At 49.7% G+C, this 144,179-nt stretch overlaps 3 protein-coding genes across 6 annotated transcripts in view; 1 reads left to right on the top strand and 2 right to left on the bottom strand.

Moving 5' to 3' along the window:
* The window catches only part of ldah (lipid droplet associated hydrolase), a 52,184-nt gene extending 5,139 nt beyond the window's left edge, over nucleotides 1-47,045 (bottom strand). The window contains exons 1-5 of one of the 2 annotated variants that reach the window (XM_023834738.2): nucleotides 46,955-47,045; nucleotides 44,615-44,782; nucleotides 26,468-26,602; nucleotides 16,398-16,567; nucleotides 7,509-7,749 (exon numbers count right to left, since the gene is read on the bottom strand). In XM_023834738.2, the coding sequence (XP_023690506.1) occupies nucleotides 7,509-7,749; nucleotides 16,398-16,567; nucleotides 26,468-26,602; nucleotides 44,615-44,780 (712 nt within the window). In that variant the 5' untranslated portion in view covers nucleotides 44,781-44,782; nucleotides 46,955-47,045. The remainder of the gene's footprint in view (nucleotides 1-7,508; nucleotides 7,750-16,397; nucleotides 16,568-26,467; nucleotides 26,603-44,614; nucleotides 44,783-46,954) is intronic. The other variant, XM_023834739.2, reaches the window with a different exon arrangement.
* Nucleotides 47,046-79,949: 32,904 nt separating this feature from the next.
* Nucleotides 79,950-98,905, bottom strand: apoba (apolipoprotein Ba). The gene is made up of 29 exons (XM_023834699.2): nucleotides 98,778-98,905; nucleotides 98,062-98,100; nucleotides 97,474-97,586; nucleotides 97,117-97,262; nucleotides 96,751-96,904; nucleotides 96,339-96,488; nucleotides 95,926-96,050; nucleotides 95,634-95,719; nucleotides 95,061-95,517; nucleotides 94,804-94,921; nucleotides 94,473-94,619; nucleotides 94,170-94,381; nucleotides 93,879-94,086; nucleotides 93,523-93,702; nucleotides 93,209-93,412; nucleotides 92,938-93,105; nucleotides 92,613-92,818; nucleotides 92,311-92,493; nucleotides 92,090-92,220; nucleotides 91,792-92,002; nucleotides 91,370-91,542; nucleotides 91,090-91,265; nucleotides 90,563-90,684; nucleotides 90,076-90,449; nucleotides 82,292-89,803; nucleotides 82,092-82,203; nucleotides 81,950-81,979; nucleotides 81,553-81,739; nucleotides 79,950-81,466 (listed from the first exon to the last, which is right to left on the bottom strand). The coding sequence occupies exons 1-29, from the start codon at nucleotides 98,830-98,832 to the stop codon at nucleotides 80,246-80,248; spliced, it is 13,200 nt and encodes a 4,399-aa protein (XP_023690467.2). The 5' UTR covers nucleotides 98,833-98,905; the 3' UTR covers nucleotides 79,950-80,245.
* Nucleotides 98,906-119,719: 20,814 nt separating this feature from the next.
* Nucleotides 119,720-141,897, top strand: LOC111855566 (hippocalcin-like protein 1). 3 transcript variants are annotated; one of them, XM_023834720.2, is made up of 5 exons: nucleotides 119,720-119,899; nucleotides 120,042-120,132; nucleotides 138,273-138,781; nucleotides 139,762-139,867; nucleotides 140,697-141,897. In XM_023834720.2, the coding sequence occupies exons 3-5, from the start codon at nucleotides 138,404-138,406 to the stop codon at nucleotides 140,792-140,794; spliced, it is 582 nt and encodes a 193-aa protein (XP_023690488.1). In that variant the 5' UTR covers nucleotides 119,720-119,899; nucleotides 120,042-120,132; nucleotides 138,273-138,403; the 3' UTR covers nucleotides 140,795-141,897. The 3 variants fall into 3 exon arrangements, with proteins under 3 accessions (XP_023690488.1, XP_023690487.1, XP_023690489.1); XM_023834721.2 differs by lacking the exons at nucleotides 119,720-119,899; nucleotides 120,042-120,132 and adding exons at nucleotides 134,624-134,723; nucleotides 134,811-134,972; XM_023834719.2 differs by having other exon boundaries at nucleotides 119,720-120,132.
* Nucleotides 141,898-144,179: the final 2,282 nt, after the last annotated feature.

Below are 144,179 nucleotides of genomic sequence, written 5' to 3'. Positions count from 1 at the left end.
GCAAAGCATTTTTGCCTGGAGCTTCGACTTCCTTTCCGTTTCACTGAGTTCCAATTTCAATTGATTTCTTTCCTCTCTAGAAATCCGTGGGTCCTGATTGGACGCAGACACGCGCGCCAGAACACACACGCTAACAGGCTGACGGCACCGGAGGCCATTTTAACCTCTGCCGAGCAGCAAAATGAGTAAAGATGTGTAAAAGCACGTTAAAACACAGGGAAAGCTTTTGGTAGGCCCTGCAGGCGGCGGCCTACCAGTGGCTCAGGCCTGGCCGCTGTTCCGCCCTGCGCCGTTACGAGCTGCTCCCGCATTCCACACGTGGTTTTATCTCCCTCCGTAAATCTCACTGCCTATAGCACTTTTTTCCCAAAGGCATAAATTATACCATAAGAACATCCCGTTGCCTCTGGTGGCCTTTAACCCCGTGTGAGGTGGAACCCGCTCCCTCCTCCACTGGGTAAACCCCCCCTCCCCCACACACACACACACCCACCCAACAACACTACCAGCTTTTTGGTCAAACTTTATTGCCGCACCTGGGTTTTCACAGATCGAGTTACCGATCCATTGTGCTCCATGTTTTCACATCCATCACTGACAGGGTTCAGAGGGGGTGTGTAGGGGGTGGGGGGGTGATAGGGCAGGGGATTCGGCGGGATTAAACTGCAGGCTTTTCAGGGGAGTGTTGATTGCAAGCTGAACAGATCAGAGGGGTTTGAGAGCAAACAATGAAGTTCTTTTATAGTACAGCACACTTGGGGACAGTCTTACATATGAGCATACGTCAGTACACACACACACACACACACACACACACACACACACACACACACACATGCACACACACACACACACACACACACACATGCACAGACACACACACACACCCTGGGCAGCTGGAAAACCACATTTGCTGTCTTGTGTGTCCAGCCAGGTGATGTCACTGATTCTTGTGGGTTGAGTTTCGTACTTGGCTGGGGGGGGCAGAGAGGAGATGTTGCGGTTACCACAGCCCCCCAGTGACAGATGGTCAGACTGCATCAGCATCAGAGAGGAGAGCAACCACCCATAAACACACGTGTCTAGTACATAGACCATGAGCTACCAGACGGGGGAACCGCACCGCATCACAAATGAATGAGCCTGCCAGCAGGGGGCGTGTTGGTTAAAGACACTGACACCTCACTTTATAGTTGAGCTTTCAAGTTTGCTGAGGAACTCCACACTGATGTTCATCAGAAGATGCTCAGCAGCATAACAAAAGGCTGATTTCAATCTGAAGAAGGCAGGACAGCAGCCTTTTCAGGGGAGATGAGAATCACGCTACGGAGGAGCAGCAGTGCCCTGAGCGCCCAGGACTGCGGTGCTGATAGAGAAGCATTTCTTAATTGGCTCTGACTGCAGTTTCAGCTTAATGGTCAAGCAGCCAGAGCTGTGAGTGACGTCCCAGGCTCTCGACACGCCATTTTCCCGGTATTCACCGGAATTGTTTTTCAGACAGACCCCCCCCCCTACCCCCGCACGTCAAAGCCATGCTCCTGTTTGATTTGGACGTCACCAGACTCCTAATTCATAATTAAATGAAGAACGACAAAAGTCCAGTGCCGAGTTTTCCTGCTGCTGACCCCAGTGTCTAAGGGACAGCTGAGGGAGGGGTCCCCCGAACCTGCATTCACACCCCCAACGGGTGGCAGTGACAGCGGCGGGGTCATGACCAAGGCACTGCCAGGGACCACGGCCACTGAGCGACACCCCCGATCTGCATGTGCTGCAAGTCCACAGGGGGTAATGTGGGAGGGGGGGGGCGCGCTGCTGGGAACTGCAGTAACTCAGGGGGACTAATGTGAGGTGAAAGTGATGCATACAGAAGGTAGACATGGAGGTTTGAGGACCGCCCTGCTCTTTATGTTCCTGTTACTGTCACAGTCAATGAAAAGAGACGTAGACAGACAGGCAGACGGAGAGAGATACAGACAGACAGACAGACGGACGGACAAACACATAGACACACAGAGAGACTTACAAACGCACACACACAGATACATACACACAGACACACACACTCCAACTTAGAAACACACACAGGTACACAAACACATAAGCACACATACACAGACAGAGACACACAGATGCACAGAAACAGACAGAGACAGATACACACACAGACAGAGACAGACACACAGACAGAGACACACAGATACACACACAGACAGAGACAGATACACACACAGACAGAGACAGATACACACACAGACAGAGACAGACACACACACAGACAGAGACAGATACACACACAGACAGACACAGACACACAGACAGACAGATACACACACAGACAGAGACAGATACACACACAGACAGAGACAGATACACACACAGACAGAGACAGACACACAGACACCCCAGTATAGAGGACAAAGCTGTACGATGTCCCAGTCTGGTGATGAGACCCACCCCCACTCTCTACAGAGCAACACAGCAAGGTGTGAACAAGTCAGGCAGAGTGACCAAGGCCCACTTTCCCACGAACCACAAGCACGAATCCCCCCCCAAACGAAGGCCAGGGGGGCTTGATCATTAACCCACACTGAGCACATATTTACAGAGTGTGGCCATGCATGCAGTCAACACACACACACACACACACACACACGGGCAGACAAAGAGGAAGGGTACACAGGCGCAGACATACGCAGACACACATGCACATGGGAAGGGTACACAAGCACACACACGAACACACAGATGCACACGGGCAGAGACAGGACACATGTAGAGACACACGCAGATGGGACAGGTACACAAGCATGTACACGGAGACACGTGCACAAGGCAAGAGTTCACAGGTATGCACACACAAAGACACGTGGGGTCAGCAGCAGAAGTAGAAGCACACACACACACAGACAGACACACACACACACACACACACACACACACACAGACAGACACACACACACACACAGACAGACACACACAGGCACACACACACACACAGGCACACAGACACACACAGACACACACACACACACACACACACACACACACCCAGCAGGTGGGAGTCTGGTTCCCAAGATGCCACTGGGCGTGAGAGAGTGGAAGCAACGAGTCGTTGAATGCAGATCATTTTAACAAAGTTTAAACCCCTCCGACGGGCTTGTTTAGATTTCATGTGAGTGGGATCGTGGATAAAGGGAGACGGGGGGGGGTGGGAGTGAGGGGGGTAGCGGGGAGAGAGGGAGCTCTCCAATCTAAGCTGTGATCTAGGAGAAGTCCCCTCTAAGTGTCTGACTTAGCTCTGCGAGCCGCGAGCCCTTGGCAGGAATCGGCATTCCACACCGTTAGCAGGTCATCACACACTCCCCAGTGGGGGTGGGGGGGTGTGAGCCAGCCAGGAGCGCTGACAACTCGCCCTACACCCCCCTACATCTGCTGGCACGGGGAACTCTAGGGCTACCTTGTCTCACGCTGCTTCTTTACCTATATTGCAGGTATATTGCAAGTATGTTGCAGGTATATTGCAAGTATGTTGCAGGTATGTTGCAGGTATGTTGCAGGTACGTAGCAGATACATTACCCCCACTTTCTTTCACCATGGGGTCAGAAAAGCACAGCCCGACTCCGGACAGCTACCTCTCATCCGGGGAGGGGCTGCGGTCTGTTTCTCTTTATCTCTTTTATCTTTTCTCGGACATAAATCTCAGCGGTTGTGGGGGGGGGGGGGCGCGATGGGCTTTGCCGTCCGCTTAGGGCAAAGCTTTGCCAGGAAAGACAGATCATGCTTCGCTCGTGATTCAAAGCTTGTGGCTTTTGTTCAAGCCCTCCGGCAGACATACCCCTCTCTGAGCGGCATGCTGTATTTAATGCAGCCTGATGTTTCACTGACATTCAGTCGGCTACATTCCTCTCTCAAGGGTTCAACGGCCGACTCCCTGTCAAGGTGGCACTTGGAATGCTGAGCTCCTTGATGGCCATTCCCCACGCCATGGCGAGAGCAGCCCATGTGAAAATCCACACTACATGAAGATCCACTGGCACAAGCCAAGGATAAGTTCATTTTTTCCATACACAGGTGCCCAAGTCGGGTCAAGCAGAATCAGGTGGCAGGGACACCTCCCCAGACTGCGGCTGTGGGTCTGCGGGGAGCCGGCTGTGAGCTTTAATGGCCTCCTGTAGGTCGAGGGGATGCTAATGTCATCCCCCTTCACCTTTCATAGCAACCGGTCTGAAGATGGATCCCACACCAGCCAATATCGGTGAACAACCCCCCGCTGAGTGTGCAGTGCGGCCTGACAGGCGTGCAGTGCGGCCTGGTGCCGGTCTGCAGGCGTGCAGTGCGGCCTGGTGCCGGTCTACAGGCGTGCAGTGCGGCCTGGTGCCGGTCTACAGGCATGCAGTGCGGCCTGGTCATCAGTCTGCAAAGTCCACGGTGAGCCAGCGGAAGGAGGATGTGAGCAGCCAGGGCACATGGGATTCCTGGGAGATTCCCTGGACATCCCACGGGATCGAGCGCCCACTGACCCGGGAGTTACCAGGGGAGGAGTCCCCTGTCGGGGGCTTCTGCTGCGGGGAGGGGGGTGCATACAAGCGGTTGGTACCCCAGCTGGCCATGAGCAGTGTAGCCTCATGCAGCTTCGTGGGACATATGTCTTGGTCTGCTGACGTCTCATTTTATTTTTCTAATAAATTAAATGCATTGAAAATCCTGCAAACAGGGTCCACGTGAAACTGAAGGAATGAAACAGGTACAGGAGTTTGTAAGAGATGATCAGGAGAGGGAAAGAGAAGCAGAGGGATAGGACCGAGAAGCAGAAGAGAAACGATGGAAAATGAGAGGAGAAACAAGAGCGGGAAAGGGGGAAAGGAGCAGGGGGAGGAGAGGAGAAAAGGGAAGAGGGGAGGAAAGGGAGAGAAGCAAGGGGAAAGGGGCAGGGGAAAGGAGCAGAAAAGGGCAATTCTGCAAACTGGTTCTCCATCCACCCAGACAGTACCGCGAGAAAAGACGCCCCCTACTGGCCATGGGGAGAGGCCTCAGAAGCCCCATCTTCCTATCACTTGCCAACAACAACAACAACAAAAAAAACTATTACAGAAACAATTAGTGTGTGAAACATGGTTTTGATTTGCGGCTTTTAAACAACTGGGGTGTATCCCTCCCTCCCTCAGAAATTTCCGAGACTGTGGCCGCTTCTCCGGAAGGCCCCAGCGCTTGGCTGGGCTTTCCGACCGCCCAAGGAGAAACAGGTGTTTGGGAGACCCCCAAACGGGACGGTGCACTACGAAGGGCCCTTGGCATCTGGGTCTGGCTCACCCCCCAAACAAGCAAAAAATATATATATCAAGCACGATATAAGGGGTATGTTTCCTGCCGTCTGTAATCTCTGCTCGCATTAAATTCCCCTCACGTGACTAAAATGCACACGGGTGCTCAAGCAGCAGGAGCTGGGGGGGGCGAGGGCCGCTCTGCGTCTAGTTAACCCCCTAGAAAAGCCCCGGTGAGCTGAGGGGGGGCGGGGGAGCTGTCAGCGGGCTGCGATTACACACCCATCAACTTTATTTCATTAAGGACCAAACCTGGAAAAATAAACTTTGAAATATGGCCAGGAAGCTTAACCTAATCAGAACATGTTTTGTTAATTATACCTGTCAACTTACCATTAATTACATACACAGCGTGGAAATGTGATCAAAGTATCCTTTTGTGTTATTAAAGACAAATGCTAAAAGTAAAAAGTAAAACAAAACAAAAAAAACACTGAAAAAGGCCACTGAAGATAAGTTAGGGTGAAATAAACGCAAATCCCCCTTAAGTTGTAACAGACATTAAAATAAATGTTTTTTTTTAATTTCTTACCGAAAGCCAATAAAATAAACCATCATTAGTATTATTACTTAGATGGTGAGACGAGATGAAATTGTATGGAGGGAATCAGACAGGGAGAAAGCGAAAGTGTTTCATTAAACCTCCCTGCACCAGATGACGGTGAGCATGGGGGGGGGGGCCTTGTGCAGGACTACCTGGGGGTGTGGGGGACACCGCTGGCCCTGATGCTCCCACCAACATGCCATCGATCACTCATCCCCCCCCCCCCCCCCCCCGCAGACACGGACAGCCCAACATTGTTTTTCATTTTAGAACCCAAGGAAGCAGAAATCGCCCCCCCCCCCCTCGCCATGACCAACCCCAAAACAAAACGGAAACAGCATAAATCGTGGCGGCGAGCGCGGAAGGACGAGTGGGCCCAGTAAATGCAGAGTGATCTATGGCTCCACACGGCACAGAGGTAGCGGCCTCTTCGGTCTCGTTACTGCAACCACGGGCCGGTCTCCGCCAGGAAAGCCCGTTTACACCCCCCCCATGAAAACCGATACCGGATAGCGGACCCCGTACTGCAGGAGACACATGGATAAAAGAGAAAAAGGGAAAATGCAGCCTCACACCTCCGTGTCTGGCGGGCAAGGAGGACAGCTGGGATGCAGTTTGGACGACGATCTCCAAAAACAGGGGCCCCCACAGCCGCCTGCCTGCTTCCCAGTGGAAAATGTCTGGCCCTGCGGCCCCTTATCACTTATCTGAGCATTTTTCCTCCTGAAAATGCCGCTCTGATTGTTATTACACAGAAACATGCACAGCGGCAGCCAAACACATTCCTGAAGGATATATTCAAAGGCACACTAACATGCTTACTGGGAGCATAAACATACATGTTTGGGAGCATAAACATACGTTTGGGAGCATAAACATAAATGTTTGTAATTTTTCTGAAGGTTCATTTTACTATGTTGGGTGGAGGGTAGGGTGCAGGGTGAAAGAGTACAGGGCAGAAAGTAGGGTGTAGGATGGGAGGGTATAGGGTAGAAAGTAGGGTATAGGGTGTAGGATGGGGGGATGTAGGGTACAGGATCTGAGGGTCTCAGGTAGAGGGGTAGGGTATAGGGTGCAGGATGGCAGGGTGTAGGGCAGAAAGTAGGGTATAGGGTGCAGGATGGCAGGGTGCAGGGCAGAAAGTAGGGTATAGGGTGCAGGATGGGAGGGTGCAGAGTAGAGAGTATGGTGTAGGGTGTAGGGTAGAAAGCAGGGTATAGGGTGCAGGATGGGAGGGTGCAGAGTAGAGAGTAGGGTATAGGGTGTAGGATGGGGGGGTGTAGGGTAGAAAGTAGGGTATAGGGTGTAGGGTAGAAAGCAGGGTATAGGGTGCAGGATGGGAGGGTGCAGAGTAGAGAGTAGGGTATAGGGTGTAGGATGGGGGGGTGTAGGGTAGAAAGTAGGGTATAGGGTGTAGGGTAGAAAGCAGGGTATAGGGTGCAGGATGGGAGGGTGCAGAGTAGAGAGTAGGGTATAGGGTGCAGGGCAGAAAGTAGGGTATAGGGTGCAGGATGGGAGGGTGCAGAGTAGAGAGTATGGTATAGGGTGTAGGATGGGGGGGTGTAGGGTACAGGATCTGAGGGTCTCAGGTAGAGGGGTAGGGTGTGAGGTGCAGGATGAGGGCACTCGGATGTATTCTCACCTACGCAGTCGACATTGAAGAGGCTGAGCGCAGCAGCAGCAGCGGTGCGGTCCAGGGAAGGGAGGCCGCTGAGCACCAGCTTGACCATGGCAGCTTGAAGGCTGCGGGGCAGCAGGGAGAGCAGGAAGACGGGCAGGTAGGCGGCAAAGCGTAGCTGGCACAGCACCGGCGTCATGAGCCGGCCCTGCGGGCTCGCCGCCATGCGCTCGATTGTCGGGAACAGCAGCAGTGCCTTTAGCACCTGCGTGGGGAAGGGAGTAGGGTCTGAGCGCAAGCCCACGAATCACAGGCATGCCCTACAGACCCACGAATCACAGGCATGCCCTACAGACCCACGAATCACAGGCATGCCCTACAGACCCACGAATCACAGGCATGCCCTACAGACCCACGAATCACAGGCATGCCCTACAGACCCACGAATCACAGGCATGCCCTACAGACCCACGAATCTATACTTGATATAAGGTTGCAACTCAGCTGGCATGGTAACAATTGGGTTGCGGTGCAAAAAGGTTAAGAACCACTGCTGCACAGGCCCAGTAACACTCTTTTACCGTTGCTGGTCAGTCATTAGCAGAACAGGGTGACCAGACTCCATCAGAGATGAATATGATGCTCCATGATGCATCACACCAGCATCATAAATCTTCCTGCCCCAGAAGTCAGCTGCTCCCAGCTGAACCACCTTCTGTTACTTTGATTTGAGCTGCTGATGTAATAAAACCTCAGAAATGGCAGGAATCATCTGAGGAAAGGCATCCGGATGGAGAGGAGCGAGAAAGAGGGGGCCCACATGGACCAAAACCCAAGGGGGCGGCACAACATTTACACAAACACATCTTCTGCCATAGTAGAAGGTGCTCAAAGTTCTGAAAGGTACAACAGCATTGCCCTTTCTTGGACAGATTCAGGTCGCATATTTCAGCTCCTTAACAGCTGGGTTTCCTCAGATAGGAGCGGGACACTCTGCGTGCGTGCGCGCGCACACACACACACACACACACACACATACACACGCACAGACATGAACAGACACGCAGGCAAACACACACACACACATGCACACACACACACACAGACATGAACAGACAGACACACACACACACACACACGCACAGACATGAACAGACACACAGGCAAAAACACACACACACGCGCACAGACATGAACAGACACACAGGCAAAAACACACACACACACGCACAGACATGAACAGACAGACACACACACACACATGCACAGACATGAACAGACACACACACACACACACGCCGATGTAAACATTCAGCACAGGGCTCATCTCACCATGAATATGCCAAATAAAAGGGTTTATAGAGGGAGAATGCCTTCTCCTTCACTCTTATGCTTACAGCCGTCTGCATCGTTAAGGATCAACAGAGGGTCGCACAAATGAGTCATTTTACAATGCAGTGCAAAGCCAGGCTGACCCCACGGCTGCAAACTGGGCCCAATTATTCCCTAGCTGGGCCAATAGCCACCACCAGCAGGATGGGGCACTGGTCTTTAATGGGCCACAGACATGGAACAGGCCAGAACCCAGTCAGGCTCAACCTGCTCTCCACATCGCCCCCTGGAGGACCGCCAAGTCATAATCCCAACTGATCTAGTTAATCAATCAACAGAGCATTTAAACCATAACTATTTATGGCATAAATATGTTAAGTCAGGCACACTGCCTAGTATTTTAAAAAGTATTTCCACACTTGGTCAGCTGCTTAATTGGCCTAACGACTTTATCAAATGCTCAGTTGGAAGTTTTACACATATAGCGAGAGCTGCAGAAAGCAGAAGCGCAGTGAGGCTCCATGCCAGCTTGCGGGATCCCACCAAGCCGCTGAAGCAGACCAGGGCCTTTACATCTACATCTACAGCTGCAGGTGCAGGTGCTCCCAGTACCTCACAGCCACCGCAAACTAGGCGCTGGGGCAGGAACGCGGGGGCGGGGCATCGGCACACGCGTCCCACTGATGGCTAATCAACCAAGGACCAGGTGGGGGTGCCATCGCCTCACGCCTCCAGGGTCAGGGGTGCGAAAATGTGTAAAAATGTGTATTGAATATAGGAGCACTGGAATGTCATGGGCACAGGTCAAATGTGTTCTTGGGTCATGTGATCTCACTCATCCAATGAGCAGCGGCCGTGCTGGGGCGTTGGCAGGCCATCAGTGCAATTTGTGGTCCAGCCTTGTCCATTTTGTTTCTCCCAGAATGAGAAACATGATGGGAACCAAGAGATAGAGGAAGCTGTGAAGCAGAGGAGGCAGGCAGGAAGGGAGGGAGGGAGACCGCAGGTCGGAGGACCAGGACGCACCTGTCCGCAGCTGGCTAGCAGAACGGGACCCATCAGACGGGCCTGAGAAGCCCACCGTGCCGGGACACCATCCCAACAAGCAGCCCACGTCTCTCACTGAGAGGAAGCCGGGCCCCAGGCCTCACCCCACCCCCGAAACTCCCCCAGTGCATCAGCAAGGGTGCAAGGGGAATGCAGAGACAGGCTCCATGCAGTTCATCTGTCTTGCTGGGGAAGCCTAACAAAGAAAGCTCACCACAGAGACCTCAACACGCTAACATTCAGGCTGTGTGCGGAGAGAATCCCACTCAGGCCTGAACTCAACACGCTAACATTCAGGCTGTGTGCGGAGAGAATCCCACTCAGGCCTGAACTCAACACGCTAACATTCAGGCTGTGTGCGGAGAGAATCCCACTCAGGCCTGAACTCAACACGCTAACATTCAGGCTGTGTGCGGAGAGAATCCCACTCAGGCCTGAACTCAACACGCTAACATTCAGGCTGTGTGCGGAGAGAATCCCTCTCAGGCCTGAACTCAACACGCTAAAATTCAGGCTGTGTGCGGAGAGAATCCCACTCAGGCCTGAACTCAACACGCTAACATTCAGGCTGTGTGCGGAGAGAATCCCTCTCAGGCCTGAGTGTCTATGTGAGTGTCTGTGTCTGCGTGTGCCTGCATGTGTATGTAGGTTTGCACGTGCATGTGTTTCTGTCTGCGTGTGTTTCAGTCTGCGCCTGCATGACTGTGTCTGCATGTGTCTGATGTCCATGCGGAGAGAGGGGTGCTGCTAACCTTTGATGTGCAGCAGTGCTGGCAGTGATGAGAAGCAGAGCCTGGTCCTGTGGGGTTAGGAATGTAGGCAGGAATGCTGAAGAAGACGGGAATGTGGGGATAGTGCCTCCACCTCCACCGGCAGCACCGCCATGATATGGGATCTGCTGGTGCCCACACCGCACAGAGGGCATCCTCTGCCGGCAGCACCGTCACGGCGCCGGACCCGCCGGCTCCGCGCTCCAGAGATGGCCCATCACAACCTGAGGACGGATGCTGCCGGATACATGCAGCACTGGCAAGTCCCCAGAACGTCACGCAGCTGTGAATCACAAGGCAGTCACTTCCCACTCCTGGGGACTCCTTAGCTTCTGCCATCAATTAGATGAGTGTCCTCACAAAGCAGCATATATTTCAGTCTCCCGTAAGCACTGATCACGGAATCTACTTCGTAACAGTGCCCCACCCCCCCCCAGTCGTGTAGAGGACGCTGGGGCGAAGCCCCTGGCCAGTGAGACAACAATAATGCCACAGCCTGATGGTTATTAAGCTCGTTTTCCTGGATTCTTGTTCTGCACAGTAATTACTGGATCCAGGGACTCCTTCCAGGGTGTCTGGCAGCTTCCAAGCTGCCCAGGTCTTCCTCTCCTGCCATAGATGTCCCTCGATAAGCTCCCAGCTCTCTTGCTTCGTCGCGACCTTCGTGGGCCCCCACACCTGGAGCCCGGGCTGTCCCGGCCCGTCTGTGGTTTTTGGCCCAAACCCCACCATTCAGTGAGTCCAGGATCGAGGACCGTGGCGTCTGACAGGGACGTGGGACATACAGCTAGGTCATGTGACAAAACCGACTCACCCAAAAGCAAACACAGCGTGTCATTTAAAGCCAACTCTGTTCGGGAAGCTTTTCAGAAAACACACTACCTGTCCCTCCAATGAAACCTGCTTTAATAAAACAGATTTGGAGATTAGGGCGCTAACTTTAAAAGGACTAACTCGGACAGTATCTGTCTTCAGAAACAGCTTGAGAGTGGATTCAACTCCATGCATGATTAAGGAGAAGATGAACTAAAAGCTCACGGTGGCAGCATTTTAAGGAGAACTCGGCCCCAGTCAGCATTTCAGTGTAGCATGCACCTTTACAGACATCCGGAACAAAGAAAACTCACTCTATCCAACATACCTACGGATCAGTCAGGCTGTGACTGCTAGGTAGGTATATCTTGGTTCCACTGGAGCTTTTAATGAACCGATATAAAACATATCTAAGGTTCAGTGGACTTTTCCCCAAATTCGAAAGCTGGAAATCCCAGGAAACAGAGGTCTGAGAGAAAAGACCCAAGTGAAATCCATGAACACAGCGTGAATTCTGGAGGCCTTCCTCTGGGTTCCAAAGCCTCCACCTGCAGCACGTTTACGAACTTTCACTGAGGCGAGGTTGATGGCTCTCTGATCTTCCGAGTGCCAGGAAAGAGAGCGCGGGTCCGGCAATACGAGGAAACGCAGTGATGCCAAAAACAACGAGCGTATACATAACGGTGCCGGAAACTTCCTGGGTACCGATGCTCGGTATAGTTCAATCCTGGAAAATTATTCAGTGAATGGCAGAGTCCAATCAGGTTCCTGGATGATTATTCAGAGAATGGCGTGGTCCAATCAGGTTCCTGGATGATTATTCAGAGAATGGCGTGGTCCCATCAAGTTCCTAGATGATTATTCAGAGAATTGCGTGGTCCAATCAGGTTCCTAGATGATTATTCAGAGAATGGCGTGGTCCCATCAAGTTCCTAGATGATTATTCAGAGAATTGCGTGGTCCAATCAGGTTCCTGGATGATTATTCAGAGAATTGCATGGTCCAATCAGGTTCCCGGATGATTATTCAGAGAAAACATAAGCAAACTAGACAGAGAGCAACACACAAGCTGGCAGGCGGGTCTTTCAGGAGGGGATCCTGGACAGTGGCCTCACCCCAGACATCCACAGCCCGGGGCTGGATTCACACGCATTTCTGTTATCATAACACGGGGGTTAATTGGTGGGGGCTGGGGGAGGCAGCCGTTAATCACCGGCGAAGTTGTAAACTACAACTCCACACCTCTTTATGGGCTGTAAAAGGTTAAAAGTGTGTTTAACAAGGAACCTGACTCTCAGTGCAGGGGCTGGGCCAGGGTGGCCGGGGCAGGCCAGGCCAGGCCAGGCCAGGCCTCGTTAATTACCTCCACTCTCCCCCATCCCTCATGACATGCTGGCTGGTGAAGGGGAAGCAGAGCAATTTGGCTGGAGTGAGCGTGCCCAGCTGGGACCCAGGCTGATGCCCCATCACACCACACCATGCTGAGGGTCTTGTAGGCCCCGCTGCACCACGCCACGCCGAGGGTCCCATACACCTCACTGCACCACGCTAAGCAGAGGGTCCCATACACCTCACTGCACCACGCTACGCAGAGGGTCCCATACACCTCACTGCACCACGCTAAGCAGAGGGTCCCATACAAACCACTGCACCACGCCACGCCGAGGGTCCCATACACCTCACTGCACCACGCTACGCAGAGGGTCCCATACACCCCACTGCACCACGCTACACCGAGGGTCCCATACACCCAGCCAGACCATACCACAATGAGGGACCCGTACACCCTGCTGAGCCACAGCACACCAAGGATCCCATATGCCCTGCCACGCCAAGGGTCCCGTATGCCCTGGCACACTACGCTGCGCCAAGGGTCCCGTATGCCCTGCCACGGCACACCACTCCAAACGTCCCATATGCCCTACCACACTATGCCACACCACACCGTGCCACGCCAAGGGTCCCGTATGCCCTGCCGCACCAATTACAGAAAATGCATTGTTAAAATGCAAATGCTTAATTAAAGTCTTCCCACTGGGAGAAAAACCGGGGGGGTGGGGTCAGCAGGCGGGAAAACAGCTGGATGCTGGCCGACTTTAACAGCCGGCACTGGGGGTCACCGGGGCAGCGACATGGACGCGACCTCCTGCCCCCTGCGAGTCTTCCGGTTCATTCCGTCTGTTTTTCTTCCTTCGTTCGCTGCGGACGGCACTTCGGGAAGCACCCACGGCACAAGCTGCCAGATGTGGTCCCGGTGCCCCCCCCCCCCCGCTCCAATGAGCTGCTTTATCCTCCCATAATTCCATGAATAAACACCACTTACCCTGACACTTCACGGCTATAAGCCCTCTTTATTTTGATCAGAAGGTCTGGTCCTGCTGACCGCTGCCACTCTGCTAATGGCTTCTGGGAGGGAAAACAAACCACCACGGGCCCGACCTGGCCCACTCCCTCCCGACTCCACAGCTGCCAGCCTCAGGGCTCCATCCAAGATCAAGAACAACCTCCGTAGATCTTCTCCCCAAATTCCTCCCTCAGAACACAAGCTCTTTCGCCCTGGTCACTATTCTGCCCCTTCATGTAAAACACAAAAGAACAAAGAAATGTAATTTCAGCAGAGCCCTCCACAGTGTGTGGCGCTCATAATCACGGTGGGCGGCCCATTGGGGGGACTGGCTTCTGCAGTTACAGGACCGAATGTGCCCAGCCCCCCCCCGCACCTTTCCACTCCCTGTGAGGCCACTGTCAAAAGGCAGGGAGATATTTTAAGTGGTTCTTAAGTGGCCGGGTCCGGCCCGCTTTAATCACCGTGCCTGAACCCGAGAGGCGATCCTGACGAAAAGTGTAAATGATGCACCCCCCCCCCCTCAGCTTACAAAGCCACTGGCATCCATTGTTTTCCAATCTCCTTCCAGCCGGTGCCCCCCCCCACCCCTCCGCATTCCTGACGCATATTTCCAGTGACCCCTGTGCCGTCGGCTCTCCCGGGCCGGCGTCCAGCCGTATCCCAGCTCTCCCCACTCCTGCCCGTTCTCACGCCTCGGCTTCCGGGGATTGACACCTGGAGTCGGATTGGGCCACCGGGGTCACGGTGCTCCCAGCCAGGGGGCTGTTGGGTCCATTTCCCCAACGGGATCCAGTCCAGTCTCTGCTGGTTTATCCTGTGTGTACAGGTTCCGTTTGGGAGGTTGTGTCAGGAGGTAGGAAGGATGGAGCTGCAGTCATTGATGCCTAGACCCGCTACTCCACACCCGCTACTCCATGCCCACTATTTCTTCTACGCTTGGTAGTCCATGCCCATTATTCCATGCCTGTTACTCAACTCCATGCCTGTTACTCCACATGCCTCCTATTCTGTGTCCATTTCTGCACACCAGTAACTCCATACCCGTTACTCCACGCACTACCCCATGCATGTTAATCTGCACTCATTACTTCACACCATTTACTCAGAGCTCGCTACTACTCCACAGCTGGTACTCCACACACGTTATTCAACGCTCAGTATTCTGTGTCCATTACTCTACACCTGCTACTCTGGGCCCATCAGTCTACACCAGTGACTTCGCACCTGCTCCTCCATGCCCATCACTCCACACCAGTTATTCTGCACCCACTACTCTGCGCCTAGTACTCCGCACACGGTACGGCACGCCTGTTACTCTATGCCCATTACTCCATACCAGTTACTCCACACCCGTCTCTCCACACCAGTTACTCTGGTAGAGTGGCTGCGAGCAGGCCGCGGAGCCAGCAGAGAGACTGCGGAGCTGGCAGAGAGGCCATGTGCCTGGCAGAGAGGCTGCGGGCAGGCCCTGGAGCTCGTAGAGTGGCTGCAGGCTGGCTCCAAAGCCGGCAGAGAGACCGTGGAGCCGGCAGAGAGGCTGTGTGCCTGGTAGAGAGGCTGCGGGCAGGCCTTGGGGCTGGTAGAGTGGCTGCAGGCCGGCCGCGAAGCCAGCAGAGAGACCGTGGAGCCGGCAGAGAGGCTGTGTGCCTGGCAGAGAGGCTGCGGGCAGGCCGTGGAGCTGGTAGAGTGGCTGCAGGCCGGCCGCGAAGCCGGCAGAGAGGTCGGAGGCCCTCCAATGTAAACACGTCACACATCATAAGTTACAGAACATACCCATCGCATCCCCGCCCCCCCCCCACCCCCCACCCCGGCTGCTGGCGGCCACTCCAGCGGGAAGTAGGCAAAGATTCTTTCCTAGTTTTTAAATATGGCAGGACAGTCCGGACCCACAGATCCTGCCAAAGCTCACACTGGGGGGGGCAGTCTGACGGACCTGAGCGTTTACAGAGCCAGGTGCGTGTGGATCGGACCTGCAGCCAAGGCCCCCCAGTCATAGCGGGCCCTGCGGACCCTAAAGAGACTAGCTTATAATCTGTCAGGTAATGGGTGAACTGGAGGCCAGAGAGCGGGGTGGGGGGGGGATTAATGAGCATTTTTTATATTTGAAAAAGGAGGTAATAGAAACAATCACACAAGGATCACACCTTCCCTGAGGAATAAAGATGATGGTAAGTTACCTAGAAAAACCACCCCCCTCAGAGACAGGCACACACACACAAACCTGAAAAATGGTCCCCACAATGTCAAAATAACTGGTTTTTATCACATTGTAACCTATTCCACGCAGAAACACACACAGACCCAAACACACACTCACAGACACACAGACAGACACAGACACAAGGGCACACACCCTTCCATTCTGCGAACCTTTAGCTTGACCATGGAAAATGGAAAAGAGAGTCTGGGGCATGTAGTAGCCGGGGGGGGGGGGGGGGGGCTGTTTGTGCAATTTATTCCATAGCATCTCCCCTAACATCCAGCACAAGGAACTGGCTTTGTCCTACAGAGCATGGGCCGTATGTGTGCAGGATCTCAACGCTGACGGTGATCACTACAGAGTGAGATGTCCTCTGGGCCGCGGGCGCCTGCTGTCTGCCTCACCTGCAGCTGTGGGTCCCTCTTCATCATCTCCAGGATGATGTAGCAGCCGATGGAGTGGCCAATCAGCACCAGCTTGGTGTCACGGGGCACGTGCCTCTTCAGGAAGGCCATCTTGTGCTCGATCTGCCCGCGCAGCCCAAACACATCGTGGGTCTCCAACAAGGGCCCATCTGTGAGGCAGCAGGGGAATATGGGTACGCAAAAACCAGAAGGTTGTAAGATCCAAACCAAAGAAAAGACGTCAGGCTAACAAACATAGAAAAAGTGCAGTGCGGCGATCCATGATGTTACACTGGTCCCTACTGCCCACAGACAGTCCTCAGGACAGTGATGTTTGCTAAATGCTATGGGATTATTCCAGAAGGTCCTTGGGCATTTTTCTCCAACCCCTTGCTTGACCCTCAATCAGTGGCTACTGCTGACAGTCACCAGCCTGTCCCAGGGGGGCAAAGCAGTCCCCCCTTTCACAAGAAGGGCATCTTTAGCCCATATTCAGGCTTTCAGGGGCCAGCAGTGGGCTGCGGCATCCTGGACCCCCCCCCCACCTGAATTTCCAAGGCACGTCAAGGCGAGGATGGGCACAGAGGGCTCTGTGTGGTGCTGGGGGGGGCGGTGGGGGGACAAAGACACCCTGTGCTCCCCGCAAGCCAGAAATAACCCAGAGTAGGTCAAGTTCACAGGTGCCACCAAAATACATTTTTTACAAATAAATAGAGGATATTTGAGTCCCTCTAAATTTGCTGGGTCGTCCCGCTGACAGACAGCTGGACCAGGAGAGCTGTTTTTTTCCATTAAGGAGGTAGCGGAGGTCGGAGGCCCGGGGGCCCGGGGACGCATCTCACCATTTCTCTGTGAGTGGATTGGGCCGAGGGGCAGGTCGACACAAGGCAGGAGGAAATGAGCGTGTTTGGCGGCCTGCGATCTGCCGGCATGACCGTGCATCTGCCAAGCGAGCGAGCGAGCGAGAGAGGGAGAGACGGGGGGGGGCGAGTCACACCGCTGTGGAGTCGTTTAGTAAATCTGTCATCACACGCCTCTTTATGGCCACCCCACTCGCACCCCCTCCACCCGGAATGCAATTACTGCTCGTTCGTCAGCAGCCAACGGGGCTCTGACACAAGCCAGACCCGCTGCACGGACCTGGACCAGTACTGACTGCCCGGACACCCACACCACTGACTGGGACCGGCGCTAACCACCCAGAGACCGGCATGTCATGGAACAGCTAAGACTTCCCACTGACGCGCTCATCACTGAAACTGCATCTTCCATACAGATACATGTGAAAGCTGGAATCCGATGGAAGAGAATGGCAGTGCTGCATGGGAGTCCAGGCCAGCCTGATGATGACGTCACAGCCAGCCAGCTCCTCACAGCGGCTCTATGGCACCCGGGCCAGTGGCCCAGACATGTCTTATAATTAACATGGTCAAAGGTCAGGGATGTGAAATTGATTTGGGAAAATGAGGTAAATGGGATCTGGCTGTCCAGGTCAGCTAGTTAATGCACGGGGACAGTACAGGAATTCCTTTCAGCCCGCTGGCCCCCAGTACCTGACCCCCACCCCCTCATGCTCTGATGTAATTTCAGAGGCTGCCGTGGCGGTCTGCGCAGGAATGATGGACCGTGCGCCGGCTAGCCCTCTGACCCCGCTGAGGAGGAATGCCAGCCAGGGAAATCCGTCTGGAGGCGGGGATACCAGCAACACAATGTCCATACGGGTCACCAGGACTCACCATGGTAACCAAACAAGGAATGAAGCAGCATACAGCTCTGGATGGAGCCACAAAGCATTCCTCACACCCATACAATGTAAAGGGGAAGATGGCCGACGTCACCCAGCGAAATGCCACAGCAGATCTATAAGGCCATTACAGCCAGCGCCCACCCCCCCCCCCCCCAACAGCACCCCCAGTGGCCAGTCGAGAGCCGCGCTGATCACCCAGCCACATCGCCCCCCAACGCTGAAAAAAGGGTTAGGGTAGAAAGGACAGCCACAGCGGTCTGGCATCAGGGAGGGCCCTCGAGGGTTGATAAGGGGGGGTTGGGGCTAGGAACACTGGAAAGCAGGCCCCCCCCCGGCCCCAGGAGAGCAGGGCCCCCCTGGGCTACCGTAAGAGACGAAAGCCAGACCCGAGGCCACTCACTCCGTCCGTCCACCTCCCTGTTTGTTTGTTTTTGTTCTTTTTGCTTTAACTTGCTCTTTCCTCCCCTCTGGGGGGGGGGGGGGGGTCTCCGGTTTACCGCCACTACCGCTAATGTAGGGAGCCATCACATCACATATGGCCAAGGGGAGTGGGGGGTGGCTAGGGGCACAAGGGCACACTTCCGAAACGAAAGTTGCAGGGATTTATGATCCCTGACCTGCCACTAAACCCCCAGCATCCTCCAGGGAGGATCCTTAAGATTCCTGTAAACTCACTTAATTAGCTCCTTTCTGAGAGGACATGAACCTCGCTGGGGAGAACCAGCTCGAGGACAGCTTAACACCATCTTAGCTCCCCGTCTCCCCATCGCCTCCCTCCATCATCTCATCCCTGCCATCTAGCCTCCTCCCTACCTGCTCATCACCACACCACTGCCTCTTCCCACTACCGCTCCTTTCCCCCACATCTCTCCTCCACAACTCCACCACCTCCCCACCTCCTCCTTCCAGCCATCTCTCCTTTCCACACACACCAAGCTACCTCTTCCCCAGTTCCACCTCCACCCGCTATCTCCCCCTTGCCTCCTCCATCCTACCATCTCCACCCCGCCTTTACTACCTGCTTCCTCCATGCCTCTTCTTAACCATACTATCTTTCCTTCACCTCCTCCACCCTATGTCCTCCCCACCGTCTCTATCCAGCCTCCACCTCCCCACCATCTCCTCCCCGTCCTCTCTCCTACCTGCTTCCTCCTTCCTATCTCCTCCCCGCCATATCCCTATAATCTGTTCCCCGCCTCCTCCTTTCCACCATCACCTCCCTGTCTTCTCCTCACCGCTGTCTGCTCCCCACCCTCTCTACTGCCTGCTTCCTCCTTGCTACCTCCTCCATGTTTCCTCCTCCACCTGCTATCTCCTCCACTCCACCATCACCCCCATACCTCCTCACTGCCTCCTCCTCTCCCCTTTTCCTCACCATCTCCACCCAGCCTCATCATCCCCACCATCTCATTACCACCACCTCCCCATGACCACGGCAACTTTCACTTCAATCACGTGCGTCACGAACTCAGGAGCAGGAATGGGAGTCCGTCGGGAACGCGCACTGGGAATGAAAACGAGGAACAGGAACAGGGATCAGTGCCGGGTGGACAGCGCCAGGTTCCGGGTCCAAAGAAAACACAAAGATGTAATGTGAAATGTAGGCAGTACAAAACACAAATTTATAAGGCATAAAACAACAAGGCTATCTGTTACAGAGCACATAAGTCAGCAGAATGTGTTGCAACAAAGGGGCGGGGCGGGGGGGCGGGGGGGCAGCTCCACTCCAGATACAGCTGGGCTGCTATTTATTAGCTATGACAGAGTGGGGGATATATTACCCTCTGGATTCCGTGAACAGCCATGATAGTCTGCGTTTCTGCGGGACAGGACAGGGCCAGGTTCTCACAGACTGTCCCCGGTGAGCAACCCAAAGGGCCTGCTGTCTGTCCACCAGGGAGCGCTCTAAGCAGCCCTCGCATCCAGCAACCCATCACAGCAATGACCCATAAGAAAAATGTTTTCATGGGTGAGAAGTCCCTGGTGGCAGCGGACCCCATTCATGCTGGGGGGGCACACAATAGCCAGCAAAGTCTGACCGACACTTTTCCCTGCCAAGCTCATTATAGGCGACGCATCATGGGCCGTGCTGGGTGCTCTGCCCCCTTCAGCAGCCAGTAAAGACACCCAGAACCTGGGCGGATATTCCATTACTATGGAACAGGGGTCACCAACACGGTGCCTGCGGGCACCAGGATGCCCCCAAGGACCACGAGTCGCTCGTGGACCTGTTCTAAAAATATCACAACTCACCAGTGAGCAGCATATAAAATTAAATTTTTTTCTTCTTTAATCACATTTGCATTTATATAGATTTGAAAATAACAATATCTAAAAAAAGCATTTATTTTTTTATAATAATTTTTAAAAAAGCATTTAAAGCATGTTTATTATACACGAAGCTTAGATAAGTTTAGGAGGGAGTTTCAAACTGGTAGCCCTTCGTATGGCTCAGTACCCGTGAAGTAGCTCTCAGATTCAAAAAGGTTGGTGACCCCTGGTATAGAGACACGCTGCCCTGGGTCCCACCCACTTTCCATAGACTTCCCTGACGGGAAGCTTCACATCCCAACAGAAATAACAAACCTGCCGCTCTGGGGGCTTCAACAACATGCCAGCGGCTTTGGGGCACCCTTTGGAAAAAGTGACCTGGCTCCTTAGCGCTCTCTTCAGGCGAAAGGAGGATGGACAGTGAGGAACGGGGGAGGAACTGGAAGCGAGTGAATAAAAATTGAAACAAAACTTAAATGTGGTGCCATCCTACGCAGTACATCGTGCCGGCTTTCCAGTCTTTCCCAGTCAGCCCCTACAGGTAAACAGGTGCCCCCGAATCGGGTGACCGCCGGCCGGCCCACACCCCCCCCCCACTTTGAGTACAGGTAGGACGGACGGATGGGGCCTCATTTCACACGCCACACGTAATAAATCTACTGAGAGAGGAACAACAGAATCCGTTTATCACCTGATCCTGCGAACTGGGAGCGACGGCCCCCCTGGACCCCCGACAGAGCCCCCTTCCTGTGACCAGAGACCCACCAGCTGTGTCTGGTTAAACTGGGAAAGGGTTGCCAGAGAATCAGATAGAAAAGGGGGGAGAACACAGAGGGCACCCATGGTACTCCATGGCCCCAGCACACCCCCGATGGCCGCCCTCACCCCCCCACACAGTGACAGGAGGGCACCCGCGTTACACCAGGCTCCCACACACCCCCGCTGGCCATCCTCACCCCCCCACAAAGTGACAGGAGGGCACCCGCGTTACACCAGGCTCCCACACACCCCCCGCTGGCCGTCCTCACCCCCCCCCGCACAGTGACAGGAGGACACCCACGTTACACCAGGCTCCCACACACCCCACCGATGGCCGTCCTCACCCCCCCCACAAAGTGACAGGAGGGCACCCACGTTACACCAGGCTCCCACACACCCCCTGCTGGCCGTCCTCACCCCCCCCCGCACAGTGACAGGAGGGCACCCGCGTTACACCAGGCTCCCACACACTCCCCGCTGGCCGTCCTCACCCCCCCCTCACACCCCGCACTGGCAACCCCCCACCCCGCACAATGACAGGTGACCGGGCACTGCTTTCGGCTATGCAGGCTGGAATTGGTGGCAGGGGACTACAATGCAGAACCTTCATGTCCTCACCACCAGAGAACCACAGTCAGATGAAGATCAGAGCAGCTTCCTGATGTACTAAAACACCCGGCAGTCTGTAGGTTTCGTAAACCCCACTGCAGGGGGGCTTTCAACGGTGACAGCAGTCTGGTAACTAGTCCAGACATGGCCAGGACCCCATGCAGACACCTCCCCCCCCTCTCCAAATCAGGGTGCTGAGAAACACAGAGCAGATCACATTTGCAGAGAGGATGTTTAAAGACAGAGCCACCCGCCCCCCATCCAAATTCACTCACTCAGCGAGAGGACCTGTCAGACACTGGTTTCAAAGCTGAACCAGCAAGATGACCAGTCAGGCCAAGGCTACCTGAAATCCCAACAAACAAGGAAGGTAGCACAAGCTCCGGTGTCACGTGACGTGTGCCACCTACAAGTCCATGCCACACATGGCGACAGATAACAAGGCACCCAGGACACCCCCAAAGACGTGGATCGGAACTAGACAGAAACATAACTCAAGTGAACAGGGTCATGTCTTCAAACATGAATTGCAAAGTCACGACCACAGCGAACCGGACCTAGTAGGTCTGATATCAAAGGACAAGGGTGCAGAAGTTTTTCCATGAACAGGACTAAGGGCCAGGGGGTTCGGGGGGGTGGGGGGCACAAACAACATAAAAACCAAATGAGTGCAAATTGTGATTAATGGGCCAATAAAGAACAACACGTATGTCACCAAATTCCCCAGCAAACAAGTGGCCTACGGCCAGCCCGGCAAAACCCGGCGGGATGGTGCCGCTCCGAGCATGTCGGTAGACCACCACCGGCCTGGCAAAACCCAGAGGGATGGTGCTGCTCCGAGCATGTCGGTAAACCACCGCCGGCCATGCACGCTCCGAGAATGTCGGGAGACCACCGCCGGCCCGGCAAAACCCAGAGGGATGGTGCTGCTCCGAGCATGTCGGTAAACCACCGCCGGCCAGGCACACTCCGGGAATGTCGGGAGACCACCGCCGGCCCGGCAAAACCCGTAGGGATGGTGCCGCTCCGAGCATGTCGGGAGACCACCGCCGGCCCGGCAAAACCCGGAGGGATGGTGCCGCTCCGAGCATGTCGGGAGACCACCGCCGGCCAGGCACGCTCCGAGAATTTCGGGAGACCACCGCCGGCCCGGCAAAACCTGGAGGGATGGTGCCGCTCCGAGCATGTCGGGAGACCACCGCCGGCCAGGCACGCTCCGAGAATGTCGGGAGACCACTGCCGGCCCGGCAAAACCCGGAGGGATAGTGCTGCTCCGAGCATGTCGGTAAACCACCGCCGGCCAGGCACGCTCCGAGAATGTCGGGAGACCACTGCCGGCCCGGCAAAACCCGGAGGGATAGTGCTGCTCCGAGAATGTCGGGAGACCACTGCCGGCCTGGCAAAACCCGGAGGGATGGTGCCGCTCCAAGCATGTTGGGAGACCACAGCCGGCCCAGCGAAACCCAGAGGGATGGTGCTACTCCGAGCGTGTCGGGAGACCACCGCCGGCAGTGGGGGTGCTGGGGGGGGGGGGCAGGGTCAGCCAGGTCACTAGCCCGCCGCCAAGTATGACCATCACGGTTACCAGGGACAACGCTGCTCTTCTGACTGAGAATGTGCTTACTGCAGGGGGCGAGTAAGCCTCATTCTCAAGGTCCATCAAACAAACTTATATTTAATTAATGTGTGCCATTTTAGTGGAGAAATAATGGCGTGCATCTGATTGTAGTGTGGAAAACCAACCCCCAAACGCCCTCCCCCCAAATAAGGTGAAAGTTTCAAAAAGCGATTGGAAGCTGAAGTTGTTTCTGCTGTTTGTCTCAAGCGTTTATTTTGAAAAGATACCCAAAGGGGGGGGGCGGTGCAGGCCGGCCGGCGGTCACCCGAATCGGGGGCACCCCGGCCCCATTAGCATCCATTTGCGGCAGGAGCAGGATCTGGCCCGTCTCGCCAAAGGGAAAATGACATTTTTTGTATGACTGCCGTAGCAATCTGGAGGCTAATGGGGCGATTTAGCGCTATCAGAAAGGAAAGGGCACTTCTGAGCAGCAGCCCTGCAAACTGCTTCTGACAGAGGGAATGAGCCCCGGCCGGGAGGAAACCCAAGAGCCACAAGGGAAACTGACGTTGGCGAGAGCCAGAATATTCCTGCTGTTTGTATTAACAGATATTTTCCCCGTAATCAAAAACATCAAACGCAAACCGCTTACCACGGGAACAGTCATTCCACCCCAAGCCTTAAAACATTAACTTAAAGGCCCAACTATTCTCTTCCTCCCCCCTCCCCCCTCCCCGTTTATTTTTCCCTATAGCTGAAGCCCCCCCCCCCCCTCCCTTATGTATTAGCTGTTAATCACCGGCACTATTTAATTTTGGAAGGTGCCGGAAAGTGTGTGTGTGGGGGGGCGGGGGGGCTGCTCTGATCAATGCTGTATGGGGTGTACTGTGTCGGCACGCTGCCGGGACGTTCCCCCCTTGACCCTGGGGCCGTACCGCGGCCGCCGTACAGCACTGAGCACTCTTTGACCGCTTCCAGTCAATGTGAGCATTCACGGGTGATTCAGCTCAATACAGCACCCAGAAGCTGCAGGTGAGTGTTGGGAGAGGGGAGACAGGCAAGGGGTGGCGCTGGGGGGGGGGGGGCAGAAAGGCTGAGGAGCTGGGATCCGAGATCATCTGCCCGTCTAGAAATAATTTGGGGCAGAAGGTCCCAGTAAAAACAAACCGGGGGAATAATGACGAGATCTTTTCAGCAGAAGGGGCAAATCTACCTCAGGGGAGGGGGGGGGACAGGGATCCTGTTATACATTTCAAAGGAGATCTGCCCTGATTTCCCTGTTATCACTCAGGCCACATGGCACCCTCAAGCCCACAAATGGGGGCTCTGGGGATGAGACCCATCTGCATGTAGTTCTGCTCGTGTCAGGTGAGGCTGCAGAGATGCTTCTCCCACGTAGGGGGCGCTATAAAACCATCGGCGACACTCCGTGGTTTTTACGCACCAGCTGCCGTTCAACATCCTGCCGGGCGTGTTTACTGCGGTTTCCATGAGGGGGCGCTCCTCCAGCTCTCAGTCTGTTTACATTCACCCCAGGCTGCTTGGCTAAAAGTGCCCCCCCCTCATTTATACATCTGGGCACATCTGCAGCAAACCACTTACACACACTGAAACGATTCAGAGTAACTACCATGCTGAAAGGCACCATGACCGCTCCACCCCCAGGAGTCCAGACCCTTCGCCGCTGTGCCACCTGCTTCGCCCCCCTTCCTCATCCCTCCCCCACATTCAGCGCATGCAGTCAGGCAGGGTCAGAAATACCAGCTCCTGTACAAACCGGAAGGCAGTCAAGCGGCGAACTTCAGCCCACAGACAGTCCCTGTCACATCACCAGAGCAGAGCTTCCATTAAGCAGCATGCACTCCCCCCAGCCACACCCTCCCACCTGCGAGCCCCCCAGCCAAGCAAGGTCTTTAATCAGCTGCTGCCACCTACTGACACCACCGGAACAGCAGTGATATCATTAGGCCCAGGGATGATATCAGACACACGGCAATAAAAAGCATTTGATTAACAGCAGTGATGTCATCAGGCAGGCCTGATGATGACATCAGACACACGGCAATGAAAGGCCTGTGATTAACAGCAGTGATGTCATAAGGCAGGCCTGATGATGACATCAGACACACGGCAATGAAAGGCCTGTGATTAACAGCAGTGATGTCATAAGGCAGGCCTGATGATGACATCAGACACACGGCAATGAAAGGCCTGTGATTAACAGCAGTGATGTCATAAGGCAGGCCTGATGATGACATCAGACACACGGCAATGAAAGGCCTGTGATTAACAGCAGTGATGTCATAAGGCAGGCCTGATGATGACATTAAGACACACGGCAATGAAAGGCCTGTGATTAACAGCAGTGATGTCATAAGGCAGGCCTGATGATGACATCAGACACACGGCAATGAAAGGCCTGTGATTAACAGCAGTGATGTCATAAGGCAGGCCTGATGATGACATCAGACACACGGCAATGAAAGGCCTGTGATTAACAGCAGTGACTAGATAAATACAAAAATAAACAAACAAACAAATAAACAATTAAATAAATAATTCCAGGTGACACTAGCAAAGAGAAGGCCAGGACAAATGAAGATAGCTGGCTGTTTTTGGTGGTGACACTTAAACAGAAATGCATTTTAGTTGATAATTCAGTGATTTCGGGATTTAAAAAAAATACCAAATGCTTCCTGGGAATTGACAATAATAAAACGAATTTAGTAAAACAAAAGAAAATATGAATTATATGTTAAGTGACTAGGCTAAACTAAAGAAATCACCGCAGTGAGCGTGTATGGGGCCCCGCCCCCCTACCATCATCACCACAGTGAGCATGTATGTGGCCCCGCCCCCTCTCATCAGCACCGCAGTGAGCGTCTATGTGGCCCCGCCCCCTCATATCAACACCACAGTGACCGTGTATGTGGCCCCGCCCCCTCTCATCATCACCACAGCGAGCATCTATGTGGCCCCGCCTCCTCTCATCAACACCGCAGTGAGCATGCATGTGGCCCCGCCCCTGGTCATCTTCACCGCAGTTAGCGTCTATGTGGCCCCACCCCCTCATGATCATCATCACTGCAATAACCATGTATGTGGCCCCGCCTCCCCAGTGGTCACCTTCAGTCATGTCCATGGAGTCAGGTGGCACGCAGTGCCCGGCGTGGCTCACTGCCCACACAGGGTGGAGGCCCTGGAAGCTCTGCCAGAGTGTCCTCATGAAGGGCCGGTAGAAGCCCACCAGTCCTGGGTTTCCTGTGGAGACAGCGGACAGGTTAGTGGGTATCCCCAGCGGCATTCTGGGAATCATCCAGAATCATCACCCGACTGCCAACATCCAGCAACCTGAGCAACAGCCGGCACCAGCCAGCGGGCAGGTCGGAGGACCACCGCTCTCCCACTCCCCGCCCCCCCCTCAACACTGCGCCAGCAGGTTGCAGCCCAAAACAGAACTGGGGCACTGCTGGTTTTAAGTCGTCGCCAAGGAAATCTCAAGGGTCTGGGAGCAAAGCAAATCAAGAAGAGGTAGCCCCCCTCAGGCAAAGTGATGACATAGTGGGGAGGGCAACAGGGAAGAATGGAGATTCATTCTGGGGGGGGGCTTGAAGCACACAGTTCCACCGAATTTCGGCTCAAGGAGTGTGCCACTGGCCCCGTCTGCGCGGGTACGCGCCGCCCCCTGGCCCCGTCTGCGAAGGCACGCCCCGCCCCCTGGCCCCGTCTGCGCGGGCACGCCCCGCCCCCTGGCCCCGTCTGCGCGGGCACGCGCCGCCCCCTGGCCCCGTCTGCGCGGGCACGCCCCGCCCCCTGGCCCCAACTGCGCCGGCACGCCCCGCCCCCTGGCCCCGTCTGTGCGGGCACGCCTCGCCCCCTGGCCCCGACTGCGTGGGCACGCCCCGCCCCCTGGCCCCGTCTGCGCGGGCACGCCCCGCCCCCTGGCCCCGTCTGCGCGGGCACGCGCCGCCCCCTGGCCCCGTCTGCGCGGGCACGCGCCGCCCCCTGGCCCCGTCTGCGCGGGCACGCCCCGCCCCCTGGCCCCGACTGCGCCGGCACGCCCCGCCCCCTGGCCCCGTCTGTGCGGGCACGCCTCGCCCCCTGGCCCCGACTGCGTGGGCACGCCCCGCCCCCTGGCCCCATCTGCGCGGGCACGCCCCGCCCCCTGGCCCCGTCTGCGCGGGCACGCCCCGCCCCCTGGCCCCATCTGTGCGGGCACACCTCCCTGTTTCAGTCTCATCTGCTCTCTTATTTCTCTCCAGGCTAAAAGCTCCATTAAATTAAACACAGAGGCACAGATCTGCTCATTTCCACAGTGATGAAGCGAAACTGCAAATGGTCAGCATTTCATTCTAATTTTCTCTGGCTCAAAAGACAGAAGGAATTCCAGAATGTTAATATTGTAACAGACAGCCACCCCAAAGGACATATAATTAAAAAAGAGAGTCTTATGGTGAACCAAGGGAAGATTATTTTAGATTTCTGCTTCAGCATCAGTGCAAATCCACTGAAATTCAGTCATTTCCAATGTGGTCTTACGTAATGAAATAACCTTTCTGGTGTTTAATTTCCTGGGGCGTGGAACTGTGGCCAGGAGCTGGCAGCTTCAGAAAACCTCCAGAGCAGCGTGCGCTCATCATAAACGCACTCCTTCACCTGGAACACCGAGGACCAGGGTGTGGGCGGGGCAAAGGAAAGCCCACACCATACAGATACACCACCAGAAGAATAATCCAGAACACAAGGAGCAGAATGTCACGCACAGAAACAGAAATTTAAAGCCGATTTTCAGGTTGAAGTTCACGAGATGTACTTTACTTGACAGAGTACTCTAATCTGGCAAAGCATAAAATTAATAAATGCAATTTCGTAAGTTTATTACATTTTCTTCAATCTACTACAAAGTGTTGCACCTGTGACATTTCCTGCCTCTGAGCAGGTAGGTCGGAATCCATGTTGCATATCGGGAAGGCTGTGTTCAAAGGTTATGACAGATAATATGGATACAACAGTAACATTTCCCACAATGCACCTGAGCAGCAGTCGCCCATCTGGGAAGGTCGTCAGTTCTAATTAATCTAATTAATGCCCCATCTGTCAACCAGCTACCTCAGTCACGGACGGAGATAAATAAAACCGTCCCAGCACAGCTAAAAGTCAACACACAGACTCGCACCCCCGCCCCACGACAAACAGGGTTCAAGGATCCAGAGCGCCCCCCGGCCACGAGGGCCCCTCGCCTCTGAACAAACACATTTGTACATTATTATTGCGTTTTATTCATGGGGATCCAAATCTGTCCCAGACGGATCCGTGTGGCTCAAAGGGATTCCAAAATAGAGACCTCTGTACCCAGAGCCACAAGAAAGCCCCAGGCCCCCCGCATTCCCAGGCCCCAGGCCGTGTGTGTGTGGGGGGGGGGTGGTATAGGAAGAAAGGGGACCCCCAAAAAGGGGAGCCAGCCCCCCCAGTAAAGACTCAGCTCCACAGACCGGGTGGGTCGAAGTTAAACCTGTTAATTTTCCTTTGTAAAGACAACTGAAATATCTGTCCTCAATAAACACACTTCACCATGACCCCTGGCCATCTACACACTGGTGCCCCCCTCCTAATACACACACATCACTGGGAGAAAAGGAAAAAACAGGGAAGCGTGACAGGTTGGGGGAGGTCTTATCCTGGACCGGATGCTAACCAATGCCCCCTGCAGGTCGAGCGCAAAGCGAGCACTTAGGAGTCGGGATGAGAAAGGGAGATACCAAGGGATGGGGGGGGGGGGGCAGACACTTTGCGAAGTTTCCACAGCTCTTCAGAGAAGGGCCACGGCGCACAGCCTGATGTCAGACGCCAGACTGGACCTCCTCCAAATGTCACTGTGAAGCTGCAGAGTTCTGGAGATAAGGAGGACACTTCATTTATCGAGGAAGCAAGGCTTGTGGGAAAGAACGAGGCCGACACAGAGCACTGGCGGGGTGTGGGAAAGCGCGGGATTCGCAGAGACCTTCAGAGGCACTTAGCCGGAGCACACTGACAGTGCGCAGGGCCTTGGAGAGCAGAGATGAGGGCGGCGGGGCACGGAGACGCGATGGAACAGCTCGCAGCGCGCCAACGGGCCCTCCTGTGGGACACGCGGCATATCGGATTTACACCATCTCCGCATAAAACAGCCCAGCGCTCGCAGTCACAGGAGAACACTTCAGAGCATTCTCCAGAACGATCTTTATGTTCTGCATGTTTTGTACATTTGAGGAGAGAACGGATTTCCCTCCGCGAACATCTCATTAAACCGTGAAACGTCTGTAATGCTCCCGGAAGGGTCGGCACGCCGCTCCGCTAAGACCGCGGCCGGATCCGGCTGGCCTCTCCGGTCCTGTATCGCAGCCCTCTCTGCATACAGATGTTGTCCTTCCTGGCTGAATTCTGGGTGCGTTCCACATGGAAAAAAGGCCAAGTGGAGAAAGTACTGGCCTGATTCCATGAGGCTCACGCCCAGTGAGAGCGACGTCTGCAGGGAGAGCAAGACAGAGAGAGACTAAGAAAAAGAGAGACACCCAGAGAGACAGACAGAGACATTCAGAAAAACAGACACCCAGAGAGAGAAGCACTCAGAGACAGAAACACCCTGAGAGAGACATTCAGAAAGATACCCAGAGAGAGAGAGAGACACTCAGAGAGAGACATTCAGAAAAACAAACACCCAGAGAGAGAAGCATTCAGAGACAGAAACACCCTGAGAGAGACATTCAGAAAGATACCCAGAGAGAGAGAGACACTCAGAGAGACATTCAGATAAACAGACACCCAGAGACAGAAACAGCCTGAGAGAGACATTCAGAAAGATACCCAGAGAGAGAGAGACACTCAGAGAGAGACATTCAGATAAACAGACACCCAGAGACAGAAACAGCCTGAGAGAGACATTCAGAAAGATACCCAGAGAGAGAGACACTCAGAGAGAGACATTCAGATAAACAGACACCCAGAGACAGAAACAGCCTGAGAGAGACATTCAGAAAGATACCCAGAGAGAGAGAGAGAGACACTCAGAGAGAGACACTCAGAAAAACAAACACCCAGAGAGAGAAGCACTCAGAGACAGAAACAGCCTGAGAGAGACATTCAGAAAGATACCCAGAGAGAGAGAGAGACACTCAGAGAGAGACACTCAGAGAGAGACACTCAGAAAAACAAACACCCAGAGAGAGAAGCACTCAGAGACAGAAACAGCCTGAGAGAGACATTCAGAAAGATACCCAGAGAGAGAGAGAGACACTCAGAGAGAGACATTCAGAGAAACAGACACCCAGAGACAGAAACAGCCCGAGAGAGACATTCAGAAAGATACCCAGAGAGAGAGAGAGAGAGAGAGACACTCAGAGAGACATTCAGAAAAACAAACACCCAGAGAGAGAAGCACTCAGAGACAGAAACAACCTGAGAGAGACATTCAGAAAGATACCCAGAGAGAGAGAGACATTCAGAGAGAGACACTGAGAGAGACATTCATAGATAAAGGAACTGAAAGAGAGAGAGAGAGAGAGACACCCAGACAGACACTGTACAAGAATAAGAAGGAAGAAGCTTCCAGAAGCTCCAAATGTACAGGTGTGTATGATCAGCCAATCACAAACTGCTCCCCTACTAGTGACCCAATTAGTTAAAAAAAAATAAACATAATTTAAAAAGCCCACCACAAATGACTCCCAGGAGGTTCTGGATCTGTCCTCCCCTCCCCTCTCCTCCCACTCCTTCTCACTCCATCATCTACTCTCCTTGTGTGCCTGCAATTACAGCAGGAGCTGTCCAGATCACAGAAGGACACAGAGGCCAGGCCAGTGCACCAGGCAGGAACAGTGAGTTGGCGGACATGAAAAAAATGTAACTAATGTTACAATTAGCAGAGGATTATTGTGTGAAACAAATAAAAGCATTACATTCATTTGTGTCCAGAGACACAAATCAGAATGAAGTTCCCCTAACAGTCGCGGTAGGTGGGGGGATGAGGCAAAGAGAGAGGGGGGGGGGGGAGGCCCAGTACACAGAAGTGGTTGCAAAGACAAACAGGACATGTTTGTTTAGCAGACAGAGGGAACGACACTCGCGTAACCTGCAGGCTTGACCCAGACAAATTATTGGGTCCTAATGGTATTTTATTCAGCCCGGGGAAGAGGTGTTTACTTTCAGAGTCTTTAAAGAGATCAGCAGGTCAAAGTATCAAATACCGGGGGAGGCAAAACGCTGGTTCACACAGCAGACTCCAGGGGCTCCGCTCCACTGCCTCTTGGCACGGGGGAACCACGCCCCCTACAGGTGAGAAGTGGCCTATCAGATTCCCCAGCGCAGCAGGGAGCTGGACCCCCTCGTTCAGAGGAGACTTTCGTTAAGCGACCTTGTTATAAGGTGAAGCACCACGGTCGCCTCCTCCTCTACCACCAGACCACCTGCAGGAGGAACGAGCAACAGCATCTCTGAGATGAACTGAAGCAGAGGCAAATGCAACTCTTTCCCAGGGGCTTTTATGATTCAAAAACAAGCAGATTAATGAAGATCAGAAGTCAAACACTTTCACCCCCGACTAAGAAAACAAACAAAGAAAGAAACAAACAAACACTACCAGTTCAGACAGTGAGCTGTAATGCAGGCAAACAGAAAAGCCAGAGCCTCTCTCTTAACCTCTCTGTGTCGCTCCTCTTTTCATGGTCATTCCATAATGCTCATACCTAAATGTCCGGCAGCAAACCCAGCAGAGCGCCGGCATGTCAGCCCCCGTGTGGAGGCTGCTGCTCCGGACCACTCAAACCCAAAAAGCTGGAACATGTCAACATTTCCCCATCACTCCCTGCAGTAACTCTCATTGAAACAGCATTAATATCAGATAAAATCCAGCAAAAGAGTAACTACCGGGGGGGGGCGCCCAGCACATGGGACAAACCCGATTCTAACTCTCCAACAAGCGCTCCAAAAAGAACGAAAGGGAATGGAATGATGGGCAAACGAAAGCAGAGGATGGTTAATCAGATGGGTCGCCTCCCCCCAGGCCCTTTAGGCATGCCCCCCCCCCCACCCCCCCAGGCCCTGGCACGTGGACCAGGAGTCAGCGCCCCCCCGCAGCACCGTTCACCACCTAGCTGTTCCGTAAACTAGTTATCATCCATTTAATGAGCATGAAGCAGGAATAGTGGCTAGCAGGGATTGGGGGGAAACCCAGAGCCCAGAAGATGCCCCCCCCCCCCCTTCAAACCCAGCAGAGACTCTCACATCGACCTTGGGCTCAACCCAACGCCCACACAGCGCCTCCTTCAGAGTTAAGGACAGACAGGTCCGCCTGTCGGAAACGCGGAATGTCGGCCGGATTCCTGGGCAGAGCGCTCCGGCGATTCCCGATCCCGCCCTGGCTTCACGTAAGCGAGGAGCCGCAGGCTCTGATTTCAGCCTCGCTTCACTGTTTTCTTTGTATTTCCCTCCCAACAGAAATTCCCAGGCGTCCAATTAAGCGTGCTCACGGTGTAGAGGCGAGGGCGTCCTCATTTAAGGGCCGCTAATGATAACAGACACTCTCCCAGAGTGCCGCCTTGACTCTCCAAAATCCTCCTGCAGACGAACGTGTGCTCTTGGTGTTCCTGTCAAGCCAGATAAGAGAGACTAATGTATTCACCTTGCACTGTAAATGGGGGAATTTTCAACTGCAAATTCAATATTGGAGAAAGTCCCCTTCTGTCACGGTGACCATAAACAAGCGCAAACGACACACCACGGGAACAAGGAAAGAACGGCATCTGAGGGGAGGGGGTGGGGGCGTTGAATGTGGGTGCTAAGGTGTCACCTGACATGGTCTTTCTGCGTGGAATGACCCACCCCCGATTTCCAGGGCCGGGATGTGGACAGGAAGAGCCGGAGAGTTCCCAAAAGGAGCAGACCCACGTGGGAATGCAGAACACATACACTCTACGGAATCCGGAACCACCAAACCCCCAGTTGTTGAATCCCTTCAAAGAAAATCGACTCTGTGAGATGTGCGGCATAAGAGAGGAGGCGCAGGAGAAGCAGGAGACAGGGGGCTGCAGCCGTTCCCAGAATCCATAAATTTGCGGCAGCCCAACAGGAACTCGGGCAGGACGGCGTCCCCGGTGGCTGTGACCTGTGACGGCCCAGAGCTGCGCGCCACGCTGACGTAGCTCTGCAGGTGCAGGCCGGACAGCCGGGTCTGTGCATGCGCACCCGGTAAACACACACACACATGCAGAACACATGAAAAGACACACAGTCAGAGCGCCATATACAAGAATGAGTACACGGGGATACGAATAGAGACACAAAGACACAGAGACTCACAGAGAGAAAGAGATGTGAGACAGAGACACAGAGAGACACAGAGACACACAGAAACACAGAGATGAGAGACAGAGACACTGAGATAGACGGAGACACACAGAAACAGAGATACAAATAGACACACAGAGACACACAGAAACACAGAGATGAGAGACAGAGACACATTGAAAATGAGACACAGAGACTCAAGGAGGGATAGAGACAGACAGACTCCCTGCCCCGCCAACGCACACACACACAGATAGGGGAGAGCAAGCTGAAAAACCCTGTATCATCGTCACAGTCACCACATTATACTGAAACATGTTTTTTGAAGATCTCGCGGACACACGCGCAGCGGAGAAGTCAGGGGTATCAGCCAAGAGGCTGACTCTCTCCAGGTAACAGCCTGAGAAAACAAACTGTTGCATTTAAGGTGATGTAGTCCAGCAAAAGCCTGTTGTCGGCAATACACACACCCCCCCCCCAGAGGGTGCGGCTAAGCGACCCCCCCAGCCATGGCAAAAACACCTCGATGGCCGATCAGCACACTGACCAAATTCCACTCCCACTCCCTGCCCGGACATTCGCCAGACACAGCGCAGAAGCTGAGGACACAAATCCCTGCTGACCAAGAAGGAGAATGTCAAACAAGGAGCGCTTAACACCTGTCAGGTGACATTCAAACAGCTAGAGATACTCTGGCGGTATAAACCTCTCCCTCCCAGGATTTGAACCCGTGACCTGTGGCTCAGGTACCAGCACGTTCCCACCAGTCAGCCAACAAACCGCAGCAGGTTCACACTCGGCCGCCACATATGACGTCATCAGCCAGAGACAGAGCAGGACCCACCACGTATGCTCCAGCTGGCAACACCAGCGTGGACACTCTAAAAGCGTGACGGGGAGGGGAGGGGGGCGAATGTGTCCGATAGACAGACACACACACACACACACACACACACACACACACACACCGACAGTCAGACACACCGACAGACAGACACATACACACACCGACAGACAGACACACACACACACACCGACAGACAGACACACACACACACACACACACACCGACAGACAGACACACACACACCGACAGACAGACAGACAGACAGACACCGACAGTCAGACACACCGACAGACAGACACATACACACACACCGACAGACACACACACACACACCGACAGACAGACACATACACACACACACCGACAGACAGACACACACACACACACACCGACAGACAGACAGACACCGACAGTCAGACACACCGACAGACAGACACATACACGCGCACTGACAGACAAACAGAGACACACTGACCGACAGACAGACACACACACACACACTGACTGACAGACAGACGCACAGACACACAGAGACACACACACAAACTGAGACAGACACACACAGGCAGACAAACTCTGACACACACGCACACACATACACACAAACACAGAAACGCAGACAGACGTACAGACACACAATCCCTTTCCCACGCCCCCCCTACCCCCCAGGACTGGCAGACAGGGTGTTTTTCTCTGGGACAGAGAGGTAAAGGCTAAAGTCATCCCTCCTTCAGAGAGAGGGAGGAAGACAGAGAGAGAGACAGAGAGGGAGGGAGGCACCCCATTATACACACTGAGGGAAAAAACGGACGGATCTTGGCCAGTCAGCCGGCCGGAATACTGACAGACCCCCCGGAGGACAACTCCATGGGGGGGGGCTGAGCCAAGAGAGGAGAGGCCCCCCCATCACTTATCGGCAGGCCGCTTATGGTTCCAGGGCCCGGCACGCACGGCTCGGAGAGTGAGGGGGCGTGGGGGGGCGTGGGGGTGCGCAGCCATCTGCTGAAGCTGCACGTCCTAATGTGTGTTTTTTCAAGATAAAGATGAACCCATTTCCTTAATGGGGGTCACTCATCACTGTCGGCTAAGTATGTGGTGGCAGTGGACTGGCGGAGAAGCCGGGAACGCCAGCACATTCAACAGAGGGCGTGGCCAGGCAGGTGGAGGCGTGGCCAGGTAGGTGGAGGCGTGGCCAGGGCGGGGCATGGTCAGGATGCTACAAAGGGTTTATGGCTGGTCAGCCGGAGGGAAGAGCTCCGCGATCACGCGACATGAGCAGGTCAGGGGTGAAAACGAGCAGCCTGGCCCCCCCCGGACCCGTGTTACTGGAAGCAGCGGTTTGGGGAGATCAGCTCTGCCCGGGGGCACGGGTGCGAAGTGGAAGCACCTGGAAGGTAGACGGAGACTGCAGCTGATTGGAGGAGACAGGCTCTCCGTACACCTGCAGCACAGGGGGGCTGCGGGGTCGGTGGACAGGAAGCCACAGCAGGCCGGTGCGCTTAATCAGGGCAGCCCCCCCAGGGCGTTTATTTAAAGAAGGGAGGAGACGGCTAACAGTCACAGGCACACAACTTTGCTGCGTCGCCTACATGGGGCAGTCTGCCCCCTGCTGGCCAGCATCAGTGCCAGCAGTTCAGCTGTAAGGATTGCTGATTGCACTAAAAAATGTTTTTTTAATTATTTGTACACTTATATTTCTATTTTTATTGTATTTATTTCTTATTGTACTTTTTGTTGTAATTACGTGCTGGTTCACGTCATGCACCAAAACAAACGCCTTGTCCTTAGAGCATAAATGGATTCAGATTCAGATTCTGGTTCTGATTCTGAGATCAATCTCAGTGCAACATAGCAATCACCGGCCAAAACAGGAAAGACCACAAATACGATATGACTTTCAAATGGTGTGTGTGCCGGGGGGAGGGCAGCATAAAGGGACACGAAGCAGCCACCCCAGAGTCCGAACGGCACACAGGCGAAGCCCCGCAGCCCTTCTGCCCCTCGCATACGGATGCCGGCAACTCTGTGCCACCGGCAACTCTGTGCCACCGGCAACTCTGTGCCACCGGCAACTCTGTGCCAGCTTCCCCCGGGATTCGCAGCTCGCCGCTGCATATTTTCTCTCCATCTGAGGATTTGTCACAGCGAAGAAAAAGCGAAGTGGGGAAAAAAAGAAAAGAAAGGAAAAGAAAAGAAAAGGGGAAGAGGCACGGCCACAGATTCCAGAGGAGCTGCAGCCATTTCGAATTAAGCGGCAGACAGGGGCCAGCTGTGCCTGGCGTTTTCCGCTGAGTGCAATAAGGGGAGTAATCAAAATCGCGCTCGTCTCAGAGCCAGAGCCGCGAAAAGGGCTGCCAATCTCGGGGGGCGGGGGGAGCGATTCGGGGCGCTTTATTGACTTTGGCAGCCGTGCTGACAAAGGGGGCAGGACCAATACCTCTGAAGCCCCCCCCCCCCACTACCACAGTGCCGGCCAGCGATTTATTAGCGATAAAGCCAGTGACGTGGGCCGCGGCCACACAGAGCGGAGCCCCGCGCTTAATTAAAATGGCGTTAACGAGGACGGACCCCTGGCCTGACGGAGGCCGCGACACCCCAGTGCTGCTCTGCATGCCACTGCAGACAAAGGCGGTGCTCATTCAATCAGACAGATCAGACACACAGCCAGCCACACCTCCGATTCTCTGGGGAAAGACATACATATATATAATTTAAAAAACAAAGAAGAGTTAATGAGCTTAAAGCAAACCCCGAAGCTCAGATTCCCATGCCAGACCTGCCCCACACGTCGCTCCCCGAATCCCCCTCCGTCACCCCGCCATCCCGTACACGTCGCTCCCCGCCTCCCTGCATGAGAAAATCAGCAGTGAATATGCTCTGTGTCCTGGCGAAGCTGAAGCAGAACCACATCCAAAATGCCTACGGGTCACATTCTGAAATCATTACACCTGGCATCCAAGAAATGCTAAAAGGAAAAAAAAAATGAAAGAAGCAGAGCCGGCGAGCAGATCGAATCTGATGCTCTATCCACCTGCTAATCAAAAATTACAGGGGCCAAAGCTATTAGCGGCTTCTGCTTTGCATTAACTCCCCAAATGCAAAACGACTGCTTCCCGCACGAGGATGGGTACAGCGATTAGCACTTTGATACGAGCCGGACTTCCTGGGACTTTAATTTGGCCTAATTTGGGACCAACACGGTGATCAAATGCGGTGAACGCCACCAACGGAAAGTACTGCTCCGGGAGAGGGGTCTCCACGGCGACGCGCGATGTAATGAAGAAACGCCGGCCGAGGGCCTAAAACGGCAGCTCTGCATTCCTGCCGCACATCAGCAGTGAGGGTTTCATTCGGTTGCGAGCGGCATGTTCACGAAGGTCACTCACAGACCGATCTTTGAGAAATGGGCCCAATTTTCGGGTTGAACCTCATCTTCCCGGCCTTCAGGGCATATAGCAGGCTGTCCGAAGCCCATGTGCCGCCACCCCACGGACCCTCAGAACACCCCCCACCCATGGCGTTTCAGGGCCCTGTCCCACAAACAGCCCAGCCTCCTTTCACCATGTCACTCTTCCCACTGCCACCGTGTCCTTCATTCCGGTTGACAGAGGAGCAGATCTGCGCCGCATGCACCGGGAAGCACCGATTGGACGGAGCAGAGCCATGGGGCTTCCGGGGCTGGCAACTGCATAGCGTGCTGTTTAAAACAGGGATTTTTAGAAAAAAATGAAAATAAAAAAGGCCGGCATTATTTCCAGTTGTTATTAAAGACGTAAATCTCAGGACAGCACAACTGATTAATAAAACGACAGCTCCCTCCGGTCCGCCGGAAAAATATGGATATGTTTTGCAAGAGTAGGAGATGGGGTGGGGGGGCTTTGTAGATAGGCGTTCTCGGGGCGATGGCGCGCAGCTGGGCAACCGGGTCGGGCCGGACACCGGGCTTGGGGATTAACAGCAGGTTGTTGCAAATCAGAACCAGCTGCTTCAGATCTGCCCGTACAGATCCCACATCTTTCTGGTTTTAATAATCAGCTGCTCCTTTTATCTGATGTCGCTGAGCAGAGCTTCCTCTGCCTCCATTTCAATGGTCAAAAAAGTCGCCATATTAAACCTATCTGGGAGTCAAATTCTTACAGTGAGGAAGCCCTCTCGCGAAAGACCTCCAGAGAACATCAGCTGGGATGGTCAGGATGTGAGGTCGGACGCAGGCAGCCACTGGCATCACCAACCTGTTGCTGGAAGCTGGGGCAAGAAGACCATCAAGGGCTGGGGACCGACTCCGAAGTGGCCAGAGCCAGAAGGGAGGGGTTACATGCGACTTAGGGAACCTGACCAAAAACACACTGACAGAACCACCTTGATCCAATGAGGCCTGGCGAAGCACATCTCTGAGACGTGAGAGAGGTTGAGAGAGCGTTTGAGAGAGAGTGTAAGAGTGTGTGAGTGTCAAAGAGACTATGAGAGTCTTAGAGAGGTTAAGAGAGTGTCAGAAAGAGAACGAGAGAGAATAAGAGTGTCAGAGAGAGTACGAGAGTATAAGAGAGAGTATGAGAGCGTCAAAGTGTAAGAGAGAATAAAAGAGAGTAAGAGAGTGTGAGAAAGAATAAGAGAGTGTGAGTGAGAGAACAGGAGCACAAGAGAGAGTATGAGAGTGTCAGAGAGAATAACAGAGAGTAAGAGAGTGAGAGAGAGTTAGAGTGTGTGAGAGAGAGTAAGAGAGCATAAGAGAGAGTATGAGAGCATAAGGGAGAGTACAAGAGCACAAGAGAGTATGAGAGTGTCAGAGAGAATAACAGAGAGTAAGAGAGTGAGAGAGAGTTAGAGTGTGTGAGAGAGAGTAAGAGAGTGTGAGAGAGAGTAAGAGAGCATAAGAGAGAGTATGAGAGCATCAGACAGTGTCATAGAGAATAAGAGAGAGTGCAGAGTAAGAGAGAATACGTGAGCATCAGAGAAAACAAGAGAGTAAGACAGCATAAGAGAGAGTGAGAGCACGAGAGAGAATGACAGAGCATGAGAGAGAATAAGAGAGAGTACAAAAGCGCCAAAGAGAGTAAGAGAGTGTGAGAAAGGGTAAGACATAATAAGAGAGTGGGAGGAAGCATGAGATTGCATAAGAAGACATAACAGAGAATTAGAGTGTGAGAGAGAGTAAGAGAGTGAGTGTAAAAGAGAATAAGAGAGCGTAAGAGAATAAGAGAGCATGAGTGTGAGAGAACGTAAGAGAATAAGAGAGCATGAGTGTGAGAGAACGTAAGAGAATAAAAGCATAAGAGAGAATGAGAGAGCATAAGAGAGAGTGAGAGAGTAAGAGAGAGAGCGTAAGAGAGAGTGAGAGAGAGAGTGAGAGAGAGCGTGAGAGAGAGAGAGAGCGTAAGAGAGAGTGAGAGAGAGCGTGAGAGAGAGCGTAAGAGAGTGTAAGCAGCAAGCATGCTGCACAAAAAGCCCCTTTAAGGGATCCACCAAATCCTTAACTGACAGCACAACCAAGACCACCACTGCTCCCCTATGGGGGGGGGGGGGGTACAGTATAGACAGAGACCCCCCAGGGCCGCAGGTGTAATTAAACAGCGGGAACCTTCAGAGCCACCCCGGTCCTGGAGCCACAAAAGGCCAGACATGCAATAACAGCACAAGCTGCCAACAAAGCGGCCCTTTCAGCTGGCGCTTAGTGACATTCAGAGTCAAAGATGTCCCAAAGGGCGAGGACGATCGCGCCGCTCCGCTCACACACGCCATATCACTGCTACGCCTTGCTCGTCAGCTTTGGGCCAGGCGCCAAAGGTCGGTGCCATGCCGCCCGCCATGACATCACAGCCAGGTGTTCCAGAAAACATCGCTCACTGCGGTCGCTCTTTTACTAAAACAAAAACACTGGTACATTTACAGCGAAACTCAGCAGCTCCATTTAGCAATCATGTGCCCAGATGAATCACGCGGCATGAAAAAGCAGAAGCAACACTCTTTAAAAATAATAATCTGTGTAATAACTCCACTTACAGAAATACACAGGGCTCTGGGGTGAGGATGGCCCCACCAGTGACAAAGGCGGCCCTATTTACTGCCCGGCGCTGACAGTGACTCTCGGGCCGGCGGTAATGTGCAGTACTCTCCAAGGCGTAATCGCGGGTCGCCTGTTCCATTACCAGGCCGATCTGGCGCGATGCTGAGGGCTTTCCGATGACAGGATGACAGAGACAGCCTTTCTGCTTTCATTAACTGTTAAATGGCAGCTCCTCGGATGAGTAATAACCAGCCTCTGCATCTCCCTCACAAGTAACCAAAAACATTCATGAAGGAGGCCTGTGTTTGTCTTTTTTCATTTCAAAGAGTAAATCTCTCCGAGCAGCTGAATTTACAGCCGGCGGCCACCTCGCTCCCAGGGAATCGCCAGCGGACTCCTGCTACTTTGGCTGCGATTTACAGCCAGCAGAGGCGCACGCTGCCCGCAGCCACGCCAGCAATTGCGTTTCTGGAAAGTAAACAGGGATATTTTGTTACTCCGCACTGTGTGAAGTGCTGACAGGTGATGGGCAGCCCAGTCACTCCCAACTGACAAAGAACAACTTCATTAAGCACATCCTCCTTCTCCTCCTCCTCCCACAGGAGCGCCACCTCATCCCACATCGCCACCACCTCCTCATCAGGCACGTCCTCCTCCTCCATCTGAACCAGCATGGCCTCATCCTGCACTACTGCCTCCCACAGCACCGCCGCCTCCTTCTGTAACACTGCTGCCGCTGCCTCCCACACCACTGCCGCTGCTTCCTCCCATAACACTGCCTCCTCATCAGGCACATCCTCCTCCTCCTGCACTGCCGCTCTCACACTCCCTCCTTCTCCCGCACCAGCACAGCCTCATCCCGTAACATCGCCTCCTGCACTGCAGGCTTCTTCTGCATCGGCACAGCCTCATCCCGCATTGCCGCCTCCCACAGCGCCACCTCCTTCACCGCCTCCTCCTCTTCCCACACCGCCGCTTGATCAGGCATGTACTCCTCATCCCGCACCACTGCCTTCTCCCGAACCACCACCACATCCTCATCCCGCACCACTGCCTTCTCCCGTACCACCACCACATCCTCATCCCGCACCACTGCCTTCTCCCGTACCACCACCACATCCTCATCCCGCACCACTGCCTCCTCCCGTACCACCACCACATCCTCATCCCGCACCACTGCCTCCTCCCGTACCACCACCACATCCTCATCCCGCACCACTGCCTCCTCCCGTACCACCACCACATCCTCATCCCGCACCCCTGTCTCATCCCGTACCACCACCACATCCTCATCCCGCACCACTGTCTCATCCCGTACCACCACCACATCCTCATCCCGCACCACTGCCTTCTCCCGTACCACCACCACATCCTCATCCCGCACCACCACCACATCATCATCCCGCACCACTGCCTTCTCCCGTACCACCACCACATCCTCATCCCGCACCACTGCCTCCTCCCGTACCACCACCACATCCTCATCCCGCACCACTGTCTCATCCCGTACCACCACCACATCCTCATCCCGCACCACTGCCTTCTCCCGTACCACCACCACATCCTCATCCCGCACCACCACCACATCATCATCCCGCACCACTGCCTTCTCCCGTACCACCACCACATCCTCATCCCGCACCACTGCCTCCTCCCGTACCACCACCACATCCTCATCCCGCACCACTGCCTTCTCCCGCACCACCACCACATCCTCATCCCGCACCACTGCCTTCTCCCGCACCACCACCACATCCTCATCCCGCACCCCTGTCTCATCCCGTACCACCACCACATCCTCATCCCGCACCACTGCCTTCTCCCGTACCACCACCACATCCTCATCCCGCACCACTGCCTTCTCCCGTACCACCACCACATCCTCATCCCGCACCCCTGTCTCATCCCGTACCACCACCACATCCTCATCCCACACCACTGCCTTCTCCCGTACCACCACCACATCCTCATCCCGCACCACCGCCTCCTCCCGTACCACCACCACATCCTCATCCCGCACCACTGCCTCCTCCTGTACCACCACCACATCCTCATCCCGCACCACTGCCTTCTCCCGTACCACCACCACATCCTCATCCCGCACCACTGCCTTCTCCCGTACCACCACCACATCCTCATCCCGCACCACTGCCTTCTCCCGTACCACCACCACATCCTCATCCCGCACCACTGCCTTCTCCCGTACCACCACCACATCCTCATCCTGCACCACTGCCACCTCCTCCTGCACCAACCCGTTGCCTCCAAAGAGGCTCAGTGAGGGGCCAGCAGGGGCCCGTGGGGACAGCTGTAGCATAGATTTCCTTTAACTGGAAGTCAAAGTGGTACAGACCATTAACCACAATGACATCTACTGTTGGCAAAGTGCAATTACACTGATATTTTTCCCCATCTATGTTGACACAAAACTGAAGTTGGGACAATGCCCCGGAGAGGAGCTGCGGGAGTGTGCATTGCGGCACGGCTGATTCACCTCCATGGAACCTGACAGGGGAGGTTTAGCGCAGAGCAACGCTGAACATGATGTCATGAGGCACGCAGCATGGCCAGCTCCCAGGTTACGGGTTTACAGCGTGATCGTGGGGCTGCACTGCCAGTCCGAGCCAAGAGCAATGCGTTACTTCAACAGTGTAAGCATGCCAAGATGAAGGGGAATAAATCACACCAAGGAGGAGCAATGGGAGAATTACAGCGGAGGACCATCCCAGAGAGCTCAGCTCCTCTAAGCTAGCCGTTAGAATGGAAGAAGGGAAATGGAGACATGTTTTTGCAATTAACATTTAATTACTTAAGACCTCGTCACTTAAAAAAGAGAGAGAGAAGATACACCAGTCTTCAAGGAGTGGGTGCTGTCCACGACAAGCACCCACTGAATAAATCTGCCAATCCAGGTGGTGTCAAGATCTTACACACCTGGCTCGATCCACCATCAGTGGCGCCCCCTACAGTACTGGTTGGGCGTGATAGATTTATGTGTTTGGCCAGTTAAGTTTTCTTCTCTTCCTCTGAGTCATCTTTAAGGTGATCATAATAACAAAACTAAATCTTTACATAATGTCTTGTCTAGAACGTTTCATGTGGCTAAGAAATATGTGAGATATTTTTTTAACAATATCCTGACCTCAGCAGATTTGGCCCATAACCCCCAGCTCTCTGGGCACCGCAAGGAGGCCGCCCCTTTACTGTGACTCCCCCAAGCTTGCTCTCGCTTTTATGAAGAGCAGGATGGGGCAAAGTAAATGGGCCAAAGTAATTTCCCCACGAGGATTAATAAAGTAACACTATACTGTAAAACAAAAGCAAAAACCACAGGGTGAGCTAATGTAGCCATTGTGTGGTTCCTTATAGATATGAAAGATCTGTGCTAAATTAAAAACCATTCTGACCATTACATTTTTACCCCTGTATATGCTTGGTTTTAAAATAAATCTGGGTGATCAGATCCCAAGTGGACAGCGGTAAATATAAGTGTAAAGAACCACCAAGACCCGTTACGATCTGATCACTCAAAGAACTTACTCCTCGTTTTCCTGGCTGAAGGGCCTGCGTGATCAGACGACTTTCCACCATCTGTTTAAGGTCAGTTCGATTTTTCCATAAGATCAAGGCAAACCCCTGTTCAACCCCTCTGTTCATCAGGGAGCTGGGGGAGCCCTGGAGGGTTCCGTACTCACAGGCGTACGGTGTCGCTCCCGTTCCACCTGCGGCCCGGCGCCCCGAGGACCTGCCGCACTTGGGTTTCTCGTTGCTAAGCAATGAAACAAAGCGATGTGCGAAGGCCATGCTGCATCTCAGAAACCCGTCCTGGCGGGACCCAGACTGAGCGGATGACGCGATTAGACGAGGCACGTATTGCTGGAGACCTCATCTTAACCGAGACAGCCAGTTAAAATGCAGCCTGGTTGTCTTTACCGCATGCAGATGATGTCCAGTTCGAGGCTCCTTTGAGTCTCGGGTTCAAATGCTCTCCCCTTAGGTGGCCCACATATCTAAGTAAGACATTACCCTTGGATGGACCCTTGACTTGGTCAGGCTCAGCAGCACAGCGACGGTCACATGACAGGGAGGGGGGACAGCCTACCTGGAATGATGAGGAAGAGCAGCGGGGGGCTGCCGCGTCGCCCTCCAGGGGGACCCAGCTCTCTCTGCCCAAACTTGAGCACCTCCGTAGCAGCCCCACAGCAGTACAGGTGTTCCAAGACCCCGTCGCACACCTGCCCCCCTCCATCTTCACCCAGGGACCCCATCCCTGCAGAAAACACAGACACCCCAGCACACGATGAGGGTCACACGATGCGCAAGGCCCGCTCAGGGCCCGGACCAGTTCCGTGGGACCATGGTGTCTGGAGCTCATCACGCAAGGAAAGGTCTGGTCCTCCACCATTGACAGCACTGAGGGCCAGAGGCTCCCCTTGGCTGGGGCATCACTTAGGGGCTCTTTCTGCATTAGAACATTAATTATGATCAACATAAGAGCCTCAGGAATCAAAGAAGGATGCGGAGTTCAAGGCCAGGATTAAGTCCCAGCCTCAGGATAAGCCAGCAGGGCCCAGCACCTGGAACCAGCCCTATCACAGTATTTCCTAGACACTTCCAGCACCAGAACCACATCTACACCTCGTAATGGACTCACATTCAGCTCAGTAACTGGGGGTGAGGGAGGGTCAAGCAGAGAGAAACTCAACATTAAAGGCTGGTAGGCAGTGACAGGCGGCTGGGGGGGGGCAATATGAGGGCAGCACGCTGAAAATGAAAAAGCGCACAATAGCAGTGGCTCTTCACGTGCCCAGCTAAAAAAAAAGGCGTTTTAAAGGTCAGCCTTGGAGAATTCCTTTCGGAGAGGATGTTAACTTCAGAAAAGCCACCGGTAACCAAAAGGGGGGGGGGGGGATGGAAGGCTTTAATACAGCCTGACAATGGGCCAGACCTGCTGGGCATATTATTGTGACCCAGAAGAATGCAGTTCACAGTGGGGGGGCGTCTTTCTCCATTAGCCCGGGGGTGGGGGGAGGGGGGGCATCAGCCTCTCTCCTGCCGATGAATAGCGGCACGGCGGAAATGCAGAGCGATGCGACCAGGGACTGCGCTGCCCACAGACGGCCCCCCCGAGCCCGGGCCGTGCCTGAGGGGTACTGCAGCGAAGGACATGGATTTTAATCTTCAGCAGGGGGCACGCAGTGAATCTGGGGGCAATAAAAGCTGCAGTGCGGCTCCACACATCCGTTCCCAGAGTGCGGCCGTAATAAAAGCTTTACGTGTGACAGGGTTTCCTCGAAACGATAAAACAGGGGCTTTTATTGAAGTGGGTTAGGACCCTGCAATGCCACAAAAGCTAAACTGATGACTCTCCCCCCACTGAGAAACTCAGGGAAGGAGTTTAATCATGGGAGCCTTAGCGCAGGTCACACCCCCCATGTCCATACCAATGACAGGCCTTCATTTCAACACGGAGATTATTGTGGGGGTGTTAAGCAGGTATTACAATGTTCACTCTATAATGCTCATAAGCCTTACAGATTTTACCGAACCAAGATGTGGCGATGAGTCAGGATAAAGTCAAAATCGGGTTGTTCTGGTTAAGGTGCAGTGATAAGTAGACAAGTTACCAAAACTTTTAGAGAAGACTCTGTTTCAGAGGGCAGTGTAGACAAGGGAGGGGGGGCAGCTGAGAATTGACCTGAGATAACCTGGTGAAGCACCCAACTAGAAATTACATTGTTTTGGTCACTAAACAATGTCATCATACTACCCTTTAAAATAATTTCCAAATTCAGCTCACTCTAACTGTATTATAAGTATATATTGGATAACAAGAGACGTAATTTTTATTTTGAATGGTGGACACATAAGATGAATCTGGATGAATTTCTTTCACTGTTTTGTGAGACAGGGTTAGAGACGCGGGAACACGGATTCGAGGGGAAGATCCCACCAGGTGTCTTGCTGTTGTACCACTGACGACCCCTTTGACTGAAATGCTCCAGTAAAGCATCCATGTGTAGAAATAAACAGGTAAAAATAAAGTTTTTTTCAAAACACGTGGGGTGGTTTTTAAATAGAGGTGTTTTAAAAAGAGATCGATGTTGGCTCCCTGAACGATCCCGGGACGTGGCAGGACAAAGTCCGTCAGCCACCCAGGAGATAAATGTATTAACACCGACTCACCCCATAATATTGGAGCTACTCGGGGTCTTTAGATAGCATCAGTGGAAGGGCGTTTTTCAATCGTTTCGTATCACAGGTCACGAAAGGCACGATAGCCTACCTCGGATATATGTCTAATGTGCAGATACAGCACCAGTTGGGAGCTGATCCACTTAATTCATTCACAGAGAATGCCGGCCGGCTACTTTTGACTGACGGAGAAATGAGCTCTGCAGGTATATTTGATTTAATGAGAAATGACACTGTCGCCACTTACTTACGGCCAATACGACTCCAGTATTCAAAACAACACTGACGTCTCGCCTGCTTGAGGTAACCAGTAGCCCGGTGACAGCAGCCGAAGGCGGTGTACAAAGAAATAAGTCCGACCGACAACAAACGCTATAGAAATAGATGATGGGGTGCAGCGCTTTATTGTGTCCGACTGTAAACAGGAGGTTGTCACAACGCGTTCCTGTATTTGGCTTGCTCACTGGGTGAAGCCGCCACTCAAATGAACAGGAATAAATATGTAAAATCAGGTATTAAAGAATAGCAAATGTATGTATTTCTTAAAGAATGCTTTTGGTATAATAAAAATCTAGTAAATCAATAGTATAACCAAGGAAGTATAACCAGGGGGGTTAGTAGAAAAGTTTTTAACGTAATTGGATTGGTCGGGGTTTGGGGCCCAATATGATCTACTTTCATGGGGCCCAGTGGCACCTTTGAGTGCATCAGCAAAATTAATTTTGTTTTTACTGATCGCACAAATGGACCACTCTGGGTTACTCAGTATTAAAGTATGTGGTCTTTTTTAAATTACATTCGGTTCAGTCCGAAAACCGCAGATTGACAAAAAACATACATACTGACACAGCCCATTTCTCATTGTAATATGACAAACACAGAGTCCAATCTCAGCCGCCACCTTACAGACACGCACTGCCTGTGTGGGCAGACTCCCATAATTGGGGTCGCTTAATTAACTTGGAGTAAAGCAGTTCTGTAATAGCCCCCCCCCCCCATGTCATCTCCAGAAGTGGCTGGACTGACACTGAAAACAACTCTAACACTGTCCCTGCAAACAAACACTGCCAGTGTGACTGAAAGCCTAAACGGTACAGATACAGGGGGTGGGGCCTCGCTTACAGTTTAAAATCCACACCCTCAAACACTCCCATTCATACTCAGCAGATGTCTTCTGTGGTGGGGAGACATGGGGGGGTGGCTGATGAGGTGCCGAAAAGCTGCCGTGCGTATCTCCGGAACCGGAGCTCGACGTAGCAGGAATGCCTTCATCATCCAACAGCAACAACTTAGAGGAATGTCCATTGTTTCCATTAGAAACATGCTGTCCATTATTTTGCCGGACGAGCGAACGAGCTCAAGGTGGATCGCATCTAGTCACCGCTGCTTAAACAAACCTATTTGCCAAGTCCTACTTCGGCTTGTTTTATCCCTAACACAAGCTCGTGTTGCATTTTTGGTTTTTTTGCAGGCCGTCAAATACACACCGACGTTCCGTTCCAATCTCTTAGTCGTTAATTGAATTTAGACTGGTGTTGCTCGTCACGAAGATCACGGGACAGACATATTTGCAATTCTGTGTACCACGAAGTCCAAGTCAAACAAAAGGAGAACGTGTTTTATTACTACAATTTATTGTTAAGGCAGCGTACAGGTGCTATGCTTGGGAGAGAGCCAGCGAAAACACGGGGCTCCGAAAATGAAAAGAATGTGCAAATGTCCAGAGGTCAGACTTTTAACCACTTAAAGCAAAGCATGTTTATACGGGGAGAAAGTATTTTAATCTTAGCAGAACAGTCCTGAGCCAAGGCCGTCTTCCTGGAGCGCTCTTGATGTGTGATTCCATGAATTTTGGACAGCTAAGCTTAAGAAAGGAAGGCGAGCTTTAGGGGGGGGGGGGGGGGTGAGGGATGCACAAAGTCACAAAATAAACATTTGGACAAACAGTACTCAAGGCGTTCGTTACGAGACCGGGATTGAAAGACTTAGCGGACTTCATGGAGATAATCTGGTGAAACTTTCAGGTACCTGGTCTGCTCAGCCAGACTGCTTCGAATGCAGTAATGCTGATAAACCTTAACATCTGGGTTTAGAATAGGGAGCAAAAGTATGACAGATGCAACCTCAGTGTGTGTTGCACACATCCCTGAGATGGCTGGTCAGGACAGGATGGGCGGGGGGGGCGGGGGGGGGGGCAAAGATACCAGAATTTTCAGGGAAGTTTTGTTTTACGGGAATCTAACAGCTTCATTTAACGTGGCATCAAAAATGTTCCTTCCCCCCCCTTCAGTGTAGTTCCTGTTTATTGGCAATAGGGGGCCCCAAACCTCAGGGCCCCATGCAAATGCGTGGTTTGAGTGGTGGTACAGTAAACACCGTTGTTGATCGCGAGGGACCGTGAAGCAGGGTAACGGACACTCGCTTTATCTGCCCCCCCGTAGTCCATCTTATCCGCGTTTCAGTCAGGCCCACTCAAGCCTCGTTTCAGACGAACGTCCCACAAATGCAGCTTCACTGCAGTCAGGCTGCATTAGCGGAAGCATCTGAGTGTATCTTTCAGTGGCAGGGAAGCTAAACAAATAGCATATCACTAAATCAGAACAGATGGACAGAAACGGCGAGGCTGTCAAAGATGTACTTAGGCCATTAGTCATGGGTTCCTGTAAGCACGGCTTACTGGTAGTAATGGGCTACTCCTGTTTAGTAGAGACATATCACCCTGGAGTGAAAGTTGTCCCGCTTCCAGCGATGTTCTCGAGGTACAGCGTGTAGCTGGCCTGCGCCACGTCGACCAAAGATTGCACGTGTGAGGAAGTTCAATATCTCGTGTCACAACACTCAGAAACGGAGCAGCTCCGGTGCAGATGATGATCTTCAGCTGTCTCAGGCATCTGCGTGAACGTCTGGGAGGCTGAAGATGTCACATCAAAGCCTGCGGATCACTGCACTCCAGTGCACAGCAGGGCAGGTTAACAGCCCCGTTAAAGGTCGACAATAATAATAAGTGATTATTTGTTTAAAAATTTTTTATTTTAAAGATTCCGGCTCATGGTCCCCATGGTAAGAATGGATTTGGGAACATTTGTATGGAAGGTCCTTCATCTGTGATTGGCCTGGGGGTTTATGAAATAAAATCTTTCTTTATGTGCCATATGTGCAGGTACATTGTAATGAGTTTTTTCACATCTGCCATCTTGCCCCCCGTCATTTAAAAGAGACACATGTATAGAGGTAAAAGCGAAGCCTGGGCTCTGAGCACAAGGGCTGCTATCTGGGCAGCACTCTTCGGGGGGGTTAAGGGTCAAGGTGGCGACTGAGATGAGGGAGCACGAGATGGAAAGTGGTGACCTTCCCATCACAGAGGCCTAGCCTGCTGAACCACACAGCGCGCTCCCCACTGGAGAGAGCACTGAGTTCTGTGCTGGAGGCCAGCATCCCTCTCATGTGGACAAGCCTTGACCACCAGCTTGTAGTAATCCTCTACTATGGTATTATAGGCGTGTATCAGACTGAAGCGCACTGAACTCGACAGACTGGTTGTACCGTACACTCGACTGTATAAAGTGCACCCTGAAAACTGCAGTGAAATTGTGCTATAAAGTGCACCCTGAAAACTGCAGTGAAATTGTGCTATAAAGTGCACCCTGAAAACTGCAGTGAAATTGCCAGCAGCCACCCTGATCACCAGGATGCGACGGTGATCACACTGACACTGCACCTTCCAGCTCCCAGCCCTGACAAGTGATTTTATGTGCTGCTCTGTGGCTGTCAGCTTGCGGCTGGCTTACCTTAGCTTACCAAACCTGGGGGGGTAATGCACTGCCCCAGCTTAACTAATCTGGGAAACCTTATGTTTGCTGTAGCTTCGGTGCTCCCCTTCATGCATGCTGTTTATCTGTGAGGTGCCGTCATTTCGGAAATCTCCACCGTGACTTTGCCGTCTCTCCTTAATCTGCTTAGGCGTGCAGTTAGCTCACGTTCATTTCCTGCCTTCAGCTTGAATAGCCTCCACACACAAAATAAAGTACAGCCGCCGGCCAAACTCTCCAGCGAACAGCAGCTCCCTCCCAGAAGCTCTTCCTCTGACCATCTTCTCCCAGCAGCCATTGCAACACGGCAGAGGGTGAAGCAGCCTTCATATACAGAGCCCCCCGCTCAGATCCTGCTGTAAACATGCTCCCCACCCTGTGTTACTTACACTAAATCAGCTCCTGCAGTCTGTTTCTAATCAAAGCCTGTATCTTTATTGAAGGAAACATTTTTCTTTTGGTTTTTTTTGCCATAAAACCCTAAAGAGCAGAGAAACGAAGGCGCCACATATGTGTAAAGACTCTGCATATATGCCTCTCCATGTCTCTGCCTCTCTGCATCTCTGCCTCTCCATGTGTCTGCCTCTCCACGTCTCTGCCTCTCCATGTATCTGCCTCTCCGCATATCTGCCTCGTCATGTCTCTGCCTCTCCATGTCTCTGCCTATCCACAACTCTGCCTGTTCATGTCTCTGCCTCTCCATGTGTCTGCCTATCCACATCTCTGCCTGTTCATGTCTCTGCCTCTCCATGTGTCTGCCTCTCCACATCTCTGCCTCTCCACGTCTCTGCCTCTCCATGTCTCTGCCTCTCTGCATCTCTGCCTCTCCATGTGTCTGCCTCTCCACGTCTCTGCCTCTCCATGTATCTGCCTCTCCGCATATCTGCCTCGTCATGTCTCTGCCTCTCCATGTCTCTGCCTATCCACATCTCTGCCTGTTCATGTCTCTGCCTCTCCATGTGTCTGCCTCTCCACATCTCTGCATCTCCACGTCTCTGCCTCTCCACGTCTCTGCCTCGCCGCATCTCTGCCTCTCCATGTATCTACCTCTCCATGTCTCTGCCTCTCCACGTCTCTGCCTCTCCGTGTCTCTGCCTCTCCACGTCTCTGCCTCTCCGTGTCTCTGCCTCTCCACGTCTCTGCCTCTCCATGTATCTGCCTCTCCACGTCTCTGCCTCTCCACGTCTCTGCCTCTCTGCATCTCCCCACTAAACTCATAGTGCGATGTTTCAGCCAATGCATTCCAGCCAAGTCCTGCCGTGCTTCCTCCCCTAAGAGCTGCTTTTACTGTTCACTCAGCTTCCCTAACTGCTGGGCCTGGCTCTCCTCCGCATGGCCAAATATCACATCAACGGCTGCCGACCTGTCCCCCCCCCCCCCCCCAGCCCCTACTGGTTCAGTGTAACTCCTGGTTTCTATTTGTTCAGCCACATTTGTCTTGTGTTCAGACCCCAAACCCCACGTACACTCACCACGGCGGTCGGCCACGTCCCCCCCAGTGTGAGCCAAAGCCCCGCCCCCTGCCCATGAGGAAGTTTCTAGTTTGGAGTGCAATCTTTCAAACTGGATAATTGGTTATAAAATCTGAAAACTGACAAAGGGCAACCTGGACACTTAGAGAAGTATCAATCATTCTAGATTTTTTCTTTTCTCTTTTTATAATGGGATGTCAACTGTACCTTGTTAGTGTTTTTTTAAACTTGGCTGCTCCATCTTTGCTCTGGTCCACAGCCATCTCCTTTGGGGGGGGTTTGGGGAGTCGGTCCACAGCCATCTCCTTTGGGGGGGTTTGGGGAGTCGGAACACAGCTGAGGGCGGCCGTCATTTGGCGTGGTACAAATTTCAGGTCGTCATGTGATGAGTCATGTGACGAGTATCAGCTCTTTCTTCACTGTGTATCTTCATTCTCTTTTCTTTTACTCCTCACACACCACTGCAAACATCTCATGCCATTTACACGACCTTCCGAGCAGAACTCGGATCACGGCACAAGAGCGTGCGGCGTGCTTAAGGAGACGATCCCTCTGCCAAAGAAAAGCCGGTGCGTTTCCGCATGAGGCGCGGCTTCAGCGCCACTCTCCCAAGCCCAATGAGAGCTCCATGGCTGAGCTCCTCTGTCCTCCAGGAGAGGATGAAAAGCGAGGTCACATGCCTCAGAAGAGCTCTCCAAACAGGGCCTCAAGACATTCAGGAAGCGTTCCAAGAGAACATTACCACCGACCTGGAAAGGATGTTTCTGCACTTTGTATCTGCAGGAATCGAACCTAAGTTTTCTCCATGAAGAGGCATGTCCAGTATGAAGGGGGGTCCTTCGCACAGAGCCCTCATGTGTCCCAGAAGATTCTGGTGCTATCGTGATTCGTGGGGGGGGGGGGGGTGGGGACTCCGGAGTCTGCATCCCTGCGGAGAGGTGGATTCGATTAGCCTAGTAGACCCGACCAATCAATCTCCAGACAAGCAGGATGATTAATCTATCACAGACAATGGCCGGCCCTGGTGGGACACCAGCTCACTCTCATCAAAGGCAGCTGCACAGGAATGTGTGCACAGGCGTCGCCACGACAGCAAGAGTCAGGGAGAGGCCAAGACGAGTAGGGAGGCGAGGAAGGAGAGAGTGTGGCGAATGTCACGGACACATAACAGTAGATCAGCCGGCCGCGGGCCACAAGTCATGAGAACGAGATGCGTCTGCAAGCGGTGCTGCAGAATTTGGAGAGAAAAAAAATCCTCCTGGATGTCTGTGAGCTTGTTCAAGCTGATCTCATTTTTATCGGAAAAAGGAGGAGAGGCAGGAGAGCGGAGTAATAGTGGGCTTTAGTAGGGACCATATGGTGCGCGAGCTTGTAATTTTGTTGTCACAACAGGTTGAAAAATACTCTTTACTTTTAACCTGATACTACGGTGCCTCAGAGGTATCAGTCGGTATGCGAGGAACGCTCTCAACGGGACGCTTTAAACCATCCTGCGTGTGTGTCAGGGGGAGGCGGGGGCCGGGGGAGGTGAATATTTAGTGCACCTGTGAAAACACATTCGATCATAACGGCAAGCACAATGTTCTTAGTGGGATCCATAACAAGTTTTCAAACAAGAAAAATGCCTGCGGCGTTAAGTATTTCCTGAATTTATTTTGATGGATGACAGAGTGCGTATCCTTCACTCATTAAACAGCATATTGATATAATTTCATAAATGAATTTAATACACAGATGTTCTGAATAGTTTTGGGGAGGTGGGGGCTGCATTAATCAAATTCTTTACAATGTGTGTGTTTTTTATAGGAAAGGGGGAGGCATGAAAATCGACCAGATATTTATTGGTTTCTGTAAAACACTGCGCAGCTGTATCAGAGGTTGCGTGTGTGGTTCTGATTATCCCCCATAATTAGGGGCCTGATTTGTTTATTCGTTTGTAAACAGGAACCTGTTGGGCCGAACATCCTGCTCCGAATCCTCGGTGATGCAGGGTAGTCGAGGGAACCCAGCGAAAATGTCCTCCAAGGTACTGGTCAAGAAGAGGTCAGGAAAAGGGGCTCTGCTCGCAAGGACCCAGCAGGACGCCACAGGCAGGCCTGAGCCGTCTAGCGCTGTGCCTGCGATGTGCCTTGGAGTCAACCGGCACAGCAAGTGACAGGAACCAGAGTTTGGGGTGTCTTTGTAGGTGGTTAAAAGACCCTCCCCATACACCCCAGTTCCACCACTTCAGCATCTGATTGGCTCAACTTCCCACCTCCAGCAAAAGTTTAAATTTATGCACCTGGTTCCCCAAAGACAGCGACTGCGCTCAGTATTTTTGCCCCCTCCCCCCCCCTCAGAAGTGAGGTCAAAGGGTCAACTCACTTAACGCAAGAAGCTCTTCCCGCTCAGCCATCGTGAACAGGGGGGACTGCATAAAGAATAAAGATTTGTATTAGTGCATGCTAATTTAGGGCCCCGTGGGCCACATGTGGGCGGGTGCGGGGACAGCGGTGCACAGCTGTGTCCGCGAGACATAACCTAACGGCTGCGGGGGGGTTGGCCCGGTTCACTCCAGGCTGCATGGACGACGAGCGGATGATGTCATCCAAGGAGCATTTCTTGCGATATCTGCAGGCCTGGCCGGCACACGTCAAGGCCTGAGCACGCAGGGAGAGGCGCGCCTGCTCGCCTTTCGGGAAGTCACTCGTGAGCACTCCCCGGCTGCATGATAAAAACATCAGACACCCCACTACCAGCCCGCTGACACGCGCAGTTTCATGACCTTTGCCCCCATTGCTTTGCTCGCGTTCCAGAGCCCCTAAACGACTCTAAGGTCACTAATGCACTGTGATCCAATGTCATCCAACAACTGATGTCTGGCCTCATTTCCCATGATGCTTAGGGGTGCACATTTGCTGATACCCTGTTCATGTGTACAGAGTAAAGCTTTGGGATTTGAACCTGTAACCCTCAGCTAATAATTTCAGTCAGTTACTTTACAATACCTGTATGTTACATAGTTACATACTCCTGGTTCATAATTGTGCTAGTTTTTATATAACTTAAGAACATTTATGATTATTTAACTAATGGAAACTGCAAGTATTTTTGGAAAGTGCAGATGAAAGGCTCTGTTAGATGTCTTCCTGGGTGTTCCATCTTACAGTGCTGTGTTCATTCGAGCCCATTTTCCATTAACTAATGCAGATGTTGGGCGTCGAGCTACAGGACCCCATCTTCAGAATGAGGGTCATTTTGGTCCGAAGTGTTGAAAACCAGTTTGACTACCAACTGATGTTCCAGAATGTTCTCCGGCCAGACATTACAGTGCACCTTTGAGGAGATCTTGCGGCCGTGGCTGTGGATTGTGCCGAGCACCGCAGAGTATGAAGTCACCGTTAACCCCTGACCCGTAATTAATCATTAGTGTGTCCGCCACCAGCACTCAGTTAGCACTCTGTAAACGCCTCGCACATTAAACGGTGTGTGTGCAGCCCTACACGTTGGGCACTGCCTCGCGCCTTAACGTCGGAGCCGAAAGGACAGTCGGGTGGCCTTTCCCTACCGTTCCCTTTCGGTGTAGCTGTGACAATGGCCAGGACAGGCAGACAGAAAAATGGCCACCTGCCTGTTTGATGTTTGACATGCTTCAGTCACCCAGAACCGACCCGTGAAGCCTCGTTTCGGGCCCGTAGTTCCACTCGGGGTGGGTTTCGCCTTGGGCCTGGATCTCATTAATTTTTACATGCCTATGCGCTGGCTGGTAAGTCCTGCAGTCACCGCAGATCAGAACATGCCCTCAAACGCACGTTCACGGTACCGCTTGTCAGAGCTCCCTGACGGGGGGTTTCTGTCTGTGTGGGGTCATTCTCCTAAGACAGGGCATGGGACATGCAAGCGAGTCTCCACCCCCCATCAGGAAACGGTGTTTTATGTGACATGGTTCACACCGGAGGGCCACCAGGGGGCAGTGGCTTAGTGGTTTCATATGCTGTGTCTGTGATCGGAAGGTTGCTCGTTCAAATCCCAGATTTGGCAGTGGTTTCACCACTGGGCCCTTGAGCAAAGCCCTTAACCCTCAATTGCTCTCACCCTGCTTTGAAACGATCACTTTGGTAAAATAAATAAAATGTAAAACGTATGGTCCCTGTTTCAAAGGGACAGAGGGTGTCGCGTCCCCTTTCGGTCCTCCTGCTGTCCGCATCACAGGATTCCACCGCTGCTTCATCCGCGTTTGTTGTTTCAACTTGTCAGGTGAATTAATGGCTGATGGCGGTGGAAGGCTTGGCTGCTGACGCACGGCCGGCATCGCGGGCCGCGATTAGCCCCTTTCGCGGGCCGAAGGCTGCCCCGCTCCGCAGAAAAGATAAGGACACCGGCAGGGTTTCTGTTCACTGTCAGATGTCAACAGCACTTGACCCGCCACCTCTGGCACGGCGCAGAGTGATTTTAAACCCGACACCCTGGGAGTTTACACCCAGAGTCTTAATGATGGCTAAACCCCACCCACGGTGAAAAACGTTTAAGGCAGGAACCAAACAGGATGGGGGTATATCTGCAGAACGTGAGAAGAGAGGTCGGGAACCGCGAGCGACGCCGTGCTAGCAGCGCCCCCTACAGGCCGTCCTCTTGTAACAGGGGCTAACAGGAGGCCACCATTCCACAGCTAAGTGCTTCCCTAATGGTGCACACATGCTTGCTCCTTAGCCATAACCCTAACATGCCTGGCAGGGGGGTGCGGGGGGGCAGCAGGCTGGCTAGGTCGTTTCTGTTTCCTCTTTAGTGTTCCCTGGCTCTTTTCCCATCACAATCTTTAGACTTTAGTTGTTTTTATCTTCATGCACTTTTCTGTACTCGTTGAGATCTTTCTTAAGTATTTTGGGGCAACTAAGTAGAGAAGTGTATAATATAAAAGTTTTTCCTTATTTAGAACTTTATTTGGTAGCTGTACAGAAAAGCGCTTGAACCGAAGGCCCCGCCGACCACTTCTATAGCAAACGGTGAATTTGCCTCGTGACCCGTGGTTTTGGGACAGGGCTGGGAATCCCTCTGTGGCTCATCACGGTGCATTGTGACACCAATGTGGGCGTTTCCGTTTTTAGAATCGGGAGACCTGATTGGCTGAGGAAAACTTCTGCTAATTGGCGCCCATCTCCGCTTCTCTCCAGGTGCGGGCTGTTTCTGTAAAGAATGTAATCGCTGCGATATTACTGTGGCGATGAGTGAGGGCTGAGCTAATTACCAGTGAAGGAGTTGGGGGGCTAATTACCGCACAGGTGTCTGGAGCAGTGCCCTCCTGCTGGGGGGTGGGGGGTGCGGTAATGTGAAGGTCTTGCAGATACGCGCAGATCCTTGTCAGCTGACTGTCAGCTGTCTCCCCCTCCATCCCCTCCTCTCTCACTCGCTCTCCTCTCTCACTCGCTCTCCTCTCTCACTCCCTCTCCTCTCTCACTCCCTCTTCTCTCTCTTGCACCCCAGTCTCTCTGAAGCCCTTTGAGAGCCCCTCCCCCCCCTTTCAGCATCCCTCATGCCTGCGCTTGTAAGCACGCTGACGCTGAATCCCACTCCCCCCCCTGCCATGATAGGCCACGCCCCCTGTTTTATGGTTAAGCGGATGGCATCTGACTGACTACGGGTTACAGAAGGAAATGGAAGGCGGCTATACATGCCAGAGTACTTTGGCAGCTCGTCTGCGCAATAAACAGCAAGTGGCTGGCGGGAAAAACCTGGCGTCTGTGCAGAGTATTACACAAAAGTATTACAAAATAAAGTACATATTAAGTATTATATTACACATAAAATATTATATATAAAGTATTAATCGGATTATGTTCCAAATTTTTTAGGCCCCCAATCATCCCAACCGTCCCCCACACACACGTAAGCACGCACACACACACACAAGCATGCATGCACACACACACACATACACACACACACATACACACACACACAGCACCCCTGCTTATTATATACTATATGGACTAAAGTATTGGGAGACTGGGAAATCTTTCTGCAGTATTTTGGAGTGTGTCTGTGGTCATTTTGGCCCATTCATCCAGAAGAGCATTTGTGAGGTCAGGCACTGATGTTGGATGCGAAGACCTGGCTCACAGTCTCTCTTCTAGTTCATCCCAAAGGTGTTCGATGAAGTTGAGGTCAGGGCTCAAAGGTGGCATCCTATGACCTATGACAGTGCCACACTGAATTCACTGAGCTCTTCAGAACAACCTGTTCTTCAACAAATGTTTGTAAACCTGACTGCATGGCCAGGTGCTTTATTTCATACACCTGTGGTAAGGGGTCGAAGGTGTGTCCCAATACTTTTGTCCATATAGTATGATAAGTATTAAACATGATTTTGTGGTTGAAATGACGTCCATGGAAATACGGGCATGAATAATGGGGTAAGACGACCCCCCCCCCACCTCACCGGTGGACAAGGCAGTGACTGGCTGGAGCTGCCACCCATGCACCTGTGACGGAAAAGGCAGAGAGTGACGGAGGCATGGACAGTGAAAGCAGGAAGGCACAGAAGAAACATACGCAGGCAGGCAGATGCATGCAGGCAGGCGCAGGTAAGCCGAGGCAGGCAGGCACAGGCAGGCACACAGGCAGGCAGGCACAGGCAGGCACAGGCAGGCACACAGGCAGGCACAGGCAGGCAGGCACAGGCAGGCAGGCACAGGCAGGCACACAGGCAGACAGGCACAGGCAGGCACAGGCAGGCACAGGCAGGCAGGCACAGGCAGGCACACAGGCAGGCACACAGGCAGGCAGGCACAGGCAGGCAGGCACAGGCAGGCAGGCACAGGCAGGCACACAGGCAGGCAGGCACAAGCAGGCAGGCACAGGCAGGCAGGCACACAGGCAGGCAGGCACAGGCAGGCACACAGGCAGGCACACAGGCAGGCAGGCACAGGCAGGCACACAGGCAGGCAGGCACAGGCAGGCAGACATGCAGACAAGCACACACAAGAAACAGAGACTGTTACATATCCCTAATCACACATCTATGGTACCCAGAAATGATGTTATTCTGTGAAATTCCCCCAGTTCACAGGCTTCTTTTCCCAAACAGCAAATCAAAGGTTGCGGAATGTCATGGCTGTGCACTGGCATGCTGCTATAGCTCTTGGGGGGTGGGGGGATGTGCATGGAGGCATTGTCGTTTGACAGGAGTCACTGACGTTACGAGACCTGTGGAGATTTAAGGCTGACATTAACTCAGCTTTTGCTGGGAAGCTGCTCGATGTGCTTCACAGATCTTGGCGCTCCTCACGCTGGCCAGGAACTGCTCCCCAAATATCCTCATTTTTTGGGGGAGGGCAGGGCGATCGGCCTGCAAAAAAGATTGAAATGCCCCCCCCAACGCAGCTCACAGACAGACACCATCCTGCGAGGCAGACAGCACTGCCTGGCAGCCCCAAGCCCGCCAGTTCTGACTGCTTTAGCAGACGGCCCCCGCGTCCCCCAACTGATCAGGAATTACATGACCCCTCCCCAGGATGAAAATAATACCCCCATGTGTCAGAGAAGGCTTCAGGAAAGCGCGACATGCCTTCCCTGGCATCCTGTCGCCGGGAGACAGCCTCCGCGACCAAACACCTCAGTGCGACGCGCTGGCTGACTGCGACGGTGGCGGAAGCTGCATGACCCGAGCCGTAAATGCGAAATCGCAGGTCAGCCGACGTGCTCCTGCGCCTCTGCACAGTCTGCGGCGGCCGAGGCCTTCCAGGGCCTGAATTCCTGCTCAGAAAGACGCTCTTATGACTGAACAACATGAGGCTGGCGCCGCAGCCGTAGATCAGGCCGTTTGCTGCTTCGGGGCGCAGTACAGTACCAGCTGTCATGTATTTATACGAAGGCTACATACATTTTAAGATGTATTGGCGTATTGAGTTCACTTCCTCCTGGTACGCAGCGTTTTAGATAAGAAACACATGCAAACCGGCCCATTTATCTCTGTGCTGCACACACAGCAGAGGCATCCGGACACTCCTCAGCTAGGATATCCACAGCAGTGGGGGGGTGGGGGTTGTTCTCCCTGGATTGGCCACCTCAGCCCGGCAGGGCAGTGACTCTCCTCGTTTTAGCCACCCTGGCTAATTAGCATCATGCTAACACCCCGAGCTCTGTCACCTCCAGTTCCTTACTCACGTGTCACAGGATACCTGCGCGCCGAATCACGCTTCCGGGGGACCCACAAGCTGGCTCCACGTCCCCAACACGGGGCATCCATGCCGACGGCCGCCCATGCGCCAATCAGCCCCTTACCGGGGCAGATTCACGGCCTTCTCGCGTGAAATATAGACCTCCGCCTGAACAATTTATCAGGCCTGTCAGCCTGTCTTCCACGCTGCTGCTCCAGAGATGGATTTCAGGATGAGTGAGGGGGGGGGGGGGTCAGGCCCTTTCCTGGGGTGTCAATGCTTTTTACGAGACAAGGGCCTTTAAACTGCCAGCATGATGTGACAACGAACAGCAGATAAAACACGCAGCAGCGGTGGCACGTCCCGGCCCAGAAAGCCGGCGAGAGCCGGAGAGGGCCAGACTCCAGGCATATGCCAGGCACGCTACGGCTCGGGGTCCCTGGAAGACCGGATGCTGGCATTCATGGTCTCTGCAGGGCCCACGGTGTGTCAGAGTGGGTAAAGCGGGCACAGGCGATGCCAGGAGAGAGCCTGAAGGGGGGCCAGCGGAACACAGTGACAGGAGGCTGGGAAACAAGGCATGAGCGATGAATGTTATGGGGGTTTGGAATGCAGCCATAGGAGCCAAACAGGAAATGTGGATTGCCCCCCCCCCATGACAGCTACTGAGCACTGAAACTGACAGAGACTGAACCATGCCGCAGTCTTGATTTCTACAATATTAGACCCATAAACACCGCACTGTATGGCAGATCCGTAACTCTGCATCTTGCCCTTGGGTTACAACACAGCCGGCATGTTGTCTTCAGGATGTAGGCGGGGGCCTGTACCCTCAGAAGCATGTGATTGGATGGCCTTGCAAGCACCTGACGTATCACATCCAATCACCATTCCCATCCACCCATGGGCCCCAATCATCATGGCGGGCTTTCTTTGCCAAAGTTCCCCAGCTCTTACCTCCTGTGTTGCTGTGGCAGGACACTTTGCCTGTGGCTGGAAGGGCGCCGGCTCAAATCCTGCTCGTCACATAAAAGCGTCTGTTAAATAAATAAAGTGCAGAAGTAAATAGTTTCGAAGGTTAAAGGAGCCGGATCCTTCCTGGGGGGTTGCTCCCCTCGCTGTCCTGCCCCCGCCACTGTTTTCACCGTTTTCACGCCTCTGTCCCGCAGGTGGCCGTGCCCCAGGTGGGGGGACTCACCGCGGAGCCGGGTCACATCACCCCTGCCTCACTGCCCCCTCCTCTGCGCTCACTTCCTTCCTAGTTTTATGGCCAGAGCAGGTGAGCAAACACGGTCGGGCCCCCTGGACGCCGCACGCCGGCCACACCATCCCCGCGTTCAGGTTGCGGCGGTGGTGGCGGGGGCTATCCGTCATGGTGAGGTCTCCAGATGGCGGGCCCTTTCATCCCGGCAGGCCCCGGCTGCGTGGGCCCCCACCCGCCAGCTGACGGCCCTGGTCACGCTTCTAGCACTTGGCCTTTCAGCTGTAGCTCTTTAAGGAGTCTCTGCGCTTTTATAGATTACAGCGAATGTCAGAAACACGCAGAGCAGCGAGCAGATGAAGGCAGCGCTGGGAGTCGCTCACACACCTGTACGCTGGCGTACGCTTGGAGGAGGAAGCCCCAGGCAGCAAAGAGTCATGAAACACCGGTGGGAGGCGGGGTCACGTCCCAGGTCGTGTATGTAGTGAAACACAACAGGCCACTGACGCTGGGCCCGTGTGGGGAGAGCCGGTCACCCCCCCTGGGGGCGCAGGCATCTGTGAGTAACATAGAAGAAAACAGGAGCATCCCCCCAGGGTGCTCCTCCTCTCTCTCCCTCACCGCGTCTCCCTCCCTCTTTCTCTCTTTTTGAAGTCCGGCACTGTGTAGCGCACTGCGGTTGCCAGATTTAATAAAACAGTGCAACATTGAAGAGGAATTCGAGCGTTTAACGGCGCAGCTCTGAGCAGCATCTGGGGACCCCAGCACCGTCCATAAAAAGGCGGGAAGGAAAAGCACACGCTAGATTAAAGGGCCGTGGCCGCCGGGGGAGGGGGGTAAACAGGTGTTTGCAGGGTCACTTATTTCACCCAAAGATGCTTTCAGTTTTATTCGATTATATTGGCTGATATTTCACTGGAACAATGTGTGTAAAGTACCTCGCCTAAGGGTACAACAGCAATCCTGTGTGGGAAACAGACCTCACCTAAGGGTACAACAGCAATCCTGTGTGGGAAACGGACCTTGCCTAAGGGTACAACAGCAATCCTGTGTGGCAAACGGACCTCACTTAAGGGTACAACAGCAATCCTGCCTAGGAACCAGACCTCCCATAAGAGTACAACAGCAATCCTGTGTGGGAAACAGACCTTGCTTAAGGGTACAACAGCAATCCTGCCTAGGAACCAGACCTCCCATAAGGGTACAACAGCAATCCTGCCTGGGAAACAGACCTCCCATAAGGGTACAACAGCAATCCTGTGTGAGAAGTGGACCTTGCCTAATGCTACGTTCACACTGCGAGCGGCGAGAGCGTCAAAGCGACCGGAAGTCATTCATTCTCTATGGGAGGGAGCGTCGGGAGGCCTCGAGGAGCGGCGCGGCACGTCACGATCTGGGCGGCAGGAGCGTCAGGCAGAAGTTGAATCCCAGTCAACTTTATGGTAATGAGCTGTGACGCGGTTGGGCGGCAACCAATGGGAATGTAGAGATGCTCCGCTAAAGAGAGCGCCGCAGAACATAAGTGTGTAAAGTTTTGTTCCGACCCAACCGTTCCTAGGCACAATGGAGGAGAGACTTATTATTGCTGTGGCCGGGTACCCAGTTATATATGATGTGTCTCTGTTTGCATACAGGGACATAAATAAAAAAAAATGAGGCATGGACCAGAGTGTCCGAAACAATCGGTGTTCCAGGTGAGATGGTGAAGTGCATAATATATTTTTTTGTGAAAAAAGAAGGAGATCAGTAGTAATTTTGCTGCCATAGCAGAGAAAACAGTGCAAATTGTCGGTAATGTTAAACCTATTTATAGCATTAGTGTTTGTCAAAACATAATTATGTGTTTTAGTAGAACTGTCGTGAAACATTTTAAGTACTATTTATGTTAACTAAAGAAACATAAAGCACAAGCAACTACTTGGCGATCATCCATTGTGATCCAAGGTAAATTTGAAAAGAAGCGCTACACTATTTATATGTAACATTTTCCCTCCAGAACGCTTGATTTTAAGCGGGAATGCAAATAACTGGCTCACAACAATATTTATTTGACAAATTATGTCCTATCAGGAGTCGGCGCAAAGATATAAGCTACACGTTTGTTTGTTTTGCGACCCCTTTAAAAAGTTCTCAGAGCCTGGCATTCTGAGCGGCCTTGTCCCCGCCCACCCTATGACGTCAGAGATCGTCTCCGGCGCTGGCTAGCGTCGCGTTCAGGGCGGCGGGAGCGACGGCTGGCGTCTTTGACGCTCGCGGTGTGAACGTAGCATAAGGGTACAACAGCAATCCTGTGTGGGAAACGGACATATTACTAGCTATTATCCACTCTTAAATCTCTTGCAATTAAGGATGAATGCTAAAACTACAAAGATAAGATATTTACCATGGAATATTGTGGACTTCTACATGCCTAAAAATACATTGTGTACATAAACACGGGTATTGATGGATTCGTTCGATTACTCCGTCTGCCTTTTACTGAGCCGGAACATTCTGGAACACAGTTTCTGTTGATTACACACTTTCGCTCCAGTGTAATGGACGTAATCTGCATTCCTCGCGGCATGCCCTGCAGGCGGGCCGGCTCTCTCCCCTGACTGCAGACTCCCGCCAAAGGGGTACACTGTCAGCATGTCGTGCATGGCCCCGGTTCCAGCCTGTAGCCACATACATTTTCACAGCGGGGTGGGGGGGTCATGCACCTCATCTGTTTCGTGTCACTCATGCTCAGACATCAGATCTCAAGAGGTCTGCGGTTCTGATCGGGATGACTGTCACACAAAGCCCACGTTTATAACACCAGGTTACAGTCATAACATGGGGGGAGCACAACCCCAGGGTCTGCCCAACTCTCTCGCTTATCCTTCCTCTTCATCGCTGTCTCTTTCTCTCTCTCTTTCTCTCTCCCCCTCGCCACCCCCTCTCTCCATCCCTCCATCTCTCTGGCCAGCGCCGGTGCTGCCGCTTGCTCGTCGTGCTGCTCATGCCCGACCTGAGAGCTGTCAGACGCTTATTTCCTGCTCAGTCTCTCTCACTGGGTCAGTTGCGTGCCGGGCAAGAGGTGAGAGCCACCGTGTCTCCCGGTCACCTGGATCTCACCCTGGAAGTGCCGCAGCCCAGGGGGGCTGTGGAGAGGGAGGGGGTTTGCAGTGAAGCATCGTGTTGGGAAAGCCATCAAACGCACGGCCTGCAGAGATGTGAGGCTGAGGACAGCGCCACTGTGGAGCTCGAGGGACAGCTAAAGGCAATAAAAGCCTTCCTCTCTAGTGGTGGGGGGGCCAGGGGCTGGAGAGGCTGTCTCCTGCTGGCAGGAAGTGCAAAGGGTCTGGTGTGGGCTTCTGTGCAAGCAGACGGCCCCAGCACAGCAGAGCAGCGGGTGTGGGCCAGGACGCCCCCCCCCCTCCATATCACCATGTATTTGGTAGTGTGGGGGCCAGAGTACGCGGGGTAAGCGGGAGGCCGAGGCAAGGCGCACAGCAGGCGTCCCCGAACGGCGGCCCGGGGTCATGGGATAATGAAGACGCTTTGGTATCATGAGCATAAATCTGAAATATTACAGCACGTCAAATGGACCCCGAAAGCTACGTCCCGCTCCCTGCTGAAGGAGCGCCAGTCAAGGGCGCACAAAGACCTCCTCTGCTGCAGGAGCCCAGCGGGATGCTGGGAAATGGACTCACTGTGAACCAGCGAGTTTTCCGCTCAGTTCCGAGGACTTGCCGGTGATGGACGCCACCTTCTCCGCCGGCTCCGTTTGATGCAGATGTGAGCATCTCTGCATGCTGCCGCTCAGCCATTTGGGGAGGGGTTCTCAGCCAACTCGGCCAATCAGGTGAGAGACTGAAAAGACATGCAGTCACCCCTGACTGGGCGTTAAGCCGGAGCTTTTCTTGGGATTCTTAGACGGGATGCGATATATTTCCCTTCAGGGTAAAACAGTGGATGACTGAGGATTTAAGCAAACATTTTGCAGGATTAGTGCAATGGAAGCATTTTCCATCACAGATCAGAGCATCCCTTCATCATTCCCAAGCGGGGGGCAAAATGCCGCTCAAACAGAATGAGCATGGTGGGGCCCTGGCGGGCGGTCCGGGGAATCTTGGGACGCTCTGGGCCCTGCTAGGCGGATTGGGGGGTTCGGTCTGGGCTGGGCGGGGTGTCTGCCGCTCCCCGGTCGCCGCGGGTCCGCTCCCGGGTGGGGGGGGGGCTCTTTGTATGGGCCCCCCTTGGATCATCCTGCAGTGTTGGGGGGGAGGCGTGCCGGGTCGCTGCGGTGGGCGGCGGCCCGTCCTCCCGGGGGACGGGCTGGGGGGGCTGGGGCTCCCCCGGTGTGTGGGGGGCCGTCCGCCGGGGGGTGGGGGGGGTGGTCCCGGTGGGTGGGGCCCTTCGGCCCTGGACCCGCCTGCCCCGGTGGGGTGGTTGCGGGTGGGGCTGGGGGGCTCGCCGCCCGTCCTCCCTCTGCGGGCCTCCCTGTGCGGGGGTTGGCGCCCCCTTAGTCCCTCGCGGGCTCCCTCTCGGGTTGGGCGGGTGGTTGTCTCTGGGATGCGTGGCTGTGGGCCCTTGTGCCGGGGGGGCAGTAGGGTGGCCTCGGTTGCCTGGTTCTCCTGCCTTCACCTTGGGCCTGGGGGGGGGGGGGTGCTGCCGCCTCCCCTGACGGCATTAAATGCCAGCACATCCAATGACAAATCAGGTCACACCTACACTTGCACATGCATACAAGACTGGTTGAGCGATCAATATCATTATTATTATGACTTTTTAGGGTATGTTATAGATTTAGGAATTGAAATATACATATATAACGGTACGATTACGTGTGTGTATGCTACATATATATAATACCGATTTGTATTAATTATTATTAGTATCACTGATGTTGTTATAATTCTTGTTGTTTGATGAGTGTTATGTTTCTTATGGTTGTTTGTATTCTGTATTCCCCTATACTTCATCTTTTTTCCATCCCGCCTACATTATTAGTGTTATTATTTCTGTATACCTTTTTTTTTTTTTTTTTTCTTTTCTCTCTCCCCCTCTCCCCATGGTGATTGATGTCTGTTATTGTTACGCTGTTGTTTTTGTACCCCCCCTGTTTTTCTCCTTTTCCACGGTACTGGTGAGTTCGGAGCGGCCACAATCTTTACTCTTGAATGTAATGTAAAATAAAGTTGTCCTCCGAAGAGGGGGGGTGGTGGTGGGCATTAAAAAAAAAAAAAAAAAAAAAAAAAAAAAAAAAAAAAAAAAACAGAATGAGCATCTTCGTCTCAGTCAGAAACGGGCAGGATTTACTGCGCTCTCAGCCACTGCCACGATTAACCTACTGGGGGCCAATAAAGCAATAAGAGGTGGGTTAAACTGGCCAGTGATTGATAGCTCACAGTGCCTGTCAGCTATGCCTTTTGAAGACTTATTTAAACTGTTTACCTTATTGGCTGAGGGCATGTATACCTACCACATCCTTATTGGCCGAGGGGATGTGTACCTCCCACATCCTTATTGGCCAAGGTGATGTGTACCTACCACATCCTTATTGGCCAAGGTGATGTGTGCCTACCACATCCTTATTGGTTGAAATGAGGAATGTCTATCACATCTCAGCTGCCTCAATGTGGGCTTTTAATTGAGTTCCCTTTCAATGTTTAACTGAGCACCTATTGGCCCATTTTCTTGTTGAGAAAGAGTAATTTAATGAAGCATCCCCTCATTCCCTGTGAAACCAGCAGGGAACTGGGAGGCCCCAGCCTGCCAGCACAGCCCCCAGGGACCTGGTGGGGGGGCAGGACTGAGCAATAGCCGCCATCCAAGTCGATTAAATGGCCCACCACAGAGAGGCTGGCAGATGGCGGCTGCAGGCTGCCTGTGAATCCTTCTCTTCTGGAGAATATGCGGAGAGGTTCCCATGCCGACGGGCCTGGATCGGAATCGGATATTAGAACCGTCTGGGCCAAGCTCAGACCCCCCCGATTCCAGCATGCATCTGTTCTTCACGCTCTGCCATTATCAATGTTTAACTAACATCAAGTCTGGGTCCAGTATCAGGATCCAGCCAGAAACCATCTGAAAAACAATCTGGCAGTGCTTTGGATGCCGTATTCGAGGACTTGGACAATAATACCTGGGCAGATACTTGATGGAGGAATCAGTGGTGGCGCAGAAGCGTGAGCAGACATGAAGGGCCCTCGTGGATCCTGCAGTGGTGGCGCAGAAGCCTGAGCAGACATGAAGGGCCCTCGCGGATCCTGCAGTCGGCTGGCGTCATCCTGACTGTCACACATGGCACATTCCAGTTTAGGACACAGTTTATCCTTTGGTTTTGATATTCTTCCGGGGGTCCACTGACGCATGTGGGGGGGGGGGGGGGGGGCCAGGGCGTGACTGACGCTGTCCCTGGCAGGTGCTGGCTCTCGTCATTGCTGGGCCAATGCAAATGACACATGACCTTCGAGGCTGATGAGTCCAAAAGTGCAGGGGTGGGGGGGCAGGCCATCCGCAGCTGTGAAGGATGGGGGGCAGCGGGCCTTACGGATGGCGGTGTTATCATATCTCTCAGCCCCAGACGCTGGTGACATTTCACTTTCATTCGCTGCCTCGTTACCGCATGACGTCCAGCTGGACACAGTCCAGGCCAGAGACGCACAACAATGCCAACCTTTATCTGGGGGGCACTGACGTCACCGAGGCACCTGCAGGCCACACTTGCTGCATGTCACATGACGGTCACATGACAGCATCTGCTTACGGCGTGAGACGAGACCCGAGCCAATAACGCTGCCAGGTGAAGGACACATTACATTAGAGGGAGCCTCTTCTGCTTGGATCAGACATGCATGAGGAGACCATTCTGTAAGGTCTACAGCGGCCGGTCCCTGCAGACTCAAAAATGCCAGAATTTCAGCAGCATCATGGAGGGCCGAGGTCCAGGCCGACATCCAGGATCCTTCAGCACCTCTGAGCAGTCTATACCAGAAGACGTTCCCAGCATTCCTCACTGGTCACTCAGGTTAGAGTGCTGGTAACAGGTTCTGGCCCAGTAGGTCAGGTGACGCCTCCAGACGTGTTAGCAGTTAGCAGTTAGCATGTCCCTAGATACCGACATGCAAAATTTTTATAATCTACCGCCAATCCTGGGGTCCGCGGCCAGGATACACATCATGCAAAAAAGGTGCCGCTGTAACCATAGTGATGGGGTCACTAGGGGGAGAAGTGGGCTGAGGACCGAGAGACCCCAGCGAGTCAGCCAATTTGTTACCATCAAAAACAAAAGCGGCTCACATTAGCGCATTGTCGGGGGGAAGACCCACTGCGGGAGGTGGGGGCCACAGGGGGCGTGGGGGGGCATGGGGCCTACATTAATATTGGAAACGTAACCACCGGACTGACTGCACCCCCCCCCCCCCCCCCGCGACCTGTGTAAACCAAGTCACATGTTTCCTGCTCAAACGTTAACCCCCACCCCCCCTGCCGCCGCAGAGCCGATGGTCTTTTCAGGGGAAACCACAGACCGCGTTTGATCCCAAAAAGAGTACAGCGTACCGTTTGATGTTCTGCTCTCCCCAGTCCGTATTGGGGGGCAGAGTTAGGGGGGGTCAGAGTTTCCTACAGCTCAGTGCGTCCTGTGGTGTACGGGCGTGTGAACACAATTCACACCGGGTGTCCGTCAGTGACTCCCATCCACCTCCAAAAACATGGCGAATCAAAATGAGGCTTTTTTGCCATTACAGGGATGGGGGGGGGGGGGGGTTGGGGGTTGTGGGCACACCAGACACTAAGCAGTCGGAAGACGCAGAACGGCAGGTGGTCTGGGAGTACTTAGTGTGACGGTAAACCAGATAACGAGTCAGCCTCACATCTCGCCGAAGACCTCAGATTTACTCCCTGAACTCAGGATGACTCGACGGGGGGAAAACACACATTTTTCAGACACATTTTTGTTTTTAAAGCTGGGTAACCAGGGATTCTGGGTCGATGCGTCGATAACATCGGCACACAGGCGGCCTCTCGCCATCGCAGTAACCTGAGCGATGCCTGGATGGCGCTCTCCTTAATCTGAATCGAATCTGCTTGGTCTGTGCTGTCCTTCCGAGCCGTAACTCAGCTCAGTCACACCTGGCCATCGGGCAGCTCAGTCACGCCTGATGGTGATGTAATTATGACCGGGGTGGGGGGGGCTTGTGGAGAAACCGGAGCGATGGCGGTCGGTCTGCTCGAGCACGCCCCCCTCCCCCTAGCCCGCACCGTGTCTCAGATGCTCGTAAACGCTTCGGCTGCTGCCCCCGGCGCCGTGGCTGAAACCGGGCCCTGATGGATGTGCTGTGGTGTGGAGTCACTCCCAAAACTGAGCTCCACTCACATGTGACGGCTGCCAGAACGACAGGGGGGGGCGGCGACACTCTCCAGGCAAAACCATTCATAAAACTGCTACAGGAACATAACAGTGTACCTGTAACCGGCTTAGCAGGAAGCAGGCAGTGGGAACATTCCGGAAGGCAGGGACAGCAGTGTGATTATAGAATTCAATGCAGCATTCAGGCCTAATTTCCTCTGTGCGTAAATAGGGCTCATGCTACAGTAGGTATGAGTGCGGGAAAGGAAGAGCATTTCAGATCACAGCCTCCCCCCACTGTCCTACATGATAAATCCCGTATAATAATTATTCCTTCTCTGTACGCCTCCTTTGTCTAAGAGGCCATGTTGTATGCTTGTTTTGAATAAGTCAGCTTCGTCCAGCATGGTGTCCGGCGGTCCTGTGGTGTCACATTCCGCTGAAGCTGTCGGGGCTGCAAGGTCGCCCTAAATTCTGCCCCGGGGGCATAAACACACAGAGATGTGTGGAAGATGGGGGGGGGGGGGCTCAGCAGAAACCATGCTAACGGCCTCTGAGCTCCTCGGAGAGCCATGACTGACCATGAGCGGACTTCTTAAAAAGAGCCGTCATACCGATGCATGATTTTCCAAGTCCTTCAGAATCTTGGTGACATCCGCACGTCGAAAGGTGTAGCAGCTCATCATGTTATTATAACAGAAATTCATTGACCCAGTAAAAGTGAAAGATCAGCGGGTTAATGGAGGCCAGCTGGAGGGTGGGGGGTGGGGGGGCACCAGGATGGGTCGCATCAACGAGCAACGATCAACCCACACAGGCCTTGGCACCAAACCGACGGGGCCCTCCCTGCCTGAATGCTACCTTTGTTTTCTTTAAGTCAGAGGAACAACAAAGCCTGTGATTCCTTAACTGCGAACCACCAGTGTGCCCCCCCCCCCCCCCCCCCAGCGCGGGCAGAGAATCTCCCAACATGAAAGCGACACAGGCCTCGTTAGTTCGAGTCACGGTATCTCCTGGTTACGGCACCTCTCAAAGGAAGTATTGGGTTTCCCCTGCGCCGCGTGCCGCCTTCCTCTGTCTCCTGGCGTCCTCGCCGTGCCCGGCATATGCAAATCAGCTGGGCCGACCGCAGACGCAGGCATCGCCCCCACAGACCGCCCCCTCTGCCACCGGGATGGGCACCAGAACAGCCGGCTCGGCTTACGTGGCCACCGGCCCCTGGCGCGACCCCGTCTCCTGTCACTGCATCACCTGACATCCTCAAACCATGCTGAATTATTAATCTGTGGAAATCCCGTCGCCTGCACGCCACCGTTGTTATAGAAACACAATATGCCCCTTTGTTTGGGGGCTATTGAGTTGACCCCTGTGTGACACACGCCCACACGCGTGTTCACACGCCCGCAGCCCGCACATGTACACGCAGGCGCTGAACTCTGCCGACCCCCAAACGCAGTCCAGCCCCAAACAGCTTCCGCTAAGTCTCCCGGAACCAACAGGTATCCAACCTGCTGACAGCAAAGGGCCAAAGGTCACAGGTCACAGCTCTTTTCAGTCAGACCCCCAGGAAAGAGGCAAAACATCCCAGTTAAGCAGAGCCCCTGACAGGAACAGCAGATACAAAATCCTTAAAGAATGCAAAGTCTGAATCTAAAATACTAAAAGACATGAGTTTCATAATTATTCATAATCTGTTAAGCTGACATGCCTTGTTACTAATTTTTGGGATTATTGTGAAGTGAGACAGCAAGTTTGAAACATGTATAGTCTACAGGTCACCAATCCCCCTCTGTCCAAACAGCCACAGTGTCCACTGCAAAGAGCTGCTTATTACAGCCTAATGACTGCTCCCTGAAGTCTCCGTCTGTGGGTTCAGACCATGTGATAATGATCAAGCTTTTGCCTAATTAAATATGCATATGAGCTAATGACTAACAGAGGACTAGTTTTGCATTATGAAGTATTTTAAAAACTGGTGCTAAGAGCTCGCTCGGACTTCACCCTCGAGGTGGGGGGGGGGGGGTTTACCTCTCAGTACGTCAGTTCCATAGAAGGCAGTCTGCAAGTGAAATCACCCTGTTACAAATGTTTCACTTCAAAGGGATACCTCTCCCATCCACAGGAGAGTAACCAATGAAATGTGAGTTTACCAGGTTGCAAGCATCTGATTGAATGGAAGAAGAGCCCGGGTTTTGCTACTGCTGGGCTGTGCGCCAAGTAACCAAACCTCACGTGTTTCAAACTGGAGTATTTTGGCTCAGAGGTGCCATCACGGCAAAGCCAATACCTGAGTCAGAGGTCACATGCAATCACAGGAAAGCTGATACAACAAGGGTACCAGCTACTCGTATGCCCTCCATCACAGCCCTGCCGCTCCTGAACCGGAGACGCTCATCAGCGCTGCCGCTCCTGAACCGGAGGCGGTCATCAGCGCTGACGCTCCTGAACCGGAGAGGGTCATCAGCGCTGCCGCTCCTGAACCGGAGGCGGTCATCAGCGCTGCCGCTCCTGAACCGGAGACGCTCATCAGCGCTGACGCTCCTGAACCGGAGAGGGTCATCAGCGCTGTCGCTCCTGAACCAAGGAGGGTCATCAGCCCTGCCGCTCCTGAACCGGAGGCGGTCATCAGCGCTGACGCTCCTGAACCGGAGACGGTCATCAACCCTGTCGCTCCTGAACCGGAGACGGTCATCAGCGCTGCCGCTCCTGAACCGGAGGCGGTCATCAGCACTGCCGCTCCTGAACCGGAGACGGTCATCAGCCCTGCCGCTCCTGAACCGGAGAGGGTCATCAGCCCTGCCGCTCCTGAACCGGAGACGGTCATCAGCACTGCCGCTCCTGAACCGGAGACGGTCATCAGCCCTGCCGCTCCTGAACCGGAGAGGGTCATCAGCACTGCCGCTCCTGAACCAGGCCATCAGCCACTCAGAACACAGCGACACCATAACACAGTCAGCAGTGGCACACACGGGAGGCACAGGCCAGATGGTGAGCGGGGCTCCGCAGCAACTTCTGCCCCAAATCTGCATTGTTGCCATTCTTCTTGCAGTAAAGGTCACATACATTTCGATGCATTACAGCAACAAAAACAATTAAAGTAACCCAAAAGACCAAAACAGCCAGGGAGGACCCAGTGATCGGCGCTCCCGGCACGTTCCGCCGATAATGATCCGGCCGTCCTGCACATTCCCGGCGGCCTGACTGCTGGACACGATTAATGGCGACGACCGCCCAGCCGGGAACACATCTGGCTCTGCTTGGGCCAGGATTACTAAGCGCTCCAAAGGAAAATATGTGTGGCTGAAGGCTGGCTCACCTTCCCGGTGCACAGCGCTCCAAAGCAGCATGGTACCGTAATGTAAACATCCGATAACGCGCGCGGGAAGGGGTGCGGGGGAGAAGGGGGCAGCTCACGGGACCCAGCAGCTGTGGGGACCAGTTGTTAGCGCTCTGCTCTTGGCTCGCACATCTGTTGCATGCCTCTGTGCCGTACCGGCCCCTGCCGGTTTTGGCCCTCGGCACTGTGCCCCCCCTTCCTTTCGTGTCAGATATTATGTAATGGCTGCCGGCCAGGACGGCGAATTGGGTACAGCAATCCTGGAGAGAGTTTGAACTCCACGGTGCTGGCGAGAAAGGAATTGCTTCTGACGTGCGTTGAAGAACCGTCTTTCGCTGGCTGGGTCCCAGAACACCTGATTTCCTGGCGTGCTGGAGCGCCCCCTGGCTGTGCACGTTTCTGCAGTAATGCAGGTGGCTCGGCGGTAAGGGCTACAATGAAACACGAGTACGGGGTTGGTAGGCTGGAGGGAAACATCCCCTGTTCCGTCACAGCGGCCTGGGGTGTCCGGCGAGGAGATCACGGAGGTGGTGGCGCTGGGAGTGGCCGAACTGCATAACTGGATGGCTGTTTACAGTTACCAACACATCCAAAACCCCCCATTAGGACACATTGGAATATTCCGCAGAGTAAGTTTGACACACTCTGAAGAACCAGAAGAACTAGCAGAGACTTGAAGAGCTGCTCATAGCAATGATCAACACTCAGACTCATTCAAAGTCCATATAGTTGCCTCTCTATGCTGCCATACGCTGGATTCTGGGTGACGACACCGGCAGAGCAAACGGGTGCAAAATAAATGCATGTTATGCTGCCAATGCAAGGTTGTGCAACAGTACTTTTAAGGGCCAATCGTCATTGAGGTGGATGGGTGTATCCTGATCACCCCCCGCCCCCCCCCAGCCGAAACACACCCTGCGATGGGGTGGCCAAGAAAATGACCCCAGCTAATTGCCCATATATATTTATAGTTGGAAAGTAACATGCAGTTTAAACGAGGAAAAAGGAATGTGATTATTTACTATTTAGTGTAATGACCACAGCCAACAGGGGGGCCTAATCCTCAGGAGCCCTATACTAATGCGTGGTTTGAATGCCGGTAAACACCAGCACTGTGAAACCAGAATGACTATCATTACACTTCAGGAGTAATGAAGTAGACCACTGTAGGAGGTCAGGAACATTGCCAGCATTTCCTCTCGGCCTGCAGGGGGCGTCACATGGGACTTTCCCAGAAGAATATGATTTGTGGGAGTTTGGCTGAGTGCGTCCTTCAGAATGACACGAACCTGACCCGAGCTCCCTGGTCCCTCCGGAAGCCTCCATCACCGCCATGTCTAGTGGGCCATCACAGGAGACCTTCTTAAGTCTGGGTTCCACACCTGCACCTCGGCATCCGCAAGCAGGTCACCACGGCAACAGTAGATAACAGAGAGGCGGCAGCGAGACATCAATCCCGCGAGCGTGTTAGCATTATAGCCTGAACGAAATAAAAGGCACATAACTCAAAGACGACCACCCAGGGGACTCTAAGCCCTTCCCCGGCACATCTGACCACGTACGCAGCTCACCAGAGGGGATGCTTTTAAATCAGGGGAAACGGAGGTTGCCTAGACGTGAGGCAGGGGTCGAGGCCTGGAATCACCCGACAAAACAAAAACACCAAAACCCTTCAACTGGTAATGAAGCAAGTCACCTGATACTGCCACCAGGCCGTACTCAGGCAGAGCGAGGAGCACTGGAAGTGTCAGCTTCAGCCGAAAGTCCCAGAGCCAACCTCAGCAATGGCTTTACCACCTGGGGAACAATGTGCTCTCTCTGCTGCCTCCCACCCCAACGGCACAGACAAAAGGGACTCTGTCTGTGGCCTTTGATGAGGTAGTGGGCATCATGGCGGAGTGAAAAACAAACGGGTCTTGCAGCACGTAAGAAGAAATGACAGTGTGGGCAGGAAACCAATAAAGATCCTCGCTGTAGTTTTTTTTGGGCAGTCAGGTACCCTCATCTGCGCTGGGCAATGGCAACAATGAACAAACAAAAGCCACAGCAGCAACGTTCCTCTGAGTCAGGGCCAGGTACCTCAGAGTCAGGGCCAGGCACCTCAGAGTCAGGGCCAGGCACCTCAGAGTCAGGGAGAGGCACCTCAGGGTCAGGGAGAGGCACCTCAGGGTCAGGGAGAGGCACCTCACGGTCAGGGCCAGGCCCCTCAGACTCAGGGAGAGGCACCTCAGAGTCAGGGAGAGGCCCCTCAGGGTCAGGGCCAGGCACCTCAGAGTCAGGGAGAGGCACCTCAGAGTCAGGATGAGGGCCCTCAGGGTCAGGGCCAGGTACCTCAGAGTCAGGGAGAGGCACCTCAGGGTCAGGGCCAGGCACCTAAAAGTCAGGGAGAGGCACCACAGAGTCAAGACAAGGACCCTTAGTCAGGATGAGGCAGCTCAGAGTCAGGGTGAGGCCCCTCAGTGGGTGTGTCCCGCTATACTCAATGGTAACGGGAGGAACAGCTGGTGATGCAAATAGGAACCTATCTGTAGGCCAAACTGTCCCATTCGACAATGCGTTGTGTTCAACCTTCAAAGTACGCAGCTTATAATAGCTACACCATCATAGACCCCGTCGTTTGAAGGATGCAGCCCCTGAATTCAGACACAGCTACTGACTTTAGGAATTTAATCTTTGAAGGTGCTACATAAAGATATTCCATTGGTGTTTTTGCATGTTTTCTCTCCTATGTTCATATTGACATGCCATTGCATTTTTCCTGTACTTTCCCTCACAGAGATTTCTGAAATGGAAATGAATCTCTTAGAAACTTTACATTAATAATAATTCAGCCATGATTTTATGGCCTGCGTACCAATCTTACGACAAGAGAGCACAGTACCGGGTGTGACCCTTCTAGAAGGCAGGAAATATAGGGTGACACTACAAATACACCTTCCCTGAAACCTTAGGTGTAAATAAAGTGCTAATTAAATTAACATGTATTCTGAAACCAGCAGGTCTGCAGCTGTAAAGATCAAGAGAGGCCAACTCCTGACCTCCTGCCATGACTCTCAGCTGTGCAGGAGTGAGATTAGGCGACGCCGCCCTAGTGGTTGTATCAGGTAACCACCATACCAAGTTCCCCTTTTATCACGAGAATGCCCTCAAATGACTTTAAAACCAAAACAAAACCTGAATCACACTATTGTTTCCGAGTAACGCGAGGATCGACCCAGAAAGGTAAGCGAGGGGTCATACTGGGGGGGCAACAGCAAGAAAAACATTCAGCAAGAAAAAGAGGAAAACATTTGGTTTGCTCCTAGTGACGCTGTTTAAGAATCGACACAGAAAGGATTCCTGGTGAATGATTTCTACAATGTTTCATGTGGAACAAGAAAGACAAGAGCTTAAAATAAGTAAAGTTATAAATGTTTTTCGAAGTACACTAATGAAAGGGGCAGAATTTCTGTGACAGCAAGGATGAGTTGATTTTCTTAAAGAGAAAAGCTCACTGAGATGCCTTTATTAGATGGCACCTTATAGTGATACCCGCTAATCCAGTAAAACGGAAAACAAATCTTAGCTGGTGAGAGATGTTCAAACTGGAAATCAGCTAATACCATCTACCATGGAGATCCAGCAATCTCAGATCATAATGTCAGTCATTTTAGCCAATAGGTTTGTAAGCGATGGACAGCCGCACCAATGAAAACATCCCTATTTAACTGAATTCACTTTGCTTGTTAATCAGTCACCCAGCCACAGCTGAGTTGAAAGGGTTATTCTGAAGTTTGTCAATTACTTCCAGTTTTGAACAGACTTTCTATCTCTATTGCTATGTTTGAAACACTGGGGTGAGCATTTAAGTTCAGAAAAAAACACTGTCAGTTACTGTAAAATGTGAGTTTGCATCGTCAGGCCCCTGGCAGTGAGGTATTTCCCTCTCTCTCACTTTAACGGTACCGCATTTTGTTACAGGACTAGTACTTTCTCAGCTGGGATTCTTTCACTTCAAACATGTGCCAGTCGGCAAGTGGCTTTAAATTAGTTTCACTCTGAGTTGTGTTTTTCGGACAAGCCAAGGCCTAGAGCGGCATGGCGGCGTAGCGGTGCTGGTCCACCCCTGGGAAGCTCGGCCGCTCTCACGTTAACCCTCTTTGCTTCTTCCATATCTGCTTTCAAACAGAAATCTGTTGGTGTTGGCCCCGACCGGCCTGCCGTGCGCCATATATCATGGTGTCCCTGCCGAACTCAAAGGCCACACTTCACTTTTAATGGTTTCGCAATGAAATGACATAGAAAAGGCAGGTTTTACGCTTTGTTCTGCGAGACACTGGGCCCATTGTGAATGTGTGTGTCTCTGCTGCAGAGTTTGTGGGTACACATACTATGTGTGTGTGCGTGTCTGTCTGTCTGTCACTCTGCATGTATGTGTGTGTGTGTGTGTAATTATGTATGTATGTGTATTTGTGTGTCCGTCTCGCTGTATGCATGTGTGTGACTGTTATTAGGTGTGTGCGTGCGGGCTGGGGCTCGATCCGGTTGCATGCTCCCTCCTCATGCCAGTAATCTGATGACGGAGCCAGGAGCTCGGAATTTCAGAAGCTTTCTCACAGATTTCGGGATGTCAGACCTCAGATTCCAAGACGTCGGACTCCGAGATTCCGCGACAGATGTGGCACTGTAGCACAGCTGCCTGCGACCGCGTGGAGCAGCAGGAAGACTGGAAAAAGGTGCTCCAGGGTGCAGAGGGGAAGAAATGAGGCTGTAACCCGAAGAGGCACCTGGGCCCCAGCGCGGGCATTTCGGGGACGCGGCGAGCCGCCATGCCGCTGCTAATTTACAACCGCTAAGCTGATGGTGACATATTACACAAGCTGCGAGAATCACTCCAACATGGTGCTGCTCTGTCAATTGGTCTCAACAGAGCACTTGGGAATGGTGTAAAAATATGTATTTCACTCCACAAAAAGGGGATAATGTGGAAAATGACTTTCTGCGAGAGATATAAGTTGCCCTCTTTTAACATTTGCCCCTCCTGAGGAGTTTAAGGCTGTTAGTGGGAAATGAGGTCCAGTTAAGAACAGAGGGGTTGTTTTTTTTTTTACACATTGACATTTCCAAAACTGGGAGAGAACAAAGCCAGCCTGTATGCAAAAATGCAGTCAATGATGTTGCAGAACTTTGGAACTTCACATTGAGAATCTGTGATCTGTCAAAATGTATGCCTCTATTAGTTTGCTGATTTACAACAGACTGCCAAACTCACTGTGCATCTATAGCCATGGTGAACTTCTTCATAACACATTAATAAGCTTGAATCTTACCTGGACATTAAGAGGAAAACTAAGACCCATGCCAAAGGTGCTGCCCTCACTGTCCTCACTGGCTCACTGTCCTCACTGGCTCACTGTCCGTACTGCCTCACTGCCCTCACTGTCAACACCCTGGTGCCTGATATTCCTGAGATGGTTTTTCACAATCGCTGAAAGAAGAATAATGAAACCAGAGCTTAAGGATCCCACCAGCATCTGCAGCCGCCTGCTTCCTCTCCAGTCATCCGACGTGGCCTTCAGACAGGGTCCTCAAAGAGGTGGAGCATGTGGGAAACCTTCTGCTGGTCCTTGGAGGAACGGAGTGACCTACAAAATGGTCAACAGGTATCTTGAAAACACAGTGACAGATCATCAAATTCATTCACCTTGAAACCAGATTTCTCATATTTTCACGTATTAGCAAATTGCACATACAGAGAGACGATATATCACTGGGACAATTAGACCAATAAATCAAACCATGACTTTGGACAGAGATCTGATTCATGTCAGTTTCACCCATATTCAGTGTTCCAATCCCATGCTATTCTCATGAGGGACTTAATCACAGTAACACAGTTTGTATTATTACTTATCAGTATATAAATATGCCATTTACTGTAGTTAATTTTCATCGTAGTTGCAGGTGAATGCGGATATGTAATCTCACACTGGAGTGAGATCCGTTTGGTTTATTGGGGAGTTTCATGTATTCTTGCTCTTCGGAGACTCGTCGTTCAGCCTGGACACTGTCAGTTTGCCGAAGGCTAACACTAAATTAGCGATGCGCAACATCACTGATGAGGGAAAGCGCTGTGCAACAGCTCTGGACAGAGCGGGGTCCTCCACCCTAAATGCAGGTGAGGGGGCAGGTATCACAACAGGGTCTGGGGCCGGGGCCAGGGGCAGGAGCCCAGACGGGAAAGAAAGAGGGGAGAGAAGGCACTGGTGCTGGGCCCAGCCGGGAGGGGCGGGACCAGCTGACGCTCCGCCCACCATGTCCGGATGATCCATATCCTTCTAATAGAGTAGTGTGGGAAAAGCAGCACACCCTGCCATAAGCCCCGCCCCCGGATTCCTGACAGGTGGCTGCCGCCGTGCTTAGCAACATTTGTTGCAGACCCGTTTCAGGAGGGTATATGAAATGTCGACGGGGGGCTTACAGTGTCCCACCAGGTAACCAGGGGAAATAAGTCGAGGGAATGCAGAGAGCAATAATGGCGAGGTCAAGAGGCCATACATGCAGCTGAAGTAGAGCAAGAGAGCGAGAGCGTGGCAGCTTGAGCGCTCGGCCATCATGAGTGAGTCGACAGCGCCACTGTGTGGCTGAGTGGAGCGATGCATTCCCATGATGCTCTGGATGTGCAGCTTTGATTGATGCTTTTAATCAGTTTAATTAGATGAGTACCAGCAAATATTTATCAATTTTACTAATTCACTAATTTTACTAATTAATAAGAAACAACTGAACGTGTCCAGATATAAATCTTAAATGCTGGTTCTCTTGTCTTTGAATGAATGATCTCCCAAGAAAAACATTTTCCCTGTAGTGGAAGGCCACAGGCATGCCTTGGTTGGGACATAGTCACTGATTGTTATGAGTTAATCTGTGAAAGTGAGCTGTGAATGTAGCCTTAGTCAAACGGCACAGTTTACAAAAAGGCTCCCATCTCAATCTGCATTAAAACGGGTCTTTATTGAAACTCCCCAAAGGAAGAAAAGGGGACAATAAAGCAGTTGCTTATTACAACATAATAATACGAAATTACTAAACCAGTCAGACTTCAATTGCAAAAAACAGCAGCATCGACAAAATCTACATGTGCCAGTATAACAGCTTTAAATACATTCTCAAAGATTCCATGAAATGGTCCTTTTTCATTTTTATTTATCCTCTAATTTCAGGCATTTCTGTTACAGAGCTTTACTGTCCTCCTCACTCGGTAGTGTTTCGCAAGCCCTTACAGTTAGCTTGTTGTGGGCCAATCACTAAATGATTTCCAGAAAAAAGGAAGAGGGATGTCAATGTCCGCTTTTCTGTTGCTAGCTCTCATGTAACGCTGCACACTCTTGGAGACGTCCTGCAAGAGCTGGATGAGTTTGTTGAAAGATACATTCAGGTTTGACCGTACATCATCAATCCACAGCTGGAGCTTGGTGTTCAGGCGCTCCATGTTCACCTCAGAATAGACCTCCTGGATTGTCATTTTGGCTTTGTTTTTATGCCCCTCTGCCACCTTCTTGAACTCCTCAAACTGCGCACCAAATGATTGCATGAATTGCACATTGCGGGCCTCTGAGATGATGCTATTGAGGCTGGCAGAAAGCTCATCCAGGCCTTGGGTCTTCAAGGAGGCCACTGCATCATCCACCTTTTGAATGCACAGTTGTAGGAAAGTCTTCAGTTTCTCCAGAATGTCTTCAAGTCTGATGTTCTCCAGGGTTCTCACCATGTCCATAATGTTATTCTGCATATTTTTCATTGCATATTTCACATTTTCCACAATGTTCCTTCCACTGATGATGTAGTTAGTACTAGGAACTATGAATTCAATGTTATTTACATGACTGATGAAGGCACCTGCGTTAGATTCTATGAAGCTGTAAATCATCTGGTTTGACTGTTCAATCACCCTAGCAATGGAGCGGCTGGCCCTCTGGAACAGTTCTTCTCCAGTGAGCTTCTCCTTGATCCCAGGCAGCTGAAACTTAGTCTTGCTCAGGAATTTCATGACTGCATCCAGCATAAGTTTGACATTCTTCTGATATTGCTGGAGAAGTTGCCTGATGAAGCGAGTTAGGTCATCACTAACTTTCTGGAAATCCTCAGCCGGGATACTGTCAACTGCCCTCTTGTATATCACCTTGCTTTGGTCCCTGATTTTCTCAATCTCATTTCGCAATGTGTCAAGGTTTCTTGGTATCTCCTGGTAGGCTTTCTCGATGGAACTGGACACAGTGTTCTTTAGCTTCAAAGAGGCGCGGTTCAGGTCCATGCCAAAGTGGGCATTGTGGTACTTGTTTGCGAAATTGTACAGCGAGGATGTGATAGCTGGCACTCTGTGCCTCAGGCCACCAAGTATGTCATACGTAACTTGGGTGTTCCAAGTAGTCTGTAGGTTGAGTTTCTCTGAGTTCTTCAAGGTTGCCTTGATGCTTAGGATATCCATATCCTTTTCAGGAGCAGACTGTCCAGAAAAAACGGACAAATCAGTGGACATTTAATCAGTGGAATTAAAAAGTTTCTGGTAATAGTCCTGAGAACCCAACTCACCGGGAAGCGACTGTAAAGCTTTCCCAACACCTGTGACGGAGTCTTCTTCTGGATGAGGATGCCGAGGAATCCAGAGGATGGAGAAGATATGGAGGCACTAACGCTGTCCTTGCGGGATACGTAGCGAAGGCTGACATCAGTGAATGTTGCACTGTTGATATCGACATCCAAAGTGTGGCGAGAGGCACTGAAGGGCAAAATGAACATTACTCATGTTAATATAGGTATATACATATAGATCATAAAAACATTTCCAAAAATTATGAGCTATAAAAACTCTACAATGATATTTTTGCCAATATACATTCATATAAATTTGGTTTTGCTGTTTAGGGATGTGAGGCATTTGACAACAACATGAGATTTATGTAACATGAGAGATTACGCAAAAATTTACCTTGCATCCTGAGAAGCCTGTCGTTTCATCCTGGGTGGGGGGGGGGGAAAAAGTTTCTCATGATTCTTTATCAAATATTGCTTTCCATATACAGTCCATATAGATAAATATATATATATTTGCGACAGGCAAAATATCTTACCTTAAGGACTGTGTGAGTGTTTGTTGCCAGTCCAGGCTCAGATCTTTGTGAGAGAGGGTCCCTTTGCCAATTATGCTCACAGCCCCATTTTCAAACTGAGTGTTTGCAATTGCTGTGTAGAGCAAAGACAAACTCAGTACACATACAGCTGGAAAGTGGAAATCAGGAAAGTGATCAATGGTAATAGTTGTAAGACATACCATCCAGCTCATACTCCAGGAAGACCATAGTGGATGTGCAGGAAGACTTCAGTGAGGTGACAAAGGCAGGAGCTTTGTTCTCTAGTTCAACAGCCCATTTGATGTTGTAAATGGGAGAAGACACCATTACAGTTGTAGACAGGGAGCCAAAGTATGGAATAAAAATCCCAACTGGAAAGTTGAGAGTAATCTCAGGAATTTCAATCTTCTGCTCTGGGATTGTGATGGAAGGCAGCTCGAAGTTGGAGATTTGGTTTTCAATGTCATCCAGGTGGACTGTGTATGTGCCAATAGTCATGGACTTTGGCAGGCTGAAAGATGAGATGGTAATTTCATATTTTGGCAGTTTCACTGCTAATGATGACATTCTGTTCATCAGGTACTCTGTATTAATGCTGATGCTTGGCACATTCACTTTGGGCAGGCCTGGCAAGTTGACTTCAAATTCAGGAATCTCAATCAGCGTTGGGATTACAAGGATCCTTAGGTCAATGACGAAGGATGGAACTCGCAAGGTGGTAAAGGGTACTTCGAAAGCTGGAATGCTGACAGGAGGAATACTCAAGTGCTCAGGGAAATTCATTCCGTCATAACGCATGTCAATGTCCCTGATGTTTTGAGGAATGTCCCTCACCCATTTGGGGACCGCCAAGGTGATCTCTGGGATATTAAAAATGATATCATTCCCAAAAACTTTACTGGGCAGAGCAAAGAGGAATCCTTCCTTGTTCTTGGTGTATATCACAACTGAGGAGGCATTAAGGAACTGTAGCTTGTCCTCATTAGTGGTCATATCGAACTTGAGTACATCCCACAGGTTTTTCTGGTAAATAGGCAGCTTTATAGTCTTCAAGAAAGCAAGGTAGCCCTCCACTGACTCTGTCCACTCCAGTCGGACTTCAGTCTCATCATTTGACAGCAGATGATCACCAGAATGGACAGCAGATGCCAGCTGCTCCCTGCCACTCCAACTGAACATTTGTTTCTCTGGCATGGCAATAAATTTAATGTTTTCAACCACACTTGCCTCACCAACGTTGCTGGGCTGGGACATATCAATCTGCACACTACCTGTAACGGTCTTCAGTGGAACAAATTCAAAGGTTGCTTTGGCACTATGCTTGCCCTTGGTACTGAAAGGTCTAACATCAGCGTTATTGTTGCCTTTGATGGTCAATGTAGCATATACTCTACGCAGAGATGCCTCCAAAGCCAGATTTTTATTCATGTCTGCATGCATGTTTATGTACACATTAGGTGTCTCGTATTGTACTTTTGAGTCCATGTCAGCGTTTATTGTAGATCGCAGGCCATTAGCATTCAGGTAGACATTACCTTCTTTGTTGAAAGTTGCAATGAATCCACCAAATGGTAAAATAGTTCCATTAATCATTCCCTTGGTAGAAGTCTCCAAAGAGATGGCAGATGGCAATCCTTCCAAATGGAGACTATTTTCAATACTACACTTGCCATAAACATCTCGACCAAAGTGATATGTCACGCTTACCTTGGAGACCACATTTGGTTTAGTCTTAGTGTTTCCTTTGAGTTCGTGATTTAATTCTAGGTTTAGCATCAACAGGCTGGCCCTAGCAGAGGTCATAATGGATGCTTCTGTATTTCTCTTGGTGAGGCTCATTATGGTATTGTAGTTGACCTGAACCAAAATGTTTTCCAGAGACAGAGTGGTGGCTAGTTTATATCCTCGTTTTCTTGTCAAGCTGGTAGTTCCCTCTAGTTTGCTTTTGAGGACATCAAAAATAGAACTTGAGGAAGCTCCAAATTTGACCACAATGTCAGACTGATTGTACAGACCAGCATTAGCATTCAAGGTGACCACAGAGGACTTGAATGAGAAATCATAGGTAATATTGCCCATGGCAGGAATCATAATTGTGTTTTGTGTGACTGGCAGAGTAATTATGGGCAGGGAGAGTCGTCTGAGGGTTTTAGGCACATTTAACACTGGCAGCTCTAGAACAGGTATTACAAGTGTGTACGAAGGAATTGAGAAGCCCATCATTGGCACCTTAAAGTTAGGTGTGGTGATCTCCTTGGGGAGGAGGAGTCTGAATGCTGGCAATTCAGCTGTGAATGGAGAAACTTCAATGTTCAAGATAGGGATGGTGTATCCAGGGATAGTGAGTGTCTTGGCCTGCAGAGCTGATCTGACAGCTTTGTGCTTTTCCAGCTGTGTCTTAGCTTGGTTATACGAGTCAGTCAGCAGACGGATCGCCTCGTCTCTTCCCTGCTCAAACTTTGCATTGAGTATCTTGGAATTTTCATTGATGGCACTGTAGAGCGGTGTTAGGTCAATGTCAAAGGCAAGCATCTCAGGATTCTTTTGGTACTGGAGCTTGAAAGCCATATCAAATGACTGCGAGGTAGTAGCCAGGAGCTTCTTCAGGCCCATGTCCTCCCACAGGGAGAATCTCCTAATCTGTGGGGTTCTCATTTCAGTATAAGGTACATTCATTTCAGGGATGCTGAGAGCTACAGTCAGGAAATCGAGGTTAGCCTCACCAGTCATTTCTGCATAGACACCAATGTCTTTCTCGTTGTTCTCCACACGGAAGTTGTGGCTGTACTTATATTGATTGAATCGGGCTAAGGCCCCCCAGCTTACAGACTGCTTGTTTGAATTGAGAAGGACAAAATAGTTGTTCTGTAGATCAATTTTTCCAGTCAGTTTCAGGGGTAAAATGATCTTGCCATTTCCCTTATTTTTAGAATCAAGAATGACTTCAAAAGGGTGAGCAACAAAGTCTATGGAGTTGGACAAGGTTCCACTAACTCTACCAGTGAGTTCACTGTTATGGGAGGCTGTCAACTTGATTTCCAGTAATTCCACATCAGCCTTTCCATTCAATGAAAAAACACTGCCTTTAATAAAAGGAGCTTCCGTCTCCGCTTGAACATCGACAGTTACATAGCTGAAAATGGCGGATTCAGCATTTATAGTTTGCTTCATTTTCAGAGCCTTGCTGTTTGTGTCCCCAGTAAATTTGAGTCTTGCAGTATTGATGTCAAGGGTGAACTCAAGGTTACTCTTGTGGGTACCATCGTCGGTGTAATCCAAAATAGACCACTTTCCATTGCCAATGGTTCCAGCTGTCAAAGAAATGGTACCGGACTCAAAAGTTGCACCTGCTTTATGGGTAAAACTAACCTGACTAGAGATTTCAGGAGATGGGATATTCAGGGTATGCTTATAGGTGGTGTCCATTGATGCAGAAATTCCACTCTCCAAGACTACATTCATGTTGTTGACAATGTCACCTGTGTACATTTCTGTGGTAGCTTTAGCCTTAGTTACAGCTTTAGCTTGTGGTGAGGTGGCACCAAGGGTGACTGAGCCCTGGTGGTCAACGCTGAAGGCTTTATGGTTAAATTTTAAGGTTTCACTGAGTACCAGGCTTCTCATTTCAGGGGCTTCTATCTGGGCGGTAGCATCCAGAGCATATGCTAGGTAATCCATAATTGATTCCATTTGGGAAGTAAACGTAGCAGTGAATCGTGGGTTCCTCGAACTGCTTGTTGAGTTTTGGAGAACTGCTGCAGTTTGGAGTTTGTAGTGTGGACAGCTGACTCTGAATTCACTGTAGAGTTTACCAAAAGCAGGCACTTCGACTTCACTGGGGATTTTTGGCATTTTAATCTCAGGAATCGGGAGCATAGTGATGTCAAAATTTTCCAGATTCAGTTTTGGGATGGTAATCTCTGGAAACCTGATTTCTGAAATGGTAATCTCTGGAAATGTCAGGTCAGGCAGGTCTGACAAGTATATCAGTTTGAGGTCTCCAAACAGATCACTGGGACTAGGGAATGTAACTTCCATGTTTCTGATGTTGTCAATGAAGGAAATTATTACTTTCTTGATTTCCTCGAAGTCAATGGTGAAAGAGGGTATGGTATATGAATCAAGAATAGTGAACTCAGGGATAGAGACCTTTTCCGGAATTGTAATCATCTGCAGCTTTTCTAGATTGATCTGAACAGGGGGCACAACAAGATTAGTGAGAGGAACAGTGAATGAAGGGATTTCAAACTGCAGTGCCTTCAATGTGTTTGCATACTGCTCAAAAGCCTGCTGGATTTCATCAATGATTTCTTGTTGTTCAGCCAATTTGCGGATTTCTGCAATCAGTTTATTCAGCTGAGAGGCGATGTAGCTGACCATATTTCTGTAGGATTCAATTGCTCTTTCAAGGTAGAAACGAATTTCCCTTCTGATATCCATGCTGCCAATTCTCTCCCGAAGGTCTTTGAGGTGGTCCTGCAGCTTTATCTTGATGTCACTGAAAGCTGTAGCGTCAATGATATCCTGGACCATTAAGAACATCTCTGCAACCCTTGTGTCTTTCAGTTTATTCAAGTAGTTCACAGTGGAGGCTTGGAGGTCTCTCATAAATTTGCGAGTGGCTTCAATTTTCTGTGGGATCTCATAAGCTTGGAGATGTTCATTCAAACTCCTTGTCATTGCACTTATTTTCTGGTTTACGGTGTCAATGAATGCACTGTAGTCAAATTCCTGAATTTTTTTAACAATCACAGCTATGTACTCATTAAGCTTGTCAATGAATTGCTTGAAGTCCGCTGCTTCCAGTTGTTCCACTGCTTTATCGAGTATTTGCGTTAGTTTGTCAGGCAAATATTGGAAATCAACAGATTTTAGAGTATCAACTATCGACTGCAGTGTTTTTTGGACATTGTATTTCTTGAAAAGTTCTAGTCCTCGGTCCATGAACACCTTGATTTTCTTGTCAAGCTCATACTTGAGAATTAGATCCCTCACCTGAGAGTACACCACATTAATCTTCTCAACAATTTGATACTCCTCAATCCAGTTAACTATTACATCTTTTATGGAGTCAACAACTGCAATGATTTCTTCAGCAGGAATTTGAAATGACAGCTTACCCAGGTATTCATTTACTTTGATTGAAGAGACATAGTCTTTCAGGTTTTGAATGAATTTCATAATATCAAAGTTCAATAACATTTGTTTCAGTTCACTTACTTGCTTCTGAACCTTAGATTTAATATCATACTTAGCATCGAGATCCTGCAGCCAGGCAATGCTGCTGTCCTTCAGGTTATTGAAATCGAACTGCCTAATGATGTCTTCCATGGCATTGATAGCATGGATAATTGATTGAGAGATTCCAGTTCTCTCATCAAAGTCCCTTAGCTTGCTTCCAACCTGCATGAGAGCATTTGACCAGGCTCCACTTCCAATCTGTTCCTTCACCATGACTAGAAATTCTCTGATTGCAATTTGCAGCTCACTCAGGGTTTGTGCAAAGGACACCTTCAGGTTCTCTAAGGAATCTTCCAGGTCTTCCAGTGTAATTATATACTTCCGAGTCAGAGCGGCAAGCTGCTTCTTAGTCTCAGCCACCTTGTTTTCCAGGTCCATTTTCTGCATGTAGTTGTTAAGTTGCTGTGGCAATTTGTCCAAGTTGGCCCTAAATTCACCAGCCAGGCGGTTGACATCTAAACTGTTGATGTAATACTGAATGGACTGAAGAACATTCAGAATGGTGGCTTTGAATTCATCAAAAGCAGCAGGAAAGCTTTCAATGAAAGGCAGTTCGATGATATGAAAATTTCCATTTTTGTCATACTTCAAGAAGCCAGAAACGCTGCACCCTTGGTTCTGTTGCTCTCCAGCTGCTCCGCTGAGCATGGTTCCAGAGAGTTCAACTCCAATCCTATCTGCATTATTGTAGGCACTGAAATCCTGACTATAGCCATAGTTGTTAAGTTTGGATTTCACCCTCCATGTGGCAGATTGCTCATTGGGAGTCAAGAGCCCATTAACCTTATTGTCAAATTCTGTCTTTACAGATGCACCACCACCAATCATATGGCTGCTTGAGGCTCGGTAGTCATGAGAGCAGGCGAAAGCTAGAGGTTCTGCCTTCAAAAGGAACTTGCTGTACAGCTGGCCACTGTGTTTTCCATACAGGTTCAACTCACCATCACCATTGAGGAGAGCATCCACGTTGAAGCTGAACGGCACTGCAAGGGTACGGAGGTTGCTGTTGAGCTGGAGAGATCTAGACTTGAAGCGAGCTTCACTACTGAATTTAGAGGAAAGACCAACTACCTCCAGATCAACATTATGGCTCATCTGAGCTCCTAGGATTTTTCCAGTGGTACTACATTTTAGTTTTCCTTCCAGTCCAGCATAGCCAATTTCATAAGTGTGTTTGACCTCCTGATCCTCTCCAAAGGCCCCCCTTAGTTTGCCAGTCAGATCAATCTTGTAAGGCTCAACTTTGAACAAGCCGTTGTTGGTGAACTCAACGTCCATGAGCCTGAGGTCATTGTTCATATTTACTGTTGCAATGAAGGGCTTCATGTCAAACTTTATATCATGCTTGTAGGAAGTGCTGTCACAGATAAAGTTGTCTGTTTTGGACTGCAGGGCTAAGCTCCAGAGGGTCAGTATCAGACTATGAGTATGTTCAGTTTTCATTTTTTGCACAGATGCCATGAGGTTATTTGTCACAGTCAGTCCCTGCTTGTTCACCCTCACGTTCATTCTATTCCGGGAGCTTGCATCAAACAGGTTGCCTTCATAAACACTGTTCAGATAGGCTTCACTAACACCAGCTTTCCCTTCAATCTGGAGCTCAGCTCTGTTCTGGTGGATGCTTCCTTTTGATGTGATGGACAAAACTGCCCCAGAGCTGTCAACTGTGCTATGGAACTGGTTTTCAAAAGTTAAGGGCTTCAGCTGTAGTGTGGTGGTGCCTGTAGTTTCTAAGCCATTACTTCCAATCATCAGTGTAGCCTTGTGTGACCCACGGGTAACATCAAACATGATGGTACCATCAGAATTGATCTCCAGGCCTTGGGAGTTCACAGATCCAGAGAGGAGGGAATAGGCTCTGTTTTTGGCATCACCAGCTTGGGTCTCCACTCGAATGATTCCACGTTCACCAGAAATCTTCAGTTCTGCATTGCTGCTAAGTTTCTGCCCAAGGGCTTCAGTTACAGCTTTTGACTTCAAGGTAAACAGACCATCCTTGTACTTAAGTTCTCCTTCATGCTTCAGAGCATCATGATTCACATTAGTGTCAGACAGGACTGACACGTCTCCATCTATATAAGATCCCTTGATTGTGTTTGAGACCCCAAGAAGTATGGAGTCCAAATTAAGTGATGAATCTCTTTTTATGGTTTTCCTGCGAACGTCCACCACATAGGATTCAGTGTAGACTGTGTTGGCATACAGTGAACCCAACTGGAAGGTACCATCTATGTTGGTGTTAATGGCGAAATCAAGTTTCCCATAAGCACCCTGACCAGACATCAATAATGAGGTGTTAAGGCCCATGGGGCTGAATACCCTAAAGTGTGATCTTGATGCTACAGAAGTTCTGTCTTCTTGTGTTGTCAGAGATTCCATGATGTTGAACTGAGAATTTATAAGGCTATGTTTAAGGGAAGTCGTCACAGAGTACTTCAGAGATTTCACTGTGCCACTGATCGCTGCTATACCTATAAGACAAAACAAATAAATGTTACAGTATTTCTTTAGGAAGTCTAAAGTTTTTGTATTTAGCCAGTTTCGAGTATGTAAGTAAAGCAAGTCCAATAAACATAAGAACGCAAACAAAATACATAGCATTGTTTCATTATTGAACTGGACAGTAACTAATATAAATTTTTAAATCCCTACTATTAGATTTTCATTAAAATCAAATTATTTTTCTGAAACACAATCAATGTTGCAAAACAGAAGGTGGAAACGGATAAAAGAAGGTGCTTACCTTCAGTATCATAAGAGAAGATCTCAATGGGGCTGTCAGCCTTGACTTTGAACTTGGCTATGTAGCTGGGGGTGTCCACTGTGTCATTGCCCCCAGAAATTGATCCCTCCCAGCTGTAGAAGTTGCTGGTCATCTTGGCAGTTGCTTCAGCCATCCCCAGGAGGGGCACACTGAGCTCATAGTTGTGGGGGATGGTAAAAAAGGGTACTGTGATGACTCTCTTGGGTATCCACAGCCCAAATTCCAGGGCGTTCACTTCAGGAATGGTCACACTTGGGGGGACGTTTAAATCCTTTGAGGATTTTCCACCCAGTGGCAGAGGGACAGTCACTGTGACTCTGTCCTTGTTGAACTGGTATCTGAAGGAGCTTTCACTGGTGAAGGAAGAAAGATGAAGAGCTCAGGCACAACATTTTAAGAATTCTTAGGAAAACCACAAGTTGACAAATCAGTCCTTTCTACCACTCAGTATCTATTTGTTACTTACTATTTCAGGAACAGTGTCTCAGGCAGAGAAGGTAAGTTGATCTCTGGGATGTTCCTCTTGTTCCTCAGGTTCTCCATATAGGGGATGCCTACTGCCATTCTGTCCAGCCAGATATTCCCTGCCTAAATGCAAAGGATTATCGTTAATATCACATAGACTTCTGGGTCTTATAAATATCTGGGGTCCTGGCCTTTAGAGATGTTTCTCTATTTAAATCTACTTATATCTGATTTTTTTGTGTGGTGGCCAATTCGTCCTCATCTTGTCCTATAACAAATGATCAGATAATTACCCTGTTGGGCGGATATTGCCTCTTCTATCTCCCCTGCCCCCCCCGAGACAGGTTTCCTTCCTCAGTTTAAAGTGGTGAATTAGGTGAAATAGTGTCCCTAAATCGCTCTTAGTGTGACAAATTGGCTTCCATTCCAGAGTGCACCTTTGCTCAGGACCAGCAATTCCTAGGATAAACTTTGGAATCCCATTTGGAAGTGACAATTCTGAAAAATGTACATATATTTCCAACTGACCTCAATAGTTTTAGAGACAATGTGACGTAATTTCATGTCAGTCTTCGCAACCTTCTGATCCAATACTTCATTGGCAATATTCTCAAGTTTTCTCTGGTACCCCTCCAGATCAGGGATGAGCTTTTGGATCTCGGAATTCATGTTAGATGCCATCTCCACCTCTATCTCATTCTCATCTATAAAGACATTTATCATTTTTTTCTACCAGTTCATTTGGTGATCATCTTAATATCTGTATGTTTCCTATTCTTTGGAACATCTGGAAAGCAGAAAGATATACCTAGTTGGAAGGTGATTCTCTGCAGGGAGGTGGTCTCTGGGATTTTGACAGCTGTTTCCAGCTGCAGTGTCATGATATCTGAGCGCTTGAGGGAGGCAGTGGCTGTGGCATCAGTCTGCAGGGCAGGAACAGTCAGCTGGAACTGCACCATAGCCTCCTTCAACATGTCAAGTCTACAGGATACATGAGAAACCGAGAGAGTTAATGACATGCAGGATCTGCAATGTAAGCACTTTTTCCAAATGTCTCCGATCACCAGAGGTGGGTGATTTAGGTCGAGAGTAAAAGTCCAGACCAAGATGTTGTTTCAAGCAACCAATTAAGTATAAAGAGCATTCAACTGGTTGGTTGAAACAAGACCTTGGTCTGTACTTTTACTCACTGGACCTAAACTACCCACCTTTGCTCTTCACTCGTTTTACCTGGAGCGGCCAACTATGGTGAGCTGAGGGATTTTTTTGTTGGTGACATCTATCGTGACAGCTTGGGTCTTCGTTCCCTTCATGTTGCTCTCAGAGACCGACAGCCTGATCCCAGCCTCCACGTCGTAGTTTGGGATCTGAATGTCAGTGGTCAGAATGTTCTTGTTCCTGTTGTATTTAGCTATGGCAACTGCTTCAGTGGGCTCAGCACCTGAAGACCAGAAGGGAACCAGGGTTTAAAGCTATGCTATTACAGTGAGGGAAGAAAAGGGAAGGAATCATCATTTGAAAGTTGTACCTTCGGCACTCAGCACCATCTTTATGGCATCCACCTTATGGCGGCCCTCCTTCCCCTCCCTTAGCAGCTCATAACTCAGGGTGGCGGTGTACTCTGTGACGTCTCCCGCAGGCTGGAGCTCCAAGGCCAATCTGAGCACAAATGTTTGGATGATAACGGATTAGACTGAATCCCATCCATCAAGTACAGATGAAGACCGACAGGAAGTCGAGGGCCCATACCGCGTCTCGCCAGTAAGTGGGTAGTAGGGGGCCACGTCGGAGGAGCTTGCATTAGAGTAGCGCAGAATGGCACAGTACTTCACCCCGGTAAAGAGGGGGCTGCACTCCGCCAGGTCAGTTCTGTCCTCAATCATCGAGGGCATTATTTTGGTCTGCGCAGTGGACACAGACAACAGTCTGTTGCTGTAGTTTCCGATGGCAAAGACAAAAAAACACATTATTCAATATGAGACAATCTCACAACGTTCTGAGAAAAACAAACATCGAAAATTTTAAAACAGAATAATGAAAAGTGTCCTTGCCTGATGCTGAAGAGCTGGGTAGTGCCCTGCGGTGCTGGAATGGCAAGCTTGATTTGGTTGCTGTTTATGGTGACCTTGGCATTGAGGGAGCTCTCATGGTACAAGTTGGTGTGCATTTCAATGCCCGCCGCAACAAACTCAGGGATGTGGATGCCCATCTGTGTCACAAACTCCACGCCCATGGAGGGCATGAAGGAAAGCTCCTGCTGCAGGAAGAGAAGATGGGGCTTAGGATGTCCCTTTAGTTGGCCAGAGCATTTCATACATTACTGCTGGCCATTTTGATTCATCGATCCCCCAGCTGTATGGTGACCAAGAGGTTTACCATGAGTGGCCTCAGGCTTAGGCCTCCCTTGGCTCCAGGGGTGACGATTCCAGACAGTGAGAACTTCAGTGGGAAGCCAGCAGCAGTTGGCAGAGCAAATTCATTGTCCATGAAGATATAGTGAGCAAATAATTCATTGTCTGTTCTGGTCACCAGAGACTTCAAGAACTGAGATAAGAAAAAAAAAAAGATAACAAGGTCATTATCTAACATAACAGATACTTTTTTATCCTGAACGTTAGAACAATGAGGTACATTAAACAGTGTGTACCTCGAGGGGCATGAGCCTCAAGATGGCATCAGAGTACATAGCAGCATTTTGGGCTATTGCATCTAAGTCACTGGACTTGATATAGCCCAGCTCATTTCCCATGATCCTCAGGTAGGACATGAACTCAGGGGACTTCTGTGACTTCAGTGTCTTTAACAGCTTGTTGAAGTTTCGGCTCACTTCATTCATGATGTTTCTGGGAACCTGCTCACATAGGGCAACAAAACAGAGACGACGCATCCAATGAATGCAAAATGTCAAAATAGAAGAGACTGATCTAGCTACTCCTGAGAACACCAGCTTTTGTTAAATACCTGTCTCTTCATTCTCTCATTCTTCAGTGGATCTATCCAGTTTTTGATAAACTCATTGACTTTGGATGGCATCTTCTCCTCAGCCCAGTACATAGCCTTTGATGCAGTGTCTGGGAAGAACCCATTTTCTCCAAACAGGGCATCAATTGTTGGTTCAAATCCATTCCCCTCCATACCAACCTTTAATTGAAATACAGAATTCCTATTTACTCTGTGCATAATACCAGAGATAATACCATATTATTCTGGAAAAACTAAATTACAATTAAAATATAGATCAGAAACTTTTGAGTATTACACTATAGATTTTTTTTTTTTTAAATAAAGTTGAAAGCATGCTCATTTTTGTTTCGTACCTCAATCAGGTCAAGGTTGTATCCAAAGGCCTTCAAGGTTGTCTCCAGCATGACTTCTTTCGGCATGTAGCCTGTGGAATCGAAAAGTACATTTCCCTCCACTGAGGCTATCGTGGGGCTGATTTTGTAATTACGAGACGACTTGGAAAAGTCCACAGGAGCAAACACTTCAATGCCCTGCAATGCCTCCATGATCTTCTGTCGTGTCCTGTGAGGCAGATAGGAAAAGCCATGAAGCCCATGAAAACATTTCCTGCCAGCAGGTTTTTGTTTCTGTCTCATTTCCATTACCTTTCAGATTCGGCATCCTCCGAATTCAAGATGTTGACGACGTGGGAAGCCACAAAGCTCTTGACCTGCTCATTCTGCTCAGTCTCCAGCGTGCTCAGCAGCTGTCTCAGGTCAGCCATCTCGGTATTCTTCATCAGCATCAGGTAGGCAGCGATGCGTTTCTGGATTGGGCCTTGGTCATCCTGGTAGGTTTGCAGAAGAGCTCTGCTAACCTGCGGAATTTCAAAAAAAGCAAAACCCCGTCAAGCACATTGAGACAGATGCTCACCGCTGAAGGTCACAGGCCAGGTATGGAGAACTTACCTCTTCATCAATAGTCATCTGTCTGAAAGCCTGGATGGCGGCCTGCTGAACAGCCCGGGAGGCAGTGGGTTGTCTAATGCACCTCAGAAGGGTTGACTTCAGGGCAGGATTGGCAGCCTCCATGGCTCCTCCCATGTTGCCGATGACCTGAATGTAGGAAAAAATTTAATATTCCAGTTATCATCATCTATTATCCAACTGGCTCAGAGCAGAGAACAAGGCAGGGATACATCCTGGAGCACAACTTTGAGGCTTCATCATCATCATCGGAAACCACAGAAGCAAGACATGAATGTCTTCACACAGTCATTCAAAGTGCCCAGGTACGCACCCTCAGAGCTAGGTAGGTCTTGTCCTCGTCACCGGAGCAGTCTCCAGTTAGCAAGGAGGCCATGAATTCTGACACGTCGGTCATCACTGGTATGACCTCTCTCTCATTCTGGTACAATCTGTTGTTGATGACAAGGGCCAGTTAGAATATAAACTGGTCTATTGCTTAAAGCACGCTTGGGCAGCTGCTGTATTTACGGACACAGGGAAAGAGTCGCATCGAGACGGCGATTAGCACAATAACCAGCTTGGACTCACTTCCTGACGACGTTGCTCAGGGCGAACATGGTGGCTTTGCTCTGTCGGTTCTGAGCCATGCTGAGCACGTCCCTCACACGACAGCCGCAGGGCTTGGGTACGAGGCTCAGTGCGTAGACGGCAGCATCCGTTGCTATGGCGGCGGCCTCTTCATCAGAGTTTCTCAAGATCTGCAGGATGGCGCTGGTGCACTCGCGGGTGCCACACTGGGCCAGCGCCTGCCAGGTCAGCGAGCCGGAAACCTGCATCATCTCAGGGACAGCGGCGCCTAGGGTCTCATTCTTCAGGCCCCGGAGCTCAGAGACCAATTTCTGGAAGAGGCTGGGCCTCTGCTGGCCTTGTTCGGTCTGAGACAGCCCACTCAGGTCTCTCATCGTGGCCAGAACAGCATCCTTGTTCTGGACAGGGGCCTTGTCCTCCGCAAACTCCATGTACAGCGGCTTCCAGTTGGCCTCATCTATACAGATAGATAAATTACACTGGTTCAGTGCTCAGCCTTCACATACACATTACCCTGAACCCCATATCCCTAACCTACCATAACTGAAGGTCTGCAGGTCATAGGTGACTTACCATAGCTGATGTATCGATTGTTGGTCTTGGAGGATTCCTGCAGGTTTAGACTCTGTACTATTTCGGAGGTGATCCCATATGTGTTACTGTGCCAGGGAAGAGAGATAGAGTGTTGCTAGAGTATCAAATATACAGTACTTCCACACAGTACTTCATATAGCTTAATATATAACTGACGCTATTTTCAGTTGAATTAGAGTTTAAATATCAGGTGATTCTCCATTTTCATCTGTACTTCCCATAATACAACCCCACTCTTTCCTAACGACTGCCCACGGCTGGTGGGACTCACTCGTGTGAGAAAGGCAGGAAGATGTGTTTCTCCGTGCAGGTGGCTCCCGTCATGGACTTCCTCTTGTTTTCAAAGCGGTAGGAGCAGGTCTGCGTGCTTCTGATGAGCTTGGAGAGAGGAACATTCTGTGGATAGCAGGGATGGGGAGATTGTTAAGCAAATGGATGCAAACTTAGTGATTTTTTGGGGAAACTTTGCTTTAGCACAAAAATACAGGCTAATGTCTGAAAAGCTATATGAACAGTAATAAATGCCATTGTTCCTTACATCTGACAATGTCAAGATGGCCATTCCTGGATTGGCATTGAAGTGTACAAGACCCATGTTTGCACATGTAGTGACACTGAAAAGCTGAGTGGGGTCTGTGTAACAGGAGCTGTGAAAGAGCACTTTGTACTGGCAAGACTTCTTACCAGGCCTGAGATGAGTGCCAGGGGACTGGTGGAGTCACTCATGGGGTTGAAGTGGTCACACTCAGACAAGTCTCTAGTGAGGAAGACGGAGGTGACGTCCGCCCTGTTTTCAGCATCGACGTTTGTCTTGCATAGACCATGCAAGGTAGCCTGACATGAAGTACAGAAACATTCTAAGCTTTTTGTTATTCTTCTGATCTTGCTACTGTAGCCACATTTCTCCATAGATGACAGGGCAGAAGTCTCTTACATCCAAGAACATCAATTGAAACCTTTTTCTACTTCCATTAGCCAAAAGCTCGGGGCTGTACTCAGTCACACGCTGCGTGTTGGTCTCACAGCAAGCAGAAGCAGCAGCTGGTAATTGCAGTCTGCAGGTAACTGGTTTATAACAAAGAGGAAACCTTCCTACCATATACTTGGGGTTTTCTTCCTCCTCTTCCTCAACAGGGACCATCAGGGCAGAGATTATGCCCCTCTTTATGTTAAGGATGTTGGCAGGCTCCAGGTGGTCAATATTGAGCTTCACCTCTGTTAACTGTTCAACCGCAAACTTCAGGGGATACCTGGAAGAACATCAATGTAGGGAAGGCGTCAGAAACGGTGAAGAAACCCAGGAGTGCTGCGCTGTACCTTAGCATACCCTTAGCGAGATGCTGTTTATACTGTAATGACTCCTTTATCCAGCATTTGTAGATGTGCCTTATTTTCCAAAATTGTTGACAATCAGTTTTTTAAAAAAAAATAAATAGCCAAATGACCCCCAAATGGCACTTACTTCTCCATGGCAACCCGGAAGGCATCGGAGCCCGCAGCAGGTCGGTACACGGGCTGACCCTGGGCGTCGATGACGGACACCTCGCTCAGGGAGCACTCGCTGGTGTGCATGATGAAGTTACACGCCTGGGGCACCTCCAGATCGACCTGATGCCGGAGGGGGTGCAGCCAGGAGTGAGAAAGGCATGGTGCAGCGGGGCAAAGGGGCATGGGGGCATAGGGGCATGGGGGCATGGGGGCATGGGGGCATGGGGGCAAAGGGGCATGGGGGCATAGGGGCATGGGGGCATAGGGGCATGGGGGCAAAGGGGCATGGGGGCATAGGGGCATGGGGGCAAAGGGGCAAGGTCACACCTACCTTACAGGTGACCTTTGGACCATTCTTCAGGTTCGCAGTTCCATTGACCCCGTTCTTGCTCTCTGCCTCATACTGGTACACATATTTCTTAAAGTTTCTGAACCTCGATGCCACTTGAAAGAGAATGATGTTACAAGGTTACCATGAAATATTACATTAAATTACTACATAAATTATGATTAAATCTTACTAGGCCTAAAAAACTTCTTGTGGTGTTAAAATAATTCTTTTCTACATTCTGCACAGTGTTAAGTCATCACCAAGTTGTTTTTCTGGAGCATATACTCTCAATGTCCACATGGAGGTGCTTTGCCAAACACTTTATCAATGGCACAGTGTGCTTCGTTCAGTCTAACCTCCAAATCATCACTCCAGACCTTTAGACCCTTGATTATGAACTGGCAGTTCTGAGTCAACACTATCTGTTCACCAGATAGTAAACAGGTCAGTACCAGGGTCCACGGCAGCTATCTTGGATGCTTTATCTAACCAAGATTAGCAAAGTTGCGACACTATTACCTCAGTTTCTGTGATTACTGGGTTTTTTTACCATTCCAAATACAGTTTAGTTATTGAGGCCAGACTTACACAAACATGTTGAGCTTTGATCCTGATCACTGCCTTGTTCTACAGAGAAAATAAAAACTGAGCTCAGCAATAATCAGATCCATACCATCCAACAAATCAACAGCAAATACAACAAATTCAAGTCTCTGGCAAATCTCTGTACACATTACCGGAAATTTACATGACAAAATCGTCAAATGAATATGAAGCCCTTCATAGCTCTTAAGATTATTTTATTGTTTCATCACCTTTAATTTAAAAAGGTCACTAAATATATTACTGTTATACAATCCAAAACACACAAAACTCAATACAATGAGCAATAAAAGTACAATTATAATATGTAATAAATTAATATGTAATAAATATGTAATAGTGAGTAATAATTAAATTTTCAGAGTTGGCAGAGCATGGTATTTGACATTTTTTTCTGTACATAATTAAGTAAAAACGGCTAATTTTATTTCGTACAAATATAAGTAGAAGTTCCTTCCGTATCAGCAGCTCCGATGAGCGACTCTAATTTCCGTACCTGAGAAATGCGAATCACTAAGAACACTAAGAATATATCATCACCCCTTATGATTTTACAGAAGCAGCCCCTCGCAGTCCGAATGGCAACATGCACAAACACCAATCGCGCTAACTCAGGCGGCACCCCACATCTGTGCCACTGGCTCGTGCCCCAAGTGGCAGTGCCGGCAGGGTGGGTGGGGGCCCGGGCAGGGGGTACTCACGGGCAAAGGCCTGGGTGCTCAGCAGCAGCAGGAGGCAGAGCCAGAAGTCCCCCATGGTGGGCACGGTGACGCTCTGTTCCTCGGGTCTGGTGAGCTTTGCTTTCTGACCGAGACTGGCTCCCCATGCAGGTACTGCTCTTTTATACCTCCGCGGGCCGGCCCAGCCCAGAGGCCTCTCGGGAACGAGTCCAAAGTGTGCCGGCCGGCTCCAAAGTTCCCTGCTGGTGGCTGACTTCATAAACAGGACTCAGAGCTGAGTCTGAGCGTTGAGGGACAAGAGGCTCTCGCCCAACGGATCACGTAAACACGATTATTTACACTTTTCATTGGTACCTTTTATTCTTCTGAATGGTGGGGGGGGGGGAAAAACAGTGACTCAGGAAAAACAAGGGAGACAGACAGAGCCTCTGACACCCACCTGAAAGATCTGATTGTTCAACCTCCAGGGCTGTAATCTAGTTTTTTTTCCCCTCCTCATTTTTATGAATTTTATTTAATGCGTTTCAGGTTTAGCTCAGTCCCAGATCCCCCCTGATTCCAAAGGCCTCACACACCCAGACAGGTAAATCAGCATTGGCTTGAGTCTTAAAACAACACCTGGCTTAAGGTTCATATCATTCTATAGTTACAATGTATAAAAAAATGAATACAAGAACCTTCTAATACATAACACACGTGTATCAAAATCCATATTAAAGACAGCTGTTTTCCTGCGTTATAGTTCTCTCTAGGCATGACAATATCTTCATTTCCACTATATCCTGCCAAAAATATTTATACATGTCTTTCCTATATGTGTATATATGTATCTACATACTATTGAACATTAGCCAGCGCTAAGACTGTGACCCTCTTCATGTTTTAGTACCTGATTCTTAAGTTTTGTTGGGCATTTTATGATGAATTGGGGTCCGAAATCAGTCCTCAAATATCCTCAAACACTGAACAAGTCAAAATGACGAGCGAAATAGAACAACTTGGCGTGCTGATGCTGGGCCCAGTTTAGCTCCCGGATACTGAGAGCACAGTGAAGCGCTGCATCCTGACAGTGAAGCGCTGCATCCTGACCGTCACGAATGACCCACAGATTCATCTACTGATGCAAATACCTGTTAAACATCCATCTCAATTCTGCCATCCGCTGTTATCCTGCCTCTCGCAAATAGTCATCTGAAACATGATGTTGACACTAGAGGGGTTTGGCCCTGTCCTGGAGACCATGTTACCATGAGCATGTGATGCCACTTTGTACATTTTCCTAAAATGCGCAGATCAGCTGTAACAGCAGGATTCTGACGCAGCTGTCTGGGGTCCATTATTTGAACCCTGATCCTATGCTACTTCACGTGAACCTCTCATCGCTGATACAGGCACAGGTCCATAAGGAAATTCAGTCAGTCAGTCAGTCCTAATCTGTCTCTTCTGAGATAGATCCCTGATTCCCTGCTCTTCTTGTCAGGCAAAAGTCCGGCCCATTATCCCGGCCACGATAAGGTGACGCGGCTAGTATCCAGGCTGAACCTGTCCGCCTTGCTGTTTTATAGCCGTCTCATTACATAATTCTGAAATCTGCCCTTTTTCTGTACATGCGAGACCATCTGCCTCCACTATATGGTACAAGCAGCTCGGAGGTGCTGGTTGGGTAGATGGGTCTCTATTAATGTAACGATCTTAATGTTGCACTGTCGTCTGACTAAATAGCTCTTTTATTAGGTTCTTGCTTTGTTTGGAAGACGATATGTGGCTCCTGCTCTGATGATGCTCACACTTAACTCTGGGCATTCACTGGCAGCTCAGCTGAGCTGCACGTATGTTTGTAATTTGCTTCACTTTTTCCTTTGGGTTGACCCAAGCTGCAATTGATAGTGCGATATAAATTCTGTCAGCTGAAGGTTTCAAAGCCGCTTTGTGTGAATGTGTGTGTATGTGCCTGGAACACACTGGAACTCCTTCTCTTTGGCATATGCCACATACTTTCCAGGACGGCCTCTAGACAACATCGATCCTAAGTGAACGAGGGAGCTCCATGGCTCACTGAGTCACTTACATCTCAGGTCTGGCCAGGCTTTCACCATAAGAGGGGCTCAGGTCAAAGGTCAGACATATAGAGCGGCCGTGACTGAGGTGTGAACGGACTGAGGAGCTGAGAACCTCAAAGCCATCCCTTGAGATGGGGGAGTTTGTCACGTTATCACCTCTGCGTTTATCGACCTGTTGATTGTGAGCCTGGACTATCAGAGCCATAAAGCAAGTCTGCATTTGACTAAGCACATTGGGTCCTGCCACAATAACCCTAAATGGTTTAACAATGACTTCAGCAGAGGGATGATCAGGGGATCTTCAGCTGCTTCATTGGACCACAGACCACAACTGAAGTCCAGCCAACTTCCACATTCACATATGCAGCACAAGATCACACAGGCAAAAAATAACCCCCTTGAATAGCCTTCCTTGGAGATGCTAGTTATAAAAGACGGTTTGGTTGATTTTGATTTAATTTCTTTGCTGTTGTTCTCAGGTATTACTCAGCCTAATAAAAGAAAAACCAATCCAGTACTAACCTGTTATAAAGTGATAACAGCTGTATCAGGGTGAAGTGCTGCTCGCTTTGACATCCGTACTGTTACAGACTTTCATGGATTTTATGGCAAGGGCTGAACTATGACACACTTAACATCATGACGACTATCGAAAATACACACGATTCCAAGACAAATTAATAAACAAGAATCTCATTTCAGTTTTCATTCACTGTGTGGAAGTGAGTAGAGGCCAGCATGGAGTACAGGAACGATTCCTGCTAGCTGGCACTGTTCACGGAGTTACACACATTATGTAAATACATAAAGTCAAAGGAAATGACCTTTAAATGATCTTCATGTTGGTGTAAAACTATGGTGAGTCTGTCAAAGTGCGTCAGCTTAGCCATTTCAAACCCTCTCCTAAAGTCACTACTTACATTTACCATCCCATGTACCCATGAATTATTTAACTAGCACACCTAGTTTAGCTAATTGATACCTCATCAGGATATTCAAATCTAAATTAAAATTTCAGCACCAGCTCAATTAATTAAACACATGGACTAGCTGAGGTGGCCCTGAAGACAGCTTTGGGAACCAAAGCGGTGTTCATATAGACATCCAACAAGACACCAATAACTGAAGAAGACATTCCTGTTCATTTGTGTGTTACTGTTAATTGTCAGTTCTAATGTCAAATTATGTTTTTGGTGAGCAAACATTCCTACCCAGATAAATGCCCTTTATTTCCTTTGCCTGTGTTTTTTTTACACAGCGCTGGGTCTGTTCTAAAGGCTGCACTTGGCATTTAGTTTTGCTTCCATATTACTGCCAGATTTTCAATTTTATCTCCCTCACGTGCGCGGCACCCGGCATGGACACGGACACTCACAGAAAACAAGGAGAGTCTCACAGGAGGTTAGAGCCACAGCGTCATGCAGCGGAGGACAGGAACCGCAGGACCTGACGCCCGATTGGTTGGGAAGGATGGCAAACTGGGGCAAAGGGGACAGGCAACTCCCCGTGTTTATTAGAAAGAGGATTGCGTGAGTTTAGCATCAGCCGTGCTCAGATAGGAACAAAGATTTCTGTTTCGTCAACATCTCTGATCTATACAGTACCAGGTGCGAAAGGCTTATAACAGTAATGAGGCTTGTAACCTGTTGGATAAAGAATATATACCAACGAAGTTTCAGAAACAAGTTTCCACTGATGCCTTAATGTGTACAGGGGGCCCAGTTCTGTTACCAGTCATCCATATTATCTATGCAGGGTCCTAGTCTGAGGTCTGGAAAGACTGGCAGGGGCACAGCAGCCCCATCCTAAGGGCTGAGATGCCCAAAGCCATGAAAAGTCAATGTCAAGGTATCTCTATCTTCAGCTATATGATGGAAGGGTCATACACTAAGAATCAAATGTCAATCACTTCGGTCATAGTGCAACAAAACAGTAATAAATAGGATATAAGACAATTAAACATGACATACTGACGTATGGCCGTAAGAGGAATATTGTTAAAAATGCAGTTTAAAAAATAGAATTGTGCTATAGCACGATATGTAAAGACTCTGAGGTGACTCTACATCAGTGATGGCCAATCTTATCCAGAAAGATCCGCTGTGTACGTGGGTTGCAGCTCCCTATTAGATTACTAATTAGGACAGATTGGTTGATGAGTCCTCACACCTGGGATTGAGCAGCTGACCTAAAGGTTACCCCAAAAACCTGCAAACACAATGGCCCTTTGCGGATTGGGAATTCATGTTTTATGTTACAGCCAGAGGGCTCTACATTATAGCCAGGGGGTCTCAGAGACACTCAGGGGTGACTCCACATTATAGCCTAGGGGCAGGGGGGGGGGCAGCTCAAAGACACTCAGATGTATCTACATTATAGCCAGGGGGCTCAGACACTTCTCTGAGGGGGTCCTCTTAGACGCCGGTCACACAGCACACACACTCCCAGTCCAATTACAACCAAAGACACAGAGCCAGACAGAAAGACTCACACACACATACACGTAGTCACACAGATAGAGACATACAGATAAAGCCACACACTCACACACACACACACACACACACACACACACACACACACACACACACATACATTCTGTCTGGACTTTGCATACTGTATGTCTGTGTTGGATCCTACCTTTGTCCTACCATAAAGGAGAAAATCTACAGTATCTACAGATGACCAAACTATAAAGAATGATTACCTCACATAGTCGTCTTATGTCTACCTCAGAGACGAACATACCAGCGGTCTTCAGAGTGATGCTGGGATAAATTCAGGGTGGGCATCACAAAATCTAACACAAACGGTCCAGTAACACACAACATTACACGAACTGTGAATGGCTGCCGATGCAAGAACTGATCAGTGTTCTTACCAAAGGGTAATGGCAGCTTACATCAAGCCGATACCACCACCAGGCCCCTACCTCGCCGCCGCCAGGCCCCTACCTCACTAACACCATGAGTCTCCACCTCCCCCACCAGCTTCTCACCTCTCCACACATCAGGCTTTGTCAGCAGCATTATCTCCTAGGGCAGCCCCAGCATAATCTGGCAACAACCCCAGAGTCCCAATGCCCAGGCTCACATGATCCGTTTGCCCAGATGTTTCTAAGACCACAAGCTAATACTATCACAATCTAAGCAGTATTTGGAATTTTACTGTACATGTTAGTCAAAACTTATTCATCTGCTATAATTATTGGGACTAGCATGTATCCAACTCATGTCACGGATAGATCTTAACTGGCAATAACACAGCAGCAAAATTGTTTTACCATAACATTCAGACCTCTAACACTGAATGTGGATGGATTACATCATCTATCCAATCTGCAATGTACCCGACCCCCACGGCTCCCCCTGCAGGCGGCGCAGGTGAGCGGCCACCAGGCACTCATCTCCCTAGGGAGGTGTTTTGGACATGTCCAGGTGGGAGAAGACCCCGGTGCAGACCCAGGACACGCTGGAGAGATTATACCTCTTGGCTGGCCTGAGAACGCCTTGGTATCCCCCAGACAAGCTGGAGGAGGGGGCTGGGGAGAGGGAGGCCGGGGCATCTCTGCTTAGACTGCTGCCCCCGCGACCCAACCCCGCATGAGCGGTGAAGAATAAGTTGACGGACAGACAGATGGATACACACACATAGATATTACCGCCCCTGTTGTATAGTGTGGCTTAGCATTTATAGCCCTTAGCATGACAGCTCCAGGCAACACTGAATTTCTATTATCAGCAAGGGCCAGGAAATGAGAGCGTTACTGACCGAAATGCAGCATGGAGTACAGAATTGTCAGGTAAGGAAACTTTGCTTTTTTTTGTTAAGTGCCCTGAATTCATGGGCTCAAAGCATTGAGATTGCGGCAGACCTGAGGGCCAGTTTGTACTCTGGTAAAGAAATATTAGCCTAGAAAGCTTCAAGCACTGTAGCTCAGTCCAGTACTGAGACAGTTCAAAGTCGATTTTGATGTGTCAGATTCTATCTACACTCAATGTTTGCTATTTAAAATGTACTTTGATCATTCACTTTCCTTCCCAAAATAAGTTTAACTGCATTGGGTGCTTATTTCCAAGATTAAGACTTGTGTAGATACCTGGGACTGGTATTATGGCTGTTCATTAAAAATGGTGAGCAACTAGGAAGTTATTCCTCTGTATTTTTATACTGCTCATGTTTGTGGTGGAGGATCCTTTGTTCAATTTCAGACTATATTTTACCAAAACATGTTAGCTGTGGGAGCGAGGACCTCCAACACACGAACTACTGTCACAAATACCCATTTTCAAAATATAATGTAAAAAGAAATTCCAGAATTGAATCTGGGTATTTTGTTCTAATGTCACCACTAAATAAATAAATAAATAAACAAATAACCTCAGATCAGACATCTAGCATTGGGAGGCCCTCTAGTGGTTCATTAAAGAAGCAACACATTTAGTTATATGGTGTAACTGCCTGTTACAGCATAGGTGGAAGTTACGTTTTTCTTTGCGAAAATACCCAGTTTAAGCTGAGCCGACTCCATTTGGCAGTAAGATTTTGGGCAGGCAGGTGTACTGGGTTACAGGTTGTAACCAAATGAAGTACTCATGCAGCACACCATCAATACAGGCATTGTCAAGCACTGAATTGAACACACAGCACATGTGCACAGAATAACTGCAGGCCTGAGACTGCAGACAGGGGGAATGGATCGTCAATCATGCAGTTTATTTCAATTTGGCCACACTGAGGGTGACTACTGTGCATCTAATGTTCTTCAGGAGAAACATCTGGGTCCAGATCTTACTGGGATTAGCAGTCAGTGTCCCTGACTGGAGGAATTGAAACAGGGATTACAGATTGAGAAATGTTCCTCATATGCTTCGAGCAAGAGATGATGCTAAACAGACAGTCTCGCATGATACGGCAGTCAGGTCTGTAGAACGTTTTGTCACAGGACAGCAAGCAAATACGATGAAAAGCAGCAAAAATTGCGTTTAAAAGACCCGCAACCAGAGAAAGCGTATGCAAAGATAGAAATTTAAAGACAAAGCCAATGCCAGAAAAATCTAAAAGAATGCCAGGATTTAATCTGTTAACTGTTCCGACTCGACAGCCTGTTTAGGGAGCAAAAACATCAACAGGAGACAGAATGAGAGCAGAGACGTTTCCAAGCGCATCAAGGACGGCCTGGTTCATTCACGACCAAACGGAAAGGACAACTGAAAAGGGATCATCTGACAGCAGCTCAGCGGCACAGAGCATTACAGCGAGTCAGCAGGACACGGAGGCGAGATGCTTGCATGAGCCAAGCGTATAAAAATAAAAGCGGTCATTGGTTCAGCAAATCGGTGTATGATTATAGCGAAGATCATAAGAACATGGACTCCAGTCAGTGCAAAAGCTGCTCTCATGCCTATAGCAGACAGGATCCATTTCAAGCGGCACTGACCTGAGGTAGAGCCACATCGGACCCGGCCGTGTCAGCGTCCTGCCGTCAGCTTGCCGCTTTCTGGAGGCTTCCTGGGCGTTCTCCACAGAGGCATGCCCGTCCACAAGGGGGCGCTGCAGCTCCCCTGCCCAACCACCTGCCTCCATTATGCATCACTGCCAGCCTCTGCAGTTTCATCCTGATGTTTGCCCACAAGCCAGGGGCCACCAGGATTTCGCAGTTAGCAGAGTTAAGTTATGCTTGTCCGGTTAGACTTTAGGTAATGAACATTCTTATTGGACAATGCTAACTTCTAGCTTAAGCTAACCCAGCTAAGTGAGAAGTCCTGCTTCATGGAACACCCTCCCAGGTCTCACCAGAACACGGATGGTCATTCCGAAACACTTTCACTAAAGCAGTATAGCAACAGAATTCACATGACAGCAAGCCAGTGAGCAAATCAGAAATGAGCATGTCAACCAATCAGAAAGCACAACCCAAAACAGCATGTTCCTTAAATTCCAACAGATGCATCCATTACATTGGTATACACATTGTAAACTGTGGGTGGCGCTCATGTGCTTCAGTTTCAACATTCCGGTGCGAGGAACTCAAATGTCACCTGGCACACAGGACAAAACAGGTACTTATGTGGCATCAGACAAATATCCAGAGAAAACTATAAAGGAAACCAGACTTCAAGACCACAATAAGAAGTCATGTGACCATATATCGCAGAAATAGACAGGAAAAGCAGCTACTGAAGACCTTAACCTCACGCGACATCATCCAGAAGGCAGGATAAGGTGGAGTTCCCACAGCCAGAGGGAACGCCTCCTTCTGACCAGCCCATCTTGTCTCCTAGCAACACATACATCAGCTTCTGTGCCCATTATTTGGTTAAAACTGTTCCAGCAAAAGTTTTTGTAAAACTAAACGTCTCAGACACACGCAATGGGCAGAAAAGCAGCATGGGGAGGATCCACACAAGTGATTCCGGGAAGAAGCACCGTGGGGAGCCGGTTGTAGGGCTGAGTATGAGCAGGACATTATAGTGTGATCTGCAGAATGTGTGTCACGGAGCTGGACCCACATCAGACAGCAGGCTTAATTAGAGAAAGGGCCACTACAGGGGGAAAAACACGCACAAAACAGGCCCCAATTAATGAGCAAACTCACAATCAAAAACCACACCAACAACGCACAATGTCTGTTTATGGTCAACTGGCGGGCCCCAAATATCTGGGGCCCAACACAAATGCATGGTACGAGTGGTGGTACATAACGCCACTGCATCCTAAAGTCAGGACTTGAACCTGGAACCCTGTGGTCACCAAGACCAGTTCCTGCTACAGGGTTTGAAAATATGTCCCACTCTTCCATGCAGTCACAATGTCTGCTAATGCAGCTGATCAACCTATTCGGAAATCGAGTGAAATGGAATGGCTTTGTGCATAATTAGTCCTTAATATCTCCTGTGGTCCATTTTAGAATAATTTGCACATTCATACGCCGTACTGGTCCTAGCCAATATGGCACCAAGCATCACCGCCGGCGCCCCCTGTCTGAGGCAAAGGGAAATAGGCTGGCAGCTTGGCGCCCCCTGTCTGAGGCAGAGGGAAATAGGCTGGCAGCTTGGCGCCCCCTGTCTGAGGCAGAGGGAAATAGGCTGGCAGCTTGGCGCCCCCTGTCTGAGGCATAGGGAAATAGGCTGGCAGCTTGGCGCCCCCTGTCTGAGGCATAGGGAAATAGGCTGGCAGCTTGGCGCCCCCTGTCTGAGGCAGAGGGAAATAGGCTGGCAGCTTGGCGCCCCCTGTCTGAGGCATAGGGAAATAGGCTGGCAGCTTGGCGCCCCCTGTCTGAGGCAGAGGGAAATAGGCTGGCAGCTTGGCGCCCCCTGTCTGAGGCAGAGGGAAATAGGCTGGCAGCTTGGCGCCCCCTGTTTGAGGCAGAGGGAAATAGGCTGGCAGCTTGGCGCCCCCTGTCTGAGGCAGAGGGAAATAGGCTGGCAGCTTGGCGCCCCCTGTCTGAGGCAGAGGGAAATAGGCTGGCAGCTTGGCGCCCCCTGTTTGAGGCAGAGGGAAATAGGCTGGCAGCTTGGCGCCCCCTGTCTGAGGCAGAGGGAAATAGGCTGGCAGCTTGGCGCCCCCTGTTTGAGGCAGAGGGAAATAGGCTGGCAGCTTGGCGCCCCCTGTCTGAGGCAGAGGGAAATAGGCTGGCAGCTTGGCGCCCCCTGTTTGAGGCAGAGGGAAATAGGCTGGCAGCTTGGCGCCCCCTGTTTGAGGCAGAGGGAAATAGGCTGGCAGCTTGGCGCCCCCTGTCTGAGGCATAGGGAAATAGGCTGGCAGCTTGGCGCCCCCTCAGAAGCTGGTGCACTAGGCAGCCGCCTACGTCGCCTACAGGATTTACTGGCCCTGCTTAGACAACACTTTCAGTGATATAATTGAATGCTACCCATAGAATGATACACTGATTTTTTAAATTATTTTCAGGTCAATGTGGCTGTTGTGCACTTTGTACCCGCACTGCACCGCAATTCCCCTTTTCATGTGATCTGAGTTGTTGTGCATTAAATATTTAATCAAAATGATGTACATTGTAATATATTCATTCATTCAAAATGCTGGCAAGTGAAGACGGACACACAAGTGCACACAAACAGGCAGACACACAAACACACACACACAAAAACACACACACACTCACTTAGGGAATAGCGTTCCTACACTCAGGGAGTAATTTAGTGCTGAAAAGCCCAAGTACAGAAAAGGCTCATAAATGTTAATCACCAGCAGCCATTAACTCATTAAAAGCAAAGCCATTCATCAATAGAACAGCAAAAATAAATTATCATGATGTACAACAGGATTGAAGTATTAATTAAGCTAATTGCATTATCTGGTGACCATGTGCAGCTTGGTGTAGTGGTACTTTGCCAGGGGAAAACATCCTGTCCCACCTTCTGTCCCACTCCACACCCCATCAGACCCCATCGTGATGGCATCTCCGGTATCAGGGGCCTGCAGTAAAATGGGAGGGGCTCCCCACACCCGGGGGCTCGTTAGGCGACCTGTTACAGGGATGGCTGCATGTGTGTCAGCACGTGGTCAGCCTTAAACGGCTCAATCTCCTCCTATCAGCGGCGGAGGCACCTGCCTGGACCCCTCCCATTAAGGCGAGATACGGCCTTGGGGCAGCCCAGTTCTGCTCACGTCGGATGGCAATGCCTACTGTCAAGTTATGGTAGGTTTCGACAGCTCAGCTCTTGGCCAAACTTGAAAACGGCCAGTCCAGGACTGAGGGACGCAAGGGACAACTCACTCAATTATTGTCTTCTTTATTTAGAAGCAAGATTAGGTTGATACCCGATTAGGTTGATAACCTTTAAGGATAAACAACGGGAAATATTGCCTCATATATAGAACCTACAAACAATAAACAAACACTTCTAAGCTAAACATTATTTAAACTAAACAAACATCTCATTTTATTCATAAATCTCCCAGCCATCGCTGTTACACAAAAGGCTAAAGGTTGATAAAAGTCTAAGAAACCAAGTCCAGCAAATTTAGGGAAACACATCAAGCTGACATGAGTCACACAACATAATGCTGCTTCATTTAAATGAGCTATACTAAGTACGCAAACAGTAGATGCAAACAAATGATAGCTTCTTTTATTCTACAACCATAAACCATAGCTTCTTTTAAGACTAAATACTTATCACATAACACCTTTAAACACCTTAAACAGTCCTGTACTTCATTTACTTCTCTGTGAACAAGTATACTCAATTTGTGCATTCCAAACTTAATACATTTTAAATGTCCATCTCCCTACCAGTTGCGTCTCCAGCGTCTTTGACCGTGAGCTGAGCGTTCTTTTGCTCGTTGAGATCCCAGTGAAGCCTTCTTCAAACCTTTCCTCGATGGTGCACAGGTATATGGGTCCCCCCAGAAACACTGACTCAACTTTAGGTTTGATGATGTACACAGGATGTTCTCTCTGCCCCCTGCCATACCTCCCAAAGACTGCCTAGCAGGCTGGGAAGAGCAACCACCCCCCCATATGCCTTATGGGAAATGATAAATAACCCGAGGAACCATGGGGGGGTCTCTGGCAAGTCCGTGGGCAGCCACCACCACAGAGCGGCACACAGTGAAAAGAAAAGTGAAAATTATAATGAAAAGGTGGGATGCTGTGTGTCATTGGCCATCTCGGGCAGCGTCTGGGCGTTTGCGTTCACCTGGGGCACACTGATTGGTTCCTCCTGTGTGTAAACATTCCGCTATCCGGATACCAGGTTCGTGCACAACAGTGCGGGATTCAGAACCAGTACCAGAATTAGGCTGTTGTCCAAGTATGTTCACTGGCGCAGGAAGGATTTCTCTGGTTGTCAACAACTCTCATACACAGGTATGTATTTTACATTAGAAACATTAGATACAAACATAGTCTACATAAGACAAGGATCATATAAAGACCGGTTGATATATACAACATGCATATATGTTTGAAAAGTGTAGACAAAGTACATGTCAGTGCAAGTCCAGGAGTCAGTATGGATACAGCCTTGTGAACATCTCTGTAAATGCATCAAATGTCCCAAAACAGCCAGTGTGTTAAACAAATACAGTAATGTGTATGAACAGCTTAAATACAAATAATGGAAGTAATTTTAACCTGCATTTAAATTTAAATTCAACATTACATACAGTATTACGCATAAGTATAATGCATTTAGAATATGTTGTATTAACATTAAGTTATAAGTATCAAAATCATTACTCACATAAAATCATAAAGCACTTGGTGCTTTGCTTGAATGTAGCATTTAAAATCAGTTTCAGGAATGAAACGTTGCAGCAGGTTTATTGCCTAAATAAAATATATTACTGAAGAGAGTGGTACTTCGTTGCCAGGCAACAGCACCTGCTTTCAGAGGCAGCTTAAAAGACTTTGCTTCTGTGTCTCCTGTTTAAGTACTTTGTGGTGCTGTTTTGCCTCGCGGAATGTATGCTGCAGGTATTTAAGTGCTTGAAGTCCCTCTGAATTAGGATTCCAGCAAAGCAAAAAGTTGTGAGGACATAAATGGAATTCAAAAAGAAGATGACAGCGAGAGGAGAGAGTGCCAGACGGGGGGTGGGGGGTGGGGCATCCCACTGGGAAGCCTGGGTGTGATTCTGGGCAAACGGGGGACACTCTCAGAAGCACATGTTCAATCTTAGGGGGTGGTGATTAAAAGGATGTTAATTTCTTTGTACGCAGCAAGTCTGTGAGTCTCCCCTGCAATGCACTGCATCATCTCCCCAACACCAACGCCCCCCCCCACAATAACAAACCCCAGAGCACTCAAACACCCAGCCGATTAGCTTTGGAAGCAAAGGCGCCCCCATATCCGACCCCCCAGGCCTAGCAGCATCCCAGACAGAAATTAGCCAATCTCCAGGCAACAAGGTGCATGGGGGCCACATACCTGGAGAGGAAGCTCCTTTGGACTGGCTATTCAGACAGGGGGGGAAGCAGCCAAGTGCTGTGCCTCACAGTGCCCGGGACAGCCATGGCGACAGCGAGACAGGACAGGATAGACTGAAGCCTCGGACAAGATGAGAAGATGGGATCAGATTGATTGAACCCCAGGGGCAAATTTTTGTTGTCCAGCCTCATTACAGAAATTACTTCCAGCACAACAGGCCATTTCCTCTGATGAGCAGCATGGTAGCAGACCGCGGGACTGCCTTCCCATACGGTAAAGTCTCCTAAAAATAACATATGACTCTTATGTGCTTTACCCAAATCATACAATCATACAATGCATTTTAATGTAATGTGTCACTCTGTTTCATTAGAGTAATATAAAAGCAATATAAAATTTTACTATGAAACAATGAGCAATAAACATGTATTTCCTACTAAAGCCACATGTTATCACGTATGGTAAAGTTCATGTAAAAGTTTTATATTTTCTCTGTAGGCTTTTCCCTTGACTGCCTTACGTGTCCTGGGTATGACGTTAAACTGCATCCGGCACTGCAAGCGGTCCTCCAACTTAGAGGGAATTTTTTGGGGGTTGGGGCCGGAACTGGTACTCCAGCCACTGTAAAACAACTTGATTAAAACAAGCTAGATACTCTTCTGGGGCCTCATGTATAAACGGTACTTACGCACGAAAATGTTGCGCACGCCCGTTTCCACGCTCACGTCGAGATGTATAAAAACTAAACTTGGCGTACCGCCACGCACATTCTCACGGCAACCCCAGACAAGGCGTACGCAAGTTTCTGCTCGATTTGGCAAAATGGAGGCACCTACTGGCAAAAGAGTGCTACTGCAGTTTCACTGTGTCAGACTCGCATTCATGACGCGGTCTGCATGAAATACACCGAAATTATTTGGCCATCGGTCACCTGATCGTAATCAATCTGTGACAATAAAACTTTGTCACAAAAAAAAATATTCCAACCATGGCTGCTCTTGCATTGTTAGAGGACATTGCAAATGGAAGAGTCAGAATAGAGCTCGTATTCAGGGATCATATACTGATTTACCCAAATGCTGTTAAGACTCTTACGGTGAGCGGCGCTCGTTTTTTCACGTCGATTTTAATGTCCGACCACTCTTTTTTAATTTCGGCCACCGTGCGAATTTCGGAACCAACACTTTTAACTGTGCCACTCCGTCAACTTTCGTTTATTGCTGATGCCACTTATACCACCAAATAATATCACTTTTCTTTTCTCGATTTCTGTTAACATGACCTCCACTTCGCACTCGCTGAAATACTTCTTTTTCCCTCGTGGTTTATCCATTGTTGTTTAAGAACAACATATATAGAACAAAGCGGGCGTTTATATAGATTTACATATGCAAATATACATAATTATGGGCGGGGGGGGGGGGGGGGGGCTGTGGGCTCGTTCACGTACGTAAAATTTCACGCTCATTCGGATTTATAAAGGGAATGTGCGTAGATCTGTGCTTACGCACAGTTTTATGCATCTGGATTTTTTCTTGCTTACGCACATTCCTAGTTTTGTCCGTACGCCATGTTTTAGTGTGAATTCTACGCACGTCGTTATACATGAGGCCCCTTGTCTCTAACTCGCTGACTCCAAAAAACCCAAGAGCCTGTTCGATGAACGAATCGAAGTTACAGGTTTTCGGACACTCGGTGAATCAAAAGAGCCTTTTCGATGAACGAATCGAAACTTACGGGTTTTCGGACACTCGGTCGGTGAATCAAACGAACGGTTCGCGAACCGATCCCAAGAGCCCTCGCAGCGTTTACTGCGGAAATACAGTTACGCTGATGAATATGGTAAGATAAATGCATCTATTGGCAATTTATGAAAGCAGTATAGTTATTAAATTATATATATATATATATATATATATATATATATATATATATATATATATACACTGTATAATCATATTAAAATAACGCCCTTATTGCATTTGGCGTTTATACAACTGTTTGTGCACGTTTATTTGTGCTTATTGTATGTGACTGCTTACAGTATTATTACTGTACTTTGTCTTTTCATGTTATTTCAAGGGTCCAATTACTCGCACATATCTTTTCCTGTATTAAAATAAAAGTGCAAATGTGTCCTATTTCTCCAGCAAAATTGCTACAAAGACTAAACTGAATGCATTCAACAATGTAAAAACAAATCATACTTAAACAAGGCATATGTTCTGTAATAAATATTTTATTCGTGATAATGTTATTGTTGTTATTATGCCTGTGGTTCAGTCACTTATACTCGTGCACAATATGCTTGCAAATATTTTAAAAGCAAACTATCAAAAGTATAGGCCTACATTTTTATATCAACACAAAGTAATACTAAACAATAACACAAACCAACAAATAAAACACTTAAATTCAAATGCTTTCGAATTTATTTACACGTTTTTTCTGCAGAAATGTGGGTTAAAGACTCCGGTTGCTGAATTAGTCTATTGATATACGCTCTCAGCAACTCCCCGAGAGCCCGTTCGACGGGTTTTCGGACACTCGGTGAATTAAAAGAACCTGTTCGATGAACGAATCGAACTTACGGGTTTTCGGACACTCAGTAGGTGAATCGAACGAACAGTTCGCGAACCGATCCCAAGAGCCCTCGCGGCGTTTACTGCAGAAATGCAGTTATACGTTGTTAAAAGGAATAAAATAAACGCAGCTCTTCATCATTCATCACAACAGTAAATTATTGCATTTCTGTATAATAAAACTATATGTCTTTCATCAAAGAACAAACTAAGATATTTATTAACTTTGACGTTTACACAACAACGTATGCAAGTTTACTTATGCTCATTGTATGGGTATGTGTGATTGTATTGGTAATATTGCAGTTGTTGTTAACTGTGATGTAGTCCTTGATACTCATGCACATGAATTTGGCTTAAGTAAAGAAAATAAGAACTATATATACACATATATTATTCAGCAGCGACACCATTTCTGCCTTTTATATACTGCTTTTTTACTGTGAATAGTCAAGCTGAACATTTTTGTTGAACACGAGCGCTGTCTTTGTCAAACAACGTAACCTTGAGACAGATTTATTATCCGATCCCACAATTCGTTGAGTCATATGATCAGGCGCAAAAAAAAAGACGGAAAAAATGAATCATATAGAATCGGTTTTAGAATCGATTCATTACAACGGAAAGCTCGAAAGAATCGAATCAGTTAATTGAGCCGAACTTCCCATCACTACACCTGGCTGTGGCAGATGGATGGCCATTTCCAGAGGGTGGGACTGGACCGTGTTTCCGGGCGGGATCCCGAGGAGTTTGAGGAGTTTCGCTGTGTGGTGGGTGCGGCAACGTGCTGCGTCAGCGCATGCTCCCTAACCTGACCCGACCCGACCTGCCTTACATGTCAATTGTACGTTTTCTTTTCTTGGTATGATTGTGGCCATAATCACACAAGAAAAAATACTGACTTGTAGTGAACACAGACCTATTAAAACAATGTATTGTCATATATAACTGAAATGAGAAAAATGCTTGATAGCCTTACAAGAACCATACTGTCTTTTTCATATGGGTTCAGGATCCACTGGGCTCGTGGCGCCTTAAACTGTTTCACCTGGAAACATTTTAGCCATTTTAGCCTGACAGCCGCTATTAACAAACCCGCAAATTAGTTTAAAAAGAAAAGGTCTCGTGTTTCACAATGAATCGGTGAAATTTTGACAGCTAAATGCACAATAATGGAATTATGAAATCCTGTAACTATGAAATTAGTCATCTGGCGCTAAATTGCACTCCTTTGTTTTGTCCAAAACAGAATTCAATCAGAGAGAACTGTTTACATCTCCCAGTTAGATTTTGGCCAGTTTACAGTGAAGAGCACCCTCATTAAAGGCTACTGTAGGAGATACTGCTGTTTGTATGAAAACTGCGGGGGGCAAACACTGTCGTTAGTGAGCACCTGTCAGACTTTCCTGACCAGTATCCTTTTTGCTGCCATTTAGATTCCTCTCTTGGTCGAGTCGTTACTCGGCGGCACTTCACGAAACTTTAACGCTGGAATGCTACAGGCAGTAAGATACAACCAGAATGATTTTTTAAAAATGTTACTGGTATTTTATATTGGTGCTTAATTCTGTTCGGCATTTAACTGCAGAAAATGGACCATGCAGCCTCCTAAGTGCAAAGGACACAGGACCGAGGTCCAAATCGATTTTTATAGTTCCCTCATAAATTGGCCCTTAGTCATTGAAGGTAAGAATTACTACAATAATATGTCTACAGTTCCAATAAAAAATATCCGAGATAATATTTATGCTTGCCCATGCTGTGTGTACGCGCCATACCTGTCAAGTTTTGGATTCGAAAATAAGGGAAATTTTCCGGCACCCACCGCGAGCCATCCCACCACCCCAACCAAGCTCCAGTATCCCTTACGTTTTAAGACAGGTGTACAAGAAATCTAAAATAACCACTTGTCATTTACATTTTTTTTCATTACACATTTTCTTTTAATTTCTCATGTTCATTCACTAATGACTTATTATACAGATTTGTTGCAGACAAATTAACGTTGTTTTTCGCACACAGCATTGCCATTTTAACCTCCGCATTTATGACCTGGTTAATGTTATAAATGACCTGCGGATTACTGCAGGTGGCAGTTTTCGCGAGGCTACTGACAGTTCAGTTTGGAGAAGCAGAGGATTTTTTTTTAAATTATATTATACGGGAGATTTACGGGAAAATACTAATACGGGAGGACGGCGGGAAAGAGGGGTAAAATACGGTAGTTTCCCGGCCAAAACGGGAGACTTGACAGCTATGGTACGCGCAGGGAAATAAGTTACGCGGAACGTTTCTCAGCGTAAAGGGTAACGCTTCAGTCTCAGCCTCACATTTGCTGTGATAGCATCGTTTGTTGGTAATAATGCTTTTTTTCATTGAAAATATCAGGTAATACACTGTACTTTATATCATTTTAGTAGCCATTGCTCACCAAAACGTTACGCAATAGTTGTACAAATGTTATAACCTAAAAGTCTGCAATTTACGAACAAATTAATGAATACAGAGTAATAATAAAAATAAACAATGCAGACCTCATGGCATAGTCTAGGGTTGGGGCATGACTTGGGGTTGTCACGATCTGCCCAGCCGGGACCGGGGAAGCAGGATCGTCAGGACTCAAGCGATCGGGAAACGCGGGGTTTAATTGAGACCAGGCAGAACAACACAATGACGTTACAATGACCGGACTGGGGAAACAAACTGAAACGCGGACTAAATACAGAGGACTAATGACGACAACCAGAAACAGCTGATCACACTGGGATCCCACACGAGGTTAACGAGGGGGCGTGGCACATGGGAGGAGCAGAAAATCGGGGCAGGACAGGGGTAGTGTTGGGGTACATTATTTATCGTTTTGGAAGCCATTACGAAAAAATGCTTTTCTTGTTTAATCCTGTTCGTTTGTGTTTAAATGCTAAAAAACATATTTAGGTGTAATTTTTTGGGACCGGGAACCAATTAATTGGTTTTCCATTATTTCTTATGGAGAAAATTCGATCATATTACGATTCGAATCCGAGTTCTGAACGGATTAAGTTCAAGTTCTGCGGTACCACTGTAGGCTATTATTTATCCAGAGTATAGAGGCTCAGTATACATTCCTACGTGTGCAAAATGCAAAGCTTCATTATCGAGGAATTAAAACTAAGTAATTGTGCTTTAAATTGTGCTTCGATTTATCAAATTAACCTCTAAATATATGTTTGTACGTTTAAATAAGATACTATTTTTATTTCAAAATGCATGACGTTATTTTCTCTTTAATACAAAAACGCACGCCTCACGGGAAATAGCCAGCTACATGGAAAGTGCACGCGCCCCCAAATGCACGTTTCTGGTTTTCATTTACAGTCATTCTGCAGACGTCGCGAACCGAAATCAGAGAAGGGTCTGAATGTGACCGCGCCCATTTTTCTCGTTGCTTTTATGACTTCTTCATAAACTGCGTAGATTAAATCTATATCAAGTTTTAAAATTAATAATTTTAATATGATAAGTTTAATATGAATAGCTTATGAAAATTTAAAAAAATAACTCGCGTTATGGTTTCACAGACTGCAGGATAGATATGAAAACAACCAATAAAAGTATAGAAATATGAAGGCTAGATTAGACTCCTATTAAGTATGAAAGATTTGGGAAAAAACAATCTTTTGCTAAAGCTGCGGACAAACTGTGACTAAGAGCATCCGTAAAATATCCACAGTTTGTCCACATACCCCCAAGTTTCTGCTCCATACTTACCTGTCAGCACTAAAACCTAAGATGGATCTGTTTTACCCAAAGAGGGCGAAGAACGAAGGGATTTGTTCTGGAGGTTGCTAGGAGACCGCACGGACAGGTCAAGCTGGGAAGATGTTTTCTACACGTTTTCCTTTTTTGGCATGATTTACCCCCCCAGAAAGTTAAAACACATTTCGAATGCATTTCGATTTCCTACAACAGAATTAGCAGACAAGATGACCTTTGATTCTAATCTAGTGTGTGGTTCTCATTCGGATTGTATACGTAGCTATAATATACCCGTCAGCCATAACATTAAAACCACTGAGAGGTGAAGTGAATAACATTGATTATCTTATTACAATGGCACCTGTCAAGGGAGCCATTATATATTAGGCAAGTGAACAGTCAGTTCTTGCAGTTGATGTGCTGGAAGCAGGAAAAATGTCCAAGTGGAAGGATCTGAGTGACTTTGACACAGGCCAAACTGTGATGGTGACAACTGGGTCAGGTCTTGTGGGGTGTTCCTACCAAATGTGGTCCAAGGAAGGCCAACCGGTGAACCAGAGATGGGATCATGGATGCCCAAGGGTGACTGATATGCTTGGGGAGCAAAGGCTGGTCTCTCTGGTCTGAACACACAGTGTATCGTAGCTATGGCCTCATCTGATGAGTCACATTTTTTGTTATATCATGTGGATGACGAAGTGCATGTGCATTGTTTACCTGGGAATGAGATGGTACCATGATGCATTATGGGAAGAAGGCAAGCCCGCAGAGGCAGTGTGATGCTCTGAGCAATGGTCTGCTGGGAAGCCTTGGGTCCTGGCATTCATGTGGATGTCACTTTCACACGTACCACCTACCTAAACATTGTGGCAGACCAAGTACACCCCTTCATGGCAACAGTATTCCCCAATGGCAGTGGCCTCCTTCAGCAGGATAATGCACCCTGCCACACTGCAGAAATTGTTCACGAATGGTTTGAGGAACATGAAAAAGATTGCAAAGTGTTGACTTGGCTTCCAGATTCCATAGATCACAAGCCAATCAAATATCTGTGGGATGTTCTGGACAAACAAGTCCAATCCATGGAGGTCCCACCTCACAAGTTACAGGACTTACAGGATCTGCTGCTAACTTCTTGGTGCCAGATGTGGAGTCCATTCCTCAACGGGTCAGAGCTGTTTTGCGGCACAAAGGAGACCTACACAATATTGCCCAGGTGATTTTATTGTTATGGTTGATTAGTGTATAATCTATCCATTACATTTTTCAACTGCCTTTTAATTTGTGTTTTTAATTGTGTGTATTCGGTGACAGTATGGGCCAGCATCTAAAAGTCTTGCAACAAGCAGGAAACCGTGAGGTTAAACTGCTCGCGAACTCACCAGGCTGCTTATCCAACTGCATTACCAGCCGAAGATGTACAGCCTGCGTCCGTGTTTGTGGAAGGATCCACGCCTTCACAATCGGGGTACAACACAGCGACACCAGGCGACGCTGGAGCTTTACACGGAAATTATTTTGACACATTGAAATGACTTTGACACATTTTGAATATAAACATGTTTTCGTAAAGAAAATATATGTTAAATTCATTCTAATAAACCCATGATATTCTGGTAAACTTTGAAAAATAAAGCAAGAAGAAAAGGCGTGCTCCCCCGTGTAGGTGTTGGAGCAGTCCATTGGAGCTGCCCGGGGCGCTGCAGCTTCGGCTGGGCATGGAAACGGCGATCCGCTACGCGGCGGACCGTCTCCTCAATACACCGTAACGTTCGCTATCACACAATAAAAATTACATTTCTGCTTAAGTACGTCGTGTTTTTCCTCCCGCGGCTCTTTGTCAAACCTCGACAAAACTTGACAAAAAGGTACAAACCCGTGAAGATCCATTTCACTCGGCAACTGTTGCACGCAGATTATCGGCTTCATTGCTTTGTCGTGCGTCTATTACTTTTAGCCAGTGCATTCGATAATTATCACAACAGGTTTTTATTTGTTTGTTTAATTAAGTTATAAAGCGAATAAGGAGGAAAAGAAACTGATCGGCCAGGAAAGAAGTGGAGTTCAGACTGCCTGCGCCCGGCAGACGGGGCGACGGACTGTAAGTGCAGATGCTGCCTTAAGTTCATATTGCACGTCTTGTTGTATCACTATTTTACTTCTGACGCGTTTCGATTAACATTAAGCTAACGGATTGGCTTTGCGACTGATGCATTCAAGTACCTAATTTTGTAGGTAATGTATCATAACTAGTTTACTATAACTGGACAGGAATATGTAATGTAACTAAATTTAGTATTTAATATAAAGATCGCAATACTATATTCTTTTTTTCTTCAAAGTGCTGCATCTTTAATAGTTTGCCTTGTCAGTTCCTCTAGAAACGGGCACATGGGTTGGTGAAAACTTAAGACAGAATCATATTATTATCCGCTGTCACAGGCTCCCGGGCTCCTACAGTCTGTTGACCTGATATATCGGAAAATTAAGCCTTCCTTAATTTATGGAAAATACTTTACTATAAACTCTCGCAGCTTACCTGTTTTTGGTCAGTAAACATTCTCAATTTATTGCCATTTATAGCCTGTATCTATATGTGTACGTTTTGTTATCAGGACATGTGTTGTATTGGGTCATTTGGTTTCTATTTGTATGAAACAACATAAAGGAACGAAATAAACTTTGAAAGCGAGTGTCTCGAATGTAGTTTTTGGGAGGAAAATGGCCTCTGTGGCGAACTTGGCGCCGCCTCTGTGGCGGGAGAGAGACATCGCCGAGCTGCGCGTACGGTGCGCCGTAACCTGTAACGATCAGTCTGACACACGCGCACACACACATACTCACACACACACAAAGGAAACAGTATATATTCAAGTTCAAAAACTATCGAGGAGTTTTAGTTTTACCGGTAGGCTATATTATCTGTTCATTCGCGCGTAAGCAGTTCCGTTTCCTCACATAAAGGACTAACAGTATTGCTCATTATTTAAATGAGGTTGCATTTTGTATTAATTTGGCCGTTTTTCTAACGTCCGTTAAGTTCGTGCATGATCTTAGATACTTGTTCATTTTAGGTAAGGGTAGGGCATGCTCGATACTTTCCGTTATTTCTTGTACCTTCGTTGCTTTCTGGCGTCATAAAGTAAATACGATACAGCACTTCAAATAGCAGAGAGATAAACACAGAATAGGCACTCGCAAAAAAAATAGTGTTTTTAATCTCTTTTTATGAACGTTTCGGAGCTCTGTAATACAAACTTCCTTCTGCAGTGTTGGGTCTGATCTGACCTGATGGCACAGTGGTGTTGAGCATCTGGGATGTGGCCCTCTAAGCATAGCAAGCGCTAAAGCTGACTGATGGGATCTCGCTGCCTTGCATGTTGTTCACCTTCAACAGATGACATTCTCCTAGCCCCCCATCTGAGATTTTGCTCATACAATCACTGACTTTATGATAGGGGGTGACCCTCCCTTATGGCAGGAAGGAGCAAGTAGCACTGCCTCCATGGAAATAATGGAAAGACAGACAGTAGTCTTGCACCCTTGGCCATTACTGTATGTTGGCTCCGGTTTCTCATTGGCTCCACATGAATGATTGACAGGAGGCGCCTTCCTACTGGCAATGTGAGCAGGAGTCCTCAGTCCGTGTTCACTGGTTTTTATCTGAGGTAGCTTATGGTGGGAACTGTGGTAGTGGAGACTTTCAGATTCCAGAGTTTTCCTCCTGCCTCTCTGATGAGTGAGCTGCCACAGAACTCCAAGCAGACAGCAGGCCTTGAAGGCCCATTATGGGGCCCTGAATCCCACATGTCACCCTCGCAGAAAACGCCAACAAGTGCTAATGACTTTTATCGAGAGGTTTTCCTCTCCAGGCTGACGCTTTGTTTGGAAAACCCGACCCCTGATTGATCCAAGAGTAATAGAATGCATGAATCAATTCCTTAATCAAATCCATTCTCCTGGCACGGTCGGAATCTGCTTCCAAGGGCACCGATAATTTATTCACCGGATAAATTATTAAAGGCCGTATTTTAATGTGCTCCACGTTTGGCTGGTATTTGAACAGATTATAGTGTAAACGTAGTCGTTTATCCACATCCAAGTGGTTTACACTATCAAGGCCTGAATGGACCATTCCTCAAGATAATTCCAGGAACTGATCTGAGAAACCTTAAGATTAAGGCATGCCTCCATACTCTGTTAGCGCTGCAGGATCTCATTCTCTCTCTCCCTCTCTCTCTCTGTTTACCACCCCTCCCCACCCAGTTTAAACTTGACTGTTTAACCTCGCAGGGTTGAGGCTATGCAGCTGCAGATTGGATTCAGTGCATCGCTAATCAGCCCCAATCAAATCAAACTTTCATCTGCCTGTAAATAACAAACGCCAGTGCCCATGTTTGTTCACAGCTTAATGGAAAGTCATTCTGCAAAGCCGGAGAACACCTCTGCAAAGCCGGAAAACACCTCTGCTCCCTATGGCAACCGCTCACTTCTCAAAGGCGTGTTTTTGGATGCCCCACAAAAGGGGGGCACGTAGCCTCTTCACACCTCATCCATTTCGTAAGCCTGCAACTGGGGAATGCTTTACCAATTTTTAATTAAGCAGCATTTGATTGTTGTTTTATAGCAAACAGCACCAGGGTACATGACCTAACAGGGATTTAGTGGGGATGCACTCTGGTATTTAATAAAAGGGCAGTAAGTAGGGCAGGTGTCCAAGATGAAATGCAGCCCGTATCAGGAAGAGGTCCGAAGGCCATGGTCACTGAACGCGGCCTGTGTCTCGCAGAGTAGCTGTGGGCGTGGCCTCAGTAAGGGTAGTGACCTGTTTCTCAGTCAACAGTGTGGCGACAGAAGCGTTCTCCATGGTAACAAGCCAGCGGTGATGAGGAGAACTCATATGGTCCAGCAGCAATATTCAGGCCTGAATGAGAGACTGTGACGACGTGTGTCCTTGTCAGTGCGGCAGGCACATTGGACTACATTCATAACAGATAAATATTCTGTCCCTATTCCGGTCACTCACATTTTTAAGGCTTTGCTGGATTACTCCCTGGCTACATCAGTGCCCAGCTCACACGTCACACTACAGTCAAAGTGCATGATGGGAATTACCCTTGATTTTTTTTGTGTGCCACTAAACTAAATCCCCTCTTCTGTCTTTAAAAAAGAAGTTCTTAGTAGCATCAGTATCATAATTCTGTAGGTAGTTCTGTGTGGATATGTGAAATTGTGGGGGGTGGTATTTGTTTGCCTTGTCACTGCCCCCTGACACTATTCCTCAGCCTCCGGGGCTATTGACAGAACACCCAGGATGCCCCAGATGAACTATCGGTCATAACCTCATCATTATTTGCTGTACCTTATTTATACGCCTACTGCCGCCTCCCCAGATGTCACTTCGAGCACCTGGGTCCCATTGGCACGTTCTCTAATGAGGCTGTCACCGACGGAAACCGAAGTTAATGGCCTTTTATGTTTTATGCATGGAATATTTTTAAGCAGCAGTTTGGACACCCTGGAGGCTAATACCCTTCCACTAGCACTGCAATGAGGCACCTGAGACATTGAACAGAGACCTGGCTAACCAGCACAAAAGCTTCCAAAAGGAGGGGTGGCTCTCCCTCTATGCGTGGGATGGCATGTGTGTCTGGCATTGCTTGCAGACAGTGCAGTGCTGAGTGTCAGAATTGAAACACGCAGTCACACAGTGCTTTTGGTGCAGTTGTTAGACACCTAGTTTAGTGCTGAGACACAACAACAGAGAAGTTAAACCAAATTCACTTGTAGTAGAGGAAAGAATCTTTCATATCAGGAAAAGGAAATGTGATTCATGGTGCAGGGAGATGGAAGATTCTGGGAAGGGGGAATGGGTACAGACATTCAAGGAGTTGAACAAGATCTTCCAGTAAAACTAGATTCAAACTCCTGCCTAAGGGATGTCATTGGTCCACAGCGGGGTTTATAGTCTTTGGGATAGCCTGTTTAGTCTTGAATTTTGGTTCAATCTTTGGACAGCTGTGTGTATTTGTCTCTGTCTGTGGTCATGTTTATTTTGACACTTTGGGGACCATTTTTTTCAGTGCCCTCAAATGGAAACTCAATTTTATGAATATCTGTGACTGCAATCAAAAAACTAAAAAAACTTGTATTTTGTTTAGTTACTTATGGTTAAGTTTAGGGCTAAACAGGGTTTAAGGGTGTCATTGTTATGTGTTTTTCCCATAGAAATAAATGGAGAGTCCCCACAAAGATATGAAAACAAACATGCTTGTGTGTGTGTGTGTGTGTGTGTGAGACAGACAGAGAGAAAGACAGCCTTGCCCGTGGGACAGCTTACCATGTGTGAGGGTTCACATCACCTCCTCTGGTCCTGACATCATGTATCAGGACAAGCCGCCAACAGTCTGTTGGCTTCTGCTGTCCACACCGACAGCTGCACACTCCTGTTGTGCTGTTGCAAGCTTCTCCCCAAGTTCCCATCCATTCCAAGGCATCTCTGAGGAATTCACAAAGTTTCCATTGCTCTCGTTTGCTGTTTGTAGTGTTGCCCTCGGATTCTCTGTGTGCAAAGCTACCTCTCCCTAGGTCCCTAGGTTTGGCCGTTTTTCCAGAGCTGTGCTGTATCTTGGATGTGACAAGAGATGGTGTCAGACAGGAGATGGACTTCCTGTTTGTTGCTGTTGTTTTTTTCTTTCCCACTCTGGTTTGGTTTAATTGGCCCAGCAAGGGACACCAGCCTATCATCACAGTGACGTCTCAACCTGAGCCTTATGGACCACAGTTCCAGACTTGAGGAGGGGTTTGTGAGTTGCGTTTTCTGTATAGCCCCATGGGAAAGGAAGCTGGCACAAACCGGGCTGCGTTGCTGCTTTTGACCTCGTTAAATCAAAGAGAGTAAAGGTGAAATTGGAAATGGATGATGGCAGCGCTCTGGAATCTCTGTGCGTGCGATGTGGAAAGATGGAAAGACAGAAACAGACACGGAGAAACAGCAGCTTAGGCAGAAAGATGGAAGTCAGGGGATCCAAAAAAAGCAAGGATGGAGAGTGGAGGGGGAGAAGTAGCAAGAGAGGCAGGAGGGCACGAGTTTAAGCATCCGATGCCATGCTGTGCTCTTGTGTCAATAGTTGACCTCCATTCTAATTACCCATAATTCCCCGGGGAAGCTAAGGGAAGCAATGACAGGCTATGGAAATATTACTGCATTTTTACCCTCTGTGTAATACAGTCCACTTTCTCACAGTAGGACTGTAAACAGAATTTGGAATTTCACGGTCACACCAAGCCAAAATGCTATTGTCTGGCTCACCATCACATGTCTTAAGAACTTGCTGGTCAGCTCCTCTCTGCTGTGAGCTGGATAGGTGGCTTGCCAGAGTATGTATTACTCTCTAGGTATTAAGTATTCAAGTCCGCTTTACTGCGTTATACTCTCCCTTTTTTAGCGTTTGTACAGAAGGAATTTGTGAAAAGTAATGCAGGCTTCAGAGTTGTCATTTTCACTTCACTCTGGTAGCTGCTAATCTGTCTGCAGTGTTATAGACAGGATACTTTTATTCCTCTCACAACACTGGGTTAATCTGCTGCAACATTAGCGGTGCACCTCAGTTTCAGATTGTTCTAATTCTGTGCTTTTTTAAAATGTCAGCTCAAAGTCAGAATCTGCTGTGCCATATCCTGTCGTCGAGTGGCTTGGTGTGAGGGCCATCGGGGGTGGGGGTACAGCCATCGTCTTGCATCAGTTTTCCCAATGCAAGGAACCACGTGGAAATTATACCTTTTTTGACTAGAAGTATCAGAGTAGGGGAAATTGTGGAGGTGGAGCCATGACAGAGGTGAACTGTTTAGGTATTAGTTTGTGTATGACTGCCAGCAGCCCTGGGGGAAATCTGTTGTCAGCAAAGGAGTTCATAACCAGTAAAATTCACTACAAAGCAAATTGTACACACCCAGAGTTGCCTTTTTAGATCCAGTGGCCTGTACTACGAAGCAGGGTTACTGGCTTATCGGGGTAACTTGTCGGATTTAAGGCAAAATGTAAGTAAACGAATATGAAGTCCATTTAAACTGTGGTACCTTAAATCCGACAAGTTACCTCGATAAGCCAGTAACCCCGCTTCGTGATTCCCATCCTTCTCAACAAACTTGATCGTCAGCCAACTTTATCATAAAAGGACCCACACCGAATATTGGTATTGGGATAAAATATTATAGTATACAAAACTCAGAAGTAAGCCTCAAGAAATTTTGTTAAACCAATAAACCCATTCCGTAATTCAGCCCTCAGGTCTGAGGTATGTGTCGGGGCAGCAGGTAGTCCGTAGGGGAAAAGGAGGCAGCCATAGGAACCGCACTAAGAGCAGCAGGGGGGCTGCAAGCTGCCGCAGGGTTTCTGACATGGAATATTGACCCGCATGGTAACCCTGCTCACAGATGGACCTCGAACCCCAAGAACAATGGTCTGTAACTCAGTTAGAAAAGTTTGGTTTATACCATCAGATCCCCAGCAGGCTCTGCATGGGTTGAGACAAGGCCTGTGCTGCCACCTATATCTCATCACCCAGTCACGCATGGGTAACCCATCGCTCGAGGTTGGCAGAACACAGCTAAACTGAGGTTTCATTATGCTGCTACCCCCCCCCCCCCCACCATCACGAACCACGATTTTACTGATAAGGTTTCCTGGCCTTATCGGCAGCTGAAAACTTGACAGGAAGCAGAGGTAATTTTCTGTGCACCAGCTCATTAATGTTTAACGGTTCCTTTCAGGAGTTCTGTAAGAGTGATTGTGGGGCTGGAACAAAAGGCACTTGTGAGGTGGCATTGCCGGCCCACCTCATCTCTCCACTCCTCCTAATGGGCTCCCCTTCCTCCTCCAGTTTTTCACTGGACAGGTGACAGGATTTGTTTTGAAACATGCCACCTCACTTCTGATGGATGTTCAGGTGTTTGCAGCATTCAGTCATTCATCTCGCTCCCTTTGGCTTTGCCTCCAACTGCCACAGATGCGAATGCTGCAGTTATTAGTGAATGAACTGGGATACTGTGTGGGGGGCAGAAAGAGTAAGGGAGGGACGGACTGGTGGAAAGAGGGTAAATGAGCCTCAGACAGATAAACACACCAGGCCTCTTCACACAGGGTCCAGCATGCATGTAACAATGCAAGAGACACCCATCCATCTTGCTGCATTTCTACAGCAATGCAAGCCGTTCATCGACACAGTGAAGCTGCGTCTTTGTTATTCATCAATCTGCCAGACTTATTTAGTGAGAAGTCACAGAGCTTCCAGCCTCATGATTTACAGAGGGCGTATGTGCACAAACCATGGAACAGGACGGGGGCCGTGCACAAGGGCTCTAAACCTCGCAGGAATGCTGCATCACCTCAACCAAGATGGTGTTGCTTAGAGGGTGAGCTTTACTCAGGTTTGGAGACTTTGCTGGATCTGAAGTGAAGCTGGACCACGCCTAACCAGAATGAGCCAAAGCAGATTTCTCAACATCTAGAGGTGTGTTTTCACATGTTCCCATAGCCATGGATGGAAATCTAGGAAAATCAACTTTATACAAAAACACAAGATATAAAAGCTCCCACTTTCCCATGCCATCCTTTACCGGTTTCCACCTCGTCATCATGTCCCAGTAAAGGGACTCAGGGCCCTTTGACAGGTGTGCTTCCTTGCATTCCAACCCAAACATGGTGACATTAGGATACATGTCAGCCTTCTATGCTCAGTGGAATGTGCTCCTAGGACATCTAACCTCCCTGAGAGCTTCCCTTACTCTCCAACCGGCCGCAAATGCAATCCATCACAGAGATTAAATTACCTTCTTCTGAGTTGCCGCAGAGAGCTCCAACCAGCCAGACTTATTGTCCATTGCTCATGCTCAGCCTGCATGAGGTGCTGTGGGATGTCAAGCCTGACGACGGATTAGTGGAAGCAGGTCAGGAATCTTAAAAAAAAAAAGGAATCTTAGTGCGGTCACTCTGCCCTTATTTACGAATGACTTTGGTTTTGATCTAAGCACCCTGTCAAGTAGATCCATTCAACCAACAAATACTGCATAATTATGTAAGGGCCAGGGAGCAGGATTTATTTTACTAGGCCGTTTTCGTGGTTTGTGAGACGATGCACACCTTGCTGATGACAGCCTTCTCTTTATGCCAGTGCCAGTTTAGTGAAACTAGACTGGCAAACGGAGTGGTTAGATAAAACCTGCATCTGCGAGACCTGTGCCAATTATACGCGCTTCTGTAAAAAGTCCAGTCTCCCTTCCACCCTGTTCTTTCTGCTCCTACTTGAGAGAAAGTCTTTAAGGACGACTCGTTTTTTCCTAGCGTGAGCTTCACTCTGTTAAAATCAAGGCACTTTTTTCCAGAACATGCTGGACATTTCTCAGAGATTCTCATCTGGGATGAGGCCGCTTCTGTTGCTGCCCCGCATACAGCAGTGTCAGCCTTTGTACCATGTGGACCTCGCTGACGCCCTAGGATCTGTGGCCTGAGTTGTTTAACCGTGCACTTCCAGGCACCAGGTTCGAGTTATGATTCTCATTTCTTGCCCAGTCCATCTGTCTTTCACTGCCAGTGTTTGCTGCCTCTCCCGCCTGGCTGCTGTTGTCACACGCATAATTGCTTACTGACACACGGCTCGCCGAGCAGATTGTGTAATTACTATTCTCGTGTGTGTTTGTGTCAAAGTCGATTTGGACGCTATGGTGACTCGCTTCCAGCAGTGACGTGCTGGTCCAAGTAACACACACGTTCCCTCACATTACCGTCAAATAATGTTTTGTATTCAATTAACTGGTATTTTGTTTGACGTTACTGTTAGTGTTTTTTCCTTCTGGGAATCTGGAGCCCGCCAGCCATTGGGGCCAGGCTCCACTGTGAAGTCTGCGTGGACATCAGTACATTGGGGGCCACAGTATGGGCCACAAAATGGCGCCGTGGCATCCCGTCTTTCCTCATATCAAAATGATGCACAGGAAATACAAGGAGAGGATGAGCATCGTGCAGCACAGCGATCATCACATTTGGTTACGCGCATGGTTGAGCAGAGTTATGTATGTGTGTGTGTTCTGGATGGTGTCGGGGGAGGGACTGGCTGAATCAAATGACGGTACGACTGGGCTGAAATGGGACACCAGGCGGCATGAGTGAAAGTGGAGAGGGGTGTGGGCGCTGGCGATCGGTCTGTTCAGGAGGGCACTGGGGGTGGGTTCCAGCCATGTTTTCATTGTATGCTCAACGTGGAGCCGCTAGTGTGGCGCAACAGGATTGGATGGCGTCGAAAACGTGCCGGTCGGGTTTCCGGCACACTATCGTGGGCCCCACTCCAGCTGTGTCCATCTGCCGGGCAGATGAATAAGTAACCAGGGGCCCGAGCGTGAAGGAGTGGCTGCTACCACCTCCATCCTGGTAGTTCATTCTCTATTCCATGGACTGAGAGGCACTAAAGCCACCGGCAAGACAGATGGACACGGCAAACTTCTCAGAGGCGCCGCACCCATTGGTCCAGGAGAGAGCTGTGACCTGTCCTTTGGCCTGCCGGACTTACCTGCACCCAAATACCCGTGTCAGAGGCAGCGACCGCGGTGTGAATGAAGTGCGACACAGACCTCAGCAACAGCCTGGCTTCTCCTGCTGCCAGGCAACAGCACGTGTGGGGGCTGTAGTTGGCCACGGCAGACAGCACTGCGGTTTGGCTGAGGAGGAGGCTCCCAGAATGCCATGGGGGGGGAAGGACGACGATTAGTGCTTGCTGTTAGCTGCTTTTCTTAATCTTCTCCGTTTCGGATCATAACATGTTCATTTATTTTGTTTGCTGTTCATTTTAGTGTCAGAAAAACGCAGGGCCATACAGTTACAAACTTCAAACATAACTTACACTTGAATCATAATTCCGAGGTCAGATCTCTTCGTCTGAGCTGGGTTCCCATTGCAAGCCATCCAGCAGTGTGTGTGTCAGAGAAACTAGGTGAAAAACCTGCACTTTCTCAGCATTTCCACCTGATTTCCCCTCGTTGATGTTTTGGTACGCGCCTCCTCTTCCTCAGTATGAATCTCGTTGCGAGATGTTGTGTAACTTCTTCCACTCAGCTAATAGCGCCTGCTCACCCTCACTGTTCCCAGAGAGCTTTTTGTTTTTTGGTTTTTTTTCTTGCTTTCCCACACACTTTTCACACACACACACGTCCCGTGGGAGTGCATTTCTTCATTAAGCTGTCTATGTTAAAATTGTCTTACCATAAAAGCACGGAGGATGGAAATATCTTGTGCTCTAAGTTTTGCTGTGTGACTCTGTGTATAAATATGTAATCAGCTATATGTTGGTTTTAGCATGGTTATCCAACCCCTGTCTCTGAGAAAAAAAAAAGTGTTGGAATAAAGCAAGACACACAAAGGTCCTACAATAAAGAGAAGGCCAGGCTGGGCATGTGGATCCCTCAGCATAGGATCACACACATATGAATAATTCAGGGCTGGATACAGGAGCTTTGCAGTTCCCTTCACATGCCTCTTTTGGAAAGTTAGGGAGACATTTGTCTTTATCATAAACCTCTTCCCATTATTTGTCGCTTCACCTTCAGTGCCCTTGGGGGTGACCCAAGGTCATCCCGAGGTTACCCCAGTCAATCACATCCTTATATAGCTTAAGTCAACAAGTTCAATGTTTACGTGAAACAAGTGGTGAAGTGGTGTAACCATCAAACGCCCTGCCGTCGAATGGAAAGAAATCCAGTTAGGGGCTGGCCATTCTCCAGAATGGAAAGTGGGGCGTTTCTGTTTATCTTGAACACAGAACGGCCAGGTGTTTCTCGTGCCCATGTCTTCCTGTATCCCATCATGCATCTGGTGGTTGCCAGGTATAGCTGTACGCTTAGGTGGGAAACTTGCCAAAGGGGCTGATGGGGGTTTTTCTGACCTGTGTTTGCAGGAATCAGTCTGCCGTAGGGCATCGGTGATGTGGTGCTCTGCAGACACACCATCCAACGCAGTGTCACACACACTGCAAATGCAAATACACAGGCACTATCTGTCACATGCAGACTTGCAGAATCTGTGTTGCTACTGCAAACTGGCCAACCCCCTGTGTGGTGGTGTGGAGGTCCGTCCCTACAGTGAGGTGCATGTCAGGTGTCAGATGGACACGCCTCACTGTCAGATCTCTTGGAAAATGTAAAGTGCTTCATTAAGTAAAGGTCATGCAAAGTCTGAGGTAAACAGAGTAAACAGTTTATGGCTGTCAGTGTTCCAGCAGGCATACAGTGTGTGTGGGCTGGGTGGGGCCACCTCTATGTTTTTCTGTCGTTTGTTTATCTGTTTTCCTCTCCTTGTGAGGACAATTTCTGAGAAAATGTCCCCACAGAGAAAACCAAAACCTGTGCTCGCATTTTGCAGTTTCTGAGTGTGCGTGTGTGTATTTCTGAATGTGTGGTTCTGTGTGAGTGTTTTTTTTTGGGGGGGGGGCTGTTCCTCTCAGACATATCCGGCAGTCGCTGTGTTGTTGGTGACTTCCTGTCAGTGCAGGAAGTAGATTATACCTCATCTGCTTTCCCTGCTTCTGCGCATATACTGTATATATTCCTCAGTCAGTTTCAACCTCCCTTTGCCTGTGAGCGTGTAAAATTAGTCCAGCAGGACCGTGGCCAGGAGCAGGACCCACATCTACGTGGTCTGGCTGGGTGTCGAGCTTAAGAGGCTTCTGGTGCTGGGGTGCTTTTTGCTGCCTTGTACTGATCCCGACTCGGTCCTCCTTGCATCTGAATGGGTGCTGCCTCACTTCTGCTGATAGGCAGACACAACAAAGCATTTTCACAAGCAGCCATCCGCTGCTCAGAAATTAATGTGCAAATTATGAACAGATAGGAATGAAAATTTGAGCCTTCCTGCTACCAACAGCCAGGGTTATCCCAGATGGACATTTCATTAACCTGAACCAGACAGTCTCAAGGTGCTGTACAAGGTGTCTTAAACTCAAATGACTGGGGGGGGGGGACACACATGTCTGTGGGTCTTTTCCCAAGCAACCCCCTTGAGAGAGAGAAAAAACAAGATAATGCCCATAAACTGGAGAGGACAGGGTGTCACAGGAGAACATGCTGGCTAGGGGGGGCGGGAGTTGCATGTCATTTTCTTGGCCCACTCCATTTCCTGGTGTGAGATTGTATCTAGGCCTGCTAGTGTCCACCACCCCCTTCCCACACCACAGGCACGACAGAGTCCGTGACATCTGGCCCGATCTATTATGATCCACTAAAACAAAGGGCAGCATGGGGTCCGGGCCGCGCCCCGGGGACTGGAAGAACGGGCATTGTTACTCCAGGCTGACGGTCCCTTCACTTCCTGCTTCATTTTCTCTGATCTTTTTTGGCTTGCCCAAGGCTGGGCTGGCGGGGGCTTTATTTAGACACAGAGCTCTGTGGTCACAGCATCATACCACCGCTGGTCTGCTGTGACCTTCTTGGTATCAGCCCTACCGTGGCTCTGTAGCTCATCTGCTTGGTGTCACCAGAGAGCTTCCTCCTGCTTGCAGAAGTGCTGCCATAGTCTCCCCAGCATCTCACGTGAGTAAAGGGTGGGTTTTTGGTCACCCCTGCCCATGGCCAGCTTCAGCACGCAATGCATCTAACAGCTTGCATCTGGACATCCCGGTGGGGGGAGGAGGAGTAAGATCCGCACGGGTCTATGGAGCTATTTGTGGTCTCAGAATAAAACCTCTATGGTTGATTGTGCAAGGAGAAAATCCTCAAGAATCTGCGTAGAGGAATATAGTATAAATACTGAGCGGCCCTTGCGGCACGGGGGCTGGGGGCCGCGGTGGGAAACTGTCCATCCTGGTCCCATAAACAGAGAGCCATCCGGAGGGAGGGTAACATGCAGGTTCAGCTTCAGGACAGTACAGGTGCAGTAGGTACTGGTGACCCAGGCAGGCTCAGTGCATAGAGAACATTACAGATGGAGCTACTCAGTTCGAAGCCACCAAATAAGAGAAACACTTTCATTGACACGTTTTATCAACTGGTGCTCAGCCTAATGCATCTATCGAGGGGCATTTCTGCAACTGCCTCTGAGCTAGAGCAGATACCGTCTCTGCCCTATCGACTGCACCCCCTCCAAACAATAACATAAACTCCGCAGATGGTCCATAAAACCGATAAACAGCTTCAAGCCGTGTTCAAGGAGAATCAGTCACCTGAATTAGCAGCGAGGTAGAAGGACTGCCTGCATATTTACAGCCCCCCCCAATTGTCAGACTAGTCCACCACAGTCCACCCCTTCCAGCATGTAGTTATTATGATTATCAGTAGGGGGCAACTGAGAGCCAAGCCTCATTCTCTTACTTTCATTGGGAGGATCGTTCCTCCGGTCAATAACACTCTCCGCTCTGTGGGATATGCACTAGATTGACTCTTTGACTGCAATTAGTCTGATTCGACGTGACTCGAAAAGGTCATATGACCCATCAGTGACAGCTTTCAGAGGATTTCAGCTTTCAGGTGATCTTAGTCCCTTAGGGCTGCTGATCTACAGGGGCTTCCAAAGCAGCCCTGTGACTCTGATCTGCATCTCCACTGGCACTTCCCAGTAAATATCTGACCTTCTGTAGCTCTGCTGAGGACTTCCTACCCCCTCACACCAAGGGTGCTCCACACACGTTGGTTGTCTCGCTTCTTCTGATAAAGCTACGTCTGTTTGTCCCCTCCTTCTGAGAGGGTACACATTATACAGTACTAGTCACCATATGCACCTGTCATCATATGCATGCCCCCCCTTCCCACCCCCACTACTGGTACAGGTGTATAACTAAGCACACAGCCACAGAACAAGCAACAAACATTTACAGCCAGATTTGTGGTTGTACAAGAAAACCTAGTGACTTTATACTTGGCACCATCATAGGACACCATCAGTCAGTTGGCCACATTTTTGCTCTGCAAGAGCTGCCCTGGTCACCTGCACCTGAAGTGATAGTGAAGTGGAAAAGTCTGGGAGCAAGTTCAGCTATGAAGTTACGGACCACACAACTTCGCAGAAAGGGACTTGATTGCCCAACATCAATACCCAACCTGGCATAAAACCCTACCAGCAAGGTTCAAACATCTCACAGATAGTCATAGAAGAGCAGCAGCTATTATAGCCACGATGGCCTGACCAACTGCATATGAAAACCCTTGGTTTAGGAATGAGGTGTTGACAAGCTGGTGGTCGTACACTTTCGGCCATACAGTGTTTCATAGGGCCCCCTCAGTCATGTGACCTGGCCAAAAAATGGCTTCAGTGAAATTTGTACTCAAGTTACAGGTACTGGTAGGAGGGGAGACCAGGTGTCATTTTCGGTAGCATGTTAGCCCTTGGAGGGACATAGAAAAGGGGCCAATTGTATCTGGCAAAGTGATACCAAGAGAGGGGGAGGAAGGGACTGAGAGTCTGAATGCATGACTGATTTTTTCCGTTTACGCGTCATGGCAGCAATAACTCCATGGTGAGCCTGAATGTTAAATGTGGCAGCGGGGGTTCTGTGTTTTTATCATCAATAAATTGTTTTTCTAATGAGGAGAGTATATGATTTCCCCACAGAGGCCTGGAAAAGTCCCTGGCTTTTGATTCCCACTGGCAAAGGTTAATTAGGGAGCAGAACACAGTACACAAACAGAACGTGGCTGGAACAGAGTGCAGACAAGGTAAAAATCACCCTATGGGTCAGTCTGTGGGTGTTCAAGTAATAATATGATCATACATACATATGCAGACACGCAGGGATATTCAAGCAGGAGGACAAGGAGACACAGAGAGATGCAGGCAGGACAAGGAACAGACAAGGAGAAGTAGGCAGAGGAATAGGGAGACACAGGTGGATAGATGGGCAGAGAGACGCAGACGGATGGCCGGACGGGGAGATGCCAGAGGATGGACAGACTGCTCCCATCCAGGCGCTCTGCAGCCTTTTTCTGTCCTAAACTAGCAGGTGTCTTTAATACATCACCCGAGGAACACAAATCAGATTCCAACTGATTGAGGATCACAGTCAAGCAGGTTATTAATGGGGTAACCATGGAGACCACACCCATGGGTTGAGTTCAACCCAGCCCCCGAGGACCTGTTAGGAAGCTGTAATGGACAGCAGTGATCCGCAGCTCTCCCCGCACAGCCCCTGTCTCCCGTCCATCAGCATACGGTGAGATGCTTGCTTTTTATGTATGGATGATACTCCGGTGAGCAACAGGTTGCAGTGTTTCTCACATTCAGGTGGTCCCTAAGTGCCAATTAAACCAGACTTCTTCCTGCTGTCTGTACCTCCCCAGTCTGTCTCCTTTACTAAGCCTCAGCATCACGTTTAATTAACACTTTCCATCACACAGGAGCTCATGTTGCAGTCTCTAAGTGATGTGACCAGGTATGACATGGATCTTGGGTTGTCCTAGCCTTCATACTCATCCATTCAAGCATTCCCTCGATCAGAGCACATGTGGCTGCGCCTCATCTCTGTCTCTCCTTTCTACTGTCTAAATCCCTCTCTTTTTCCTTTCATTCCCCACTACCACTTAATTTTGTCAAGTGCAGTCAATATGGATCAGGTATTATCAGCCCAGAAAGTTCCACTCCCTCCCCATTGGCAAACGACTTACTGCCAGTAATCGCTGATTTTTCCCTTTCCACTAAGCGAAACATATGCTTTGCCTTGATCTGAACTCTGCCCCAGCCTGTGCTCTTCCACAGTATGCGGCCTGTGCTCTGCCTTGATCTGCGCTCTGCCCCGGCCTGAGCTCTGCCTTGATCTGCGCTCTGCCCCCGCCTGTGCTCTTCCACAGTCTGCGCTCTGCCCCGGCCTGTGCTCTTCCACGGTCTGCGCTCTGCCCCGGCCTGTGCTCTTCCATCGTCTGCACTCTGCCTTGATCTGCGCTCTACCCCGGCCTGTGCACTTCCACGGTCTGTGCTCTGCCCCGGTCTGTGCTCTGCCTCAGGCTGCTCTCTGCTTCGGCCTACACTCTCCAGTGGGGGATTTTTATAAAGGCTTTATAATTACCCACATCTGGCACTGTGCAAGATTCTTACCCTCCGTCTACAAGACATGGCAGCTGGGGTTCCACCGTAAGCTAAACAAATCTCGAGAACAACAAAATCCATTCTTGTCCCACTCAAATACGTCTCAGCAAATAAGGACAGACTTTCACTTTCATTAAAGTAGAGCAGAAGCTTGGGCTGTGACCCCACACAGTTTAACATCCAAGCAACTGGGAATTAACGTAGCGGTCTATCTGAATATGTTATGATGTAGCATGTATGTCCAGGCTCACAGCTTATGGTGGAATGCTTTACGTTCCAGAATTCTCCCTGGATTCCATTAGTAACAACATTCTGATTCCATGAATAACTTTCCAGGCTTCTGATATGGCCCAGACTGATGACGCACGATGTTCTTTCATTAGATAGACCAGGTGTGACATTAAAGTGACTCTGAAGTGACTCATGGCATTCATGTTTACGGGACCCATTGAGTAACAGTTAGCAAACTGGCGGTAATTCCCTCAGAGCCGCTGATTCCACAGCCCTGCCCAGCAGGTTGTTAACAGAAAATGATTATTTTTACTTTGTACAAAAAAGAGAATCACAGATGATATACTACTGATGATGACTAAAACACGTCATATTTGTTAACTTGCAGTGGGATTTGTTCACTCCTGTCTTCAGAAAAAGGGTCATTCCATATCAATGGAAAGTTGACCTCATCCCATGGTTACATAGACACAGCACTGCAGGAGCAGCCAACCTGCCTTTCTGCCTGATAGAACCATGCCACCTGGGGTTAGAGTGACCGAGGAACCTGACAAGTGCTCTCTGTCACTGAGGGACCAGAAGCAGAAGTCAAATGGCTGCTAGGTTCTTTGGTACCTTGCTACTGGAAACTCCCCTGACCTCGGAGAGTGAGGACCTGCTTCACTCATCACCTCGTAGCTTGGAGTAGCTTATGCTCTTGACATCACTCTAGAGGAGCTTCTGGTGAAAAAACAGGGTCTCCTTGTGACGGACTCTCATCATGAGGTCAGTGGTGACTCATAACTAATAACTAATGAAGAGCAGCAAGGAAAAGGAAAAGAGGGAGCTGAAGGCCGAACAGCACAAGAGTGGTTTTGAGGGTTAGGAAAGCATCAAGCTCACGCATTTACCCCCAAGCTGCCATTTTCCATGGACAGATTTGGCCCAGGCACTGGCCCAGTTACACACCACAGGTGGAGTTACACACTAAAGTAACCCCCCCTCCTATGACGCAAGGTGTGTGTGTGGCCGGTTATATGTAAAGCGCTTTGTGACAATGACTGTTGTTAAAAGCGCTATATAAATAAAATTGAATTGTGTGTGTGTGTGTGTGTGTGTGTGTGTGTGACACTCCTGCATGTGGTTGACAGTTTTACATTACACCTGTGTTCACCACATTTTCCCCAAATTAAATTTGCAAATGGTTTCCCTTTGCACATAAGCTTTGATGGAAATTTTTCTGTCCATATTGCAATTTTGAGCTTCAGACAAATTAGTCCAACATTAAAGCAGTACTTAGGCTCCCATGGTGTGACCATTATTCATCGTTTCATAATGGCACAGAAATGTTCACCACAGGGCCTGAATTGCCCTGTTGCATACTGATGTCTCTGAGCGACCAGAATGGTTCAAAGCAGATGCATTCCTGCAATTCCGGTGATGTAGCGATATCCTCAGCACTATTGCAGGGTATTAACACTGAGAAGCACCTCTATAAAACAGCATAGTCTTCAAAAGATCGCAGAGGCCAGAAGTCTCACTTGCTCTCTGAATAGGGACATTTTATTTGGAACCTGTTTAGAGCCGGCTGCGAGAGGATTACTGGTTTGTGGAAACCTTTTCATTAAATCCCAGATAAGGCTTCAGATTGCTGGCTGAAGGATTAACTGAAACGCCAGTTTGCCAGAGATCTCTGGTGCAGCAATGGTTTCAGTGGGGGGAGCCGACAAACAAGGGTCCCTCAAGCCGCCCCCCACCCGATATAAACCACGCACAGCTAATTTCCTCTTCACCAAAGGGAAAACTTTTTGTCAGGTTGAATTGTTTTTGAACTGGTGCCCGAAAATCAAATCAATTGATTAAAAAGGAGGGCTGATTAATGGTTTTGCCATTGCTGTTCTTACATATACTGCTCGTCATGTCTGTGCTGGAGTGTTTATCGCACTCTCCCTCTCCCTCTATTGCTTAATTGGTAGTGCTGGGATCTGTAGCGGCACTGGTGAGGAGAGCCAGGTGGAATTAGCAAGTGAGTCAAGTGGAAGAAAAGACCCAACACAGAGGAGAAAGAGAGGAGTAAAGGAGTGAAGAAGAGAGGTGAGGCAGCAGGATGGGGAAGCAGAACAGCAAGCTCCGTCCAGAGGTGCTGAATGACCTCCGAGAGAACACGGAGTTCACGGATCACGAGCTGCAAGAGTGGTATAAGGGCTTCCTGAAGGACTGCCCCACAGGCCATCTGACCGTGGACGAGTTCAAGAAGATCTACGCCAACTTCTTCCCCTATGGCGATGCCTCCAAGTTCGCTGAGCACGTCTTCCGCACCTTCGACACCAACGGTGACGGCACCATCGACTTCCGGGAGTTCATCATCGCGCTGAGCGTGACGTCGCGTGGTAAGCTGGAGCAGAAGCTCAAGTGGGCCTTCAGCATGTACGACCTGGACGGCAACGGCTACATCAGCCGTGCTGAGATGCTGGAGATAGTGCAGGTGGGTGCCTTCTTCCTCTACCTTTTTCTCTTCTTTTTGCTGTTTTCTACCTTTTCACTTTATGGTATCTTGCTTCACCGTGACAATGTGTGCGGTTCACCAATATACACGCAACACAGTACGCTCTTAACAAACAACAGAACAGACAGACATCAAGCGGCCCCTTTGAAGGCAATCAGCAAGACATTTCAATCCAACCCAACAAACAAATCTGCCAGAGATTCAAGAGAACAGCTCTGAAAGTCTGGAAAGTACTTCCAGGCGAGGTCCAGAGTACTAAACAGGGACATAAACATGTTCAGCCCAGTCTGCAGTGCTGCAGGCTTGCCCAGAAACCTCAGACCAAAGCCAACCTTGGAAGGGTGTGTTAGCACTGTGTCAAAATTGCACTCAATTTGTGTGACAAGCACATGACCGACAGATCAGCTCGTTGCCGGCTTCCAGCAGTTTCCATGCTTGTGTTCCTGGTTCACACCTTTAAGAACTTGGCTCTATTATGTCCTCCAAACTCACTGCAGCTAACCATGACACTGGACATGACTCGCTCGCTTACCTTTGAGGCGAATAAGGCATCACATGCCCCGGATCGCCACCTAGGATCAGGTCTCACTTCCACACACAGCTCTGTGCCATTCTCCTGTCCATATGTGCCAATGCTTGCCAGGTTGAGCGACTCGTCTCTCATTTGGTTACACGCTCCAGGTGACATTGGAGCATGCCCACATCTTCTGACTCAGGACTTTGTTCCTTTGTCACAAAGCCAGTGAGACTAAACTCTGCCTGATTCATGCTGCGACGATCCAGCTGAAGGGGGCAGCGGTCAGGCGACCGCAGTCAGCAGGGACAGGCACAGGACTCAATGCGTGTGACGATCTGGTTCACGGGCCACAGCCATGGGCCGTCACCAATGCACACTGGGGATTCCTGAAGCCCCGGGTCCATTATCCCATGCTGATGCCCCCCCCCCAATCTTCACTCAGGCGATCTACAAGATGGTGTCCTCGGTGATGAAAATGCCAGAGGATGAGTCCACCCCAGAGAAACGGACGGACAAGATCTTCAGACAGATGGATACTAACAATGACGGTGAGTAGCTAAGACAAACGGCGAAGGTCTTAACCCGAGCCAATCACACACAGCCAACAACAGAAGGTCGTAACCCCAGCCAATCACACACAGCCAACAACAGTGCTCTGCTATGATACATCACAAAACTAATGTCACTCTTTTTCTTGGAATTGATGAAATATGAAACAGTAGATAGTAAAACACATTCTCGCTGAGCTCTTAATTAGGCTTGATTAAGTTTGAATAAGTTGCCTTAAAACCAGCAAAACTGTCAGATTCAGAGTATGTGGCACCCAAAACTTGTAACACTGAAGAGTTAGTACACAGGGGGTGCATACACAGTGCGTACAGAGTCATGTGCCATGGCAGGCTGTTCTCCCATGCAGACTGAGCATGCTCAAAGCATGGCTTCACCCCCCCCCACCCTCACTCATTATAGGGGTGGCGATTTGATGAGGCTTCAGGTGTTGACCATACTTGTCTAAAATTGGCAGTGTTTGTGTTTTCGCGTATCCACTTTATATCATCTTCCGATGCCGAAGACCAGTTCCAATACTAAGAACAGAAGTACAGAAGACAGTAAAAATCCCTAGCCATTCTTGCCCCGCCCCAAATATCAAGGATACATCAGTTGCATCCTCACCAAACTACGATACACTGCGCTTGGTATTGAGAAACACCCATTGTGTAGCAACTTGGTCACTTGCAATGGCAGCTGTCCTGTCAGTGGTGGACAGTGAGTTTGAAGGACAAATTACGGAAAATGCATGATGTTCAGTTTATAAAGTGAGGTCCCGCAGTGATGCAGGGCTTTCCGTGGTAACCGTGCCGCCATTTCACATGACAGGTAAACTCTCCCTAGAAGAATTCATCAAAGGTGCCAAGAGTGACCCCTCCATCGTCCGGCTGCTGCAGTGCGACCCCAGCAGTGCCAGCCAGTTCTGAGTGGCCAGATGGTGGGGAGACTGACGGTTTTCGACCCCCCTACAGCACCGTGTCCAGGCCTGACAGCGGCTCCTCACATGCAGCCAGAACGCCCCTCCATTCCAGCACCACCGTGAACATTTTGCAGTCAGAATTTTCCTGTTTTTTTTTTTTTTTTTAAATACTTTTATGATCATTGCTGTTGTTACTAACGTTTTGCTTTGTGTTTTGAGGTTACCACTTCACCTCAGTCCATTCGGCGATGGCTGTATCATCACGGTTGCTCCTCTGGGTCCCGTTCCTGCTGCCAGCTGTGACCGTGTGTGGTTGTGTGTATACTGACCATTACGTGCACACACGTGCAAAGTGGTTGACCTTTGGTGTTGCACGCAGTTTGCCCACCATTTCCGAGGTGCCCCATTCACAGCACAATTGCTCCGTGACGCTCGCTGGCCAATTTGGTGGCGGATGGCTTTTCGTGGCTGGATGTCGTCCCGTCCTTTACGGGGAAAGCTCTCATCGGTTCATTTCTTACTACTCAAAGGGTATGGCTTACTGTAACGCCGTTGTCGCTGTTTTGTACTCTGATGGAAGTCCTTTGCAATGTTAGTGGGTCTCGGCGATTCCGTTTAATGCAGCTGTGGTCATAACACGGTGAAACCACCCTGGTGTTTGTCAGTTCCTCCAAAGACGCACGTTTCATCTGATTATCTCTCTGCTCCTTTACTCTGATGCCCATGAATTTGCACGAGTGTCCAGTTCTCTCTTTGGGTGTCCTGCATGCATCACGACTGGGGGGCCACAAGCTCCCTTTCATTACAGATTAAAGGGGAATGCTTATGAATGACATTCCTTTAAGGAAGCACACTGCGGTGTCATGGGAACACAGGCAACAGAATCTGGAGCCTCCGAAAATGAAAACACAACGTTTTAGATTTCTCACTCTATGGCAGTCCCCAGTGATCCCCCATGCTGCCCCCACCACAGCTCTGCTGTCACCTATGCGCCTTACAGTGAGAATCTCTACATTCCAGTGTTACGGGATACTGCATCTGTTGCTTACTGCCAAGACGTGTAATTGGAGAGAATAGTAATAATAAAGTGTACCGTTTCCTTGTCAACAAGGTGCTTCCGAGTCTGGAATCACAATGTGCGTGTGCAGCGTTAATATGCATGTGTGTTTGGATGTGCACCCCATCGTGGTGAATTCCAGGCTGTGAAAGGAAGGCAGTGGGGGTGTGGGCTAGGGCTGGGAGATACTGATTACTGATCATATCGTCATATCAGACAAGTAAGCCAGTGTCAATATCTGACTATTATTAGCACTGTTCTTGCGGAGAAAAGCTTACGCTACATACCAAGTGTGCAGGACCTGTTTTAAGAAGCTGCTCCTGCAAGATATTTGACAATGACCTGAAACATGCTTTAAATCAAAATGAAATCCGGCCCGTCGATCGATCATTTTCCACAAAGACAAAAAATATAACCGCTAATCAGCAACCCCTGCTCCCCCCCCCCCCCCCCCAGTCAGCATGTTTTAACAGCAGCTATTTAGTGGTTGTTTCATTTATTGGTTTTTCATGCCTTCACATTTTCCTTTTGGTAAAAAAATTAGGTGCTACATGCATGCGCGTTTGCTGGAGGGTAGTGTTGGATGACTCAATATTATCGTGTATCCCAGTATTTTTTTAATTAAAATATGGCATAGTATTTTTGTAGGTGTTGCCCAGCCCACATGTGAAGGCATACTCAGGGGGTGCCAGGGGGGTCTGAATCGACACCGAGGCCAGGAGTATTTCACTTTACGTGCCGACAGACATTTCAACAAAGCAAACTCGACCTTTCATAAAAAGGGAACAACCAGGACATCAATCTTTTTTTACTGAGGTTAATTGAGCCGTCTTAAACTCTCACAACCATATGCTCTTAACCCCCAACTGAATACATGACACCAAATTTCTCCCATGAAGGGGTCACATGACTCAATACTGAAATGTGGTTGGTCAATACAATGCACATCGCATCACAACACCTGAGTCAGCTGCCTCATACCTTTGACAAATCAAGGGAACAAGAAAGAAACCGACTGACGTTAATGGGAGTTCACGACTCCTAACTTCTTCAATCAAGTTACCACCTGACCGAATGGGCACCAAGAGTCTCCTACAAGATGAGCTTCAGTAAATGAAAAATGGTGGACAGAAGCACAGAAGTTGTCAAATGCCAGCTCAGACAACTGGAGCAGTGGCAGAACCTGAAAAGCCAGGGAGGCATCATCAGGGACAGATGAAAGGAACTGCATGACACCCGACAGCGAGTCTCTCACATGACTGTGGGGCTACACTCAGGAAAGGTGACACGCTGGGAAGAGGGATGGGAGTGGAAAAATCACTCCGGTAGCTGTCACTGTCAGGGGGTAAGTAATTTCCCGAAAACTCAATCAAACAACTAGTAACACTAACTGGTGATGGGAGAACCATGGCTTGAAATCCAGGGAGGGACCTGCTCTGAGCTGTCAATCATGGCCTAGTTTAACCTTATAATGGGGGCAGGTGAAGTAGATGTTGACATCACCTACCCATAGCTTCACTCCTCTGTACACACCCCCTACAACCACCAAGCCCATTTTCAAGGCTGTACTGGGAACTGCAAACCCCACATCAGGCTTCAACACTGATGAAAGGGGTGGAGTCTGAAAGGATCCAGAGCCCACCTATGGTTGGCTGGAGCCGCGTTGCCATGGGGACCCAGATGTGAGACGGCACTGACAGGATTGCCGGAACTCAGGCTTTAACGAGCTCCGGCGCGAGACCTAACAAGCTAACGAGCTCAGGCTTGACGCAACAGCATCCAGGGCTCCGGCCGGGTTGGTGGTTTGGCTGCCCTAGAGGTACCATGGCCCCAAGGGAGTGAGGGAACGCGTCACGCCGGGTCGACCGTTCCGGAAGGCCAGCTGCTTATTTTTGCCTCCCTTTCAAGCCACTGGAGTGGTCATGAACGAAGGAGGCAGAAGCTCACAGCACCCCGAGCAGTGGTGGTGCAGGGGGGGTTCATCATATCTATTATAGCTCAAAAGAAGACAAAGACCCCAGAGGCTGCCTGAAACACAAAAACAAGGCAACACAGATCAGCTCCAAGCTGGGGGGCAGGGAGGGGGCATGAAGACAGCACTCAGTGAGGGTGAGATGGCCAGCCTATCAGGCAAGGATCCAGGGGGAGGCAAGGCAGCCATGGAATGTCTTAATATATATTTATATAAATCATTAATTTATATTTAAAGGTCCAACTGCGATTCCCAACACATGGATGATTCTTACAGATGGGAGCAGGATTCCTGTCATCTTACCCCAAATGGGTCTGACTCTCTGAGGGCCTCGAGCTCATCAGGCCATGTAACCTTCTCCTG

This window comes from Paramormyrops kingsleyae, chromosome 14, assembly GCF_048594095.1.
Source record: "Paramormyrops kingsleyae isolate MSU_618 chromosome 14, PKINGS_0.4, whole genome shotgun sequence".
NCBI classification, from domain to species: domain Eukaryota; kingdom Metazoa; phylum Chordata; class Actinopteri; order Osteoglossiformes; family Mormyridae; genus Paramormyrops; species Paramormyrops kingsleyae.
Note: the sequence above shows the minus strand (reverse complement) of the source record. Positions and strands in the feature narration are given on the sequence as shown.

Bases quoted from the DNA above. Each gene is read 5' to 3' on its own strand.
- apoba (XM_023834699.2), bottom strand. From the start codon at position 98,832: ATGGGGGACTTCTGGCTCTGCCTCCTGCTGCTGCTGAGCACCCAGGCC. The intron at 92,221-92,310 runs GTATGGGCCCTC...ATTTGTGCTCAG, and splicing joins CCACTTACTGGCGAGACGCG to ATTGGCCTTGGAGCTCCAGC. The intron at 91,266-91,369 runs GTATATCTTTCT...ATGTCTTTATAG, and splicing joins GAGAATCACCTTCCAACTAG to ATGAGAATGAGATAGAGGTG.
- LOC111855566 (XM_023834720.2), top strand. From the start codon at position 138,404: ATGGGGAAGCAGAACAGCAAGCTCCGTCCAGAGGTGCTGAATGACCTC. The intron at 138,782-139,761 runs GTGGGTGCCTTC...ATCTTCACTCAG, and splicing joins AGATGCTGGAGATAGTGCAG to GCGATCTACAAGATGGTGTC. The intron at 139,868-140,696 runs GTGAGTAGCTAA...TTCACATGACAG, and splicing joins GATGGATACTAACAATGACG to GTAAACTCTCCCTAGAAGAA.